At 44.0% G+C, this 121,896-nt stretch overlaps 4 long non-coding RNA genes across 14 annotated transcripts; 2 read left to right on the forward strand and 2 right to left on the reverse strand.

Annotated features, from left to right (window-relative positions):
- Positions 1-30,942: 30,942 nt before the first annotated feature.
- Positions 30,943-61,499, reverse strand: LOC130543548 (uncharacterized). Its single transcript, XR_008958982.1, has 3 exons — positions 60,756-61,499; positions 32,499-32,660; positions 30,943-31,541 (listed from the first exon to the last, which is right to left on the reverse strand). It is a non-coding gene; the product is annotated as an uncharacterized LOC130543548 (long non-coding RNA).
- On the forward strand, positions 32,339-47,960 carry LOC113264719 (uncharacterized). 10 transcript variants are annotated; one of them, XR_007191552.2, is made up of 4 exons: positions 32,339-32,475; positions 39,106-39,262; positions 39,465-44,861; positions 47,128-47,960. It is a non-coding gene; the product is annotated as an uncharacterized LOC113264719 (long non-coding RNA). The 10 variants fall into 10 exon arrangements; XR_007191554.2 differs by having other exon boundaries at positions 32,871-44,861; XR_007191555.2 differs by having other exon boundaries at positions 33,558-44,861.
- Positions 61,500-84,598: 23,099 nt separating the features above from the next.
- Positions 84,599-91,656, forward strand: LOC123001746 (uncharacterized). Its single transcript, XR_006410988.3, has 3 exons — positions 84,599-84,769; positions 89,445-89,619; positions 90,148-91,656. It is a non-coding gene; the product is annotated as an uncharacterized LOC123001746 (long non-coding RNA).
- Positions 86,137-103,425, reverse strand: LOC125283627 (uncharacterized). Of its 2 annotated transcripts, XR_007191558.2 has the most exons (4): positions 103,292-103,425; positions 95,823-95,919; positions 90,069-90,195; positions 86,137-89,378 (listed from the first exon to the last, which is right to left on the reverse strand). It is a non-coding gene; the product is annotated as an uncharacterized LOC125283627 (long non-coding RNA). The 2 variants fall into 2 exon arrangements; XR_008958983.1 differs by lacking the exons at positions 95,823-95,919; positions 103,292-103,425 and adding an exon at positions 91,047-91,394.
- Between the last annotated feature and the right edge of the window lie 18,471 nt (positions 103,426-121,896).

Genomic DNA, 121,896 nt, shown 5'->3' on the forward strand with positions numbered 1-121,896 from the left:
GCTAAAGAAATTTTCAAGATGTACTTGGGGAAATATTTTGGAAGCACTGATACAAACAGAAGCTAGAATAGCTTGGACTATAGTGATAGCACAGGAAGGGGTGGGATGTGATGGGGGAAGAAGTGAATGGAAAAGCATTTCTAAAGAATTTTTTTTTATTTTAAAAAACAATGAGGAATTAATAACCTTGCAGGCAAGCTGGATATTGCAGAAAGTGAAGAGTCAAACACGGCTTCAAGAACTTGAAAAGAAGGCTTTAAATATGTAATGGGCATATACTTGAGAAATGACCATGATCACCATTTATTTTTAAAATTTTTTTTTTTAGAAAAGCAGACTGTCACAGGCAGCACCTAACGTCGGGATGTGTCTGGAGTCCTGGAAGCTTGACTACCTTACATTCTCCCACAAATGAACCTTGTGAGCTTGTTCGAGGGTTCTAGAAGTGGAGCACAGCTACTTGTTATACCCTTGACTAAAGGACAGTCCTCTTCTAGGAGGGACGGTCGTCCTCTTTGATCAAGAGAGCTTGCGGCTCTAGGAGGGACACATGTCCATGGAGCAGTGAGAGAGGAAAGAGACACTCACCAGCCAGATGAGCCGGTTCGGCTCTGGCTATCAGTGGGGCGACGTATGTTGCAGCCAGATCACCCCTACATCCAGCCATTGTGGAACTACAAACTTCTAGTTGATGGATTTCTTGAAGAGGTTCTAGGCTGCAACAGGACACGTTGCCTACCTTCGTGCCTGCTCAGCGGCCCCGACAATTGCTTCTTTGTCAAACACCAAAACCAGATTTTTTTTCTCTACTGTCAGCACTGACCGCCCAGAATGAAGTCATCACGATAGTAACTGCAGGAGCCTAAACGGTGTTCCAGCTTCTGTATTTTTAGGGACCACAGAATTGTTGGATGGCTCCCACATTACTACTTTCCAGGGCCAAGTTGTTGTCCTTAACCCTATGGCCATAACAAGGAAAATTTCCTTGGGAAACCCAAGGATAGCACTTTGTTATTCCTCCGATTTCTGTCCTGCTAATCACGTACGTGGGTTATCTCGGTAAACATGATGGGTGTTCCCTAGAAATATAGGTGTTGACTAGTTGGTTGGTTGGTGGGTCGAGACTCAATGGAGAAATCAGGACTGCCTTCTGAGCTGCTCTCCAGAGTCTACTCTGGTGCCTCGCTTTCCTTAATGTGCCCGTGAATCACCTGGGGGATCTTGTTACATGCAGACTCGGATCCAGTGGGGCACGGGTGGGGCCTGCGAGTGGGCGTTTTTAACAAGCTTCCATGATGCCCACGTTTGTGTAGAAAGCTTTTCCCTCTGAAGGCAGCCGTGAGCCACTGGGGACTGACCTCGCCGGGGGCGGGGATGTGCATACTGTAGGTCAGTGCAGATCTGCAGCGAATTCAGAGCAGCCAGGAAGCTAGAGGCAGCCAACTTCAGAGCAGACACACATCCCTAAGGCTCACCCGAGAAACTCCAATGACCAGGGTGTGGATAGGACACCGACAGCAAAATTCTAGGCCTCAGAGAAGCCTGAAGAGCAACTGTCAGTCAGTTGCCTCTCAAAGGAGGCCGTGGAGGAGGGGTATCAATTTTGGCAAGAATGAGGACAATTTTATTATGGAGAACTCCGTAATTATGCAGTTAGAGAGCTGTGTGTGGCACATTCCGGAGCCTACACTGCTCCCATAAGGATTCCACTGTTAATTTTAAGAAGAGAAATAGCAGTGCAACTTTCTCAACTCCCACACCATTCACACATTGAATTTGTGTGCCAACTCAAAGCAGACCCACTGGAAATGAAAACAGAGCTAAAGGCAACCCTCAAACTGAAGCTTGTCAAGCTACAGAGACACATAGGGAAAGGACTTTGTTTTCTTTCTCCCATTTCAAAACAAAATTCTCTCTCTGCCATTTTAAAATTTACATCAGACGTACCTTTGTTACACCAAAAATGCCAGAGCCAAGAAGCCTGGCACAGGGGCCTTCATAGAGTGGGTGCTCGGTGCGTGTTTCTTCATCGCCCCAGTGGTCTTTCATGCCTTCACCAGGGACCTAAGGCAACAGCCTGTCATAGGAGCCCGTGGGGAACCCAAGCAAGTCGGTCTGATACGGTCCCTCCCTCTGGAAATAGGAGCAGTGAGGATGGAGCTGTTAGGTCACAAGAGTACAGGGCAGCGGGACAGCAAAGCTGGGCCTGATTGCTGGCTGCTCCAGCCAAAGTCTGTATGGCAGGGGCTTCCAAACTTTCTTGACGGTGACTCTCAGCAAAAAAAAAAAAAAAAAAAAAAAAAAAAAAAAAAAAAATATATATATATATATATATATATATATATATGTTTTTTTTTAAATCACATCCCAACACCCATACACAACCACACACACACACACACACACACACACACGAAACAAGAGCTTTAAGAATCATAGTCTTCCCTGCTATATACGATGTGCTCTATTTTCGAATAACGGTCTCTCTTGGTCCATCATTCAGACAATTCCCTGAGCCACCATTTTTTTCACGGATTTTTTCACAGCAGCTCTTTTGTGATCTCACAATTGTTAAAGCACCATTTCAGTAATTCTTTTTCTTTCATTATTCCCACTCAATGCATTGCTTCTGTTGTTTCCCTTATCAATGAGTTTTATTCTCCTCTTTTAAAATGCGGGGGAGCAACGAGCACAGTGATGAGTGGCATAGAGTCCGGAGCCAGACTCCCCTCCGCCACCGTGTGAGCTCGGGCAGGTTAACTTCTTTGGGGCTCAGTCTTATCATCTGTAAAAGGGTGACAATAGCAAGGTCGCCTCAGAGAGTTGCAAGAATTTAATGTGTTTATACAAAGTCAGAACATTGCAGAACACAGAGTAGGTCACCTGCTCAAACAACTGTCATTGCTCCGTTCTCTCCGCTGAGAAGAGACAGCACTGGGACCAGCCTCTGCTCAAAGCCTCTGCTTCTCAGCACTTATGCACTCAGCCTAGACAGTGCCCTTCCACAACTGCGAACTCGGTCACGCCGCGCTTACTCTGCCTTTTTCTGACCACTGGAGTTAATATTGTCAGTATGTACATTTCTTTTCTTTTGTAACATTTCCAAAATGTATTATTTAACTTAAATGATTGCAGAAGATAATCAAGATTTTACTTGATCACAAATAGTCATCATTAAAAACATCAATTATGACACTAGGCTGTATCACAGTGATACCTCTGGGACCCACAATAAAGTTCTTTTAGCAAGAGATTTCCATGCTCCACTTGCTCCAAAATGTTGCCGGGAGTTTAGGGGCCCAGAAAAATGTGTTTGTTAGAAGAATGAACAAAATCATAAAAGCAAGTAGATCATGTTTGAAGGCCTCTTCAATGAATAAAGTGTATGCAGTTTGGTGGATCTGTTTAAGGACATTGATTCTCGCTGATCTGGGGACACTGGTTTCAACTATGTTCCAGATAATTGCTGATACCCAAAAAGTCATCTCAATAGGTGAGATATCATTACATACCGTTCTCCTGGTATTTCATGTATGTGTGCAAGCTCTTTCCCCACCTGATTCTGACCAGAGTGCAGAGACTATGTTTTTAATTTCACTCATTCATTCATTGACTCTTTCAACAAAAAAAATGACCAAGCACCCAAGGTGCAGGGTGCTGGAAATAATGACAAGCACGTAAATGGGACTTTATAGTTGTCAAAGCACTTTCAGGTAAATCACTTCATTTGTTCCTCTAAATATCTCTAACAGACAAGTGATCCTATTTCTGTTTTACAGACCCCCCCCCAAAAAAAACGTTGGGGGGGGCACCTGGGTGGCACAGCGGTTGGGCGCCTGCCTTCGGCTCAGGGCGTGATCCCGGCGTTATGGGATCGAGCCCCACATCGGGCTCCTCCACTGGGAGCTTGCTTCTTCCTCTCCCACTCCCCCTGCTTGTGTTCCCTCTCTCGCTGGCTGTCTCTATCTCTGTCAAATAAATAAATAAAATCTTTAAAAAAAAAGAAGAAGTTGGGGGAAAATAATGCACAAGAAAGAGTAAAAGGAAAAGAAAGGATTAACTGACCAAAAGTCTTTTTTAAAAGATTTTATTTCTAAGTAATCTCTACACCCAACATGGGACTCGAACTCACAACCCTGAGATCAAGAGTCGCAGGGCTCTTGAGCCAACCAGGCTCCCCCTGACCAAAAGTCTTGAACATCCTATCCATGTTGGTGTTTACAGAAGGGCAGCCCCCCGAGGAGCATGGGCCTTGCTCCCTGAACTTACTTGGTGCTTTGCCCAGCCCAGCGCTGCATGTGAAGAGTCATTTAATAAGCACTTTGGAGGAAGATAATTTTGAAGCTGGTGAGCTTTCAGGTCATCTCTAGGGAAGGGGGAAAGGATGGTAATGAATTCCAGGAGCCAGAGTAAAGGAGAGGATTAACAACACTGGCCCAGATCCTGGGGGATGGGGTGGCGGGATAACAGGCGAGACTTGAAAGAAGGTAATGAGGTTGAGGTTAATTTCAGTCTGGGGGAGAAGACAGCCCGACAAAGAGGACGTGGCCCCAGTGAAGACATCAGAGCACAGAGAGCAGAGACTTGGAATCCAAGGGCCGTTTCCAGGATGTTACAAACTGGCCTCAAGAAAAAGGAAACACTATTTTCTGTGCTTTCACCAACAACTTCCAGCCAGCAAAGTGGTTCCAGATTTCTGGCAGCCTTTTAAATTAGCCCAAATTCAAAGCAGAAACTGCCCTAGATTCCTGTTTCTCAACATTTCCCTTTTCTGTTGCACTAGGCAGCTCCAGATACTCCTTCCGGATGATCTCGTGGGTGCTCAAAGATTGCGGCTTCACAGATCGACTCCTCTGTGAAGCCGCATTCTTACTGAGCGTGTGCGTGCTTGCCAGGGTGAGGGGCAGTGCGCTGAGCACCGACAGCCTCACAGAGAGCAGGCTTGGCTGGCAGCAAGCACCGCACGCTGGTTTCCGGCAGCATGCTCGTGATAATGCCCTGTGTATATGTGGTGAAAGAGTTTATACCTGAGTGGGAAGTAGGATCAGATAGGTAGGGCAGGGCCACATCACAAAAAGCCTAAAGAGGGAGGAGTTTAAGTCAGAAGATTTCATTACAGTCTGGTGGCATGGTAGGTGCCCCAATCCGTGGAAGGCATGCATGCAGAAATGATTTTAAATGAACATACTGACATCCTTGTAGAAATTTTCCAAGATTAGGGAAGGGTAGAGGTCTACTCTTTTCCTGAAGACAGTGACTTTTGACTCCCTGAACTATGATGACTTGGACACAGAGGAGGAGAAGCTGAAAGACAACAGTGCTTGGTACAGAATAATGGGCGCACCCTACTAACAGCAGAATAGCGGGGAAATGATGAGTGAGAGAGGAAAGATGTCTATGGCCAGGTTCTCCTCCCACCCAAGCAGGGTCCCAGGAAGGGTAACTACAGAGAACAGAAAGACTGGGGAAGCAGGTACACACACACACACACACACACACACACACACACACACACACACACGGCATCCCTGCACAGGCTTTCTGCAGGGGGTAGTCTGTACTGACTACCGCATCTCAAATAGTCTGTTTCCTGTGCCTTCCTAACCCTAAAAACCTTTCTAGGGTATCTTGTGTATCTTTTTTTCTTTAAGATTTTATTTATTTATTTGACAGAGAGCGCACAAGCAGGGGGAGCGGGAGGCAGAGGGAGAGGGAGAAGCAGGCTCCCCGCTGAGCAGGGAGCCTGACGCAGGGCTGGATCCCAGGACCCTGAGATCATGACCTGAGCCGAAGGCAGACACTTAACGGACTGAGCCCCCCAGGCGCCCCAGGGTATCTTGTGTATCTTGACAGTGTCAAAGACATAGAACACGTAGAGACCCGCACGGTGAGGGGTAAATGGGATGGTTTCAGAATCTTAAGCGGGGAAGCCTTTCAGATGAAGAGGGTGCCAGTTCACAGAGAATGCTTCCAACAGCCTTCGGCAGAGATCCCGTTGGAATGCTTCTGGGATGGAACCGTGGGCATCTTAGAGTTCGCTCCTATCCCTCCACCCGCCCTGTCTCTGTACACACCATGGCCCCACATGTATCTGACCCTCAGACCTGTCCTAAGGCGACTGCCAACCCTTTGTGTACTGGCCCAACCTTTAACAATTTGAACATAGTAACAAGAGAAAACCTATTGGGCCAAGGTCTCGTCTTCATGAACAAGAAGTCCTCCCATGAGCACCAGCAAGGGGTCGTCCGTGAGGGACGTGGGGAGTCAGAGCAGTTAAACAGCAAGGCGTTTCTTCACTAGTCCTTCTTTTTCTCACAGTGTGAGACTCAAGCTGGGCCTTTCCACCAGGGCCCTATGCTTTTGTGTTTTCTTCATGCCACCTGATCGAACCATCATTTAACACTGGCTAAGCCTGCGGCTTCTCGGGAGTGCACACTTAGCTGTTATCAGTTGGGTTGCACTTCCTTTGGCCAATATAAAGCACAGAGTTTCCAGTAGAGACTTTTAGATATATTTACTGGGTTCAAATTCCAGATCCATTACTCTGTCCAAGTTTTATTGACTTGAGGACCTAGGCAGACATCCTGGAGTCATCGACCTCACAAGCCCACGCTTTGTTAAAGGGAGTTCTGAGGGCTGGGTGGAATGGAGGCAGGAAGGAGTGGCAACGGCAGACTGAGCCAGGCTCTTCCGACTTTGCCTTTTGGAGGACAATCATCACCCCACCCCCCGGCAATTCGCATCCCAGACTCACGACGCTAAGAGCTCCCACGCCGAGGATGGGAGTCCTCTGATCTCCTTAAGAAGAAGTAAAATCCACACCTTGACCCTATGTATCAAATATCTTGCCTCTCAAGGTGAGAGAACCTGTTTAAAGACCTGTTGGAAGGTGGAGATAGTTGCATGTGAGGTGCGTTTGGAATCTGCCCTCTTCCACATTCAGCAGGGACCGTCTCAGCTCGCTCCCGATGAACCGACAGTAACAGCAGTGCTCCCACTACTCTGGAGGCGGTCAGCCAGCATCGTCGGGGGTCATCGGTACCCCTTGGGACTTTGGGAGAGTCGGCTGCTTCACAAGCACTTTAGCTGTGAGCATAGACGCACAACAGGATGTGGCTAGAGGGTCGAAGATTTGTAGGTCTCGGGAGCCCAACGAAGGCTAGATGAACAGGGTGTCTGAAAACCCCTGCCCAAAACGTGCAAGCTTTACTGTTAACACCAGAACATGTCGTTGAATTCAACATCTATCTTTTATCTATTTATATTGATTTAATGCCTACGGTGCACAGTACTTGGCACTATGGGAAGTAAAAACCAAGACACAGTCCCGCTGTGGAATCGGGGTGTAAGTTTTAACAGACTCAGCCTTAAACAAGCCTTGTCGAAGTGCCATTCTGGAGGAAATGTGGCTTTCTGAGTTTTCCTGCTCTGGCCACCGCATAGATTTGAATTATTGGGTAGAGTCCACTCCATCCAGACAACCCTGAAAAGTGATCCCCGAGAGGGTTCTTCAATCAAGGACTTTAGGAGCATAACGAAAGTGTTTGCTGGGAAAAGACTGACCAATATGCTGGAATGGAAACTAGATGCGTGTGGCCATACAGCTCACTTAGAACTCTCTAAACACGCAACTTCAGACGATGGTGGGCCTTGGGACCTGAGACACACTTCCACCTCGTTATCGTTCAAGAACTAGTGAAAACCAGTGTGTTGGTTTGTGTTCTGACGTGTTCAGATTTCTCTTCTCCTAGTGTCGCCCTGTCCGGACTATGTCTCCTCTGAGGACTGGTGCCCATTTTGGCCTCTTGCCGGTCCGAGTGGCTGCTTCTTCCGTCCCACACACTGCACCAGGCTGGCTGCCAGCTGGGTCTTCCCCTGTCACTTGGGGACCGGCTTCACACACACACACACACACACACACACACACACACACACACACACTGCCCTAAGAGCTGTCCTGGGTGTGTCGTCTGGGCCCACGAGTGCTCTGAGCCACTACGCCCTTTAGTAAAATGGAGGAAGGGAAGAGTGTGTTGGAAAGAGCCATTTCTGGTGTTTGGGGACTGAGATAAAAATGGATCCTACCTTGAGCAGAAACTAGACTCCAGACACTACGTGTGTAACTATTAACTGTCCGGCGGCTTGTTTTCCAGCTTCATCTTGACACCAGCTCTCATGTAGGTTGGGTAGGGGTGGGGGAATGAGAGGCATGACATGAGAAATCACAAGGAAGAGGCACAGAAACGCAGCCATCTGGATTTTTCCTCACTCCACTCCCTCTCAGTTCTCCTCACTGGATAGTAGGAAAGCAATCTAAATCCTATACGTGTGTATCCACGGTATTGTTTTTTGTTTTATGTATGAAAATATATTCAGAACTTCTCATACGTGTACTTGGTGTTCCTCAATATAAAAGTTGCCTCTTCACCACTGTCTTCCTTGCATGGTTTTCGATCTTGGACCTCCGTGGCCTGCAGCAACCCCTCTGCACAGCGCCCGTCATAACTACCCATCTGCTACAAGACTGTGAGCTCCGAGAGGGCAGGCCTTCTGTCTGACACGGTCACAGGTTATCCCTGCGCCCAGCACACAGCCCAGCAAAATCAGAGAGCTCAGTAATTATTTACTGATTAATTAATGCAAAAATAAATCATTAGCGTTCAGGCTAGGCCCAGGGTAGGGGGCATCATGCCCACCCACCCCGATCCTTTACTCAATGACGTCCTATTGTCACATCCTAAAATCCCAGAGGAGATCCAGCAAAACTGTCAGAAAGGCAATAGAAGAGTCAATAGCACCTAAAATCCATTAAAATGATGAAACATCTGGCTCAGTTGTATTTTTTTTTCCACGAAAACAGAAAATGAGAGCAGGTACCCTGAGCACCGTGTGATGGCAATAAACGCCAGTACCAGAGTCAAGCATGTAGTGGCCCGTCCTGTACCACCACCACCGTGTGCGCTCTACTCCGTCCGTACATAGGGCATAGCCCACTGCGGTGTCCACTGCACAGAACGGGGTTCAAGTCCCAGTTCTGCCACTTACTCACTGGTGGATGATTGTTATGATGTCCTTCCAAGACTCCTGTGTGGAAGTCCTAACCCTCTCGTACTTCAGAATGAGACCTTATTTGGAAAAAAGGTTGTTGGCAGATGCAATTAGTTAAGTTACAATAAGGTCCCACTAGCATAGGGCGGGCTTGTTATCCAGTATGACTGGTGTCCTTATAAAAAGGAGAAATTTGGACACAGATGCACACACACAGGGAGACTCCCTTGTGAAGAACGGGGTTCCACTGCCGCAAACCAAGGCACTGCCCGAAGCTGGGAGAGAGGGCTGGACCAGGTCCTTCCGTAGTGCCTTGAGAGTGGGCATGGCCCTGATGACACCTTGAGCTCAGACTTCTGGCGTCCAGAACTATGAGACAATACATTTCTGTTATGTGAGCCACCCAGTTTCTAGAACTTTGTTACAGCAGCCCTGGGAAACTTAGTAAAGTGGCTTTTGCAAATCAATTATGCCTTGGTTCCATTTTTTAAAATGAGGTTAGTAATGGTCCCTATCTCCTGGAGTTGTGATGAGGATTAAATTAGTGAATATTTTTAGGGTGGTTAGAAATGATACCTGGCACAGAAGACCAACGAGGTTCTTCTGTTGGTCGAAACTCTCTCCTTTGCCACGCAGCAGTGACAGGACTCGAAGTCATACATTCTGGCGTAGTGAGTCCTAATTTCATATTTTAGCTTCTGTGTAGAGCATGGATACATAACAGGACTCGAGCGTTCACTGAGGGAGTGATGGGTGCTGGGGTGCTTTGCAATTACTTGTATTCACTGGAGACTTAACTGAGCACAAGGTGCAGGGCTAAGGATCTCAGAAGGCCACATGTGACCTTGCAGGGAAGAATGTTTTATAGCATTTAATTGTCTCTAATACTGAAACATTAAAAAGCAAAACGATCCTAGATTTTTATCTATTTCTGTTGAATATTTCTAGCTTTCTCATAATTTATGCAATCCTGGAAACTCAGAAGAACAGGAGAACTTTAAGAGAAATAAAACACCTGTGAATGAAGGACAGAAACAGCAAATGGGGGAGTGGCTGAGGCCAAAGAAAACTCAGGAATTATTCTCTTTTCACTTTAAACAAAGGATCCTGTACTTAACAAAAGTCCTCTGAGCTGTGGGTCATTGGAGGACCTCCATTAAAGCCCGTGTGGGTTGCACAAGCTCTTTGGGAAAGGGCTGTGACTCTCTACTCTCCTGGCCACCAGGAAATCCCTTCAATCAGTCATTCCACAAGTGTGTATTGAGCATTTGCTATGGGGTAGGGGCTGTTTTAGGCATGGGGACATTGCAATGGATAAAACTAAAAAAAAAAAAAAAAAAAAAAAAAATTTTCCATTTCTTCATGGAACTCCTATTCTGGTGAGGGAAAAAGATGGTTGACACAATGAACAAATAAAATAGATAGTACGTCAGATAGTTATAACTGTTGAAGCAGAAATGAGAGCAGGGACGTTTGGGGTGGAGGATTTACATGGGGCGGGGGGGGGGGGCAGTTTTACACAAGATGAGCAGGGAGGCCACGCTGAGAACGTGACATTTAAAAGAGCTGACAGAGGTGAGCGAGTGAGCTGTCTATCTGGGAGAAGAGCATTCCAGACAGCAGGAACGGCACATGCAAAGGCCCAAGACAGGAGTATTACAGAACGGAAGGAAGTCAGAGCGGCTGGGGTGGTGTGAGAGGAGCTGAGGAGCATGGGGGGAGAGGAAGGGAGGGAGGTGACAGGGGCCTGGAGGTCATAAGAACGTTGGCTTCTACTCTCAGTGCAGAAAGGGAGCCATTTAGAAGGATCTCTGGCTGCTGCTCGGTCTTCTCGACTGTGTCCAGGGCAAGGAGAGGACACAGGGAGACAAGGTAGAGGTGTTTGCAATGATTCCAACAGGAGAGGATGACTCAGGATGGTAGCGACAGTGCTGGTGATTCTGGATATATTCGGAAGAAAAAGCAAGCAGGATTTGCAGAGTGGGATGAGAAATATGGAATAAAGAGAGAAGTTACAGATGATTCCAGGTCTTCTGGCCTGAGCAACTAGAAGTACAGACTTGTTTTTGTGAGACAAACAGAGCCACGAGAAGAGCAGGTTTGCAGGGAATCCCAGGACTGTGGTCCTGGTGCACAGGCTTCCAGACGTCCCGTAGACACGGTGTTGGTTTTCTACGGCCACTGTGACAAACTGCCACAAACTAAGTGGCTTAAAACAACTAAAACGTACTTTCTTATAGTTCTAGAGGCCAGAAGTCCAAAATCAGTTTTACGGGGCCAAGATCAAGGTGTCAGTAGGGCCGTGTGCTCTCTGGGGGCTTTAGGGGAGAACCGTCCCCTGCCTCTCCAGCTCCCGGAGGCAGCTGCCGTTCCTTGGCTCGTGGCTGCACCACTTTCATCTCCGCCGCGTGGTCACATTGCCTCCTCCTCTTCTGCCTTCAAATCTCCCTGCACATCCCTCTTGGAAGGTCACACGTGATTATATTTAGAGCTCCCCCAGATAACCAGGATCATCTTCCCATCTCAACATCATCTCCCCGTCCTTAACATAATCACATCCACAAAGTCCCCTTTACCACTGAAGGTGACATAACAGGTGGCAGGGACTAACCAGGACATGGATGTGCTCTGGAAGGCTATCGTTCAGCCCATCGCAGATATCCTGGTGGAGATGGTGTACAAACAATTCCTCATGCAATCTGGACCTCAGGGAAGAGGCACACACCGGAGGTAGGAGTTGACGAGTCAAGCATCCTGGTGGCATTATTTACTGTCATGAGACTGGACCACCCAGACTGGAGGACGTGCACATAAAAAAGATGTGCAAAAACTTAGGCCTGTGCTCAGAGGTCTGGAATGTTGGGAGAAATCAGCAAAGGAACCCGAGGAGCAGCTGGAGAGGCCAGAGGACGGTCGGGAAGCTTCTGAGAGGCAAGCAAAGAACACTTCTGAAACAGCAGAGAACTGTTGACTGTGTCAAATGCACTGATGGGTCCAGTAAAATGAGATCTTAGAGCACTGGGCTTGGCAACGTGGAGGTCACCATTGCTCTTAACAAGAACAGTCTGATGTAGAGGCGGGGACTGAATCTGATGCGAGAGGTCCTGGAAAAGATTGGGAAGAAGGAACTAGAGAGAGCCCACACTGACAACTTTACAAGGTGCTTTGTCCTAAAAGTCAGTCCCAAAAAGAATCCTCCCCCTACCCTCCCAAAAGAATCTCTTTACCTGCCCGACGTTTAGAACAGCAGAGAGAATGGCCCCTGGAAGTGTCCTAGCTGGGATTCTAGGATCCAAAGAGGATGGATGTGAAAGATTCTGACTGTTTTGTCCAAAACAGTCCGTACTTGTTATTGCTTTGTGAGTCCTTGTACTTGTTATTGTTATAGGGCTGACTACATTCTGAAAACTCCCCGTAGAAGGTGTGTCCCTCAATGTGAAACCCTTGATCACTGTGGACAGATGGACCACACCCTCACCCAACACAAGCAGAGTTACCTTAACCCTTCAAGATGTGCTACTCAGCGCCCTCCCAAGCCCCGAAAGATCGATTAATCACCAGGTTTCTAAGTTGGTGGGAGCAATGCACCATTATGCACGCACTCTGCAGATGTGGAGCTAATTAACCTTGAACTAGGCAAGTCTCCAAGTCTCTCAGAGAAGTTTATTTATGCCTCCTAAAAACTGAGGGCAATAGCTGCTGCCTGATTTTAATTCTAGGTTTGAGAAAGTGTGAGGCATTACTGTAATGCTAATGAAAAGAGGCATAAGGATGGGGCGCCTGGGTGGCTCAGTCATTAAGTGTCTGCCTTCCGCTCAGGGCGTGATCCCAGCGTTCTGGGATCAAGCCCCGCATCAGGCTCCTCCGCTGGGAGCCTGCTTCTTCCTCTCCCACTCCCCCTGCTTGTGTTCCCTCTCTCACTAGCTGTCTCTCTCTCTGTCAAATAAATAAATAAAATCTTCCAAAAAAAAAAAAAAAAGAGGCATAAGGAAATTAGCACCAGCCTGCAAGGAGTTAAAGAAAATCATAAGGTTCTCTCATGAGTCTCTAGAAGATACTGTAATATACTTACCTTTTATAAGAGGACACAAGACCGGGCTCCAACAAGACTGGAGGGAGAACACTCATTGCTGTTCACTGCGTGCGGCTCTGGGACAGACGCTCTGCGCGTTATTAGTTCATCCTCACGGGAGTCCTGCGCACTGGTTACTTCTATTGGACTCATTTGACAGTTGGGAAAAATGAGGCTCAGCTTCATGCCGTTCTCAGAGGAATAGCAGATAAATGCAGAAGCATGACAGTTAGAGCCTCTTCTATGGAGGTGACGGGACTGCAGGACACCAAGGAAGATGGAGCGAGGACCTTGAGAAGAGGTCTGGTGTCCAGAAACCAACCGAAGGATAGCCAATATCCTCTGCAATTGTCCATTAGAAAAAGAGAATGAAATGTTTCCTTTGTGAATTGAGACAGAGCCACGAATGGCATAGAAGGTGAGGAGTAGGGGATGACTCTCTGTAAATACAGAGATACTCATTGCTAGACAGAGCGGTGCCCTGAGTTTATTGGAGGAGGCCGGGGTTTGGTTATCAGTTAGCCAGAATATGCATGCTAAAGAGGGAAAGAACAAAGGGCAGCTTCAATTTCCAGACAGCCCATGTGCCCAGCAGGATTTTTTAAAATTAGTACGGCCGTTGTTTTAACAGGGTGTAATTTAAGCACAGTAACAGTACCAAACAGCCCCAAAGAATAGATGGTGTGTGTGAAGCTGAGATTTGGCACATGAGGACAATAGCTGTTGGCTCCCAGAACCTTCCCAGGCTACCCAAGGCCAGAGCTAAGCAAAGTTGTAAAACGAAAGTGATCCTCAATGGTTCTTTTGCCTGACAACTTCTCCATTGAGGAGCTCCCAGACAACCTCAGGTGTCTGCTACCCTCAAGTACTCCCAGGTGCCTGGTCTCTCCCCCCTGGAGAGCCCCTTCTCCTGCGCCTTGTTGCTCTCATCAGAATTTGTATTCTGGACTCAATTCTTTTCAGTGTCCTCCAAGGTGACAACCAGACGGATTTTATTAGAACGGAGGGCTGGTGTTTTCAGGGAGGAGAAGGACCCATTCCAAGGCACTACCAACTCCTCTTCCTTCATGTGGCTCTGGATCCATCTCTGAAATTGGCCAAGCTTTCCTCAGTCCACGTGTTATCTACCGGGAATCTGAGAGCTGTGTGCACACCAAAACGTTCACGGGGAGGACCCACTTATATCCTTACTAGTTAAAATGATCTGCATAGATCTAATAACTATGGAATGGGAATTCGTTTTTCAAGCCCAAATGAAGTACTACTACTAAGACAAAGATCACTCTCCGGAAAGGTTGCCTTCGCCCACCCAAACCTTTCCCAGTACCAAAACACACAAAAACCCAAAAATTCATAGTAGTTACGTGTATGTACTTCAGTGCCACACAGAACCGGATTAGTAGCTTGTTTCTGCTGCTAGTTCACCAAGGGGTGTCAGGTAACAAGTCTCTGCATCTACAAGACCACAGTAAGAAGAGTTCGCACCCCACGGGGCTTTGTGTGGGTTAGATGTGAAAACTACAAAACCCTTAGCACAATCCTTGGCTCCTTGTAAACATTTAAAAGATGTTAGCCACGTGTTATCCCTCTCTGACTAATAACAGGGCCAAGCACCGTTCTGAGTGCTTGACATAATTAACTCAGAATTTCCACAATGACCCTATGATGTGCGTTGTCCTGGTTTGAAAGAGGAGAAAATGAAGGCACAGAGAGGAGTGATTTGCCAAAGTACCACCGTGTGTCGATGGCAGGGCTAGAGCTCGAACCCCAGTAGCCTGGCCCCTCCGTCTACACTCTCGACCACAACCACTCAGCTCTATGGCATGTGATGGGGACTCTAGAAGGCACTGCCCATCTCATACCCAAGACAAGTTGTGTTTGTGAGACAAAGAGAAGGCTGTCTGTGAACTCTGTCCCCCAAAGGAGAAAAGAATACGAAGCGATCCCAGCGCCGAGAGAAGCCTTCCATCTCGAACATACTCACTCCCCATGCTTAGTTGGAAGTGAGTCGTTCTGAAATCTGCCACATTTCTCTGCAGTGAAATTTAAGGGGAGGACGTTCTCCATGAGGAATGAACGTAAGTCACCGTGAAGTGAGGGACTAAAGAGATTCTCTAAAAAGTGCGAAGGGAAGACAGGAGGGGCAGGAGGAAGAAAGGAAACAAAAGGGCTAAGGAAAGGCAGCCCTATTCCCAGGATCATAATTCACACGGAGCACGGGTTCCGGCAGCGTCTATAGGGACAGCCTGTCCATTAACACAATACACGATACTCGAAGGACTTGTTTGATGTTGAAATGTTTTCTAGGATGAGATTCGCAAAGGGAATTCTTGTTGTTTGACGTTCCTTCCAGTTCATTAGGCCACGATGCCCGGTACGCATTGCCGCATGTGCCGCCAGGCAGCGGGGAGCGCGCGGGGCCACATGTTGTAGCTATTCAGGTGTGAACCAGGTCTCTGCCTGTATTTCATTCACTCCGTTAATATTTGGGGAAGGGAAGAAGGAGGGAAAAGAAACCGAAACCCCTTTGTGGAGCTTTGCCTAAAAATTTTTTTTCAACGAAGCTAAAGGAAAATTTCCAACTTGTGTTTCTTTAAAAAAGCGTGTGGCCTTTTAATAAAATCTCTTTAAAGGTGCATCCAAAGAGGTCTGCACTCGGGGATTTATCAAGGTAAAGTCTAGGCTGCTCTGCATGTAGCCTGCAGCGCTGAGGGCCCCGGGCCATTAGCTGCTGCCCCTGTGGGCAGTTTGCAGCCAGGACAAATAAAACCAAACCTAGGTCCGCAGAGTGAGCAAAAGGTCTTCAAGGTGTTTGTCACTCAAGCGTTTCTCCTTGAGTTCACCTGTTGCCATGGGGATAGAAGCCCTTTGATGGGGCATGGGGAGAATATTATTTTAAGAACCTGGCTACTCCCTGGCAAGCTTTTTTTTTTTTTTTTTTAATTTTTTGTGCCACTAGCACCTCTAATTCCTACCAACAAACTATGAAAACTCATAACCACTTAAGAATAGAAGAGAATTCGTGAATTATATTTCAGCTCCTTTTCCTTGCAGTTGTCCCTTTTCAGGGAAATTATAAACCATAGAGCAGGAGAATGGGCAGTGAGTTCTCATCAGTTTCGAGATGCAAGCTAGCCATCCACTCTGCATCATTGCCATCATGTAATCTAGAAACCCATCATTGGGCTGAATTGAGGCTGTGTTTGATCCGTGAAGTACCCTCACTGCTTCTAGATCCACACTTGCCCAGTGATCTTGGAGCTGAGAGGGGCTCCCCGGCCTCTGGAGATCCAAGGATCTGGTATAACCCAGCACAAGACCAAGCTGCTGCCTTCCCAGCCTCTTCTGGGAGATGATTTCCTGAGCGATTTCTTTGACCACACAGATACATTCTCATTTAAATTCAGGCACATACACCCACATCCTGATCGGCAAAGACACACCATGAATTGAATGATAAATAATACATGCAGACAAAGACAACATCAGCTCTTATTTGCAGATGAAAGAACACTAGAAATTATTTCTGATGGAAATATAAAAGATTAAGTTCAAGCGGGGAGTGGAGGAGGAAGTATTTTCTTAAAGCTCCTTAAGAAACAACCTCATTGTTTCACTTTCAAAAGGCACTTTCTGTCTTGAGTTGGGAATTCAGTGGGCACGTGGTAACCCAGGCCCCAGTGGGAGATGCTCGTCCAGTACTGAGAGAGCCCAAGGAAGCAGAAACGGAAGTGAAATCTTAGAAAGGACACCTGCTGATATGCAGCCTGGCATCCATCTCCCTTCTTCTGGTAATTTTCTATCAGAAAACTATCCCCTTTCCACTCCCATTCTGTAGAGCCAAAGGGTATTGGAGCTGGAAGCAGGGTCAGGAAAATGAACCAAGTCATCCCAGTGAGACCCTATCACCCAACTTGGCTCTCTTTTCACCAAAGTTTCCAGCCAGTGGGATGTAAGCCTGGGGCTGCTGGGGCTTGTGAGGTCAGGACAGCCTGCCTGAGTGTACAGAGGAAAACAGTTGAGCTACAGATTCCTAATTATGTATTGTGAGTGCCTGAATTCAGCCATTCCTGAAGCTAGGCTACCCTCCATGTTTCAGTTACAGAAGCCAATGAATTCATGTCAGTTTCAGCTGGGTTTCCTTCACTCTGTCAAACGCTCAGTAAGGTGGGTCCTGCTCTAATATGTGTAATATACACAAACTTATACAGATACGTAGTATATATGTACATCTCTCTCTCTCTCTCTAATTACTAACATAAAAGCAAATCTCTTGTGAGTATTAGTAAGAAGTTTTATCCCACTGACAGGCTAAACCTCCAGGTTTATCATTTGATAAATTAGGGAGTAGAGAGGCACGTGGGTGGCTCTGTCGGTTAAGCGTCAGACTTGGGCTCAGGTCCTAATCTCAGAATCCTGGAATCAAACCCCACCTCACGCTCTGTGATGATCAGCAGGGAGTCTGTTTGTCCCTCTGCCCCTCCCCGCCCCCCGGTCTGTGCATTCTCTCTCTCTCAAATAAACAAAATCTTTTAAAAAGTTAGGGAATAGTTACTTTAAAGAATTACATGACAAACAAGGCACTCACCTGAGATTAGGGGAAACATCTCTCAGAAGAAGGGGATCATGGCCTGGGAGGATACCTCAAAAGATGTTTAACCCAATATGGAAAATACAACTTAAAAAGGGAAAATTAAAACAAAAATAAGAATCAAATCAGAAGACTGGGTTAAGATGGCGGAGGAGTAGGGGACCCCTTTTTCAGCCAGTCCCGTGAGTAGAGTTGGATAGGTACCAGACCAGCCTGAACATCCATGGAATCAGCCTGAGACGGAGGAAGATACATCTGGATCTCTACAAATGAACATCTCCAGCGCTGAGTATTGAGGTATGAAGCGGGGAGCCGTGAAAACGCGCACAGATATCAGAAGATAAACAGAAGGGGGATGAGCCACCGCGTTCGGGGGCCTGGAAGCGGTAGCCACCTGCACGGGGGAGCGGACGGACTCGCGGACCGGCACGGACTCGTGGACCGGCACCCACGAGAGAGCAGACTGAGACCGTGAGCTGGGAGCGCGCACCGCCAGACTGAAAACCGGAGCTCCGGTGCGCTCACTGGAACCAGACTGAGACCGGGAGCTCCGGGAGCGCGGGGCGGCTGGTGGCTGGCAGTGTTAGAAACACAAAGGACAGAGACGCGCCGGCCCTGGAAGTGAGGGCTGGGACGCCAGGTGTGGGGCGCACATCCCGGGACGCTGCAGGCTTGAGCAGCACCAACAGTAACAGAGTTAAAGTGGCCAGAACATCAGTGGAGAACGGTCCGTGATCCCTCTGTTCTGAGACAGAGGCTGAGATTCGGCCGCTGCTGCTCTGACTCTCAGAAGAGGCACAGCAAACTGCCAGGGAAAGCCGCCAGAGAACAAAAGCCTGGAAATACCGGCTCACAGTGTGCCCATCCCCATCCCCTCTCTAAGGGGACACGGAGACTCTACCCAAACAGGGTTGCCTGAGTATCGGCGCAGCAGACCCCTCCCCCAGAAGGCAGGCTGAAAAATCAAAAAGTCCACATTCCTAAGATCCCTATAAAACAAGGGCACATGGCCTGGGTCCTGGTCAATAATTTGGGCTCTGGACAACCCTGCAACCTCTCCTCATCAGAATGACAAGAAGGAGAAATCCCCCCCAGCAAAAAAAAAGACAGTGAGTCTGTGGCCTCCGCCACAGAACTAATGGATATGGATGTAACCAAATTATCAGAAATGGAATTCAGAGTAACAATGGTCAAGATGATGTGTAGACTTGAAAAAAGTATTAATGAAAATGTTAATGAGAATATAGAATCTCTAAGGGCAGAAATGAGAGCAAATCTGGCAGAAATTAAAAATCCTATGAGCCAAATGCAGTCAAAACTAGAGGCTCTGACGGCCAGGGTGAATGAGGCAGAAGAACATATCAGCAAATTGGAGGATGGGTTAGTAGAAGAAAAAGCTAAAATAGAATCTGGACTTAAAAAAAATCTACGCCCAAGAATGTAGGTTATGGGAGATTACTGACTCAATGAAACATTCCAATGTCAGAATCATCGGCATCCCCGAGGGGGTGGAGAAAAACAGAGGTCTAGAAGAGATATTTGAACAAATTGTAGCTGAAAACTTCCCTAATCTAGCAAGGGAAACAAACATTCGTGTCCAAAAGGCAGAGAGGACCCCTCCCAAGCTCAACCACGACAAACCTATGCCACGTCACGTCATAGTGCAATTCGCAAATATTAGATCCAAGGATACAGTATTGAAAGCGGCCAGGGCAAAGAAATTTCTCACGTACCAAGGCAAAGGTATCAGAATTACGTCAGACCTGTCTACACAGACCTGAAATGAGAGAAAGGGTTGGGGGGCATTTTTAAAACTCTTTCAGAGAAAAACATCCAGCCAAGGATCCTTTATCCAGCAAGGCTGTCATTCAGAGTTGATGGAGAAATAAAGACCTTCCAGAATCGCCAGTCATTGACCAATTTCATAACCACGAAACCAGCCCTACAGGAGATATTAAGGGGGTGTTCTATAAAGGTAAAAAGGCCCCAAGAGTGATACAGAACAGAAAGTCACAACCAATAGAAACAAAGACTTTACTGGCAACATGGCATCATTAAAATCATATCTCTCAATATTCAGTCTCAATGTAAATGGCCTAAATGCTCCCATAACGCCACAGAGTTGCAAATTGGATAAAAAGACATGACCCATCTATTTGCTGTCTACAAGAGACTCATTTTGAACCTAAAGATACATTCGGACTGAAAGTAAAGGGATGGAATACCATCTTTCACGCAAATGGACCTCAAAAGAAAGCTGGGGTAGCAATTCTCATATCAGACAGATTGGATTTTAAACTAAAGACTATAGTTAGAAAGGCACTATATTATTCTTAAAGGATGTATCCAACAAGTGGATATGACAATTATAAATATATATGCCCCCAACAGGGGAGCAGCAAGATACACAAGCCAACTCTTAACCAGAATAAAGAGACATATAGATAAAAATACATTAATAGTAGAGGACCTCAACACTCCACTATCAGAAATAGACAGAACACCCATGCAAAAACTCAGCAAAGAAACAAAGGCTTTGAATGCCATACTCGACAAGTTGGACCTCATAGATATATATAGAACACTACACCCCAGCACCAAATAATACTCATTCTATTCTAATGCCCATGGAACATTCTCAAGAATAGACCATGTTCTGGGACACAAAACAGGTCTCAACCGATACCAAAAGACTGAAATTATTCCCTGCATATTCCCAGACCACAATGCTTTGAAATTGGAACTCAACCACAAGGAAAAATTTGGAAGAAACTCAAACACTTGGAGACTAAGACCCATCCTGCTCAGGAATGACTCGATAAACCAGGAAATCAAAAATCAATTTAAACAATTTATGGAGACCAACAAGAATGAAAACACAATGGTCCAAAACCTATGGGATACTGCAAAGGCAGTCCTAAGGGGAAAATACATAGCCATCCAAGCCTCACTCAAAAGAATAGAAAAATCTAAAATGCAGTTTTTATATTCTCACCTCAAGACACTGGAACAGCAACAGGGAACAGGCCTAATCCATGCACGAGGAAGCAGTTGACCAAGATTAGAGCAGAAATCAATGAATTAGAAACCAGGAGTACAGTAGAGCAGATCAACAGAACTAGAAGATGGTTCTTTGAGAGAATCAATAAAATTGACAAACCGCTGGCAAGACTTATCCAAAAGAATAGAGAAAGGACCCAAATTAATAAACTTATGACTGAAAAAGGAGAAGTCACAACCAACACCAATGAAATTGGAAGGATTATTAGAAACTTTTATCAGCAGCTTTATGCCAATAAATTAAAATCTGGAAGAGATGGAGGCCTTCCTGGAAACCCATAAACTACCAAGACTGAAACAGGAAGAAATTGATTTTTTAAACAGGCCAATTAATTATGAAGAGATTGAGTCAGTGATAAACAACCTTCTAAAAAATAAAACTCCAGGCCCGGACAGTTTTCCTGGGGAATTCTACCAAACATTCAAAGAAGAAATAATACCTATTCTCCTAAAGTTATTTCAAAAAATAGAAACAGAAGGAAAGCTACCAAACTCATTCTATGAGGCCAATATTACCTTGTTCCCCAAACCAGGCAAAGACCCCATCAAAAAGGAGAATTAGAGACTGATTTCCCTAATGAATATGGACACCAAAATCCTCAACAAGATCCTGGCTAATAGAATCCAACTGTACATTAAAAGGATTATCCATCATGTCCAAGTGGGATTCATCCCTGGGATGCAAGGGTGGTACAACATTCGCAAATCTATCAGTGTCTTAGATTTTTATCCAGAAACAAAAATTCAGAAATCATATGATTCTCTCAATAAATGCAGAAAAAGCATTTGACAAAATATAGCATCCTTTCCTGATTAAAACCCTTCAGAGTGTAGGAATAGAGGGTACATTTCTCAAGCTCATAAAAGCCATCTATGAAAAGCCTACAGCAAATATTATTCTCAATGGGGAAAAGCTGGAAGCCTTTCCCTTAAGATCAGGAACACGACAAGGATGCCCACTCTAGCCACTATTATTCAACATAGTACTAGAAGTCCTGGCGACAGCAATCAGACAACAAAAAGGGATAAAAGGTATCCAAATCGGCAAAGAAGTCAAACTGTCTCTTTTCGCAGATGACATGATACTCTATATGGAAAACCCAAAAGAATCAACTCCCAAACTATTAGAAGTTATAGAGCAATTCAGTAATGTGGCGGGATACAAAATCAATGCTCAGAAATCAGTTGCATTTCTATACACGAATAATGAGACTGAAGAAAGAGAAATTAGGGAATCCATCCCATTTACAATAGCACCAAAAACCATACGTTACCTTGGAATTAACCTAACCAGAGACGTAAAAGATCTATATTCTAGAAACTATAAATCACTCTTGAAAGACATTGAGGAAGACACAAAAAGATGGAAAAATATTCCATGCTCATGGATCGGAAGAATTAACATAGTTAAAATGTCCATGCTACCCAGAGCAATCTGCACTTTCAATGCTATCCCGATCAAAATACCGATGACATTTTTCAAGGAACTGGAACAAATAGTCCTTAAATTTGTATGGAACCAGAAAAGGCCCCGAATCACCAAGGAACTGTTGAAAAGGAAAAACAAAGCTGGGGGCATCACAATGCTGGATTTCGAACTGTACTACAAAGCTGTGATCACAAAGACAGCATGGTACTGGCACAAAAACAGACACATAGACCAATGGAACAGAATAGAGAACCCAGAAATGGACCCTCGGCTCTTTGGGTAACTAATATTTGATAAAACAGGAAAAAACATCCCGTGGAAAAAAGACAGTCTCTTCAATAAATGGTGCTGGGAAAACTGAACAGCTACATGCAAAAGAATGAAACTTGACCACTCTCTCACACCATACACAAAGATAAACTCCAAATGGATGAAAGACCTCGATGTGAGACAGGAATCCATCAAAATCCTAGGGGAGAACATAGGCAGCAACCTCTACGACATCGGCCAAAGCAACCTTTTTCATGACACATCTCCAAAGGCAAGAGAAACAAAAGATAAAATGAACTTGTGGGAGTTCATCAAGATAAAAAGCTTCTGCACAGCCAAGGAAACAGTCAGAAAAACTTAGAGGCAGCCCACAGAATGGGAGAAGATATGTGCAAATGATGCTACAGATAAAAGACTGGTATCCAAGATCTAGAAAGAACTTCTCAAACTCAATACACGAGAAACAAACAAACAAATTCATAAAATGGACAGAAGATATGAACAGACACTTTTTCAATGATGACATACAAATGGCTAACAGACACATGAAAAAATGTTCAAAATCATTAGCCATCAGGGAAATTCAAATCAAAACCACACTAAGATACCACCTTACGCCAGTTAGAATGGCAAAAATTAACAAAGCAGGAAGCAGCAATTGCTGGAGAGGATGTGGAGAAAGGGGATCCCTCCTACATTGTTGGTGGGAATGCAGGTTGGTGCAGCCACTCTGGAAAACAGTGTGGAGGTCCCTGAAAAAGTTAAAAATTGAGCTACCCTATGACCCAGCCATTGCAATACTGGGTATTTACCCCAAAGATACAGACCTAGTGAAGAGAAGGGTCATATGCACCCCAATTTTCATAGCAGCATTGTCCACAATAGCTAAATCGTGGAAGGAACCGAGATGCCCTTCAACAGATGACTGGATTAAGAAGTTGTGGTCCATATATACAATGGAATATTACTCAGCTATCAGAAAGAATGAGTTCTCAACATTTGCTGCAACATGGATGGCACTGGAGGAGATAATGCTAAGTGAAATAAGTCAAGCAGAGAAAGACAACTATCATATGATTTCTTTCATCTATGGAACGTAAGAACTAGGAAGATCGGTAGGGGAAGAAAGGGATAAAGAAAGGGGGGGTAATCAGAAGGGGGAATGAAGCATGAGAGACTATGGACTCTGAGAAACAAACTGAGGGCTTCAGAGGGGAGGGGGGTGGGGGAATGGGACAGGCTGGTGATGGGTAGTAAGGAGGGCACGTATTGCATGGTGCACTGGGTGTTATACGCAACTAATGAATCATCGAACTTTACATCAGAAACCAGGGATGTACTGTATGGTGACTAACATAATAAAATAAAAAAAACATTAAAAAAAAATAAGAATCAAAACTGTGAACATTATGAGAACATACAATGCTGATGAAAGAGAAAGCCAAGAAGAAAGAATCATGACTAGCTTGAACCATTAAAAACTTGCTATTCTCTACCTCAGGGTTTAGGAAAATTCCAAAGAGTAGAGGTGAAGTTTTGCAGAAATTCCAGTCTGTGGAGAGGAGCTGGTGTAGACTGCTCTCTTCATGCAGATGGTCCAGAAACCATGCCCAGAGAATGGGCCGTCTTCCCATTCCCATCCACAGACAGAGCCTCTAATCGAGCTATCTTTGACTCCTTACCCAATAGCCAACCCACCTAATCCTTTTCATTTTATCTTCAAAATATACATAGTGTGAAGTTCATTCTTCAGTTCGTTCTCTAGTTCATTCTCACACTTTGGTCCTAGACATATGAGCCCTCACATAGATTACTGCAGGTGTCTCCTAAGTGTCCTCCCTGATTCTACCCGCGTTCTCCTATAATCTCTTCTGTACACCCCAGAGTGAGCCTTTTAAAATACAGCTCCGACCATATCATTCCTCAGTTCAAAACCTCTCCATCTCCCCCAATGAAAGCCAAGATTTTTTAATTTGGTCAGAAAAAAGAAGATGGAATAATTATGACACATTTCAACCGGATGAGGAAATGAAAGCGAAGGGTAACATTTTGCCTCTTTTCTCTCTGAAAAGCCAGCGCAAAACCCAACAATTCAATTTTCAAGTTCCATGAAGGCAAAAGTAATCAAACCTTTAAAAATAAAAGTGAATAGACTTCAAGCATTATGGGGAAGAAGTAAGACCCAGACTGTCTGGATTCACAACCCAGCTCCACCATATAACAAGCTGTGAGATGCTGGGCAGATTATTTCACTTCCCTGGGTCTCGATTTTCTCATCTGTGAACTGGGGATGCTAAGAGTACCTATTTTATCGTGTTGTTATGAAAACAAAATAACACATGTAATGTGCTTAGAACCCTGCCTAATGTGTTGTAGGAATCCAATAAATGTTAAGTATTAATGTTTACTATTATTTATGTGAAAGAAAAAATTTCAGATAATTTAGTTATGAACAAGTATCAAAATATTGCTAACATCAGGTTTGCAAGAGGAAAGGCCTGTAGTAGGCCAAGTCAGAGATATTTTACAGGAAAAGAGAACAGTGAAAATATCCCTGTTAGATACAAAATAAAAAGAATGCCTGGTTAAAGGTCCCTGAACTCCTTCTGACAATCAGCTGAGAGTCAACTGGGTGGGTGGGTAACTGATTTCCTAGACCAAATCTTCATACCATTAAAATTCAGCAGAAAATTGCATAAGCGTTTTTTTTCCAAGAAGGAGGCAATAGATTTTTATCACATAAAAAATGTGATTTTTCTACGTCCAGATTTGGGACAGTTTTTCTATTATGGGTGAGAAGCATACTAACATACTATGTACTCTCTCACTGTTTCCTTGGAAGTGTTCCATAAGGGGAGAGTGATGATGAGTCATATGATCATTCTACACTCATGAGACTGAGGCCTCCCTCCCCAAGTTGACCATGTTTACATGCTTAGGTCATATGACATGACAATAGAAGAGTATACAAGGAAATCCCATTCATAACAACAATCCAGTGATATCACAGCAAAAGTATAATCTTTGAGCCAAGCAGACTTATAATCAAATCCCAGTTTGGTCAAGTTACTTAACCTCTCTTCATCTCCCTTTACTTATCTGAAAATAAGGATGATGCTATCTGTTGTGTGGATAAGGTAAGACAATGATATGTAATGTAAACTTAAGATAATATTGGTTTTCCCCTGTTCCTAGTCCCCACTCCTACTTGTCTTGCCCAAAATACAACCCAGTACGTCTCCAAGCTAATTGTTGCACCCCCATTTCCTACATTTATTAGGAATTCTCAGGAGGGGAGCAAAGTGAGCAATAATTAACCTCTCCCATACACCCCAAATTACCATACTTAACCCAAACCCCCCGTCAAGGGCATTATCTCCTAATGGTCCCAAGTCCAGGCTTCAGAGCTCCAGAACAACATGAGATCCCTGATGTGGCCAGGAAAGTAGCTCTCCCCTCCGCCACTTGGAGCCATGTTTTGTAACCCGAACTTCTGTCCACAGTCTGAATAATTCCACCAGATTCTGACATGTATCCCCACCACGCCAACCAAAGCACTCACTGGCTTCTTGGGTTGGGTGGGGACAGCCTCTCCTCCATCTATCTTATCTTCTTTTCCCATGCGTCCGACTAGAGGCAAACATGGTGGTAATGTGTGTTTGGGGAAGAGGATGAAAGGGGGGTAGTTTATTGAGAGTAGTTATTCACTGTTCTCAGTTATAGAATAAGCCTTTATTGAGTACTGTGAATCTGAACTATGTCTAAGGAGGGAATAGAGTATAGACTCCATCCCTGTTACCGTTCATGGCCAATGGAAAAGAGAGCCTTCTCCTTAAGGCTGGAGGTCATGTCTCGTCTCCCTTATGTCCTCCACGTCCTTGCTCATCATGGAATCTCAATAATTACTGAAAGCATGAATAAATTAGTGAAAATTTCTCTTCGGTCAACTGAGTACATACTCTAAAGATGTGATTTGGGAGGGGGCCTTAAAATACAAGCTAATATTTATTTAATGAAGCAAATGCTTCCTTTCATTAAATAGTTACGGCTAGGGGATTAAAACACAATTGGTACATTTATTTTGCAGTTTGGAATTCTATTATGCGAATTTTCAAAAGATGTGATTCTTGTCAGGCCAAAACATTCATGATAAAGTCTCAGGGCACTGAAAATAATGGCCTATTGTGTGAGAGAGGATCAGAAAACATGTACATTGTCAAAATTAGAGATTGGGCTCAGATCAATAAAATGAGACAAAGTTTAAAACAGCAAAGTGATTCCCAGATGAGAAAATATGGAGCAAGTTGAGAATTGGGACCGTTGGTCTGGCTGGACATGAGTAATAAGTACTTTGGAGTCCACAGAGGGCCTGACTGCAACAATAGACCATGGCTTGTCAGGCTGGGATGCAGGGATTCACTCCAAGGTCAAATAGGCATGTGTTTATTACTCTTGATTTGGCCTTCATAAATACAAACCCAGTGGGGATACTAACTACATTCTTCTTCAAGCTCCAAATTTCAAGATCAATGTAGACCAAAGAAGTTTCAGAGGAAAATGAGAACAAGAAATGTTTTTTTCAAAATAAGTCTTACAAGAAAACACAAATCAGAAGGACTATGTTTGGTTTGTAAGGAAAGAGATTAAGGGGAGCCATGAATCTTTAAGTGTATAAAAGTAGGGTACAGAGAGGACAAAAATGATTTATTCTCTCCCTACACAGTGGATAGTTGAAATAACAAAGGCATGGTGCCAGTGTTGCTTCATGAGCACTGATGAATCTAGAAAACAGGCCATGAGGACAACTATTGGCACGGTCTGTTCCACCTTGGGCAAAGGCTGGCCTTTATTCAACCTATTACTCAAAAACCCTGCTTTTCCTCCGCTAGCATAAACAAAACTATCCTCACAGAAACCTCAGATATCAAAATAAGAGTATTATATTCTAGGGCAAAAACAATACGATAGGGTGGTGGAGGGAGAGGTCATATGCTATTACCACCAACGCCAGTTCCCTGTTAACTCTGTGTGTGTGAACAGGTGAGGTCTTAAGGTGCTGGGGTAAGTGGGGATGTCTGTGCTCTATGAACTTTGTACACTTTAATTTGGCTTGTGACTCCCAAATATAGGCCTACAACCTATGTAAGTTGTACTGAGAAGGAAAGAGGAGGGTCTTTGCAGGGCAATATGGCTCTCTTCTGAACCTTTAACAGCTCCCATCCATCCCAGGGACAAAGCCATAGGCACTCTACAAATGACCTGATGGCTTTTTCCCAGCTCAGGCCAGCTCTCCCTCCCTCCTGCCTCACCCTGAGCATATCCATTCAGATCTGTATCTCCATTCCGTGTCCTGTGGTCTCAAACCTAGTTTCCCAAGACTCTGCCCTGCCTCTTCAGATGAACACTTTGTGTATAGCCCCTGCATGGCCTTCACTTCAGACATGGCCTTAGAACTTTCCTTCGGATCTCTTGTGATTCCATGCTCTGCCTCCTGAGAGCCACCCTCACCCCGCGCTCTGACACACACACCCCAACGCAGGCTCCTAAATCCCAGACCTGGTCAGAGAAGTCCCAGAACCGCCAGTCTAAGAAGCATAAACTTGACCAAGCTACCCAAGGCCACTCTGGATATAAATGAATCCTAAGGATCTAAAAGGGTTATTTGGAATAAAATGTATAGATATTTGGCCAAGATTCAGAATCTGTCAACCTGCCGCTCTGTAAGATTGTGAGGGAAGAAGAGGGAGGTCCCTTCCCCTCAGCCGGGAATGAACACTCTCTCTGTTCCTGTGAGGCCTGGATCACAAACAGCTTGCCTCCAGGCGTCAGAGAAGTGAAGGGAATGGCTAAAGTGGGCCAGGCAGGGGAGTGGTGGGAAGCATGGCACCCTGGAGAACAGCCCCATCTGTCTTAGGTCACTAGGGCTGCCGTAACAAAGAGTCGCGGATGGGGGGGGGCGGGGCTTAAACAACAGAAATGTATCTTCCCACAGTTCTGGACGCTAGAAGTCCAAGATCAAGGAGTTGACATGTTCGGTTTCTTCTGACGCTTCCCTCTTTGTTGTGTGGATGGCCACCTTTTCACTATCCTCACATCGTCTTTCCTCTTCATCTGTCTGTGCGCTCATCTCCTCTTTTTATAAGGATCTCAGTCATACTGGATCAGTGTCGACCCTATGGCCTCATTTAATTTGATTACCTCTTGTAGACCCTATCCACAGGAGTGATTCCGGGGAAGACACTCTGAATCAATCTGACCTGGCTCTGTCCCTATGAACAGGCACTGAAAAGAAACTGGTACGTTCAGAAAAGATCTGTGACTTCTCTGGGCTTCCTTCAAACCTCAGGCAGAGAAGCTGCTTCTAGGTACAGTACAGTAATGGTGGTGGTAGAGGGATTGTAGGCCAAGAGTCACCTTGACCCATAATAGGCATAACTGTGGCAGATTCTGTAGAGACCTGGAAGCTAAAGTCCGACAGACCCCAGCACCGGGCAGCTGGGGCCAGGACCTAAGAAGAATGGCAGGCAGGTTTCATTTGTCCAAAGGGTAGGAGAAAGGTCAAGTGCAAGAAGCAGAGGGGAAAGAGTAAAGTGAATTCACACGGACGAGGGCCATCATCTAATTCAGGATTGGCAAGCAGGCTGCCACTCCTGTGCCGACTCTGCCGGGTAGTGGCTGCAGGGAGATCGGTCTGTACATGCTCTGCAACCTCATCGGGAGGCTGAAGGGAAGAGTGCTGTGATCGATTAACCCTGTCTGCCCTGGGCAGGGAATGGGGAGTGGCTGTGACTGTGCCATCCCTGCTCCAGGAGGGATGATCAGGCAATACCAATCAAACACCCAGGCTCGGAGATGGGAACCTGTCAAGGGTGTTTCAGCTACAAGAGGCCAGAAGCTAGGCGAGGATCTCAGGACAAGAAGCCACCACAGAAACAAGGGAATTTGCTTGTACCACCTGGAGAGCAAACCAAAAACTTAAGAATGGTGGAGATCAAAGCAGAGGTGAGCAGATCTGAGGTGTTGATTTTTAGAAGCTAACTAATAACCTAAAAGCCAGAAAAGTGGTAAGAACGAGTAGTGCACAAAAGCCCAAACAAGCCAGGGGCCAGCACACAGGCACAGAAGCGAAATGGACAACAGCAGCAACGACCATGACGCAGGAGCCCCCGGAGGATGGTTGGTTTGCCGGAGGAGTCAGGCAGCAGATGGTCACGAGGGACCCAGCTGTGCACACCTGACGGAGACCCCAGCCGCAGCTGGTGAAGAAAAGGCCGGGCACTAAAATCACTTCCTGGACCCAGCCGGGGACAGGCCAGTTCCTGGACAGCAGGCTCACGTATTCATTCGCAAGGACAGCGATCAGACAACCGCGCTGTGCCAGGAGCAGGGAGGGAACCAAGCAGGCCGGCGCCCTTGAAGAGCTCGCAGTAAGGCAGGAAAAGCAGACAGGCCAAATCCCCACAAATGTGCTGAGTGTGGTGATAAAGGGAAATGAAGCAGCTGAAATCAATGCCCATCTCTGAAAATGAGTGTGAGTTTGTTGAATGAAGGAACCAGAACGACAAATACTTAGAGAAAAGTACCTAATATGTGCCATGCATTATTATGAATGCTTTACACATATTAACTCATGTCATCCTCTGGGGGAGGTATTTTGTTATTCCCGTTTCACAGATATAGAAACTGAGGCTCAGATATTAAGTAAGTTGCTCAAGGTCCACAGCTAGTAAGTGGCAGAGCCACAGTTCAAACCTTCGTGGTCTACCCCCACGACCTGTGCCCGGCTGCCCCTTAACGGAAGGGTAGACATGGATGAAAGGGTCACTCTTGAAAGATATTTCAGGATGAAAATGGACCTTGGAGTTCATCTAGTCCAAGTGATACATGGGAGGGGGATACTTGGGCTAATGCCTTCAACTGTCTTCACTTTCCAGATTGTTACGAATTCTTTAAGACTTCAGAAGCACTCAGTTTTCTCTGTAAAGGATTAACATCCCTAAGGACGAAATTAAAGGGCACCCAGCAAGGACGCTACTCAATCTGAAACTAAAAGTCATCAAGGATGAATGGTCAGGATGCTGAGCGTTATCACCCCAATAAAAAGCTATGATCCCTTGCCAAGTTTCCAGATAATGAGCAAGTTTTGTGGACGTGGAACCTAATAAAGGAGAAGCTGGGTCCTGGGAGGAAGGACCCCACAACATCACGGCAAGTGTATCCAGCAACAATGCCTCCAGTCCTTCCCCAGAGAGATTGTGTGGCCCTTTGCCACAGGCACACCAAGGAAAGGGAGACACCCACACATTTGAGGTCTACCGAATACAAGATCTGACTTGACCTTGCTAACTGGAGACTCAGAGCATCAGTAAGGCCCTCCTTTTAGAATGAGGACACATAGGTTCCAGGAAATAAATGAAGGTAGCCTGGCCCAGGTCTGGGTTACGCTGGGCTCACTGAATCCAAGGACCCACTGATTGTCACTTCCGTAGTCCCCAAGTGAAAAATTGGATGCACACACACCCACATTGGTCTGTGGGAAAGCCAAGTGGAAACGACACTCCTCCCAAACCCAGCTCAAAATAGTAAGTCAAAAGCAAGATAGCTTTCTGGAGGAAAGGGTTGGTGAACCCCATCTTACCTCCATTTAAGTCACCAGTCTGGCCCCTGCAAAAAGCAGACAGATCCTGAAGGATGACAGTTTAGATGGCTACCATTCAATCAAACCCAAATGCAGCTGCTCTCCCAGATGTGGCATTTTTGCTAGAGCAGATGAACATAGCCTTGGGCATACGGAATGCAGCCACTGATCTGGCAAATGTATCGTTTTCCATCCTTATCAAAAAAAGAAGATCAGAAGCACATAACAGTATATTTATAGTCTGGTTTGAGGGCAATATTGACTCTCTTACCTTCTGTCATAACGCAGTCCAAAATAAAAAGCTGGACAGGTTACACATCCCACAGAAGATCACACTGGTCCATTATACCAATGACATTATGCTAATTGGACTGGATGAGCAGGAAGTGGCCAGGACACTGCAAGCCTAACCAAGCCACGTGCACTCAGGAGGCTAGGAAATAAACCATATGCAAGTTGAGGAACCCACCACATCAGTAAAAAAAAATTAAAAAATTTTAAAAAATAGGTTTCCAGTGATCTGAGCAATGTCAGGGCATCCATTCCAAAATAAAGGATAAATTATTGCGTCTTGCACATGTCTCCATGAAGAATGAGGGCCAACAAAGCCTGGTTCCAGTAACGGGTTCTTGAGACACAGGACTACCTCCTGCCAGGCGTGGGGGTCAGGGCAATTAAGCAATAAGCATTCCTGGAAGCCACTGCTACTCAGAAATGGCTGCCATAATTCAGCTCTAAACAGAAGTGACTACAAACCACTAATCCAAAGGCATGTCTAACTCACTTGCCCTTACCAGAATCCCCAAATGCTGTTCCAACACCACCCAACACAAGAGGAAGTTAGAATGTAGGTGTTTTCAAAAGTCTGTCCATGTGAACGCATTGCTAGGGCACCTCCGAGAGCCTAGGAAGGGGCCCGGGGAATTGACATGCCATTAGCTTCTGGGTAAATTCAACAATGTCCAGGAACCCAGACAATGAGCATCTAGCGGGGATGGAGAAGGGGGTGTCAGGCGAGGTGGAGCTGACTCTGGGTGCTGAAGTTTCAGTGCACTTTTCCAAAACATCTTCCCTATTCCTATGTCTGTAAATATTTTCACCACTGTGACAATTACCAAGGGCTTTTTGTTTGTTTATCAAACTAGGTTCCATCAAATACTCTCATAATTAGGAACAGCTGGTGAAGTACAGGGGCTGGGAGGGGAGCCCACACTCCATCCTCATCCAGAAAGAGTCACGGAGACCAAGAGTTTGGCTCCTTAGCTGCTACTCTGGGTGGGAATTACAAATATCTGGACATTCTTGCCAGGGTCTAAAATTCCGGCACTCAAGACAAGGCACGAGAGCTTGCGGCTCCAGTTTTCCCCGTAAGTAAATTGACGATACCTACTAGTCAGAGACTGCGGGATGAATGGCACTATCGAACTGCAAAATCATAGTATTATTGCTTTTCCTCTTTCATCTCATGGGGCAAGATGAATTTATGATATCGTAATTGTTTCCATGGCAGCAAATCGTATTGTCCCAAACAGGGGATTTTATGACTTCATGGCTGGATTAAGAAAAAGGAGAAATCAGATCGAGAGTGAGAAATTTGCTCAAGCATAAATATTTTCAATGATAGCAAGGGGAATAGAGCAAATAACAGATAGGCAAAATTGCCTTTGGTTTAAATGTTCTTTTTACAAGTTCATCCCGGTGCAGAAGCCCCTTCTCCAGGCGTATAATTTGTGTAATGATGCCTCTTTGCTTGAATTCACAGAAGGCTAATGGTGAAGTTCATCTATTTCGGGAATGCTTCAGCAATGCTATTACTAATTGTTTTGCAGCAAATATCTGGATTTCTGCTCTAAGCAGTTTTGTTTGGCTTTTCTATTTGTTTGGGTTGTTTGGGGCTTTTTTTTTTTTAACTCCCTCAAAGTTTTATCTACACAAATTCATTTGAAATAAACCTTTCCAGATAAAAATTGGCTTTATGTCATCTGAAAATCTGTCAAGAACTCTCTCCTCACTAGAGGCATCTGCTTTGCCTTCCGTAGGTTCCTATTGACTTCATTCTCATATTTCCAGTCTCTCATTAGTTTCTGTTTATTGCCTGAGAAGAAAGCAAAATTTCTTCCTAATTTTGAAGATACTTAAATTCACCTCAGTTTCTTTTAACCATATACAATAAACAAAGACTTGGGATTTTAAAATTCTGGGTCTCTCTCTTGCTCTATTCCTCTTTCCTTCTCTCTCTCTCTCTTCCCCCTCCCTCCCTAATCTCTCATCCTTTCTCTCCCTCCTCCTTCTCTCTCTCCCCATCTCACTCCAACCCCACACCACTCCTTTCTCTGCATAGACATATTTCCAGTACCTTCTAAGTGTAGTGTCCCCATCTCTTCCTTTTAACCCTCACATACCCAGAATCTGCAGATTCCTGCTAATTCATAAACTTCTTGCCAACCAGCTCACCCAGGAACACCACAGGGCTTCCACTCTCTGAACACCCTGGAGACACTGCTTCTTAACAACACGTCTCAGTGATCCTTCTCCATTCTTGTTCTGAAGATTCCACCTTGCTGAATCCTGTACAATGAATTACTCCTCAATATGATTCCATCAACAAGTGTTCTGTGATGGTTGGTTTTATGTCAGTTTGGGTAGACTATAGTATCCAGTTATTTAATCAAACAGTAATCTACGCATTTCTCTGAAGGCATTTGGTGTGGTTAACATCTACAATAGGTGACTTTAAGTAAAAGAGATGACCCTCAATATTGTGGGTGGGCCTCATCCAATCAGTTGAAGGCATTAAGAGCTCAAACAGGTTGCTCAAAGAAGAAATACTGACTCAAGATTGTAACATAAACTTGTCTGAGTTTCCAGGCTACTGCCTACCATATAGATTTAGGACTTCCAGAACCCCACAGTCACATTCACCAATCCTTAAAACAAGTCTGTGTGTGTATGTGTGTGTGTGTGTGTGTGTGTGTGTGTTTTACATTTCTCAGAAGAACCCTGAGTGACACATGTACATAAAGAACACATTAGGTGTTCAGTGACATGCTGAGCAATATACTGTAAGAAATACAAAAGACGTGGTCCATTTCCCCAAAGATCTTACAGCTCATGGAAGAACCAGGACTAACAGTGCCTAAAACAATGGCAAATTTTAAAAAATAATAAAAATAGGATTTAGATGTTCTGTGTAGATGCCCAGGAGTCCAGTAGAAAGAAGTATCAGTGAAACCTGGAAGGATCAGGGAACATTTCGTGAAAGAAGTGAGTGTTGAGTTGGCCTGGGGAGGATTTGAGGACTGGCACAGGTGTGGGGGAAATCAGAAGAAACTCGGGCAAGAAAAGCCAAGTAGAAGGCGGCCCAGAGGCAGGCATCCATGCAGTCTACTTACAGAACCAGGAGGAAACGAGTCTGATGGAGCAGGGTGGATTTAGAGAACCTGGAAAGCAAGGTTGGAGAGGCCGACAGGGACGGAATTGGGAGAGACCCCAATAAACCCTGGGAAAATTGTTTAGGCCTTGATATTATGGAAAGAGATCCAGGAGTGTAGATAGCAAGAGAACTTACAGGATGACAAATTCAAGGACCTTGCCCAAGCGCCCACAGCTAATTAGTAGCAGAGCCAGAGAACCAGGTTTCTTGACCTTTTGTCTAACTTTGTTCCCACCACACCTCCTGCCTCCCTACAGAATAGAGAAATGATATCATGGAAATGGTGTTAGAGAGAGACTGTCTAGTTGGGACAGTCTAATGGGAGCAGGGATGAGACCTTAGAAGGGAGGCTCCCAGGTGAGGGAGGCAAGGGTCTCCACCAGGGGAGCACTGGTGAGAGCAGGATGACAGAAGGACACGTGGTCATATAAACCCAACAGCTCCTTCTCAACCTTCACCCTTCCCACATCTTAGTAACATTTTATCGTGTCTGTGACTCCTTCCTAAAACTGCCACCCTCATTTTCTCTAACACTTTCTTTCCTCCCTCCTCTCTTTATGCTCCTTCTCTGGATCCTTTCTCCTCCTAGTTCATCAATGTAGGTGTTTCACAAGGGACTGTATTTGGCCATCTTCTTTTCTCTTTTTAACAATACCTTGGCAACTGTGATCAATCTCTTGACGTATTCACCTTGTATGACCTGTGTAATGTTCACCTTGGTAATGACCTCCATATTGCCATTTCTAGGTCTGACCATTGTCATGAGTTTCAGGCTCACGGGTTTAATTACCTATTAGAAAGCTCCACTTGGATGCCCCCTGGCACCTCCCACTCGCTGTGACTGCAGCTAAACTCATCACTTGCCTCCTCACACCTGATCCTCTAGTCTTCCCTGTTTCTGACTTGGGGATCACACACTTGGGCTCGACATCTCAGCATCGTTTTTGCTATTATTCCCTCTTGCTTGTTCTTCATATTCGATTGGATGCAAAGTTCTGTTCGTTCTACCTCACCAGCATCTCGGCCATCCCCCGATGCCTGCACTTCCGCCTTTGCTTCTGCCACCCACATCCTGGCTGCTGTGACCTCCAGCCTAGATGATGATGCCCTCTTTAGCGTTTCTCATCTCCGACCCATTTTTGAGGCCGTAACTAGATTAACTTTCCTGAAACACAGCTCCGATGCATTATTTACCTGCATGGTAATTTTTAATCTTTTTCCAAGGCCTTCAAACAGAAATAAGTTCCCTGCCTGTCTTCTTCACCCTCTTTCCCACTCTTCTCCCCACCCCCACTCTAGGCTCCAGCCCAGCTCAGTGATCATCTTCCCTCCTCACTTATGGCTGTCTTGTTTCTGGTGTTCTGTTCATGCTGTTCCCTCTGGCTGAAAGACCAACCCCCGGGTTGTCATGTCCAAGCATGACCTAATTTTCACAGCCCATCTCAAATGTCCCTCTTTCTCGAAGACTTCCTGAACTCAAGTGGAAGTAATTTTCCCCTCTTCTGCCTCCTCATAACCTGAATCTATAACTCATTATTTTCCTCCTTAAATTAGTCTTCCTGAACATGTTACACCTCTAAGCTTTTGTTACAAACTCTCCGAGGGTAGAAAATGAATCTTTATAGCACCAACCCCAAAGCACTTACACATTGTTTTGCATATACTAGGCAATAAATAAATATTTCCTTAATGAATTCTGAAAGAAGACACTGTGGGACATGGTGTGGATTGGAAAAAGTGTTTAAAGATAGGAATACAAAGAAATGGAAAGGTTTCAGGTTTAGCTGGGTGGAAGGAAAGTAGTGACATTGGGAGGGGACAGCGACTCTGACAGTGGAAAGGGATTTGGGGGCTTTAGGTGATGAGAAGATTCTAAATGGAAATGGCCACCTGGCAGCTGGACATATGGGCCTGGAACTCAGATGAGATGCCAAGACAGGGGCATAGACGTGAGAGAGGAAGCTCTGAGAGCACGTGGGGCCACCAGTGGATAACGTGGAAGAAGAGAAAAGCACAGGCCAAGAACCTGAGCCTTGAAAAACAAAGAACAGAAAACAAAGAAGTTGCAGTCGAACAGTAAGGGACAAGAACTAACGTCATAAAGAAGACGGCATTTCCAGAAGGAAAGAGATGCCCACAATGTTACATATAGAGACATCTATAAGTCACTTGCTGAATAAATGTTTATTGAACATCTTCTATGTGCCCGGCACTGCGTTAAATATAATAGAGCCCCTGAAGAGTCCGTGTTAAATATAATAGAGCCCCTGAAGAGTTACAGTCCGGTGGGGAAGAAGAGAAAGCACAGATAAATAGATAGCAGGTGGCAATGAAGTGCCTTAAAGAAAAGATGAAGTGGGGTAAGGAGATAGAGAAAGGCAGGGGTGTTATCTTAGATGGGAAAGGTCTCAGCATGGAGGTGACATTTGAACAGAAAGCTGAATGAAGTCAAGGAATGAACCATGTAAATATCTGGGCAAGTGTCTGGAAACAGCCAGATAATGGCGGGCATGGTAGCTTCCTTCTGGGTGTCTTAGCCAGCCCTGGCAGGTAAGAGGTAAGAGCATGAGATGAGGAAGGAGAGGCAGTGTGGAGATCTGAGGAAGGAGAGGCAGCCACTGGTGCTCGCTGGCGGGGGGAGGGGCCGTGCTTGCCAGATGAATGGAAACAGAGCCAGGCAGAGACAAAGGTGCTGTAGAAGGGGGACGGGGAGACTCAAGAGTGACCTCGGGCTTCCTCCAGCAGGGACTCTGTTTCCGGGGCGCAACCCTCACCTGGTTCACCGTCTACCTCCAGAAAGAGCTGGCCCTTCCGGAGCACCCAACTGGTCAATGCTACCATGTTGCCAACTCCCTGACAGAGAACTTCTGAGAAATCATTTCCCTTTGAGTCTTTCCAAATCCTTCCTGACCAGTTCCTAATCCAGGTTGCTAGCAAATCCTGCTGTCCTTTCCTCTCTTGATATTTAGCGTTCCTACCTGTCTTTCTGTTTGCATTGTCACAGCCTGAGAACAGACACCGATCCTTTCCCAGGGAAACCGTCTTCCTCCTCAGACTTCTTCCCTCTGACTCTACCTACCCTCCCCCACTGAGCCTCACCACCTCAGCCACAATCGCCTTCTTCTATTGGTGTTGCTTTTATCCAACCATCAATTTTATTTTCCTTTTCTTCCTTCTTGGGCTGGGATTCTAACAGCTTTCCACATCACCAAAGACCGAGCCCAAGCTGTTGAACCCTTGTATTAGGAACCAGGGAGCTCTGCCTCTCTTAGCCTCTTCACTGCAGCCTGAACTGATGCCTCCCCTTACCCCAAACCTGTTCCCAAGCTGGGCCACAGGCTCGGACTTGCCATCTGGGCAAACTTGCTGGTTCATCCAGTACTGGCCACAGGCCTCCCTGGCTCCATCTGGTCACGTAATGGCCACACCCCCTTCATCTTGTCACCGTGACTGTGTGCCTACCCTCACCAGTGACTCCCTGCTCCTGGCACATAAATGTGACATTAGGGGAACATGTGGCCCAGGACGGTGTGAATCTCTGGCTTCAATTTGAGGACGGCTCCTGCTTTAAGCAACTGCTGAAACTGGGACAGCCCTAGTACAGTGATGTGCTCGCAGCTTAAAAACCACAGCTAAATAAGTAAATAAATAAAATAAAATAAATGCAACATTTCGACTCTGAAGCTTTGTTAAAAGGCAGTAGCAGGGCAAACCCAGTTATTCAGCAAATATGTACTTGAATCTATCGACTTTTGATGGGTTGAAGTTACAGGAAAATGTATTCCCTCCCCAACCCTCAAGCCCCTATTCCCCTGTCGAAACAGCAAAGTCATGGGCCAGGAACTGTGATTTTAGCCTTCCTCTGAAGAATCTCTTCCTGGCTCCTAACAGAGCTGGGAGGTCTCCCTCTGGCCCCATTATTCAGGGGGCATGAACACCATCAGCCTGTGAGCTAGCTTGGCCTAAACTTGGCCCCTGAGACTCAGAACCTGGCTTCAGAAGAGTGGGAGGGGCAGAAGACGAGGGAAGAACCTTCTGGCGGCTTACTGCCTTAGGAAGCACCAGGGTGGGGGCAAAGAAGGCTCCCACAGCCTGACACCTTAAGTAAAAAAGGAGAACCCAGCGCCGGAGAGCTGCCTTCGCCGAGGGAGGCTGAGCAGGAGCCCCGGACCTTCCCCACAGCTCCCGGGGGACACAGCCTGTGGCCCCTCCTGAGCGCCCCTTCCCGCCCCCTCGGCCTGAGCCCTGTCTCCAGCACGCGGCGCGCACACCCCTCCCGGCGAAGCCCTAAAGGCAACTGAGAAGCCTTTAAAAAACAAAGCCCGATGATCTTTGTGGAGGAAATCTGCTGGAGGGGAAAAAACAAAAACAAAACCCAGCAAGGGTTGAGCAGCATCTCCGGCACTGCTGGTAGTGCGCGGCAGAAACGAACGCAATGGTCAGCCGGTCGGTCCCGAGCTTCTCTACCAGGGGAAGCAATGAGGAAAAGTCTATCTCGCCTTTGTTTGTGGGGAATTTCATAAGAATTGCCATCTCTGCGGCTGTTTTCCTTCTGTCCTCTTAGCCGCGTGCAAATCCCGGACCACGCGCTAGAGGTCGCTGTTCATTACAATCCAACCTCGCCTCCAGTGCGGGCTGCCCGCCGCCTCACGTCCCCACCGTAGAGGGAGGAACCTGCGGGCTCTGGAGGCAGGATGTCTGCTCCGCCACGCCCAGGCCAGGTAGGTCAGGATGCATCCACCTGCAAGGACGTGCGCCCTTCATTACACAGACAGAAGTATAAAGGGGGGGAGCTATCATCAAAAGTGCTTCCAATTAATTATAATTTTTCAAAAGTGCTGCATAATTTGTGACCTTTGAAACACTTCCCCTATTCCTCTGCCTTCCCCTCCTCCACACCCCAGCTGTATCTCTTCTTTCCAGGTGACCCAAGAAGCAATTTGAAGAAGGTATACCATAAGAACGACTTGAATACAAGCCAGGGTTTCAATATAGGCCATACCTGCGGCTAGCTACTACCACTGACACCACTGGGTTTGTATCCCTCCTAGCTGGTTCTGTGCCCAGAATATCAAGCAGCTAAGAAATAAAATGACAAGACAACAGAGCTGATAACACTGTGAGCCATTATAGCCTCGCCTGCTGGGGAGATTTCTAAAGCTGCTACCCAAAGAGCAGTGTCCGAATGCAAGGCCATTATTAACGAACCGGAGCTTGGCCTGACCGACCCCTTGTATTCCTTTCCTGCGTCTCCTAAGTACATTCATCTGTCCCTTCTTTAGTCCTAGCTTTGGAATTGCCAATTCTTTCCACACAGACCAACACAAAGGCGAGTTAGAGGCCGGAGTTGACATAAAAGTCAGCAGTACTTTCGTTTCCAGGCAAGTCACGAAGGCCTTATTTATTGTTTGCTGCATTTCCACTTCTGTCCTTTGCTCCGGATCCAAAGTAGAATCTAGATGGTGACGCAGAGTCGTTACACATGCAGACGCTGGTACAAGACAATGTATAATTCAGCGTTAAGACAGTGGCGCAGACTCCGACTCAGGAAAATTCTTAAAAGAGCCCAGAGCACCAGTGTAGACAGGCAAAGGCTTCTCGGTGAAAAGCAGGGCTTTGCCCCTCCTCTTGAGGGGTGGTGAAATGGGGGGATGGCTAGGAGCACCTGAGGTACGGAAGCAGACAGGAGCCTGGCTCTTGTGAGGGGACCGCCCCCCTGCAGCCCAGGTGCTGTCGCTGAGTTGGAGGGGAGGGCGGGAGCCACCAGCAGTGCGGAGCAGGGGGAGCATGATGCGGGTGCTGCCGGGAGCAATGTGCACACTTTCGTTGTGGTGGTAAAATACACATAATATTTACCATTGTATTCCTTTTGAAGTGTGTAATTCAGTGACTTTGAGTAGATCCACATTCTTGTGCAACTGTCACCACTCTCCGTCTCCGGAAACTCTTCCTCATCTCAAACAGAAACTGTGCACCCATTAGGCAATGGCCCATTCCCGTCTCCTCCAGCGCCTGGCCACCTTCATTTTATTTTCTGTAGCTATGAATTTGCCTATTCTACGTAAGGTAAGTGAAAATGTAAGTGAAATCATGCTATAGGTGTCCTTTTGTAACTGGTTTATTTTCTGTAGCATAATGTCCTCAAGGTCTATCCGTGTTGTAGTATGAGTCAGAACTCCATTCCTTTCTAAGGCTGAATAATATTCCATTGGATGGATAGACGCCATTTTGCTTATTCATTCTTCCTGTAGACGGATTTTTGGGTTGTTTCCACTCTTTGGCTATTGTGAATAAAGCTACTGTGAACATCAGTGTACAAGTAGCTTTTTAGCGTCTTACTTTCCGTTCTCTTGGGCGTATATCTAGGAGTGGAATTACTGGATCAATATGGTAATTCTATATTTAAGTTCTTGAAGAACAAATTAATTCCCACAACAGCTGCGCCATTTTACATTCCCACAAGGGAAGCACAAGATACCAATTTTTCCACATCCTCACCCAACACTTGTCATTTTCTGGGTGGTTGGTTTTTTTTTTTTTTTTTTTAATAATAGCCATCCTAATGGGTAAAGTGGTGTGTCATTACGGTTTTGATTTGCATTTCCCTAATGATTAGTTATTATTGGACATCTTTTTTGTACTTATTGTCCATTTGTATTTTCTTCAGATAAATGTCTATTCAAGTCCTTTACCCACGTGAATGACCATACACTTTTGAGGCAGTATGGTGTTTTTGTCCTGGCTTGGGCACTTCCTAGCTGTGTGACCCAGAGCTAGTTACATAATTTCTCTCAGTTCCTTCATCTGTAAGATGAAATAATAGTAATTACCCACACAGGGTTGTATGAAGATTAAGTGAGTTTGTATGTATAAAGTGCTTTGAAGAGCGGCATTAGCAGACACTAAGTGTTCGATTCATTACTACATGAGGTGGCTTGGAGAGGGGAACCATGAAGTATGGGGTAGTGAGGGGAGTGGGGAGATAACGTCCTACCACAGGTGCTGGTGGGAATGGCCTCAGAGATCCTCTAGTCTAGCCTCTGTATATAACCAGAAAGGAAAGGGACAAAAAGTTAGGCCCAAGAGCCCAGGGACAAGAGGGGCCCTTGGAGCCACTGCTCCAGAGTGCAAGTCCAGGCTCCTTCTACCACACTTTCTACTGACTTCCATTCTCACCTGCAGTGTTCTGTTAGTGTTCTCATGGGATATGACTTGGACATCTTCAAAACCACCTTGATATCCTCTTATTGGCATCGTATTGATGGACCAGCAACCGTTGTCAGTTCTGAGGCTCGGAGTGGGAGCTGACGTGAGCAGGAGGCAGCGTTACCTCCAAAATTCCCTTTTGGGGAAAGGGAGCCCCAGATTCTCTCAGTGTTTGGGGCTGGCCAGTTTCAGTCAGCATCACAGTTCTCAACGATCTGTCCCACCTTTCCCTCTCACTTCCTACTTCTGTGGGACAGCCTGACTAGAGTAGAAGACTAGGGACTAGAAGACGCTCTCCTAGAGAGACAACTCTTGCGACCTCCCCCAAAGGGCCCGAGAGTGCAGGCAGCCTCCACTTCAAGTGGAGGTCTTACTGAATGGCACCCTGCTTGTCTGCGTGGAACTCCCCATTACTCTGTGTCTACCAGCACGTATGACAATACTAGCTGCCTCCCAGCCCCCAACGGTAGCAGGTGACACAGAAATAGGTGGACAAATGGCCACAAGATGAGCTGAGGCTGCACGGGCTGCCAGAGGTTCTAAGGGCACCTCGGAAACAGAGCACCGGGCATCACTGGTGACATCAATATGGCCTCTTCTCATAGCGCCTAAAGCTGAAGTTCATTTCCAGTTTCCTCAACTGCCCTGTCTCCAGCAGCGGAATCCGCTCATATCAGCTTGACAGAAAGCCGGACGCCCTGCCTCTCTCTCTCTGATTCGGCTAATGTGATTTCTCCCGTTCGCCGCCCCTAGACAATGCAACACGCCCTTTATCTCTGACTGAGCCGCATGGCCCCTCTCATAGTCTGCTCGCTGATGATTCACATCAAATTTCCTGTTTGGCTTCCTTTATAGATGCGTGGCTCCTGGTGTTTTTACCCATCTTCTCGTGGTGCATCCGGCCCAAGAATGCTTATCTCACTTGTCAGCTTCGCAGCCGTCCTCTCCACCTATGTTACCCCAGGCAGCAGAAGGAAGTTTCACATTTAAAAGAATGTTTTGATGATTTCTTCTTCCTTCTACTTTCCCCCTTTTCTTCTAGGATGAATAATTGTGGGCTGTTATAACCCCAGGATCCTGGGGACATCTTCGGTCATCGCAAGTCTAGCGAGAAAAAAGCACCCATGGGCCCATCACCACGGCTTCCCCTGGGCAGGAGGACGAGGGCAAATATGGAACCCAAAGCATGAAGGGTGGCCCCCGAGGCCTCTGCAGCCATTTGGAGGAAGAAGTCGGAGCTTTGGGGGTCACCCGGTACACCGTGATGATTAATGCCGCATATGTGTCTTCCACACCAGTAGTTTTCAAATTGCTCCCCAAAAGTGTGGGGAGAGAGAGAGAACAGGCTCTGGGCCTCCTCTTTGATTCAAGGAGAGCAGCTCTGAGTTTATATGTTTCATACAAGATTTTCTTTGGAAGAAGCTGCTCTGTGGCCCCAGACAGGCAAACCCACAAATGGGCTTACAAGATCTCTGTCCTGAGAGGAAGGACCTCGGTCCCAACCTAGCTCCACAGTCTTTGACAAAGCATTGGAGGTCTCCCTGCCTTCTCCGAAATTAAAAAACTCGGGCTAAGAGATGGCGAAGGCCCTTCCAGTTGCCTGATCTCCTCTTAAATGTGATTCGTAGCCTTTAGACAACTGTGTCAGTTGCCGGTCAGAAGGACTTGGAGCTCAGGTCCTGCTCTGCCGCTCGTGGCTCTGCTACCTGGGCAGGGGGACACTTCTCCCTTGGAATCACTGGTAATGTTGATGGCCTTGCAAGGTTGTTGTAGGGGTTAAAAATAATGCACAGAACTCTCGGGGCACCTGGGTGCTCAGTGGGTGAAGCGTCTGACTCTTGATTTCGGCTCAGGTCCTGATCTCAGGGTTGTGAGATGGAGCCCTGGGTCAGGCTCCCTCTGCCTCTCCTCCTCCCTGCCACCACCGTCCCCCACCACTCACACTCCTGGAAGTCTGTGCTCTCTCTCTCAAAAACAAAAACAAAACCTATATATAGAACTCTTCTCAGCCCACAGTAGTTGCTCAGTGAAGGGTAGCTGTGACCTACCATGATTTTTATGCATTTATCTCTAACTCTGCCATCCTAGTACTGGACATTTAACCTGTAGGTATTTAAGTGAACGTTCACCAAGGCGTTCCTACAAAAATATTCATAGCAGCAAAATCTGTAACACCAAAAAAAAAAAAAAAAAAAAAAAAAGAGGAGGAGGAAAACAAACAAAATGTGTCCATCAATCAGGAACTGAATAAATAAATCATGGATTATGCATCTCTGTACATTTGTATTTCATGACCGTGGATAGGTTTGTTTATTGATCTATTTTATCAAAAGCAAGATTATAACCTATCCTTTTGTTTGTTTACCTCTTCCTACTTTTCTATATTAAAAGTAAGTTCAATAAATATTATTTTTTAATGCAACGTTCTCTATTCTATGTATATATTTGTTAAATAAATAAATATGTACGAGGATGAAGCTGATGAGGCCGGTGACGATGGGTCACTTTCAGAGGGTGCAGGAATCTCAGGATGTCTTTCAGGCCAACTACCAACAAGGACCAGGCTCTTTGGATGGATGTTCTTTCACCAGTCTTGCTCTCAGACCCCCTCTGTTCTACTTCATGAATTATTGGGGTCTCCCTGGGACCTTCTCCAAGTGAAATAACTCTTAGGCCCTTGGTTTTATTTATGTTTTCTGTTTTACAGCCGGAAAACTAGGAGAACGGAGAGTTAACAATTCTTGCCAGGTCTCAAAGCCTAGAACCGAATGCTCAGCTGAACACCACCAGGGTTCTCTAAGGACGCAAGCCCAATTTCCAGGTCCTCGGTGCTGACTTCTTAGCACTTGGTTTGCGAGGGAAGAGGCTCGACATCCTCCAGCAGAAGATCTGTTCCACTTGCAGAAAAAGGGGCTCCTGTCTTTATACGGAAAGCTCAGATCTTTGAGGTTTCTGTTTTAGTCTTCAGATCTTTTCCTAACTACCTTTACAGTAAAATACTCATTTTTTTAGGCACGTAGGCCAGGGCTAACCAAGTATTTCCATCACACAGATGAAAAGCTCTAGCCAATACGAGTCTAAGGATGCAGAATTTCTGGCCTGGGAAATAAATGTGTAAGTGAGATTGTTTGGTCCCCTTCTCCCCTGTGAACATCCCCCACACACACACGTTGAATGTCACACTACTTCCTCTGGCTTCAGGGCCCCATTATGACATCCTGTCATGTCACATCTGAGTTCTTCTGAAGTGTGCCAAGCTCTGCATGACTTTTCCCTCCCCTTCCTCCAAAACCCCTCTACGCCTCCAACTCCCCTACCACCGCACAGACTCAAATTCTTCCCCTCCTCGGGTAATGATCAGGAGGAAAGTCAGCAGACTCACTGATTTAATTTATGGTGTGAATGACTGATGACCTGATAATGTCTCCGGGAAAGTGAAGGTTTTATCAGAGGCATTTAATGCAAATATTTACCCTGCAGAGATTATAAATTCTTCTTTCCTCCATCCCTAACCCAGCCCTGAATTAGATGCTGGTCCACAGTCCTATTGTCCTCAGGGCTGAGAAGATCTCTGCTCATCAGGAAGAAGGCAGCTTTTTCTTTGCTGATAGATGGCTCTCCCGTGATCCTGACTCTTTCCTACTATGGATATCATATATTTCTCACTTCCTTTCCTCCTTTTCTTCCTCCAGAGCCCAGAGCCCATAAGCCTTTCTCTCTCTGTTTCATTTTTTGGGCAGCTCATAGAAGAATGCCCATAGTTTCTCTTTCTACTGGCTGCTCAGGTATCTGGAAAGAGATCACAGAGGGATCCCACTTTTATGACCACAGGGCTCCCAAATGCCGGTCTGCATTCATAACCACGCCTCCCCTGGCTTGGGTAGCACAGTGAACAGAAAAGTAGCTAGGATCTGGGCTAAGAGCCTTATCCATGAAATCATGATTGCTGCCTGTTCAAGGGCCCCGTGGGTTTCTCGAGTGTAGTCCTGGGCAATATTTATTTTTCTCCGTCCTTCTGCCAGTCTCCACCTTCAGGATCTTCTTACAAGGACTGTTGCCTTCTGCCATCCCACAGCAACTCTAGCTGCTTTGTTGTATTTGCCCGAATCACAGTCGAGCGGTGGCTGCTTCTCTTACACTGTAGACCCAAGGATGAGACAGTTGGGCCCACTCAATGGCATGGATCTGCCAAGGGGACTGTTTTTTCATTTAAGTACAACTTTTATGTTATCACAGTTTCCCTTCCCTTTGAAAGTTGGCACAAATCCTCTGGACCAGAAGACACCATGGAATGCTAGCTGTGCAAAATATCACCCAAACAACTCGTTGATAAGGCAAAGCTGAGCTTATTGCCTACAGCAGTGAAGGAGAGCCCTTGTCCTCAGCATCTCATAGCGTCTCAGAGCTAGAGGGGCTAAGGAGAGATAGTGAGATTTCAAAGTCTGACCTAAGACCAATGTTTCAGTGTGGGGGCACGTTTAGGACTGAGGAAGGATCATGATATCAGAATCTAGTATTGGTGGACAAAACAAAGCAAGGATTTTGGAAGCAAAAGGTTTCAACACGTCTTAGGTTATAAACTGTCATTTAATGCTCTTTAAATTAAAGATCGGAGGGGCACTTGGATGGCTCAGTCGGTTAAGCATCAGACTCTTGATTTCAGCTCGGGTCACGATCTCATGGTTATGGGATTGAGCGCTATCTGGCTCCACGCTCAGCACGGAGTCGGCTTGTCCCTCTTCCTCCTCTTCAGTCCTTCCCCCGCTCATGTGCATGTTCTCTCTCCCTCTCTCTCTCTCTCTTTCTCTCTCTCTCAAATAAATAAAATCTTTTTAAAAATTAAAAAAAAATAGGGGCGCCTGGGTGGCACAGCGGTTAAGCGTCTGCCTTCGGCTCAGGGCGTGATCTCGGCGTTACGGGATCGAGCCCCACATCAGGCTCCTCCACTATGAGCCTGCTTCTTCCTCTCCCACTCCCCCTGCTTGTGTTCCCTCTCTCGCTGGCTGTCTCTATCTCTGTCAAATAAATAAATAAAATCTTAAAAAAATAATTAAAAATTAAAAAAAATAAATTATAGACTTGATAGGTCTATCAGGAAGTTCTTGCAATGATCAATTAAATTTCTGCCACTTTTATCTCCCTGGATAAGAGTTTTCTGTAATAATTAAGTCATGTGATGAAGACTGTGGAATGGAAAAGTTATGTGTAAACAGTAGGCTGTGTAGGAGGCTTGATTCTTAACAGTTTAAGTCCCAAAAGTCGCCGTAGTGCTGCCCTTCACCACCTCCCTAGACAGCCGGCCCCGCCCACCCAGCAGAACCTGTAGACCTGGAGGTTTCAGGCCATTTTCTTTTCTTATAGAGCTTCTTTCCTCACCCAGGTCACTGTCTGCAGGGGAAGAGATTCCTGTTTTCATGCCCAGCTCGGCCACACACTGTCTCTCCTTGAAGCGCCTCCAGATCTCCTGCAGACAGAAATCCTTCCAGCCTTCTGGACGGGCCTGACAGGCCTGAATTCACACACACTAGGTAGGCAGCAGGAGCCCTTGTCCACAACTTTCGCGGGCAGTTGAAGGTTTGGTAGAAGAGGCAGGGTGTACACGTTGGGCCTGTTGTAAAGTGGCACCACCGTGGGAAGGACCACAGAAAATAATGCACACGAATCACCACCATTACGAAAGGAAATGGGGCAGAGCTGGCAGATGTCCGTCAACGTTTTTACTTCTTCTCACTTGGGACAGAGTGAGCACTGATCTTGGGCAAGATATCAGGCAGGACAGAAGCAGCCTGGGTCTCAGGATCATCGAATGAGAAAAGCCTGCCAGGCAGGAAATGAGGGAGAAATAAACTCCTATTATGTCAACCATGAAAAGAAATGTTTGGTCTGTTTGGTACAGCAGCTAGTACAGGACGCAAAATGACAGTTTTCCCATCGGGACTCAGAAGAAATTGATCTCTGTCATTGTTTCGAACTGAAAAACCACACCACAGCGAAGAACCCCGGGTTCAAGCTTTGGGTGATCCTGATGGAAAACCAGAACAAATTAACTTGGCTTTGGCATTTTAATCAAGTGGCAGGTATTTATAGAATGTGTTATTAGCTGATCATCCTTTGAAAACCAGTTTGCTTCTTTGGGAAGGTTTTGGCAGCTGTGCATAGGCTAATAGTTCCCATTGTCTCTCTGCTCATAGAAATAAACTGAGATTCCTCTTTTTCTTTTTTTTTTTTAAGTTTTATTTATTTATTTTAGAGAGAGAGAGAATACATGAGTGGGGGATGGGAGCAGGCAGAGGGGGAGTGAGAAGGAGAGAAGGGGACTCCCCACTGAGCGCAGAACCCACTGAGGGGCTTCATCGTACAACCCTGAGATCAAGACCTGAGCCCAAATCAAGAGTCGGACAGGTAAGCGACTGAGCCGCCCAGGCGCCCCAAAACTGAGATGCTTCTACTTTATGTATTTCGGATGGGAAGAAAGATAGGTCAAAGCCATATTTGACCAGAATCTCCTCAATACCTAGGTCATTCTCCCTGGAGTTCAGTTTGACGCAGAATCTGGAGAAAAACCTCTCCCAACACCCTTCTTAATAACCTCATGGGCTGGAAGAACTAATACCCTCATGACAAAGGAGTCCTTACTTTCAGGGACTGTCCTGAACTTTTTTCCCTCTGAGTGTAGGTGTTCAAGCTGAGTCACCAAAAAACCAAAAAACAAAAAACAAAAATAACACCCCAAATAAAAATCACATACCCATAAGGATAAGCAAGAGCCCGCCGTTTCCCCATGTTTCTATCATGTTATAGAGAAGGACACAGTGTTGATCAGGGTACAAATCCACACTAGTTTGCGTGGGATACCACGCTTAGCCATGTGGGTTTGAGGTGGGCCGCAGCTCCAGACCACCGCTGGTCTGTGTGCACCAACGCTGGGCAGTGCGCATTCTGCCTCTGTCCCCGCAACCTTATGGTCCCGGGAAGGATTTGCCCACCTTCTCCACCTACCCCACCATTTTCTCTAAAAGAAAATTGATAAAACCGGTCAATTTCATCCGAGAGAGGTAGTTAGTAGGTAGGAAAGGATTACAGACTATCATAGGAGGGAAATAGAGAATACTGTATAGAAACGCTACGAACGTGCTCATTAGCCTCCATGCTGGGACAGTTCCTCCTATCGCAAGGTGAAGAGTCCAGTGGATTAAAAAAAAAAAAAACCCTTTTTTTTTTAATTGTCCTTTCTTGGTAAAACTTTTACAATGGGAAAAAACATAGCATTTGGCTCATGCATTCTGAGTACAAAAGGATTCCACAGGCAAACAACGTTATTAGAAGAAGCTGTCCAGCTCATACTTGTTCATTCATTCGTGAGCGTGTGAGAGCCGTCAAGCAAACTGGTTTTGTGACATTCTCATTTGAGGAGGTCACATGGGCACCTTCAGCCCATTTCCATGTGTGAGTCCTGGCTTTGCTGGAGTTATTTGTGGGCAAGGCTCACATGAAAGCATTGGAAGGGTTGGCTTTTCAAGGTTTAGTTTGGAGTGAGAAGAGAAGTTGACTTCGGGGACTGGAAGGCTTGGAGACCTGGCCCACTCAGCACTAAACGCTATTTTTAGCAGTTCTTCAACCTTATTGACATAAAAAATGCCAAGTAGAATAAGACCCTAAAGGAAGGTACCTGATTTAACCATCAAATGCAACAGAAATAATCATTAAAAGCTCTTTTCCTTAATGGCCATCTTTACTCGGTTAGTTATAGTTCTTAACTTCCGGATAGTGGTTCACGTTTCAGTACTTACAGAGCATAGGGAATGCCTTTGGATTTTATTATTTCTGATAACACGAGAGTTAAAAATAAACAAATGTATCTAAATTTATTTTTGGTATAAGTGTACTTTTTGTTTTAAAGTTCCTAAGCAGGGGGCGCCTGGGTAGCGCAGTCGTTAAAAGCGTCTGCCTTCGGCTCAGGGCGTGATTCCGGCGTTCCGGGATCGAGTCCCACATCGGGCTCCTCGGCTGGGAGCCTGCTTCTTCCTCTCCCACTCCCCTTGCTGTGTTTCCTCTCTCACTGGCTGTCTCTCTGTCACATAAAATAAAATCTTTAAAAAAAAAAAAAAAAAAAAATAAAGTTCCTAAGCAAAAATACCATAGAAATTTAGACCGCCTGAGGGCTTATGAAATCAGAGGGGAATGTCACCTCGAACAGACTTTGTGGTATTGTCCCCTCACCTCCTCTGCTGTGGTGTTGTTCCCCCACCCTTCTGGGCTGTAGTGTGTCTCCTCACCTCCTGGGTTGTAGTGTGTCTCCTCACCTCCTCACCTCCTGGGTGGTGTTCTCTCACCTCCTGGGCTGTGATATTGTCTCCTCACCGCCTGGGCTGTGGTGTTGTTCCCTCACCCCCTGAGCTGTGGTGTTGTTCTCTCACCTCCTGAACTATGGTATTGACCCCTCACCTCCTGAGCGTGGTGTTGTCCCCTCACCTCCTCAGCTGTGGCGTTGGCCTCTCACCTCCTGAGCTGGGGTGTGAAGAACAGCCTAGGAGCTCCTGCAGCATGCCTTGCCTGTTCTCCAAGAGTGGCAGCCATACCATGAGAAAAAGTGGCTGTCCTTGTCATTTGTTTCAATTTGAGGAATAGAGACCCACTGAAGCCAAGTCAAATAAACAAGATTTATTGCAGAAACACATAGGAATTAAAGAAGAAATAGAATTCCAAGGACATCCAAGCACAGGAGCTAAAATTGAGCTAGGTCCTGGCTTCAAGGACACTCAGTCAACCCCAGAGGTAGAAATTAATAGATCTTCACTCCAAAAGCTCCAAGATCTGCCAAAACTTGTGTCTACTCCTGTCACTGCTCTGCTCAAAATGCTCCAGTGGCTCCCCATGTCACTCAGAGTAAAAGACTAAGTTCTTACCATGACCCACAGATCTATATGATGTTGACCCTCTCTCCCTGAGGCAACTTGCCTCCCCCTCAGTCACGCTGCTGTGACTGGCCATATTGTCTACCCTGTGGTCCCTTAACACCCCGGGAACACTCCTGTCTCCGCGATGTTGCACCTGCTTCTCCTTCTGCCTGGAATGCTCGTTCCCAGCTATCTGCTTATCCCTTCTTTTAGGTCTTTGCTCACATGTCATCTTCTCAGTGAAGCCATCCCTCTGTTTAAAGTCGTAAGCCCACCCCACCCCAACACTTCCTATCCAAATTAATCTGAATTATTTTTAACATTTTGTGGTATGAAAAATTTTACACATACTCAAAATGGTATCATGAACCCCCCTCTGGTCATCATTGATCAGATGTCTTAATTTCACTGATCTTATTTCATCTATTCCCCCTCCATTTTTTCCGGCATTATATCTAAACCTCCCAGCATGTATCACTATCTGATATATATTTCTTATTTTTCTTGGTTGTTTCATGTTTCCCCCCAAAACCGTCGGCTCCATGAGGGCTGGGATTTTCCTGGGTTTGTTCACGGCTGGTATCGCCAGCACCTGCTTGAGTGTCCGATGCAGAGTAGGTGCTCATTATTCATGGCTGAATGAAGCAATGAAGCAGTTCCCACAATCCTGCCTGCTTTCCTCCCCCACTGCTCCCCCACCATCTGACCTGTGCAGCCACAAATGCCGCAAGCACCCCTCCTCTGACCCCACCCAGTGATTGTCAGCCACAGCCCCTACTTAGCCCCGTCCCAGACTCTCAACAAGCCCCTGGCTCCCAGTCCAAGAGGCAAAACCAGATTGGCCCAGTTCCCTGTTTGTGAGCCACGTCACAGTATTCTGGCAAGGCTGTGAATCAACTTTCCTGGCGTTCTCTTGTCACCATGTGGTACAAAAGTGGGTACCCAACAGGGGCTGTCGATGGGCTATTTCCCTGGAAAGGAGTGTGTGTAATTGACATCCCTCTTTCACCACACAAACAATCTTCAGTGAATTTGATGAGATTAGGCCATGTTCCTTTTTAGGTGGTGGGTAACTCTCTCGGGCAGGCTCTAATCGTTCTAGCCATTTTGGAGTTATAATGCATCCCATAGAGAAGATATATATATGTGTGTGTGTGTGTGTGTGTGTTTGTGTGTGTGTGTGTATATATATATATATATTTTTTTTTTTTTTTGGCCGGGCTCCACCTGTGAGATAGAAAAGAATGCACAAGGAATAGCTCCCTTCACTTCAATATCTCTCTTCCACCACTACCAAGGTTGTCAACCAGCAAAGCCCTTTGGGCATCAGACACTCTCCAATTAGGCCTTCAATAAAAGCCAGGAGGTGTTGCCAGCCCATGATGACAAGCTAGGAACCTGAAGGACCAGTAATATGCTGGCACCCCAGCAACCACAATGAGGATTGCTTGGCGAATGCTTCTTGCCAACAGTGTTTCCAGTCTACCTGCCAAAGGGTGTGGCTTCTTCCTCAGCGAGCTCCTATGTGAACCAAGCGCTGACCAGGCAAGGGTAGATCCAGAAGGAAACATCACCACATCAGAGCATGTCCCAAGGCTGTGGCATTCTTTTCAGGAAAGACTGTTTATTTTCACTGGGGTATGGTTGTCCCTGATAACTCTGCGTCACCCAGCTGCCACTCACGATGATTTTTAAGGCCACCTGGTTTTCAAAGTCATCTTATAAGGTTGTAGAGACTCAGTCTCAACTCAGACTCAAACTTTTTAAATTAATAGTATTACCTCCATTAGCTGTTGAATATTGATGGAGACCTCACAGAGGCATATCCTTTTTCTAGATTCTTCCAAGGGTAGGATTGATACTCATCTGGTACAGTCATCCTGCAGTCAAAGTATTGGAATACTTCCAAACCACTTGGTAAATAGACAGTGCCCCAAACACCCCTACTTGGAAGTCTCCCACCATCTCAGCTACCTCAGCTCCTGCTCTGAGTCCTCTGGCTCTTGGCATGACCCAGAAGGTAAAGGGTTGATGCTGGCCCAGGAGGGACCACAGTATCCATTGTGATGGGTCCGTACCTGTGCCATACTGGTCGTTAAATATGTTTAATATCACCCCTGCTTCTAAGTTAAAAGCAATGACTACCACCACCCCTCATCTTAGACATTTTCATTCTTACTAATTTATAGAGAAGGCTGCAGTGGGATTGGGACTGGACCAAGGTCCTAATCCTGCACAGAGACAGGACAGCCAGAAACAGAAGTAATCGTTCAAGCAGAGACGCTGTAAGCACTTTCCTCTGCTACAGACATCTTTCCACCAGAATGATACCCACATAGGATACATATGTTTGTCTGGTTTGTGCACTGCTGTATACCCCAGCACCCAGAGCAGTGCTTGGCACGTAGAAAGTGCTCAATAAATCATCACAACTCTTGAATGAAGACATGAAGTCCCTGATCTGATGGCCCCGTTGTTGCCTAACTTGATGAACTTAGGTGACTCTAAATCTTTTCAGGACTTCACAGTTTTGACCTTTTTTCTTAACTATTTAATCTCTTCCTACATCAAGGCACAGAGGAGACAAGCATATCTATGGTGCATGTCACTGACTGATCTCCACATACACAGCGATGTGACATCTGTAGCATTTCCCTGCGGTCTAGAAGGTGTTCTGGTTTCTCCAAGCCACTTCTATTTTCATTTCCAGAAAATTAGCCTCACACATGACATCTGTTGGACCAACTCAGCAGAAGCTGTTCCAGGATCTCAGGCAGCACAGGTGAAACAAGAAAGCAGAGTCGCGCTCTGGAATCATAGCTCTGCCACGGGCCACATCATCAGTGGCTTCTTGTCCCCAGGTGCTCCATGATAGAGGAATGGGGTCAGGGACCAGGAAGAAGTGAGGTAGGTGGCAGGCCTTTAAGAGCTGGAGTAAACAAGCTCACCTTCTCTAGCCACTGATGAAAGGCCACTCTGGAAGAAGGAAAGGGCCAGGTTTCATTCACCAAGGCACCCCCTAGCTTCTACCCACTGTCCAATTGTGCTCACCTGGGACATGTTTTCGGTCAGCAAGATCTCTGTGAGGTTTGAAGGGTGAAGGAGCAAAGTCTCTGAAGGAAAATTTGAAATATGTGACATTTCAGAACCAGCCGTCTTCCCTATTTACAAAACTACAGGGGAAGTGTCAGTCTCTGAACACACATCCCATGTGCAAATTCACATTTTCCTCTTGGCTATAGTTTGAGGACCAACATGACTTCCAATACACGACACAGATGGCATGTTTCCCTACAAGTGACACGAATTGTGCGTCACAGTTACGCTTTATTTTTAACTCCTTTCATCCTGGCATTGCCACGCAGTGTGCAAACTTTAATTAATACCCCTCACAAAGTGGCGAGGATCATTATCCCTGTGTCAAGTTTGAGAAACCGAGTCACCGTAGGCTGTGACCCACAGGCCACAGGCTGAGTCAGTGGCAGAGCCAGAGATCAAATTCCTGACTCCCAACCGCCTGGCCACTGGCCTGGCCTCACACCCACTGCCGGCATTTCTTATTTGAAGCTGCTCGCTTTCGCCTGGAGCCAGCCAGACGCCTCCCCTGAGGCCTCCTTCTCATTCCATAGCTAACAAGGATGCTGCGGCCCAGGAGAGGCCGAGAACAGCAATGGGGGAGCACATATCAGACCATTTGAGGAGCTTCAACACGGTCAAGAATCTGGGCCTGACCTGGGAGTTTTCTCCCAGGAACGTAAGACCACAAAGCCCCAAGGTTTCCAGACGCCTCTCTCCATTCTCAGAGCACGTTTAGTCCGCACCTCCCTTTTTATAGTTCGTGGTTCTTAGTGACACATGAATGATTTTAGCCTTCGTCCTTTTCTTCCTGTCTCTCTGCTTGCAGTCAGTCCCGTCTTTCCTCTCCTCCTTTCACAACACATGCCTTGTCTCCTCTGCAAATAACCCTCAGACCCACACACCTTGGCCTAGGAGGCATGGCCCTACAGCTCACCTTCTGGCATGCTCTAGAAAAGGAAGCCAGAACCAACTCCACTAGAAACCAGCTTTCAGGGCATAGGAGATTACACCACGTAAAGGAGACACACAGATATCTGGGGAAGTGTCCTGATGGGTAGTAGGGTTCCCACCAGATGTTGCACACAAGGACTGTTATTATTTTTTTTCTTTTCCTGAAGGAGGACAAATACAAGAAATAGAGACCTGACAAGTTTTCAATGAAGAGGTGGTGTGGTGCAGTGGCTAAGAGAATGGGCACCGTGGAGCCCAAATACAGCAAATCCGGGCTCCACACTTACCATCTGTGTGACCTAGTCAACTTTCTTCATTGCTTGGTGCTTCCGTTCTTGATCTTCTGTCAATTGGTAAAGTTGTCCCTCTCCTCACAATCATTGTGAGAAATAAATGACTTAAGGGATCAAAAGTTCCTGAAACAGTGTCTCGTTCTTAGTAACTGTTAGAATCCAACAAACCATTCCCTCCACAGTTACTCAATGCCAGACACCATACCAGGGACAGGAGCTGGCCCTCCAGGGCTCCAGCGGAGGGAACAGATAGGTAGATATTCCTAATACACTGTGGTTGGTCGCGACAGTGATGCGGATATGCACAGGGCACTACGAGTCTGCCCCTGTGTGAATGAGGAAATAATTCCAGCCCTAAAGGCACATGCAAGGGGAACTTGGGCTGGAGATCAGGAACTTATTTCCTCAGCTGGGCGCCATCATGCCATAGTGTGCATGATGCGCTGTGTACGTGACGGCACTGCACAAGTGTCTAAGCTGTCCTGGGAAGGACGAGGAATGGGGCAGAGATGGGTTTGGAGAAGTGATGGCTGGATTTATCTTGATTAGGGATTCATTCATCAAAATGAACAGGGGAATCTGACGTGGCATTCTAGGCAAAGAGAAGAGCATGAGCAAAAGCGAAGAGGCCGTCAGGAGCACATTATATGTGGCGAACTACAAATAATTTGGTACTTCCTCGAGCAGGAGGCAGGGAATGGCAGGCAGTGTGCTAGGCAGGGTCCAAGCAACGTAGGGGCAGGTCCACTGTGTTCATAGCTGCCCACCATATCCGAGAAAAGATGGTCAGATATTCAATTTTTCACCCTGACCCTGAGTTGTCACTTGGACATGGTTTCCTCTTTCCTTCTGCGATCTACTCTGGGGTTTCAGTGGGTGTTGGTAGTAGCTGGAATCCTGAGGATTGGTGATCTAACAACTTTGGGCTCCCATCCTTTCTGATCATCAAGATTAAACAAGGACCCTGTGTCAAAAGGAAGTCTTTCTATTTTGTCACTAAATGAAAGGTTGACTGATTTGTACCTCCTCTTATCTAAACTTTCCCTGAAATCCCATGGGAGCCTCACTCAAACTGCTTCAACAAAAGAAGAAATGGACATACTCTGAATATAGAAATGAGAGAAACATGATCTGACTGTTTAATCTATTAGAGACAACCAATGTGTAAGTGGATAAATCCAACTACCAGATGACCTGAAAAGTGCTAGAATAGAAACATGGGCAAAGTGTATGGAAATCACAGGACCAGCTTGGCAGGCAGAGTTGGAAGAGGCTTGTACAGGAGGGAGTTTTTAAGCTGACTGTCAGAGGCTGAGTCGGAGTTTCTAGAGAACGAGAAGAACAATTCAGACAGAAGAACGTACAGGGTTGTGAACGAGTCTAATGTTTCAGGAAACAAGTCGTTCCATCAGAATGACCGTGGTGAAGTGTTGGAGGGTCAGAACCACAGGAGCTCAGCATACGAAGAACTGGATGGCAATGCATCTTGGAGTTACTCGCTCAGGTTTGCTTTTTAGACGATATTTTTGGTGGCAAGATAAAGGATGGCGTGGAATGCAGTGCAAAGAGAAGCATGAATTCCATAGATGAAGCCATTGCAATCGCCAGGTAAACCATGGTAATGGTCTCGTCTAAGATGATACAGTAGGGATCTTTATGAGATGGGATTCTCTGACTTTGTGACTGGCCATGGAAGTCCAAAAAGAGGAAGATTTCAAGAATTATTGAAATTTCTGGGGTACCTGGGTGGCTCACTTGGCAGAGTATCCAACTTTGATTTCACTCAGGTCATGATCTTGGTCTGAGATCAAGCCCCATGTCAGGCTCTGTGCTCAGCATGGAGTCTACTTAAGATTCTCGCTCTCCCTCTCTCTCTCTGCTTCTGCCTCTTCCCCACCCCCCACCAAGTAAATATATAAATCTTAAAGAAAAAATGACTGAGATTTCTAATCTGGGAAACAGAGAAGGCAATAACACCATGAACCAAGATCAAAATACTTGAGGTAGGGGCACCCGGATGTCTCAGTCAGTTAAGCATTCGGCTTTTCATCTCAGCTCAGATCTTGATCTCAGGGTGGTGAGTTCAAGACCCGCACTGGGCTCCATGCTGGGAGCCTCTTAAAAAAAAAAAAGAAAAAAGAAAAAAGAAAAAAATAAAAAAAAAAAAGAATACTTGAGGTAGAGAAAGTTCTGTTATCTATAAGGGTTCCATTTGAGATGTATTAATTTTGAGGTGACTTAGGACAATCCAATTGAAAGTGTGCAGATGGTCATTGGAAATATTTGTCTACACTTAGGAGAAAGATCATGGCTGGAAATGGGGATATGGAAATTATTATGCGTTGAACCATATGAAATTGCTAACGAGATCACATTTTACCTACAAAAATGGCAATTTCATGAGGGAGAACATTTCATATGGGAAAATAGAGTGAGAGAGAAGAGATAAGTACCAAGGGTAAGATATTATCTGGGAAACGTTGATTTCTAACCGTGGGCAGAGAAGGAGAAATGGTGAAGATACTGCACAGAAATGCTAGGAGACAGAGACGCAGGGGAAATTCAAGAGGGAGTAATGGTATAGAAGCCGGAGGTGTGCTTATCAAAAAGGAATGGGTGTTCCAGAGGAAAAGGAATGCTGCAGAGGATGCGGTAGGAGGACAGAAACAGGGCTGTGCACCTGGCAGGTGGGAGGTGACTCCCCCCCCCCGCCCCCGCCCCAGCAAGAATTTCAGCAGAGATGGGACAAGCGCTCGACTGTAAGAGGTTGAAAAGAGAAGGCTGACCGCAAGGTTTCATTTGCTTGTGTGTTTTGTTTTTTAAGGTTTGGGGAATTTTGCACCTATTTATGCATAAGAGGAAGAAGCCAAAGAAAAGAAAGCAATTGAAGATAAAAGACAGGAGGAATGAATAATTACGAGCACCATGTCCTGAAGGAGGCAGAGGAGTAGACTTGAATGCATAGGAGGAGAGGTGTGCCCCGGATGGACGGGCCAGAGGCTCACTGAAAGCAGTGTTAAGTCCCTAACCATCGTATGCATTTCCAGCCATGCACTCTGACAGATCACATTTATTAGTGCTATTATGTTGTCGTGGGACAGAAATCCTTCTCAAAGAGAAGGATGGAAATATTTTAATCACCAGTGCTTCTTGCCAGAGATCGGCACTCATGCCTTTGATGTCTTCTTGGGCACGCGTACCTTGCAGCCTGCAACATCACAGCTAAGCCCTCTCCACTGTTCACTGTGAGCCTGCCCCCACAAGAAGATTCATCCCTTCGAAAGGCCTCCAAAACAGTCCAAACAGTTGTCCGGTGAGCACAGGGGGGCGTCAGAATTCACTCTGTCAGTCTCTCAGGAGGTGTTTCTCTAAGGAGGTCATTTCTTCGGGCTCTGGAATTAATGGCCCGGATGGCTGTCACTGAGGAGAGTTGGGGCAAAGGGCTTCCTTTTGGTTCCAGTTTCTGACATAACCAAAAGGAGAAATTCATTGCCCAGGACAGCTAGTATTTGCTTAAGGATGGATCACAAACATAGATGCTGTCTTAAAATTCCCAACTAATCCTGTCCTAGTTCTCATCACATAGAGGCCAAAGTGCTAGGATCACATTGGATTCATCCAATCAGAATAGTAGGAAAAACAGGATTAAGAACATGTCTCTTCATCCAGAGAAGTTAATAAGTGAAAGACCCAACAGCCCAATCCTCTAACAAAAGAGCCTGTTAGGTCAGGGACCCATGTTGCCACCTGAGCTGTCCATAGACCTGGCAACTTGGGCAATGTGAGTTACTGGTCACAGAGGAGACTGGGTGAGAGACCAGGAAGATTCCCACTAAACCTTTCGTACATAACCCGCGTGGTACTTAGAGGTAACCAAAACGTCAGTTTACAGCTCCATGCCTCGTACGAGGGCTCTATCCGTCGTAAGAGATCCTCAGTTAGTGTGTGTCTCACACATGAACAAGTGAGTCAATGAATCATGCTGCCAAGTCACCACACTATTTGTCCGAATAGGAGTTCAGAGCGTCTTGGGCTTGTGTGTGCATAGGGAGAAAATGAGGCAGGTCCTTTGGAAAGTTATCTTACTACCAGTCCCTAATCTAAAATGGTGAAATCGGTTTTTTGATAAAGACCACAGATCTTCAGTGTGTGTGTGTGTGTGTGTGTGCGCGCACGCGTGTGTGTGTATGTACAAAGATATACACAGATATGCACACACACACGGGAATGTAGGCTTTTGTAAAACCGTAGCTTGGAGTAAGATGATCTTGGATCCTGAAAGATGACAAGAAAATGGACACAATTTGCACCTAGTACCATCAGAGGATTTGTACTGGTCTTTTGACATAAAACAGTAATAAAACAAGCATCCCAAGAAATTCTGAATTTAGCTCCTGCCCTTTGTTCAATTCAGATTCCCTCTTTTTTTTTTCTATAATCTTCCACATGTTTCTTATACTGTGAAGTGATTTTGTTACTATGGAAACCACAGGGCCTGCATGAAGCTCAAATATGATGTCAACTTATAAAATGATTTAAAATATGTCCCATGGCTTGACAAAAAGCATTTGGAGGAATTGCCACACCCGATATAGTGATGTGCCTACTTAAAACATGTATCTGGGAATATACCTTTTTTAAAAATACAGATGGGCATTTGGGTGGGCAGATGTGATTAATGAAGAAATAGCCCACAGATGCTGCTCTGAATGAAAGAGCTTGGTTAGGAAATTCCAGGTTTATAAAATCATGGTAATTATGAGCTATAGCATACAGAGATTATTCCTCACACTCAAAGCTTTGCCTTGTTTGTAAAGCACATAAGCCCTAGCTTTCTAAAAGAGCTCCCCTAGAAATATCCGAGAACAACACAGCAACCATTTAAGGAGGATTTTTTTAAGTGACTTCTTGCCTGGAGGCAAAAGATAAAGAAACTCACCTCTTGGGGTCCTTTTTCAGCCAGTGAAAGCCACCCCCCCCCCCCCCCCGGAGCTCTTGCTCTGTTTCTGAGGCCAAGTGTTGCCTCCAGATGAACACATATGTGCCTGATGTCATCTTCTGGCCTCGAATCTGTATATGATTCAGTGATAGTGGAATCTGCCCTAATACTCTGAAATCATTTATGACACTGATAACCAAATGGAGCCTGGGAACCCACACCAAAAATCTACCTACTTGATTTGAGGAAAAGCCGCAGAGCTGTGAGAGCTGTTAGACAGGAAAGGCAGAATAAGCAGAATGGAAGGCAAGCCGCTCCGCTCCCTGGCCTCCCACCCTCCTCCTCGGCTACCCTTCCCTCTGCCAAGTACTTGCAAGTATATCATCACAACAACACTCCGGAGAACATTCTTGTTGGGTAATAAGAAAGCATAATTATATGCTTCAGAGCTGTTGAGGTTTTCTCCTATTTTCAAAACAATGAATATCCTGTGGAAAGAGAGCGCCGCTCATGAGTAAGCTGAGATTCCTTCCCCAGAACACACAGACAGTGGTTTGGAGGAGAGACCAGAGGGCAGCTCTGCTAATGTCTTATTCCTTGGGCAAGCCAACCATGCTGCTCTGTGGGGCTCCCAGGAACAAACCCTCTCCGTCAACATAATTCAAAGTGTAACATCTTCAAAACTGAAATTACATATTTTCTCTCTCTCTCTCTCTGCTTCTTCCCTTACAACCATAGGCTGTCCAGCGCTGAGAGAAATGGAATTGTTTCTAAGTCCACACCGTACAAAACTCAAGACTGACTTCCACAAAGCATTACATTTATTCCTTCAGATATTCGTATTTCTCACCTCAAACGTGATCAGTGAAGAGGTGGGAACTGCCCCTTTGAGTCACACAATTCCTCCTGGATGTGGAATCCAAGTTGCAGCTTCATGAATGTGCAGTAACATATGGTTTCCAGAGGCAGACATTCTTTCATGCGATTATCATACCGACATTCTTCAAAATCCGTCAGCAAGCCATGGAGAATAGTTGTGGCTGGAGCCAGAGAAACCAACGCGAGCATTTAAAAAACACCAATCCTTTTGACACTTCTGTTTACTAAGTAGTGACCTCCGATTCCACAGGTAAGAAAACCTGCACCCAAGAAAGTCATAGAAATGCATATCCCAGAGTCCTTATTCCGACTGGACTTCCCGGAGCCCAGACTATTCTCTCAGAGAAGTCTGTGTTGCTTCTAAAATATCATGCAAGTGTGGTTATTTCTACCACAGCCCACTAAACTCTCAGTTACATTAAAATTGCCCTGAACAGAACATGCTTTCAAGTAAAAACATCATGCTGTTGCTTTTATAAGGCTTGGGTCACATTCTTTTGACCATATGGACTCTGTCACGTGGAAATGAGAATTGTCGGTAGCTGTCAAAAAATGTTGTCCCACAAAGGAAGGCAAAGCATTCTGGGGCTCACACACCTCTAGCCACTGCCCCTCACTCGACCACAGCCTCATGGAGGGTCTGAGGCAAACACTGAGGATCAGATTCCTTTCATTTTGGTGGTGGTTAGGGAAAAACGACTTTTCTTCCTGTAAAAATCTGTTATTTGGCAGTAAATACTAAAAGTAGGGGGCTGAGTCACGTTTCTACATCCGGCTTTGTATTTTGCTTCCTAGGCAAGTGGGAAATTTTGGAAAATCCAATTTTTATGAGTGTGCAGTTGTGTACGTGTTATGTGTGACAGAAGGAGAGAGAGACTTTGGGAAGGAGTAGGGGAATAAAATGTATACATATCCCAGATCCAATTTCTAGCAGATAATTCATATTCCTAATCTGTAGCCTTGAAGAAGACTGTCATTTTATTGGCACAAATGACTTACCATGCAGTTTGTTGGGCAAGTGTTTTAAAAAAAAAAAAAAGTAGGAAAAAACCCCCAGCCATGTGCAGAAAATGCCTTGGCAGATGGAGCATATCTATTCCAGACCCCAGGTCCTTCACTACTGAGTATCTTCCTTTTCTTGGTGTTGGACCCATTCACTGCCGGGGAAACAAATGCCAAGAATTTCCCAATAGCACCATTGAGGATTTCTAATGAAGAATGAAAGAATGAAATGAAGAGAATTCTGGACTATTGCAGGAAACTCTTAGACCAAGACATCCGCCCTGTGTTGCCTAAAGGTTAAGGGGGGGTTCTTCACCTACATTAAGTAGTACCTAAGGCCAAACCCCACACCAAATGACGCTGTGTCTCCCTTCATCTGCGCTTGCTCTGAGCCTCGAGATGCAGGAAGTCAGAGGAGTTGTTTGTAATTAAACTTCTCATTTGATTAGCTTCTCTTCCACAATCTGAAGACAGATCATAGGAGTAGGACCACACTTACAGATAATGAACAGTTTCATTGTGTCCCAAGACCAGAACATGAGTTTATATGGGAAATTTTTTGATGGGGTATTTTGATAGTGACACAATGACATACCAGCTGGTTCTCTTTAACATTCGAGTCTTAATTTCCACCAATACTCAATTAACATACACATATATGCAACTTCTGTTAAGTGTCACTATCATCCATCTCTAGAACTTTCTCATTGTCACATGTAGACACTTTGGGGAGACAAAAACTGATACTACTGATACTTGATAAGCTAGCAGAGATTAGAGCTGATACACAGGTGAATAGATCACTGAAAACACAAAAGTAACCAGAGTGAGGTGTCATAACTCATCAGAGTATAAGCACATAATATTTTCATGATTTATTTATTCATTCGTTCAACATATATTAACATGGCACCTCTTATGTGTCAGGCACTGCTCAAGGTGCTGGGAATAAAGCAGAGAACATAAGAGACCAAAATTCTAGTCTTCGTAGTGCTAGCAAGTCAGATAGGAAAATGTAAGTATAGACAGATAAGTTGTGTCGGATGGAAATAAGTGATAATGAGCAAAGCGAAGAAGGAAGAACACAGGTGTGTGAGTGTGGAGGAGGGGTTTGAAGTGTAAGGAGGCGTGGCTGGGGAAGCCTCATGGAGAAGGTGACAGTGGAGCGAAAACCTGAAGGCAGTAGAGAAGGGAGGAAGAGCACTGTGGGCAGAGATAATAACACGTGCAAATGTCCCACGGCAGGAGTGTCCCTGACATGTGTGGTTGGAGAAAGGGAACCACAGGGAGAGTATAAAAGAAGGCATCAGAGAGTTACGGGCTGGCAGGACACGGGCCAGATTGTGGAGGGTCATTTAAAAGACAGGCTAAGAATGTCTGGCCTTGATTCTGAAATGGGGCAACCGTGGAGGGTTTATTTTGTTTTGTTTTGTTTGCAACTCATGAGCTAGGCAACTTTGGGCAAATCAATTAACCACTCTGAGCCTCCGGTTCCTCACCTGTCAAATGGGGACAGTAACAGAATAATATTACCAATTCCAAGCATGGTTGTAAAGATTTTTTTTTATTGTGGTAAAATATATGTCACAAAAAAATTATCATTTTAATCACTTTTAAGTACACAGTTCAATGGCATTAAGTACATTCACACTGTCATGCAACCATCACTATCATCCATCTCTAGAACTTTTTCATTGTCACAAATGGAAATGCTGTACTCATTAACTAACTCCCCATTTCCTCTTACTACCCACCTCCCCAACCCCCAACAACCATTATTCTACTTTCTGATTTCTGATTTCTACTTTATGATTTTGACTATCCTAGGTAACTTATATAAGTGGAATCATACAATATTTGTCCTTTTGTGGCCAGCTTATTTCATTTAGCGTAGTGCTCTGGAGGTTCACCCATTTGGCATGTGGCAAAACTTCCTTCCTTTTCAACAATGGATAATATTCCATTATATGCGTATGTCACATTTTGTCTATCAAGGAACCATTCGTCTATCAAAGGACACTTGGGTTGCTTTTGTCGTTTGGCTATTGTGAATAATGCTGCCACGAATGGAGCTGTACAAAAATTTCTCTTTGAGTCCCTGTTTTCAATTATTCTGGTTATATACCCAGAAATGAAATTTTGAGACCATGTGGTAGTTTTATGTTTAATTTTTTTGAGGAATCACATACTATTTTCCTGAATGCACCATTTTACATTTCCACCAACAGTTCACAAGGGTTTCAACTTCTCCACATCCTCACCAACACCTGTTATTTTCGCGTTTTCTGATAATAGCTATCCTGATGGGTGTGAAGTGGTATCTTATTGTGGTTTTGATTTGCATTTCCCTGACGATTAGTGATGTTGAACATCTTCCCATGTGCTTCTTGTCATTGTCTATCTTCTGTACTTGAATATGGCTATTCAAGTCCTTTGCTTATTTTTAAACTTGGGTTGTTAGGTTTTTCACTGTTGAGTTATAAGAGTCCTTTCTATATTCTGGATATTAATACTTTACCAAATATATGATTTTTAAATATTTTCTCCCGCTCTGTAAGTTGCCTTTTCACTCTCCTTCTAGTGTCCTTTGATGCACAAAAGCTTTGAATTTTGATGCTGTCCAGTTTATCTATGTTTTCTTCTGTTCCCTGTGCTTTTGGTGTCATATCCGAAATACCATTGCCAAACCAATGTTGCGAAGCTTTTCCCCTATGTTTTCTTCTAAGAGTTTTATAGTTTTAGCTCTTATGTTTGGGTCTTCAACCTATTGTGAGTCTACTTTTGTATATGGTATGCGGTAAGATCGTTGGAGGGTTTTGAATAGAGGAGAAACATGAACTGACTTTCATTTTTAAAAGATCACTCTGGTGGCTGTGTAGGGACCAAACTGCTACCAGCTGTGCCTCATGTATTCCTTTTACACGCCAAAAGGTGGGTTCCAAAACCATATTTCCATATGAGTTTTTAACTTTTCAGTCTCTTCTTTGTTCAACAATTGTCTAAATAATTTGACACTACTTTTGCATAAGTGTATGCACACCTCCTTCCACCCCCTACAAACATCCTAACCCATCATCTGGGGAATAGAAAGATGCATACTTTCCCCTACCTGAATATTGTGTTTTTATTACCTCTACATTAATATTATGCTTTCATTATTATTTACTTCTTCAATATGCATTTAACAAGTGTTTATGGGATGCCTACTATGAGCCAGGCACTTTCCTAGGTCAAAGAGATATAGCATTGAGAAAGGAAGAGCCTATCCTCATGGAGCATACATTCTTGTTATGCATTAAAACACTGACCTAACAAATAAATGGTCCTCATATCCAATGATTACAAAAGAATAATTAAGATCAACTATTAGAAAGCCAAAATTATCACCCTTTCTATTCTCAATCTATTCTCAAAGAGCCTACTGAGACATCAAAACTAATCAATACAATTTATAAATAATTCATAGAAAACTATGTTGCTTAAACATGGACGATTATTTTTTCTGTGGCCAGGAAGAAAACCACATCCATGGATTCATTCGGTCCTACTTTGTTTTAAATTCAGAACCTACTATGTGCCAACCACTGTTCTGGGGGCTGAATGAATAAGACTGGAATGAGCTGGAAATGATGTTGGAAAGAAAAACAGGAACCAGGTCATGGAAGGTCCTCATAGGCCAACAAAAAGAGTTTGCCTGCTTGGAACATTGTCCAGAGTTCAATTACCCCAGGTGTGTTCTATAGTGTGGGGTAGTGACTCTCAACCTAGCTGTATGTTATAACTACTGAGGGGATTTTTTAAAATGCCAATGCCTGGGTACTACCCTCAGCGGTCCTAATCTGGGGTGGGTCCAGGGCATCAGTATCTTTTATAAGGTCCGTAAGGGATTCTAAAATGCAGTGAGTGCCATGGAACTTTGTGACAGCATTTACTTATTCATGCATTGAAGAAGTCCAGGGCAGCTCTTTTTCTCTGAAAATAACTTCCATTGCTTTATTTTTTCCCTTATATCTAAAGTAACATCCACTCATTGTAGAAGGGTACATTAAAAAAAAGAAACATCACCCCAAATCCTACTTCCCGGAGATTTCTTCTATTAACATTTTGGTGTATTTTCTTTTTGTGCATATGTTTGTGCTCTTTGTCCCCCAAATGGTATCCAGCTTTTCTCATCATTTAATAATGTATCACAAAGAACCAGCCAGTGTCAGAATTTGGAACTATTTTGACCTTGCTTTACATTATCCCTCAGCCCTCCACACACAGAAACGAGATAGTTCGTTCAAGCAGGTATGTTTGCTTGGCTCTTACTTTTCATAAAAAGCACCTTGGTCTTATTCTCTACCTGACTGATTATCCAATCACATCTCTCTGTCCTTCCTCAACAACAGAGGGTATCCACACTTAGGGACTTGCCTTGAATTCTACTTTCATATATTTTTCAAAAGCTTGGTTGCCAGAGATCATATCTGCGGAGGATTGCCTGAAGGACATGAGTCTATTTATTCTTCTATGTATTCTAAAATTTATCCTTGCAGCATGCCAAAGTTGGAAGATTGCATGCATAAAGCTCACTATTTTAGTTCCTTATAAAAATGCTTTTACTGAATTGAACTTCAGCTATATATCATCAGCCTATATTGAAGGGCATCGTAAGAAACGGTTCTCTGGAGTTCATTATCACATCTATTATGAAAGTAGACTCATTATTATGCCTGACATCATTTACTTATATCACCTAACATTCCTTTTATGAGAATCCACAAAAGTGCTGAGGAAATGAACCACAATTTTTGTGTATTCCCTTAATCTCATAGACCTCATACTCTTAATCATTTGTCTCCGTCTTTCCTTTGGCTGCTAGGGAGCTCAGTAAAATGGTGGCTCCAACCAGCAATTACACCTAACCATGGAATGCTTTCATGCATTTCCTTTGAACTCTGGTTTTATGATAGCTCCGTCCTCATTTTCCCTGCACCTATTTTCTCTTCAACTATTAATTTTGACTTTTTGTGTTGGATATATTTTTTAAGCCTTTGTGGGCAAGTGGAAGGGGGAAAAGGAAACGAGAAAGGTGACAAAGGGAAAATGAAGAACATATAAAGGGAGGAAGAGAGAGAAAGAGAATGGTTGGAAGGAAAGAAGAAAGCAGGCAGAAAGACAGTAAAGGGCAGCCTCGTGACCAGGATAAGAGCTGGGCTACAGGAATCTTAAGGAGGAAGGGATGACCTTGTGCCTGATGCGGCGAGACAGCAAAGTCCTGAGGAGTTTCATGGTAACAGCAAGCTAGCTCCCACAGGGAGCCTATCCTCCTCCGGGTACTTTAGATGCAGCATTCCATGTAATCTCCTTAGCAACCCTTTGCGGAAGATACTATCATTACACCCATTTCTCAAATTTAAAAAAGCAGGGGTGCCTGGGAGGTTCAGTTTGCTAAGTGACAGACTCTTGATTTTGGCTCTGGTTGTGAGATCAAGCCCCACATCAGGCTCCATACTGAGCATGGAGCCTGCTAGAGATTCTCTCTCTCCCTCTCCTTCTGCCCCCACCCCAAAAGCAAAACAAAACATCAGAGATCTACAGAGACACAGTTCACGCTGACTGGGGAAACTGGTTTTCAATCCAGATCTGTATGCTATACACTATAGACAGTAGTTTTAGGCTAATATGATCCATTAAAAATAGACCATTAAGGGGTGCCTGGGTGGCTTAGTCGCTAAGTGTCTGCCTTCGGCTCAGGGCGTGATCCCGGCGTTCTGGGATCAAGCCCCGCATCTGGCTCCTCCACTGGGAGCCTGCTTCTTCCTCTCCCGCTCCCCCTGCTTGTGGTCCCTCTCTCACTGGCTGTCTCTTTCTCTGTCAAATAAATAAATAAAATCTTAAAAAAAAAAAAAAGAACCATTAAAATCTTCTAGAGAAATCAAAACTTCAGCTGAAAGACATTTCCTCATATTAACAATATCTTACTTTACCATCATCTTGGGGGGGGTGTGATAAAGGATAACTTTCTCCTTCATCGGTCTATTTCCACCTCCCAAGGAAATATAATTACATTGAAAATGAGATCAGGAATGGGGGGGAGGGCGGAAGGGAAATAGTACAGACTTGCTGGCAGGAAGAGCAAGCAGGAAAGCCAAAAGGACAAAGGGAAAGCTGACAAGACAGAAGGAAAAGAGTGAAGGATGGGAGAGCAGACGGGAAGGGGCTCTTGCAAAGAACCAAAACCCTGACTGAAGGCCAGGGAAAACACAAAGAGGATGTTGGCGGTAAGCCTGGCATGACAAGTGGCAGACTAGAGCTAAAGTAACAATGAGGTGCTCAGGAAAAGATGAGGTCCTTAGGAGAGAAAGAGAGGCGGCCTTTTCGACCCCCCCTTCCCCACTCTGGGTGGCGCTGCGCAGGGGGTGGCCAAGTACAAGGAGGAACACGGTGCTCGCCTTACGCCTCATCGCTCCAGTCCAAACCCAACTGTGAGGTTTTAAAAAACTGGAGATCCAACTATTTGTGTCTGTTTTTAGCAAAGAGAATTTTTCCTGATCTCCAATTACGCAATTGTTCTATAGAATCTTCATTTCCCAAAAGCTCTAAGATCCAAGTCAAATTAAATATTCTTTAAAAAACCCTGACTCCCTTGGGGAGCTTTACGTTAATGCACAGATGACGATGGCTCTGCTACCCTCAGGTGCTGACGGACAGCTGCGCTGTGCAGAGCGAAGGCTCTATTCGCACATGCACCATGTGGCTTAGCGGGTCCGTTAGCAGGAAAGTGGAAACTCATAGTTTCCCTCATCGTTATCCTTTCCTTTCTATTTCAACTGGGTCTTTTTAAAAACTATCCCAATCACTGCACAGCTAGTTGTAGAGTCAAAAGATTTCCATCCAGGAAAGTACCCAGAAGCCCAGCATTCTGGTATGCTGAATGACAATGCTGAATGAAAGCAAGGACAATTCTTTTTTCTCTCCTCCAATGTGTCATCTGAAAAATGTCAAGCCTACAGTAAGGTTGCAAGAAAGGTACAATGAATATTCATATAGCGTTCACCTGGATTGGCCAACTTTTAATATTCTGCCACATTTATGCCTTCTCTCTCTCTGTGTGTGTGTGATACAAATACACACACATAGACACACTCCTTTTTGCTCAAACCTTAGCCCCCTTAGGGAGTTATTTGCAGACATGATAACCCTTCACTCCAATTACTTCAACATATGTCTGCTATTAACAAAGATACCCTCTTTCAGGACCACAGTACAATTATCATACTCATAAAATTTCACAATTGATATAATACTATTATCTAACATACATTCTACATTCAAATGTCTCCATTTATTCCAATATTATTCATGATAGCTGAGCTATTCCCCCCAAACCCAGGATCTTAAGAAGAAGCAATCACTGTATTTGGTCTTATGTCTCATTAGCCTCCTTTAATTCTAGAAGAATACCTCACCTTTTTTTCTGGTTCATTCTTTCAGGATATTAACATTGTTTGAAGAGTACAGGCCAGTTGTTTTACAGAATGCCCCCCATTTCGACTTCTCTGGTTGTTGATTCATCATTAACTTCATATTAAATAACAGAAATACTGTTAGGTTGAACCATGAAATGGTCATTTTATACACCAACACCAGTCAAAACTCAGCAATTTCATACAACTTGTAATTTCAACCTAATATATAAGGAATATTGTGTCCCTCCTCTTACATCACTTCAGGGATACATGATGCTTATTTGTCCTGTTACTGGTGGTGTTAAGTTTGATCATGGGGTTAAGGTGGTGTCCACTAGAGTTGTCCATTGTAGAGGTGTTTCGTTCTTTTTGTAATTAATAAGAAATCTGTGGAGGATCCTGGGAGACTAAGTATTCTGATCCCCAACAGTCTTTCACCCAATTATTTTAACATCCATTGACGATTCTTGCCTGAATCCATTAATACTATGGCGGCCATGAAGTGTTGCTTTCCTGCTTCTGTCATTGCTTCCACGTTTCCTCACTGGCATTCTTCTGGAAAGTGCTTTACCTCCCCACTGTTTATAAACTCTGGTCAGTAAGGACTCATGGATTCTTTTTTATTTAAGTTGTTAGAATTTATTCCTGCCATTCTTCATTAGAATTCTTTCCACATTAAAGGTTTATTATAACCTGCCAAGTCAGTCTTGCCTTTCTAATACCAGCACGCTTACCTATACAATGTGTGTTATCTGCTTTGTCAAATTTGAGCCTGACTCTCCTGAGACGTAGTGCCAGAATCCGTCATAAAAGTGAGATTTTTAGTTTTTGTATTTGACCTGAATTTTCTAACTTTTTTTTTTAAAGATTTTATTTATTTATTTAACACAGATAGAGACAGCCAGCGAGAGAGGGAACACAAGCAGGGGGAGTGGGAGAGAAAGAAGCAGGCTCATAGCGGAGGAGCCTGATGTGGGGCTCGATCCCATAACGCCGGGATCACGCCCTGAGCCGAAGGCAGATGCTTAACCGCTGTGCCACCCAGGTGCCCCTGAATTTTCTAACTTTTTTAAACACCTGAAGTCATTTCCCTGAATTGGATTAACTTTTGCTGAGAAACTATTCTTTCTTGTCATCATCTTGTAACTGTCTGTAGTTACATGGGACGGAAGTATGAGATGAAGGGGAAAGAGTAAGCTTGTTAGCCACACAGGTTTGGGCTGAATGCCGGCTTTGCCCCAAAACAGCTATACAAGCTTGGCAAGTCATCTCATCTCTGTGAGCTTCAGTTGTCTCGATTTAAAAAGAAAAAAAGAGAGGAATTCTAATCCAATACGTAGGGTGTTGTGAGTATTCAGGGAACATTGCATGCAAGTGACTAGCTCAGCACCTGGCCCACAGGATGCACCCAACTAACTGCTGGTTGTTTTTTAAAAGTTTTTTTTTTTTTTTTTTTTTAGAGAGAGAGAGCAAGTGCAGGGGGGAGACAGAGGGAGACAGAGAATCTTAAGCAGACATGAGGCTTGATGTCAAGACCCTGAGATCATGACCTGAGCCAAAATCAAGAGTTGGGTGTTCAACCAACTGAGCCACCAGGCACCCCTAAAAGTCATTTTTAAATTTCTTTTTAAGTGATCTGTACACCCAGTGTGGGGCTCGAACTCATGACCCCGAGATCAAGAGTCAGATGCTCTACCTACTGAGCCAGCCAGGTGCCCCTGAGTGGTGGTTTTAATAGCATCATTAATGTTATTTTTTTCCAGGCTTACATTTCTTTGCAGATTTTACTCACCTTTAGATAATTCTATACTTCTCTAAAGTGAAAAGTCATTTTATTCTTTCCACTCATCTTGTTAATTTACATCCTTTTGCATTTCATCGACTCTTCTTCTTGGTGTTTGCACCCTCTCCCAAATGCAGCATCTGCAAACTTAATTTAAACTCTGCTTCTTCCATTCTTTTGCAAAATGTATGACCCTGAATCTATCTTATATTCTCCTTATCCTCTCACAGAAACATCCTCTTTAAAGAAATTCATTTACAGTCATTCTGCATCTCTCCTCTCTCCATTCTCTCTCCCTCGTTCTCTTTTCCTTTCTTTCAAGTGACAGATATGTTTTGGAGTGCCTGCTAGATCAAACAGCGGACCAGCAGAGTCCAGACCTAAGTCTAGTAAAACACACACACATAATATATGTAGATATAATTCAAAGTAGGCCAGATGTAAAAAAGTTATAAAGTGACTGGAAAACTTAGAGGAAGACTTGTAGAATGAGTAAAATCTGGACACGTGGTGTCTTGGAAGACAATCAGTACAAGTTTAAAACTGAACTCCATTCTAATCTAATCGCGAATAAAGTTAAAGTCATCATCGAACACTGCAAGTTCACCAGAATTACACATATTTGGAGAGACTATACACAAAACTGTCACCTCCTATTCGTAATGCCTACTGCTATCGTTTACAGAACACTGTACAGTTACGGAACATTCACAGAACACTGCGTCTGATGCTATAAATACGAAAAAACATCATCCTAGGTAATTTCTTCTGACCTATATTCTAATGTACTAATTCTCTCTTTATCTTCGTCCATTATTTTTAACCCATATGATGAGCTTTAAGTTTCAATTATGTTTTTTCTAAAAGTTCCACTTGGTTCTTTCTCAAAATTGTTCGACTATTTTTTTAAATTTCTTATTCTATGTAGATATTTTCAAGCTTGTCTTTTATTTTTCTAAACATGGTAAGTATAGCAGTTTTATATTTCTTGAATATAATAATAATAATAATAATAATAATAATAATCCATTACTTGAAGCTTTTGTACATCTATTTCTCCTGTCTGTTGTCCTATTAGTTTCTTTCATGGTGCTGATCTCCTTATGTGCTTCGTTATTTTTTTACTGTCAGCTGCTCATTTTCCATGGAAACTTATTTGTGGGACCTCTTTGTGGCCTCTTATGAAGATGCTTTCATTCAGAGAGAATTTGCTGTTGCTTCTACCCAATTGCCTGAGGCCACTGCCTGTCCCAGACTGCTGTAATCTAAATTTAGCCTTGAAATTTTTTTATCTACTGAAACGATATGAATTCACACTAAAAAAAAAAAAAAAAACATGCATGAGGGCAGATTTTTGTGGCTAAGATGTGTCAAGGCCAGTCCCACCAAGACTGGCTCTACTTGGGACCAAAGCTACTTCTTCTACCGTCCATCCACTGGAGGTGGGAATAGGAATGATATGTTTATTTCTGGCAGACCCTTCCCCTGACGGTCTAGCATTTGGGGTTCCCAGTTTTCTGAGCAGAGTCTTCATTAGACCCCTATTTTGTTCAGGCCCTGCCTTTGTTTTCCGTCTCCTCAGGCTCTTGGACCATTAAAACAAACCCAAGTTTGCTGGGCTCAGCAGGTTAGCAAATGGCTTTAGGGCAAAAATAGTTTTCCTCTCAGATTTTTCTGCCTTTGCTAAGATTGGCCTGATAATTTTTTTTTTACAAGATTTTAACCTTTCTATGCTTTAAAGATACTGTTATATACATATTATCGAGATTTTCTAATTGCTTTTAATAAGAACTATGCAAACACATAGCCCACTGTACTCTAAGACATAGAATTACAGTAACTATAGTAACTTCAGACATCATGTGATCATTCTATTTTTTAAATGACAAAAAATTACTTGCTTAAAATTTTTCAACTCATAAATATACCAACTGTTTTACTAATAATAATGAAGCCTCTTATTTAAAATACATTCAATGATCTCAAAAATAGGTGTGTATTCTAGCAAATCCTGGAAGATCAGACCTTACATATTGGTAGTTTATAATCATTTATTTTTTACCATAAAATCTAAACTTCCTGGAGTAAGCAGAGAACAAAGTGTACAGGATCTTACTGCATAAATATACATTAGTTAAACATGCAAAATACTGTTTAATGATTCAGATTCTTGCAATATTTCTGTTACTAAAAACTATCAAAGATTTTTACGAATGTTCATTTACTTCAGGGTATCTTCTGGAAGCTGTTCAAAGTAACTTTTAAAAATATACATCTAGGGGCGCCTGGGTGGCACAGCGGTTAAGCGTCTGCCTTCGGCTCAGGGCGTGATCCCGGCGTTGTGGGATCAAGCCCCACATCAGGCTCCTCCGCTATGAACCTGCTTCTTCCTCTCCCACTCCCCCCTGCTTGTGTTCCCTCTCTCGCTGGCTGTCTCTATCTCTGTCGAATAAATAAATTTAAAAAAATCTTTAAAAAAAATATATACATCTAATACACCAACACATCTCATATTTATTTGCCATTTGTCGATTTGTCTTCCAAATCCAAACATGAGTGAGAGCAAACAGTGTTTGGTTAATTCAGGGTAATACATTAGGTGTGCTTCAGTTAATGCTGGTTTTTATTTCCAAACAATTCTTATTTTTTTACACAGCAATGTGAAAATGGCCGGTATTATCCCTCTGCCACAGTCCAGCAAACAGAACGTTACTGATTGATTCAAATAGTAAATGATCAGTTCAATGTTTAGGTGGTTGAGCTGTGCTTTTATTTCCCCAGACACCGCTTTTGAGCAGAATTCAATCATTTTAAAAACCCTGAAAAAAAGTGTGGAATAGTAATTCAACTGGCAAGAAAATCCAACATATAAACAGTGCAGTAGGACTTGGGAACTCTTGTGACTCAATGGATTCATTCAATAATTATTTACTGTGCACCCACTTTGGAGATAGGTAGGCACCAGACATTGTAGACACACAGTGAAAAAGCAAAAGCAAGGAACTTCATCTCCCAAGGCAGTCCAAGACCTTTGAGGTGGCCAGTGGGGATAATAGCTGTCTTTACCTACCACTTTTCATCCCCTTGATCTTCTGGTTGCTCTCTGCAATTGCCACCGCCCCATCCTAACCCAAGGGTGCGATCTGGGGGAATATGATGGGAACTGAGAGGCCCCATCACCCCAGCAGCTGCTTTGTTGACCCAGCCTGGTACTATTTCTTCATCGCCTTCTCTAGAAGTCCTTCCTCTGCCTTATATTGGCGTCTGTGATGAAATGCCCAATAGGGCCCAAGTCAGGCTTAGTTCTAAAATACGGGTGCTTATATGGGATGGTCTTATGTAGCATCCAAGGCAGCAGAGGCCCTCCTGACAGGGGCCGTTCCATCCTCAAATGAGTTTGTAGGAGTTGATATCAGTGATAAGGCTAAAGTAGAAAAATACCAGTGGCCTTGCCTAAAAGCACATAGAAGACACATCCTGGCATTTCTAAAAATACCTGGAGGAAGCTTCAGCCGGGAGGCTGAGGTCCTTAAGAGTCAGTGGGAGCAACAAACCAGCAAAAGATAGGCTCTAAGGTTAATGCAATCTCATTGCTCTCCAAAGCTAGTGAGAACTGGGGTTATGTGGGATACATATGTTATCTTGCTGTCTCTAAAATGTAAATCAAAAGAGAAAAGGGGATTGGAGAGGACTACGGAAAATGCTCAGAGAGAGACTTTACTTTCTAAGTCTCTTTAAAAAAGCCCCATGACTGCTTCGCGGTTGGGTACAAAGGGATGCAGTTACAAGATTGGGTAGGCTCTGTACCCCAGAGGGTCTTAGACGGAAGGGCCTGATTAGAAGGGTTAGTGCTGGGAAATCAGAAGCAAGCAGCTTGGATCTGGACGAAAGCAGAAAAAAGCAGGCATTGACGAGGACTGAGAGCTATGCCTGTGGGAAGCCTGGACCCTCACCCCAACTTCCACCCTCCACAGTAGCTTGTCCTACCACCACCTCTAGAGGCCCAGTCTTACCCCTCACTCTGCCCACCATCCCCATCCCCACCTCTACCTCCCACGTCATTTTAACCCAACAACCAACTTACAAATTTTAGTACAGTGGCTCTCAACTTCGGCTGTATATTAGAATTACCTGGGGAGCTTTTAAAATCCCCAATGCCCAGGCCAATTAAATCAGAAGTGAAACCCAGGCATCAGTAGGTTTTACAGCTCTCCTGGTGATTCCAGTGTGCAGCCAAAGTTGAGAACCTCTGCGTTAGGAACACAACTTATTAATAATAAATTGAATACTGCCTAGCTTTTCATCAAAAGCCGAGTATCAAAAAGGAAAAGAAAACAGAATGGTGGGGACAGGGCAGAGGTGGAGTGCAGAAGGCAGAATTTTGTATCAGTAATGACAGACAATGGATGTGTGTGTGTGTGTGTGTGTGTATGTGTGTGCGCGCGCACTCACATTCTATGAAGAGCTCATTCAAATTTAGAACAAAAACACTGAGACCTCCAAGGGGAAATGCACAAAGGTCATGAACAATCCACACAGAGGAATACAAAGAATAAATGAGCATGGAAAAATCCTTTTTGCCGATAAAACCTAAATTAAAAGCAAGCTTGAGATTGCATTTTATAACCACTAGTGTAAAAGGAAAAAGCTTAAATGACACTTAATTTTGATGAGATTGCTGTGAAACCAATATACTCACAAATTCTGATGGCACTGTAAATTGGTTTTAAAAAAAACTCCTTCTGGATAGCAAATGGCAACATGAAAAAAAATTATAAAGGTGTTTGGACCATGGACTCCTAGAGGCTTATCTTCAGGAGGTATTTAAACTGAGGCAAATAGATACGTGCTTGAAAACAATCTCTGCAACGAATTCTAAATTGAAAAAAAAAATTGGAATCAAGCTAAATTTCCAACATAGGGTAATGGTTTAATAATTCATGGTATACCAGTACCACAGAACATTACGCAGTCATTAAGCTGACAACTATGAAGACGGTGAGGAAATGTGGAAAAAATGCTCCCCCGAGGGGGCCCTGCCCCAGGCTCAGCACAGCCCCACCTCTCCCCTGCAAATTGCCCGGCTGAGAAGGAAGCTGTAATTTGACCTGATTTCCCAGCCTCCCCCAAGAGACCTCTGGGAGTAGCTTCTGTCAGGTATCACTTCTCTGTCCGGGTCCATGGGGAGTCCAGCCTCTTGCCACCCAGGTTCTTACCCCAGGACCTCTGAACACCCACTCATCCCACTGAGTCTTCCACCCTCCCCAATCCTCTCTCCCACCTCCCAAAGCCTTTCACTCTGCCCTCCAGAAGCCCAGAGGTTCATCTGCAGAAACCCCTGTATCTCCAACTTCATCTCTGGCCTACCTTGTCCCTCTACCCCGTCACCCAGCGGTGAGGAAGCATTTTGGAAATGTCAAGTGTTAGTCGTGGGGGACTGGGTGCTGCTTCCGCCAGGGCGCTAGGATTTGCTGCAATGAGCATAACGTTCCTCGATGAAGAATTGCTCTGTATTCTGCCAGACAGTCATGTGATTTAGGAAACTGTTTATAATAATCTGACGCTAGAATTGAACTCTTTTACATAGAAACCCAAAGTCTTTTTCACACTATTTTTAAATACACTGAATTTTCCAGAAATAAGACTTCCATGTACACGGAGGGAACATGTTTGGGGCACTTTCTAAGGTTGCACAGCATTTTGGAGACTCGCATCCGGGACAGCCGCACACCTCTGACCAGCTGCCCACGGAGCTGTCAGGTTCACAGGGTTCCCTCGATGGGTTCCAACAGCGAACAACTTGGTTAGGCCTTTTAGTGATGTCATGACCAAACATTTTTACAGGTCAAAATAAAATATCTTACGATAAGTTACTTTCCTTTTATCTTGGCATTCTATTACAGCTAGGGAGGTACAAAATATTTGTTACAAAAGGAGAACACTGAGCCTCCCAGCAACAAGCTCCAAGCTTACCCCTGTAGCTCTTGCAAGTGGAGACTGATTTACTCTCATCCCTCTCACACAGGGTCTCAGTGTCCTGCATTGTTGTCTCCAGACCATGTCTGCTATTTCCTTTAGTAAACATCTCAGTTCTTTCTGAGAGCATGCCTTCAGACTAGCACCCAAGACCCCGCCTCGGTGCCCTCAACTGCTGACTCACAGGTCCTGCCCCTTCATTTACTGATTTTTAGCACCTGGCTCAGTCATCCTCCTACCAATACTTCCGTCATCATTCCTGGGAACTTCAACCTCTACAAGGACATCAGCCATCCCTTGGCTTTGCAGTTTTTTGATCTCCTCTTTTTCCACCCCACCTTAGCCATTGTTGCCATGGTTATACTCCGGGTCCTCAACACCACCAGTCACAGCACTACTACACAGCAATATCACAGTTTAAAGCCTCCACCCTCTCTGACAACACCTCATGTCCTTCCAGCTCACTTAGTCTAGTATCCTCCCTCTAATGATTCTTAGACCTCAATGAGACCTCCAATTCATTGGTCCCATCATTTTTCCTCTTTCTCTCTCTCTCTCTCTGCCTGTACTTCTGCCCCATTCCATGTCTTTACCTTTACCCTTACTCTTTACCAAGTTTTGATCCCATTGTACACAATTTTATACACACACACACATCTCTATAAATATCTAACTCCTTTGTCACTTGCTCCCTTCATTGTATTGTCCAACAAAGCTCCAATCCTAGTTACATATCCTACTTCCTGCTGAATGTAGCTGGGAAAAACACGCTATCTTGCAAACTGGTCTAACTTTAAATTTATGACAAAACTTTCAAGTAGGCATTCAGCTGTCCAAATTGATAATACGATCCTAAAATAGGTCCCTAGGAAATTGACTTTCTCCCTTTCTAAGTCAACTGTCTCACGTTTTCTCCTTGCCTCACTTTTTTTTTTTTAAAGATTTTATTTATTTATTCGACAGAGATAGAGACAGCCAGAGAGAGAGGGAACACAAGCAGGGGGAGTGGGAGAGGAAGAAGCAGGCTCATAGTGGAAGAGCCTGATGTGGGGCTCGATCCCAGATCGCCGGGATCACGCCCTGAGCCGAAGGCAGACGCTTAACCGCTGTGCCACCCAGGCGCCCCCTCCTTGCCTCACTTATTCATTCTTACTTCTTCACTCTTATTTCATTGACAAAACAGACCAAATTTGATGAGAATCACTTCATTGTTCTACTATTAAATCTAACAACGTGTATGAACCTGTGTACAACTATTACATTTTTACAAATGTAAAATGGATGAAGCGTACATATTCCGTTGAAGACCCCCCGCAACTCCTGAACTGATTACCATCACCTCTTGCCTACCTAAAGCCTTTTTCCCCAGAATTAACCCCCTTTCCCATGAATCATTCTTCTTCTTCTCATTTCCAACAGTCTGCACACTTACTATAATACGTTCCCCGCCCTAGACTACATCCTTCCCCAGCTACACTTTATTTTTCCTTTTTCTCCTGCTCACAGCAAAACCCCTCCAAACGTGTCCCTGATTGTCTCCATTTCTTCACCTCTAGTTCTGTCTATAAGGCATCTCGTCAGGATTTCATCCTCACCACACTGCCAAAGCAGCTCCTATTAATGTTACCAACAACCTCCAACTGGCTAAACCCAGTGGGTTTCTCTGTCTACTGTCTTATTCCACCTCTCAGGAGCATTTTACCCCCTCTGTCACTTCCTTCTTAAAGCAATTTTCACTGCTTCCGGGATGCCACACTGTCCTGTTTTTCTTTCTACCTTAGGGGCCGCTCATTCTTAGTTCCCTTTATTGGGTGCTTCTCTTCTGCTCAACCTCTAAGTTAAAGTCTCCTAAGTTGAGCCTAATGCCCTTCTTTTCTATCTACCCAGAGATCTATGGCTTTAAATGCCACCTGCAAGCTTATGACTCCTGATTTTATATCTCTAGTGCCAACTCCTCTCCCAGGCTCAAATGCATGCCTCCCGCTGCTTATTCAGTATCTCTTAGGGGGCTGCCTAATAGGCATCTTGAACTTAGCATGACCAGCACAAAACACTTGGTGTCCCCCTCCCCACCCCTAGTCCGCTCCTCCATGAGCCTTCCCAGTCGCCTTTATGGCACCATTATTTGGGTAAGTAGGGGTCCTACCTATCAAAACTGTTCTTTACAATGGGAAATACAAACATGTAGCACCTCTCCGTTGTCCAAGGTACTCTTGCAAATGTGTGCCACTGACCGAGGCACAGACCACAAGTGAATCCAGCCAATCGGAACTCACGTGCAGATACTCACAAAGTTGTGTATTACCTAGCTGTTTTAGGCATCTGATGCTGTGGATAACAAACCACCCCAGAAGTAGGTGGCTTAAAACACAATACTCATGTATTTGCTCACTATTTGGCAGTTTCGGCAGCTCATGGTACAAATGGCTCAACTCTGATCTCTAGGCACCTGCTGGGGAGCTTGCCAGGGGCTGGAGACATCAGCCTCCGAAAAGGATTCACTCACAGGCTTAGCAAGTTGATGCTGGCTATTCAACTGAGATCATCAGCTGGTGACTTCCATTCTCCATTGAGTGCGCTTCTCCCAGAAGCTTCTTGGATTTCCTCACAGCAAGGTGCATTCTAAGAAGAAGGAAATAGAAGCTGCCAGTCTCTCAAAGGATAGTTCTGAAACTGTCACAAGGTCACTTCATTGTATGCCGTTGGTCAAATCATCACAGGTCCAGCCAAAGTCCTAGGGGAGTGGATAAGTACACTCTCCCACTTAGTGAGGGGCAGTGACGAGGAATCTGGGCCATCTTTAATTCACTACACCAGCCCTTTGAACTGAGTAGCTGACGTGTAGTTGGTTTGGTTCCTCGGAAACAGCGATGTGCTGGTAGATGTTGAGCAGCTGACCGGACTGCCCTGGGAACGTGGGGGCTGTGGTGCCACACTCCCACTGGTTCCCCAACACATGGACCACGTACTGCACCCCAATGGAGGTAGACTTTAGGCAGAGGCGGGAGGTGGGGAGAGGTGGGACCCCTGCCATGTGAGCAGTGACAGAATCTCACACGTCCCTGTCTTAGCCCCTCCTTCAGCAAGAGCTGATACTGCACCTCTGACTTTTCGACTTCCCCATCTGTAAAGCAATCTCAAAACTCGTTGCCCTTATAACGGAAGAGCTTTCTAAAATCCTATATGCCAAAATACGGGTTCTGTCATCTCTACTTTCTTAAACCCCAGAAGATCCCTCCTCCTTCTAAATACACACTGTCATTGTTCTCAGTTAAATGAATAGGAGCTGGAGCAGGAAAGAGGAACCCTGCTCCCTGGCAGAGCCCTGGGGTTGATGAAAGCGTTGACTCCGTGGGTCAGAGGAACACGTCCCCAGAGACACCCTGTAAAAGTGCACTGAGAAATCAGAGTTGAATCAGGTGTCAGAAGACCCATTGAGCCTTGTAAATGGTTAAGGGAAGGCTGTGATCAGCAGAGAGAAGGGCTGCTCAGAGATCAAAGGCACCATAGAGCAAGAGACAACCCAAGTCAGCCGTGAATAATAGCTTGTTTTCTTCCTCGAGGAGCAAACCGTGCTAGGGCTAAAGCCAGACCCAACACACTCAGGCTCATCAAATGCTGCAGGGAGCGCTTATATGGAGAGGACGGTAGGGGAGGGGTGTGGTAGAAAACCAGTCTATACGGTCCATAAACATTCATTAAATCTCCTCTGGAGCTGTGAGGAAAGTGGTGAGAATTAGGCTCTCCATTTTACAGCCAAAAGAACTGACGTTAGATGAGGTAAATTGTTGAGACACTATTAAGTAGATGAACAGAAGCAAAAAAACAAAAACAAAAACAACCCCCCCCCAAAACCCCAAATATTTTATCCCCCTCATCTATCCATCAGAGAATGTAACCTTTATCTTACATGATGGTTACCTAGTTACTTTCAGTCTGGGGAAAGATCTGAAAAATGAAAAATCGCCTAATCTGTAAGCTCTCCTGGGAAAAAAGCAAGAGAGATAAGAGGTTTTCCTATCAATGGAATACCGAGACTGACTTGTGCTAGGAACCCAGCCAATTTATTACTTCTTTCCCATTGTGAAGAAGTACTATAAATGGACACACTAAGCCCTAAAGAAACTGGTTAGAGGGGAAAGAAAAATCAAAACCCAAGTGTAGAAAGACAGGCAAGTAGGATCAGTTTGCTGGGTTTCCATCCAAATCCTCCTAATTATGCGTGAGGCTTGGCTGGCAGCTTGACATCAGCGAGGCTGTCCCCAGGCTCTCTGGCTGAGCCTGCGCTGAGTGGGTAGCAGGGCACCAAATCAACCTTCTAGAAGCAACTGGGTTTTCTGTCCTTGTGCCCAAAGGAGACCTTTCCAAAAATCTAAATGTATTCTTCTCTTTAGAATTACTCCTTCAGAAGAATGTCCAAGACCCAGTCACTCTTTGTTCCTGCTTACGCACAGCTTAATGCAGTCCCTCCCCCCTGCCCTTGGCCTTGTCCTCTTCCTTTTCCTACTGACCCCACCCAGAAAGGACTGTATTTCATTGTCTGTAGCTAACTCAGTCATGCTTTTTGCACCAAGGATCGTTTGGAAGGAAAAAAAGTTTTAATATTCGGTGGCATTTACAGAAACATCTGAAAGAAATCTAGCGGACCTCGGTTTTGCTGTCCTCTCCAAGCAAGCGTAAGCCAAGAGAGACTTTCTCGACTGTGGGTAAATGTTCGAGGCATGCAGTTACTCTCTGCTTGTTCCCTGCAACTTCTCCTGTTTCACCCCCGCCCCACCCCTGGGCAGCAGAGGGAAAAGGGAGCTCCGGGTCCATGCCCTCCTCCCCTCGGACTGACCCTCAAGGAGGGAGGGAGGTGCGCCACCGCACGCTGGGAGCCCACGCATGGGCAGATTCCCAGGCTCTGGACAGTGCCCGGCTCTGCCCCTCCTCTTCCTCTGTGTCAGCCCCTTCTGCTTTGCCAAACCAGCTGGCCGCACCTGGACATCTCTGTCACTCTGCTCCCTCACTCTGCCTGGCCAGAAGCCAGCTTGGCATGATGCGTGCTGGGGTCTGTGCTCCGCTGCGGGCAGCCAGCTGGACCTGGGTGGGGGTGGGGAGGACTCTCACGGTGCTGCCAGCCCCACCAATGCCTGAAGCAGCAGACTACGCTCTGGCTTCACCTAACTTTTTACCCGGTGTAAGCTAATCTTCAGGCTTTCAGGGAGCTCGCAGTGTGTGCCCTAACCAAATGAATGAGCCTATTGCAACGTATTTCTATTAATGAACGGTGTAGCTGGGTTTGTATTGGTGGGCATATCTATGGACCAAAGCGGATGTTGTCATCTGCATAATGTCTTTAAAATGCGATTATGAGTGGTAGATGTTTTTCAATAGCCTTCAACCCATTTAAGGTTCTGAGACTTTCCAAAGTTCATGTCATCTCTCATAGGTCTCCACAGAGCCACGTTTCCAGGGACCATATTTACACTTTGGTACGCATTGCAGCAGGACACCCAAGTCCTCACCTCCTTATGTGGAGCCTTACTTGGTTACAAACAACAGAAAACTAAATCTCCTTACGTCAGCAGCAACAGGGAATTGTATTGGAAGAGATTTGCGTCGCTCATAGAGCCAAGTGAAGAATGTGAAGGAAGGAAGGAACAAGGTGGTGCTGAGGCCCTGGGTTGCAGGGGGCCACCAGCCTCTCCAAATGCATTGCCTTTGTCCTGTGCATTCGTGTTCTATTGCTGCCGTAACAAATCACCCCAAACGTAGTGGCTGAAAGCAAAGGAAGTTTCTTAGTTCAGGGTTCTGTGGGTCAGATGTCTGGATTGGTTTGACTGGGTGCTCAGCTCAGTGTCTCCCAACGTCAAAATCAAGGTGTCACCCATGCTGGGCTCTTATCTGGAAGCTCATTTAGGTTGTTGGCTGAACACATTTCATTGCTATTATAGGACCAAGTTCCCTGCTTCCTGACCTGTGTCAGCTGGGGGTCTCCATCAGCTCCTAGAGGCCACTGCAATTTCTCTGCATATGGCCCCTTCCAGCTTCAAGTTGACAACAGGGTGTCAAATTCTCCTCATGCTTCCGATTTCTCCAGCTCCTGCTGCTTTTGAGAGAACAGATAGTTAGATCAGGCTCACCCAGATAATCTCCCTATCTTCAAGTCAACCCTGCCACATAAAATAATAATCATGGGAGGGATATCTCATCATCTCATCATATTACAGTTTGGGGGGGAGGGAATTAGAAATTCTGCCAAACACTGTTTGACTCAGCTCCAATAACTTTTTGTCCTTGTCTATCTGTGTCATGTTTCAAGCTCTCAAAAGAGAAACTCAGATTGGCCAGTCTGGGTCAGATGTCCATGCCCATTGTCAATCAGCTACGACCAAGGGACAGGGTCATATAGAAGAGGGGTCAGCATCTGGATATCAACAGCTCTGGGACAGGGGAAGATGGTGGGGAGATGGCGAAAATCATGAGAGGAATCCTTCTTGAAGAGGGACATAAGGAAGTGACAGTATGAGAAGAGAAGAGGGCCCCATGCTGCACAGCTGGAAGACAAGCCCCCAAATTAGGTAGAGAGTCTAAGAGGAACACGAGCACGGTTTACAAGCTCATATTTTGTCCTTGTATTTTGCACCTGGGTTAAAAATCTGTGATGTTGACACTGTTGCAAAATAGAACTGTGGTTGTTTTAGTTAACAAGTACATCTCTGAGAGTTGCCTTTTCCTCTGAAGAGTTGGGATGTGTATGCTCCCCTATATTTCTCTCCAAGGGAGAGGGTTTAAAATAGTTCCCCCACATAGGAAGTCTATAGAGAGCAACCCAGAACCATGTAGATACCTTTTGGGGGTTTTCTAAAGGTATTTTTGAATCCTTTTTACCACTCCAAAGAAAATTAGGATTTGGGGGCATCCTCCTGATTTTAAAGGCTTGAAAACCCGCCCTTAGCCAAAAATAATGGCTCTCTTTAAGGTGATTCAACAAGGCTCTTGGAGAAAAGACCTTAGGAATGAATCTTTGATAGGTACTTCTTCTGAGGTCGATGGGGATGAATGAATGCCTCACTTGCGCACAGTAGCACTCTAACTGTTCAAAGTAAGAAGACGTCACTGAATGATATGCCTCGTTGGACTCATTTGGGGAGAAAACAAATGTGCAGTTGGCTGCATCGGTCTCGTGCCCACTTTGGGCAGAATTCACTGGGAGAATCAGAGAGATAGGAAAGAATCAAAAGAGACTTCGGGATACAGGAGGGGGAAACAGGACCCAAACAAATTATGCCTGGAACTGTGTTTTACTTAAAATGAAACAGAGCCTCTCCAGAAGAAGCGATGCAAATCCTGTAAGATTACAAAGTCACAATGAAATTGATTTTTACTCACTTTAAAAGTTTACGTGGCCTAGTACCCTGTACTACAGATGTTCGCATGAGCTCCTAGAGAATCAGACCTCCAGACTTTCTGTGCTTCACTTCTCACCACGAATCTGTTCCTTGCATAAGTCATTCCTCCTGCCCAGAAAGCATTCCTTCATTCTTTTAAACTGTTTTCCTTCCTGTCTTCAAAATGCTTCTGAAATGATTTGTTCCTTCCACCCCCATCACCTGCCTTCCTGTTTGTTATTATCCTCACTCCCCGGGGACTATTCTGGTATCAGCCATAGCTCATGACCCACCTTCTCATCTCAGGTAAGGCAGACACACAGCTCCACCAGCCCAGGGCCTGGTCTCATCCTGAGAGGAGTGAGAAGGGCATCGAAAATGCCTTCACTGATACTGGGTGGGTATTCTGTTTTTGTCTTTGTTCTGCCAGTTTGAGAGACCAAAAAACCCATCTTATGTATTATTAGTTCCTAATGATTTTACATGGTGGTCAAGGAAGGCGGCCTGAATAACTCACACTGAGGGCAGTTTATTGAAGAGTGTGGCTTACCATACGGTCAGATTTGTTCCGCACACCACGGATATTGGGAAAGTACGGGTATATCATTTTCCATACAAAGTTTTCTGTTTGGCTAGTTAACAAATTTATTGATGATTTTATTCAAATCCTCTAAATCCTTTTTTTTATCTAATGATCTGTCAAAAATCTTTTTTTTACAATTTTAATTGTGACAAAATACTCATAATATAAAATGTACCATTTTACCCATTTTTAAATGTACAGTTCGGTGGCATTTACCACATTCACATTGTGGTACAAATGTTGTCACTGTCCATCACAGAACTCTTCATCTTGAAAAACTGAAACTCTGTCCGCATTAAACAGCGATTCCCCACCCCCCCTCCCCTCAGCCCCTGGCAACCACCATTTGATTTTCTGTCTCTGAGTGTGACCACTCTACGTACCTCACATAAGTGGAATCATACAATATTTGTCTTTTTGTGACTGGTTGATTTCATTTACTATAACATCCTCAGGGTCATTTATGTTGTAACATGTGTCAGAACTTCCTTCCTTTAAAGGCTGAATAATATTCCTTTCTCCATAAACCTACATTTTGTTTATCCATTCATCCATTGGTGGGCACTTGCGTTGCTTCCACATTTTGGCTTTTGGGAATAAGGCTGTATGAACATTGGTGTACAAATAGATTTTCAATCCCTGTTTTCAGTCCTTTGGGTTTATGCTCAGAAACAAAATTTCTGGATCATATGGTAACTCTTGTTTAATTTCTTGAGGAACCACCATACCGTTTTCCATAGCAGCTGTGCCATCGTGCATTCCCAAGAACAGCACACAAGGGTTCTGGTTTCTCCACATCCTCACCAGCACTTGTTATTTTGTTTTTCCAATAGTAGTCATCCTAATGGCAGTGAGGTGGTCTCTTATAATAGTGATAGCTCAAAGACCTTTTTAAAGGTAAATTAAATTTTTCCATCACAAACTGTGGTTTCATTCTTGTACTTTAGTAATCAATTGTGTTTTATATATTTGATACTACGGAGGGTTTTGTGTACAAAAGTTAATAACTGTTAGGGTACCTGAGTCGGTTAAATGTCTGACTCTTGATTTTGGCTCAGGTCATGATTTCAGGGTCTGAATCAAGCCCCCTGTGTGGGGCTCCACACTGGGTGTGGAACTTGCTTAAGATTTTCTCTGCCCCTCCCTCTACCCCTCCCCCGCACTCACATACACTCGAGCGCATGCGTATCTGTCCTCTCCCCCTCGCTCTCAAATAAATAAATAACAGCTAATAACTATTACATAGTCATTGTTTTTTGGCATCTTTTTGCCCAGAAAATTACTCTCATTACTTGGAAAATTGCTTCCTATATTCCAGCAGAGACTGAAGACAGAGGTTCACTTTGCTGATCAATCCCTGAGGCTTGTGGCCCATCCCATCGTCTTTCATTCATTCTCTATCTCAGATAGAAATTAACACGAACACTCCAATCTTGAAAAGCGGTTACACACCACCTGAACCCTGCAATAGCAGAAAAACAGGCTGCCTGCTGTCGAACTATTACTGCCTCTAACTCCACATGAGCCTGCTCCTTGGATTCTGCAAGGTCAAAACCAGAAGTAACCTGCACCCTCTTTCTCCTCCTCATCTTCACTTGCTCAATTGTCCAACAGTCAGTCAATAAATACAGCAGCATAGCCAGTCCTTGTGCCGCGTACTAGAAACACAGCTATGGACAAGTTATACACAGTTCCTGTTTTCATGGATCATACAGCAGAGAAGGGAAACATTACATAAATAATTGCAAATAAGATAAGTCCTATAAAAGAGAAGGACAGAGTGTTAAGTAGCAGAGAAGAGCAAGCTCTAGGCTGGTTGAGGAACCAGGGAGACCATCCCTGAGGAAGTTCCCTTTCAGCTGATGCTATAAAGGATCAGGCATTCAGCAGGCACTGAAGAGCCACCGAAGACTTGCGCCGTTAGCAGCGCGGCCCCTGGAACTGGGCTGCAGGTATTCTTACCACGCTCTGGTGCTTTAGCAGCTGGATGACTTTAGGGGAGTTATTTAATTTCTCTGTAAATAATAGTTGGCATAGTTACTTAATACGCACATCAGTTTCTGGCACATAGGAAGTACTCCGGAAATGGTTATTATTCAAAAGCGAGCGTGCGCGCCTACCGTACTGGGCGCTATGGTGGAGGCGGAGAGCATCACGGTAAGAATACACATAGTCATTGTCTTCACAGTCCCCGCCTCGCAATGATTCAACGTACAATTTTTTGGCTTTATGATGGTGCAAAACTGATATGCATTCAGTAGAAACCATACTTTAAGTTTTGACTGTCGATCTTTTCTCTAGCCAGCGATTTGCGGTACCACCCTCTCTCGGGATGCTGGTCAGTCAGCGAGCCCCGCTCCCAGTCAGCCGCGCGATCGGGGTAAAGGAGCAGTAAACTTACAACGAGTCCGTACCCATACTGCTACTCTGTTTTTCACTTTCAGTACAGTATTCAATACATCACAGGAGATAGTCAACACTTTCATAAAATAGAATTTGTGTTAGCTGCTTTTGCCCAACTGTATGCTAATGTAAGTGTTCTGAGCACGTTTAAGGTAGGCTAGACTAAGCTATGTTTAGTGGCTTACGTGTATTCAATGCATTTTCAACTTATAGTAATTTCAATTTATAACAGGTTTATTGAAACATGTCATAAGTCAAGAAAGATCTGAATTAAAGGCATGTGAATGTACCTTGACAGGAAACAAACCTCCAGAAAGATTTCATTAGACAGTTTTTTTGTTTGTTTATTTTTTTGTTTTAGAGAGAGAGAGAGACAGACAGACAGAGAGAAAAAGAATTTTAAGCAGGCTCCACGCCCAGTGCAAAGCCCAACGCGGGGCTCAAGCTCACAACCCTGAGATCATGACCTGAGCCAAAATCAAGAGTCAGATGCTTAACCGACTGAGTCACCCAGGGAGCCCTAATATGAGACAGTTTTTATCTAAAGTCTCTAAAATGCCCCTAATCCTTTGGCTCAACAATTACACATCTGGGAATTTGTCCTAAAGAAATAAGTACGAATGTGTGCAAGTTTTAGCTATTTCTTGTACTGAAATGTTGAGAGCACCTAGGTGTCTCACAGGAAATCAGTTAATTATGATACAGTGTATATGATGGCATGTGATGCAATCATCAAGAAGATGTAGAGAAATTCTATTTGGTGACATGAGATGAGACTTAGTATCATGCATGTGAATACGTTTTGCTAATAAGATACACTAATTCATAGAAAGCAAGGATGGAAGTATTTAAACCAAGGTATTCAGTTAACTGTCTTTTGGCAGACATACCAATTAGGGACCAATAGGAACCAACTCTGGGAAACTTGGTGGAAGGGGAAGAATTTACTGAAAAGAGCTGCGGTAACTCAGAGAAAGGAAGGAATAGCTGACTAACCAGGCTTTGGGTAGGACAGGAACTAGTTGGATCTGGCATCCAGGTAATAGAAAGGAGAGGACAGTTTTTGCTAAGCTATGCCTTTGGTAGAAGGCAACTTGATGTGTGTGTGTGTGTGTGTGTGTGTGTGTGTGTGTGCTTCTGTATTCAACCTGCTCAGATCAAGATCTCCAGAAAGAGAGTCTGATTGATCTGGACTGGATCATGAGGCACATGCTTTGCAGTTCCGGTGATACTGCATACAGTGGGAAAGCCACAGTGCTCCAGAGGAAGAAGCGGGGGAAAGGTGAAATCAACAGATATTCTCTATATATTTTAATTCTACTGTAATAGACAGGTACTGCTTTTATAACAAGGATTTTTTTTTTTTTAATTTGAAAAACCTCAGAATGCAGATAAGTTGCCAAGTTCCCTGAATGGGCTACTTTACAACCTGTTTTCCTCTTTTATATCCCACTACATCATCTACAACAAATCTCATTCCCATAACCCCACACCCACCCATGTACCTACTTTTCCACGTGAATTACTTTTATGTGATTATTAGTAATATAACAACAGTATGACGAGCATGTAACATTACAAACAGGCGCATTTCAATAATATAATGACAAAGAATGAATGCACTATGCAAAGTTAGGGTAGAATTTTGCAAAATAATCACTAAAAATTATAGCAAGCATTTACTAAGGGCTTGCTCTGTGCCCCTGGACTGAGTCCCTTACTTACGCTATGTCACTTTAATATAAAATACATGACTTGACAAAACAACATTTCCTTCTCCAACACAGCATTCTTAGTAGCTTCTATCTTTTCTGAAAAATAGATTCTTTCTCTTCCAAGAACCTCAAGGCATTCCATTCGCATCAAGTAATTCATTTAAATTCTCTCACCATCCCTAAGAGGAAAACACGGGATTGGATATTACTTATCTTTCTGTAGAGCTGAGGAAGCCACAGATATGTAATTTCCTCAAAGTCGGTCGACTACTGGTGGCATCTGGACATCTCTCCATTTATTAAAGCTGAAGGCATTGAGAGAACAATTCTTTTATTTAATAGACATATTCTGTGGTTCTTCTTTGTATCAGGCTTTCGTGCAAGGAATTAAAGACTGATTCACGCCCCCACATCCCTGCTGTGAGCCCGGGCGGCGTCAGTTACCAGGAACAAGGCGGGCGCAGTCCCAGGCCCCAGGCCGGAGTGGCCCCACCTGTTCTCAAGCTCACAGTCAGAGGATGCACTGGGGGAGCGTTTGCAAGTGAGGTATGTAGCTTAAGAAACAGAAGGGAAAGTTACATCTGAGGAATTGGAAATATGCATGAAAATACCGACGTGACAAAAAAATGCAGTCGATGCGCACAGTGCAAAGGAACTCTGAGGAGCCGTGTGGGGGGGGGGATCTATGTGGAGGATGGGGATGTGAGGAAGCAGCGTCCACAGGCGGAGATAACAGGGGAAGATTGCAGGCCACCTTGAGAGGAGCTGCACCTTGGAGGTGGGGGGGGAGCGGGGGAGACAAACTTGCAGGGAGGGGGAAGGAAATAAAAACCCAGCCTCATCCTGCGTCTTCCCCTGGTCTCCTGGCAGATCTCCTGTTAGCCAGGCCAAGGAGAGAGGGTGTCTGCTGATACTCTCTAATGGGTCTCCCTGGGATGGGCGCAGGTGGAGGAGGGTGGGCGGTGAATCTGGAGGGCTGAACAGAAGACACCCACCACTTCAGTTACGCTGCTAATTTGCATTCCTGGACAGTCCTTTGGCCTCTTTGGACATAAGCTTCTTTACTGTTCACAGGAAGGCCTCATTCTGGTCAACTCTAAGGCATCTCCCAGGGTCGGCACTCTATGGAGAAAGAAGAGTCGGGTCTGAATAGACTTGCATTAAGAATTAGGGAAGGGGACGCCTGGGTGACTCAGTCAGTTAAGCTTCTCTCTTCGGTTCAGATCATGATCTCAGGATCTTGGGATGGAGCCCTGTGTCAGCCTCCCTAATCAGTGGGGAGTCTGCTTCTCCCTCTGCCCCTTCCCCCTACTTGTGCTTTCTCTCTCTCTCTTTCTCATGCACGCTCTCTCTCTCTCTCAAATACATAAATAAAATATTTTTTTAAAAAAAGAATTAGAGAAGATTTCCTTCTACCATCTACCAAGAAGCATTCTTTCCCACCGCCTGGGCATATGTGTTAAACCAACTTAATAGGAACCCTCTTGACTGGCAACTGGAAGAATCTACATTAAATGACAAGAGATCCATGGACTGTAGCTCCGGGATCCTGGTGTGCACCTCGGGGAAGCCCGTCTCCCTCTTGTTACCGTAGTCAGGAAGCAAAGACACAGAAGGTCCTATCTCCCCTGTAAATGTGACTGCTATTTTTAATCCCAAATAATGGAGGAGCAAAGAGATGAAAGGAGAAGGGAAGATTATCACCATCACTAATGAAAGTGACGGCTACCAGCTCGTCTAGGGATGCTTCGTAGTAATTATCACCGAGAAGAAGTGTAAGACTCTGGCTGGTTGGCCGGCAGACAGGGGCTGAGTAAAGGGATTGATGTTTAGACTGGGGAGGCTGCATCCATGTGAAGCCAACTGGCTCTAATGGGCCGTCTGCCGTCCGATACAGAGCGTGGTTCATTCATTAATGCTGAGTGTTTGCCAGGGACTGATGCACACGTTAACTGAAGAGGATAAGAACTTACCAGTGTAAAAAGAGAGAAGGGTTGCTTCCCTCATCAAAACCAATAAGATGTCATGGCTCATTTTATCCATGAATTCTAAAATACTTGCAGAGTTGCACACTCCGACTTCTTGACCTGAACAGACGGGAGAGGTGACATGTTGAGGAGATTAAGCAGGGGGCATTGGAGCCAGGCTGCCTAGGTTCTGTCCCTCATGTCAAGTGACCCTAACAAGTTACTTAACTTTTCTGCAGCTTAGTTCCTCATCAATGAAATGAAGAATTGTGCCTTCTCATAAGACTCTTCTGAGGATTAAAGTATTTACTGAAGAGCTAATAAAGTTAAGAAAAGTAGAATAATACGTAATATACAGACAGTACTATATGTGCTTAATAAAATAAATATCACAATGGGAAGTCAAAGAATAGAATCCAGAACCTTCAAATCTATATCTCTGGTGTATTACACAGTTGCCTTAAAAAAAAAAAAAATGGAGGGGCACCTGGGTGGCACAGCGATTAAGCGTCTGCCTTCGGCTCAGGGCGTGATCCCGGCGTTATGGGATCGAGCCCCACATCAGGCTCTTCCGCTATGAGCCTGCTTCTTCCTCTCCCACTCCCCCTGCTTGTGTTCCCTCTCTCACTGGCTGTCTCTATCTCTGTCGAATAAATAAATAAAATCTTTAAAAAAAAAATGGAAAAGACAAAGGTAATTCTTATTGGGTTCAAACAAGTTCCTAAGTAAATTTGAGGGGTATTTGCTATTATGTTTTTTTTAAATTTTTACAGAAGTTAATGAGTGTTTGGCCTATGGTTTTCATCTATTGCAGTTGTCACACGTTAATATTTAATGTGCATTTAAATAGACACACATATATGGGCCAAAGTTCTCCAAGTGCATAAGTTACTCTCTGAGGAGTATCATTTACTTGTAGAGAAAGAGTAATATATCTGAAAGCACGTTAAGGTTTTGATTCTCAGCCTTTTTTGGGAGACCGTGGATACACCTAGTTTTGGGGTATATTTCAACATCTAGACAGGAAACACTATCTCAGAGTATTAGGAGGATCAAATGTGTTAATGCAAGCAACACACTTAGAATAGTGCTTGGGACATCATGGTCAACACTCAAAAAAAGTATACCTCCAATGTCCCCTCCCGGGTTAAATGATGTCAGGGCACTTGTTTGCTCACAAAGGAAAGGAGTGACTGACAAATCAGCCCAATGAGCAATTCTTCCAAGGCTGAGAAAACAAAACTGCTGTAACCATGAGGAATATACATACAAGAATTGCTAATGAAGAGCTTGCTAACATCTCCTTGGATCCCACCACCATACCTGGGCTCTCACATAGGTGCTACAGCTCAGGGCTAGGTTGGGCACTCCTGCCTCCGCTAAATGGAAGCTTCCTGAAGGATCTCCAGAGGGGTCAACATGATGGTCCCTGTACTCTGAGTGTTTGGCTCCACTCAAATCATACATGGTACTCAGGTTTGCAAATCTAGAAAGAATGAATCAAAACAGAAATAGTCTCTGCCCCAGAGGCAACCACATTATAAAAAGCCAGAGTTGCCAGAATCATTTACTTTATGATTTCTCATTTGTTGAGCCCTTTATCTAAAACAAGCCTTGGCGTGTTGTTCTTTTTCTTTTAAGAGAAACTCGGTCACTGCAATGGCCGCTGGCAGCTTTCCTTCAAAAAATTTTTTTCCTAATCATCCTGATTATTACTCTTGGCCATATACAATTGCTGCATTGCATTTGTGTGTGTGTGCGTGTGTGTGCGTGTGCGGGCATGCGTGCGCACAGCACTTTATTTCATTTAAATAAATGCCTTGTTATCATCTTAAACTGGTCTGTATGTTGTTCTTATATTTTAGGGGATTTAGAAGTTAATCTTTTTTTCTTTTTTCATTTTTTCTGTTAAACCAGTCAACCTGATCTTTAATTTCCATGGCCTGGAAGGCTTTGGAGAATAGATAATATCTTTAGCGTCAGTCAGGCTAAATCAGAAATTCACTCATCGCTGATGCAGGACACTGAGAGGAAAATTGCCTGTCTGAAATTTAACACTGAGTAAAATGGGGGAAATAGTCCCTGAGAATCCATACTACACTTTGATTTTCACCTAGAATTTTTAACCCCAGTTCATACTACCAAGTTAGTCTGAAAATCCTTGGGCTGAAACCGAAGCAAGCGGCTTTTAAAATAACCAAGCAGAGTTTGAACAACTAAATAGAATTTCTAGGAGTGAAAAAGAGAATAACTAAAATTACCAACTCAATGGATAGGTTTCAGAGTAAAGAAGACACAGTTAAAGAGAAAATTAGAGAACTAGAAGCTGAAAAACTGATCTAGAATAAAGCACAAAGATACAAAGAGAAGGAAAATAAAGAAAAGAGGTTGAGTATGGAAAATACAGTGAGAATGGCTAACATACATCTAATCAGAAGAAATGCAAGAGAAAGAGAGAATGGTGGGACGAAGGCCATATTTGATGAGGAGTTTCAGAACGAATAAAAGACAATAAAAGAGGAATGAGAAAAAATAATCAATCCAAAAGAAGGCAAGAAAGGGGAGGGGTGGGCAGAGGGAAACACGGAAAAAGTGAGACACATAAAGTATAAAATGAGGTTAATAATAAGTCAAATATATCAATAATTATTGGACTAAATGTTTCAATAAAAAGACAAAGGTGATAAACAAATTTTTAAAATTTTTATTTATTTATTTGAGAGAGAGAAAGCACTAGCAGGAAGAGGGAGAAGCCAACTCCCAGCTGAGCCTGAGAGCCTGACGTGGAGCTCGATCCCAAGACCCTGGGATCACGGCCTGAGCCAAAGGCAGACGCTTGATCAACTGAGCCACCCAGGTGTCCCCCAATAAACCAAATTTTTTAAAAAATCCAGTTACATATTTCTAACCTGAGATTCCTCTAAAATATAAGAATAGAAAAAAAGTTGAAAGAAATAAAAAAATGTATGCCAGGCAATTACTAATCAAAAGAAAGCTATGCTATTAATCTTACCAAAATACACTTGAAGGCAAAATCATGTTTTCCTATATACAGGAGAAAGGTTAAATTCACCTGGAAAATATATAATTCTAAATGTTTGTGCACCTAATATCTCAAAGTATAGAAAAGAAAAATGGATAAAATTATACAGGAAAATAGATACATTTTACAGTCATGGCAAGAGAGTCAGTAATCAATAGATCAAGCAAGCAAACAAACAAAAATCAGTAAACCTATAGAAGATGTGAACAAGCGATTGGGAAACTCATGTATAGAACACTGCGCCCAATCGCTCTTTCAAGCCCACAGGAGGAGTTACAAAACTGATCACATAATGGGCCACTGAAGAAGTCTCAAGAACTTTCAAAGGACTGAAACCATAAGGACCATATTCTCAGATCACAGTTCCCTTCCTCTTGAGTATGGGCCGGATTTGGTGACTCATTTCTAACACACAGGAGAAACAAAAGCAAAAGTGATGGTGTGAGATTTTGCAGACTCAGACACACAAGGCGCTATGGCTTCCTGGGTTCTCTCCCTCAGGACCAGTCTCTCTGGGGGAAGCCAGCTGCCATGTTGTGAGGACACCTGAGGAGCCTGTAGAGAAGTACACACTGTAAGGAACTGAGGTTTCCGGCCAACAGCCATGTGAGCCGCCATCTTGGGAACAGATCCTGCAGCCCCATGTGAGCCGCCATCTTGGGAACAGATCCTGCAGCCCCCGTCTAGCCTTCAGAGACTACAGTTCTGGGTAACACCTTGACTGCAGCCTAATGAGAGATTCTGAACCAGGACCACTTAGCTAAGCAGCTCCTGGATCCCTAACCCACAGAGACTGTATGAGACAATGCTTGTTGTTTCAAGCTGCTCCATTTGGGGGCAATTTGTTACCTAGCAATACATAACTAATACAATAGGGGTGGAGTTCCTGGTCTACCTATTCTGAGACTCAGAACAATAACAAGATACACACACAAATTAGAGAATAAGACCACATACAATAAAGTGCTAAAGCATGTACTGTAGGAAACAAGACTGTACATAGAGAGGATCATTCTAAAGTATGAAAAATAAGCTAGAGGAGGAAGATACCAATTCTCCAAAAAGAAAGTAGAGGTGAAATTCAGTATTGCATTCATCCACGCAACAAGTAAATTGAACCCCAACTATGTGCAATATGCTGGGCTGGGAAATGGAGCGTTTGTAGCTCAGTATTGTAGCAATGATTCCTGCCGTCAAAATTTCACGGTTTCACGGGAGAGAGAGACAAGGTTAACAGAGTTTACATCGTGAGTGTTAAGTGCTGTCTGATAGTACCCTACAATTTCTGGAGAGTAGGGAAAACTTCCTAGATGAAACAGTATCTAAACAGAAACATGAACATTGGGGTTGCATTAGCCAAGACACGCAGAGGGAGGTGAGGAACAGTGTTCTAAGCCAAGGAGACAGCACGTGCAAAGGCAGGAAGTCAGAAAGCAGAGCACATTAAGCGTCCAAACGAAAGTTCAGGATGTCTGCAGGCTTGAACTGAGAGAGTCCGGGGTGGGGAGAAAGACTGGAGAGGACAGGGAGGCTGGATCCTGCAGAGCTGGGAAGCGCTTTCAAGTCTGCACTACACCAAGAGCAAGGGGGAGCCACCAAAAGATTTTCAACTCCTAAGTCTGGGTCAAGTAAGAGGTGAGAGCAGCACCCTTGGAAGGTGCTAGCCGGTTTACCAGGCCTTCAAAGATTCCCCATCTCCTAATCCTAATGATTAATCCCCAGGTAAATACCATGAACACCTTTGTAAGGAAGACGCCACCGAGGCTCTAAGGGCTTTCTTGCCTCGCACAAAGTCGCGCCCAGGTCATCAGCGGAGAGCTGCAGCTTGAAAGCGAACTGGAAAAGAGGAAGGAGGAAGGGAGTCAAGAAAGGATGGATAGGTAGGGAACCAGTATGGCAGGACCTCACAAAGAACAGTATTATATTCTGAAAGCCAACTTCAACTCTCTGTGATTGTAATAGACTTTCTTTAAAAAGCAATTTGCCTTTCTATAGGGCTGTGAAGTGTGGGAATGCGTGTAAGACCCACTGTAATTACAGAGAACTGGAAAGAACTCTGACAGGTTCCTGCTGCTTTCTTTATGCTCCCATGTGCCCCTCGAAGTTTATCAGCATCCCTGATCTGAATTACCATGATGACAATGCACAAGTGATAGATTGCGCCAGATTTTGCGCCCATGGTAAGTGTGAGATTCCCCTGTGGGTGAGGCCAGCGGTGCTCCCCAGGGCAAGAGTGGCCCCCTGCCCTGAGGCCCTGCCTGCCTCCCGACTTCTGTACCCTGAGGAGTGCTCCTGCCCTCTGTGGCAAAGAAACAAAAACAGAAGCATGCCTGCTGAGCAAAAAGACATTTTGAAAACCCTAACTGGAAAAAAAAAAAAAAATCCTTAGATGCGTTCCTGAGAGTGCTGTTTATCATTTTCTCCAGGCCTTTCATTTACATAATTTACCTAAGTATAAATTCTCAATTACTTTCCAGAATTTCCACCGAGAGGCTTACAAAACAGCAACGTGAAATTCATTTGTAACAAAAACTGTTGTAATGAGTAGCAGATTGTCCTTACACCAAATCAAATGTCTGGGTACATGTTTGAGGTTTTCCTTTTTTTAAGTATACTACTTTTCATTTGTCTTTAATATTTTAGTGGTAGGAGAGGAAGAAAATTAATATCTACCATGGGAAATAGGCAAAGGCTGAGAAACATGAAAGAGAAGAGGATAAAGGCAGATACATCTTCCGAAATTTGATGGATCTGTTAATACGTAGGCTAAAGGAAAATGCAAATAAAAAATGAGTTCGTTTGTAATGAAGAGATCTCTTTGATACTACCTGAACCCTGTAATCAATCTCTGTCACAGAATCACAAAACAATGTTCAATCAGACTGTATGTGCCTCAAAATGTCAGGCAATAGAAAGTATGTGGTACCACTTGGAGGCTAAAAAATTGAATGTGGACCTAATGAAGCCTCTAGACCTGCTTACCCATTACAGGAAATAGAGGACTGAGGAAGGAGTTAAATGACACCACAGAGAAGCCATAAGCTAAATCCAAAATATGGCACATTCTTCAGGACAAATGACTTGTTTTCTGTCACAAATCAATAGCACGAGAAGAAAAAAGAGGGTGGGGGCAGATTGATAGACACTTAGAAGACATAGAACAACCAAATACACCATGTGGACCTTGTTTTCATCCCAATTCAGATGAACCAACTATAAAAAGACACCTTTGAGAAAACTGGTACATTTGAATATGGTAGAGGTGACACGGGCCATTAAGGAGTGTTGGTGAATTTTGTTAGGTGTCATAATGGCGTGGGGCTGGTGTTTCTTTTTTTGTTTGCTTGTTTGTTTTTAATCCCTATTGGTGGAGACACTAAAATTTGTACTGGTGAAATGATATGATACCTGGGATTTAGCTTTAAAATACTGCAGGACCATTTTTAAAAGAAGGCTAGAGGAAACAAGATGGACAAAACGTTGGTCTGGTTGAAGCTGGTTATGGCATGCAAGGGTTCACTGTATTATTCTCTCTATTTTTGTGCATGTTTGAAATTTTTCATCATTAAAATTAAGGGGACAAATGAACTCACTTAAAGATCAATTTCTGTGACAGGGCATGGCCATATGGTGGTTTAATCTCATTTAGGTCACTTATAAACTAAGTGACCTTGGAAATAAAGACTCTTGGAGCCCAACAAGACCTCAGGGGTTATTTTTTCCCTTGAATTGCAGATGAGAAAGTTGATGCCAAAGTTGAGTGATGTAGGACATCCAGCCCATCTTAGCCAGCCTGTGGATGACTGGGAGTAAAATCCAGATTCTCAATCCAGTTTTCTTTCTTCTTAAACATGTAGCAGACCAGTTCCTTAGTCCTCCTGGAGCTCAGTGTCTTTCTCCCTAAAATGAGAGCACCACTACTTACTTTACCTAATTCATTCGCAGCTACCCTGGGGAGGGGAGAGGGGCTTTGCAAAACTCTTCACAACTGTAAGAAGTTGTTCCTGCATTTTCCCATTTACCCAGGATGGATTGGCAAAACTCCGAGTTCAATGAAGAAGGGGCTGCGAGGGGAGGGGTGGTGGTGGAGAGTAATAGAGAACAACAGAACACCAGATCGGCTTTCACGATGCCAAGACAGATTCAGTGTAACCTCCCCACGAATGAAACACGATGACTGGCAGAGGAGAGACAATAGCTCCAAACTCAACCTGCCAGAGAAGACAGCCCATCTTGCATGTTTACCTGAGAGAAGCGCACAGAGGGGGCCTGCCACGTGACAGGAGTTGCCCTGGGGGGTACTCCCTTGTTCCTCTCTGGCAAAGCCTTTGCCCCGAAAGCCATATGGCTCCCTGCTGGGGGCCCAGGCACAGTAGTGAGCCTGCCAACCAGGAGGTGTGACTTCTCTAATTGGCAAAGTCTGTTCAAGTGTCTGGCCACCAGCTGACAGACGCCAATGTTGACAGTGGGGAGGGGGACTCCGACAGCGTGCAAGGGGGAGGTGGAGTGCATGATGTCTGAGGCGGAATTCTCCCATTACATTGACTCATCTTTTTCCCTTCCCCCATCTTTGGAGTTGAGGAACACCAGCCACATAATTGGCTGTTCGGGTGAAAGACATTACAGTAAGAAAAGTCAGATGCCCTCTCAGGAACATCTGTTCTGCAGAGTGTCTACAAAAATAACTCTAGGCCCATGAGAGACAGGCTGAGGCTGGGGAGTCCCAGAGGAAGGGAGGAGGAGGAAACACCAGTGGAGAATTTGCTGCTTGACCAAATCTACTATTCCAGGCTGGCAAGCGATGGATGATGGTGATGGACAGACCGAGCCATGTTTCCGAGGGCAGCAGAGGAAGCCTTTCTTTCTCTAAAACTTGTGCCATGATTCCAAACACTTGGACAAGAGAAGGCCTGCATGGAGTGCAAAGAGCCTGGAGTGGGAATCCAACAGCTTCTCTTCTTTCATTTATTTTGTCATTCGACAGACATTTGCTAGGCACAGCCTCCATGCCAGGTGCAGATTAGGTGCTGGGATCCAAAGATAATGTGAAGACTAGGAAACGAAGAGTTTATAGACTATTGGGAGACACAGAAAGGAACAGAGTTTTTACAATATAGCTAAACCCTGGTTTCTGCAGAGGCATCGAAGTCAGACACGAGTGTTTGAATCTAGGCTCTTCATCGACTTGCCAGGTGACCTTGTTCCAGCCACCTAATCTTCCAGAGCTTTTGTTTCCTTACCTGTAAAACAGGAAGACAGCTGCTTTTCCCTTTTACAGGAGGCTCAAGGGAGAGCGTATCCATGAGAGATTTGTAGCTGTGTAAGGTTGCTTTACTAATGGTGTTGTGGCTTTCTCTATGTAAGGAAGCCTTCAGATTTCTAGAAAATTATGGATCAGTTTGGTCTCTATTTTCTGAAATGTGTAAAACTTCACAAAAGAGAAAAGAATCACTTGACAATGATTCCCCACATAAAAAGAGATACCTGGAAGAAACCGTTGTTCACTTGACATGTCTCAAGCCATGGCAACGGCTGCCATATGATTAGTATTCACTTCATACCAGGCACTGTGCTACGTGTTTTACACACATACACACATCTCATTTCATGCCTAAAATAGTCCACTGGGTTAACTTTATTATCATCACTTTATGGCTGAGGCAATCGAGATCCAGAGAAGTTAAGCAACTGGCCCAAGATCACACAGCTAGTAAGCAGAGGTGCCTCAGTTCAAACACAAACCTACCCAACTCTGCAGTCCTCGCGTTTAAGCCCCAGACTGCACCATCTCCACTGTTGGTGGGAAAAGACAAAATTATGACTCCAGGAAGCCAGCAGAACAATGCACGGAACCACGAGGAGATAGGGCTGGAAGAAATTCTCAAGATCATTTGCTCTTTCTCTGCACCCTAACCCACTTTATATAGGAGAAAAACAGGTCACAATAAGGTGAAGTATGCTCCCGGGAAAGGTTCCCTGTAATCCCAGCATCTTCCCACCATATGGCATGACCCTGGCTACTGGTCACTGATCAGGAAGAGGGATTTACAAGGGGTGACTTCATAAGGACCAGAGCAGTCAAGGCTCAGAAGCTGACCATTTCCAGGCCTCTCCTTCCTGAATCATCTCCTCTAATGCCCAGCCTCCCACCTGGCTTTTCAGGAAAGCATACTGTCAGCCAGTGGTTCTCAAACTTTGGCCGGCTTCAGAATCACCTGGAAGGCTTGTTAAAACCCAGACTGCTGGGCTCCACCTGGAGTTTCTGCTTTGGGAGCTTCAGGAAGGGGGACAGAGGGTGAGAATCTGAATTTTTATCAAGTTTTCAGGTGATGCTGGTGCTGCTGGTCTGGGGACCGTGCTTTAAGAACCGCAGGCATATAGCACTGGTCTTGAAGATGTGCAGGCATTTGAACTGACATTTGGTCAAAAACCACTGGTTGCTTGCTACTATCTAGTCTCCCCTTCTTCTCCAGTAATAGAATCTGATTATTCAGCTGAGCACGTAGCTGACCAAAGTAGAGGCAACATGTTCTAGATCCCTTGCAGCTGAGTGGGCACTCGTAGACCATGTGATCAAGTTAGAGCTGCCCGTACATGCGGTCGTGATGTGTGCTGCCCATGCGCTCAGAAGCACGTGGCCGGCCTTTCACCCATGCTGGCTGGAATGCAGACATGGAGAAAAGTCACCCTTAGACTACATGGAAGGAGTAGGGGCCACTGATAACTTCTGGAACAGTGTCATTAACCACCTTGGACTTTTATATAAAAGAAAAACTATATTTATACTACCGTTACTTTAGATCTCTGTCGCTTGCAGCCCAACCTATATTCTAACAGATGCAGACATACCAACAAATATCTTAGAATGCCAGAAAATAAGGTAGACGGGTAGATCACTAGAGTAGCTAATAGATCATTGAAGGAGATTGTCAGTCAACAGAGCCCAACGTGCAATAAGACACTTGATCTGGAGAGCGGCTTACACAGATAGATCACCAATCAACTTCACTTGACTTAGCCAAGGTTTAACTTTGCCAAAGTCATCTAGTTGTTTTTAAAGATTTCATTTCCATTTACAATTATAGAAAGTGTTCCTCATTCATTTTATTGCCCTGCCCTACATTATACCTATAATCTTCCTAACTTGGATTGTTATCTGATACACAATTATGTTTCTAAAAGACTAGAATCTCAGCCGATGATTTAAAATAAAAGTTAAATGGATATAATTTGTGTTTATTTTTGTCTTATTGAAACCGAATACTATAGAAGTGTATATTTCACAGGGATGATTTGAGCCAAGTAGATGGAGTTTCCCTTTAAATACCATCTTTGAGGAAAGCATACGCAGATGAGACTATAATTGTCCGAGGAAGGAAGGAAAGGGAAAAGGTCAGGTTTCACCACGGCCAGGTTCCGTTCCTACGGATTCACTTGCATCCGTGTGTTACTTTCCAGAACCGTGGTCCCTATATCCTTTTGAAAAAAAATCAAGAGTCAGAAGAAGTAGCCAAAATCAAAGCACTTCATGCTGATGAATAACAAGAAACTTTATACATTTCTGTAGCATCTCGGACTTTGCACAGCATTGCACAACAGACTATCATATCCCCAGATGACAGAAGCCAGAATTTTTTTCCCTTTTTAAATAAACTGCCAAAAGTGATCACCCACAACTACATGAAGTAGCTGGCTGATGGTGCCACGTCGAAGTTTTCGAGTAATAAACTTGTTTACAAGTTTGGTTGTTAGCTAGCTCCCCCTCAATAGCATATAGCCCATCTTATTTGTTCTAAATTGGATTGGTTTGGATTTGGGCTGAAACCTTTGCATAAGCTGTTTTCTGACCCTTCTGCCTATTCTTAAAACCTACAATAGTGCTTGACATATAGACGGAAAGAAAAAGGAAGAAAGAAAGAAAGAAAGAAAGAAAGAAAGAAAGAAAGAAAGAAAGAAAGAAGGAAAGAAAGAAAGAAAGAAGGAAAGAAAGAAAGAAAGAAAGAAAGAAAGAAAGAAAGAAAGAAAGAAGAATGAACATACATAGACACAAGCAGGAATTGAGATGAACAACCTGAAATTCTGAGCATCCCACAATGCAATGTACCTTATGGGGGCTTACACAGCTGGTTGAGAAGAATCCCACCTTTTCCTTTGTAATTAAGTCTTCAGCAGAGCCACAAGGTGATTAAAAGTGACCAGGTACATGGCTGGCATTTAGTTACATGGAGTAATTATGAAGCAAATGTGTATTTACAAAAGCCATTGACAATACTTATGCTATGACAGAGTATCCATGCTAATTATAATCCATGAGCAGTACATAAGAATATATATTTAAAGGAAGATACTAACTAAGCAGTTTCAAAATCATCTTCAAATTTCAGCCAGGATGTCTCTTGCAACACCCGCTGTGATTTCATCAGATTCTAACTGTAACTTTCAAATTAGACTGTGACCATAGACCTCCCAAAAGTCTGATGTCATCGATGGCAGAAAGTTTCACTGCTCTGTGAATGGTTACTTAACCAACTAAAAATAAAGTGTTTTTTACAACCTTGGATATTACAGTGACTAGAGAATATCTAAATCTGTTTTTATTAAGGTTTGGAGAAAATAAATTAGTGGAAGGAAGAGACGTGATGGGGAGTTAAGGGAAAGGAGGGTGGGTTAGGCTCAGCCCCGCTGGGAAGATGGCCGAGGCCTCCCACGATGCATTTCTTCATCGTGACCGTCAGAGATGAACCTAGGACGGCTGTAGAGGCATCTTTACGTGTCTTTGTGATCAAATTATGAGTAAGAAAGTAAGTTGCATAAGAAAACACTGCTGAAAGTCATTTCAAGAAGGTACCAGTTCATCATGAAAATTTTTTAAATAAAGAAATTAAAGGTTATTCGGCTAGAAGATACCACTCTTCTCACATGTGCCTTGATGGTTAAGCAACAGGCACAGCAAAGCTCATCCTGTTCCAAGAAGATGGAAAACAAGAAGGCTAATTACAGGATGTTTTAAGAAATAATACTCGAGCAATTTTTTTTTATTTGTCAACTTGATTGCGAGCCATAAAAAGTGATTAAAATCCTTATTGTGCTGTAATTTCTTTATAATTTGGTATTTTTAGAGTCATGTTTCCAAATGATAGCATCTAAGGGACTCTCAGAATTTAAATGCAAAATTAAAAAGCACTCGTACAACAAAACAAGTACTTACCAGTAGCGAGTTAATATCAACGTGAGATAAAGCAGGTTTTGCATCTCATCAGGTGATAAGCAGTTAATGATCTCAAAGCAAGAAAGCTTTGGAAATGTGGCGCTTTTAACCAGGCTTGCGCTGGTGACCAGTAGCTGTAGGAACCCAGCATCTGGCTGAGCTCGCAAATATGTAGGAGCTGAGCCAAAAGATACAATCTTGGACGGGGACCCGGTGCTCTTAGGCGCTTGTAAATGCTGACCGAACAGATGAACGAATGAGTGATCAGGTATGGCGCAGAGATCATTGACCCAGGGGGTGAAAGGATTTTAGAGGCTTCCTAGGCAGTTGGTGATGGATAGTTCCGAACTCATTTTCAAGTCTGACTTGAATGACTGAATTTTGAGCTGGTCCTCAAATACCCCCTTAGTAGCTTCCCTTCCTCCAAGTGACAGGCAGCCGTGAACATTTATGCCACCAGATGGGCTTTTTTCCTTCTGCCTTGCTCGCTTGGGTCAGGCAGTGGTTTTGACATAAAAGCCTAAGGGAGAAATTTACAGGCTTGTACATACGGGCTGGTGAAAGACTGGGTATTTTGAGAGATGTCACCTCCCTGAGAAGATGTTACAGTTCAGGACTCCTCTGCCTTCCCCCAGCATCTGACACCCTTGGGGCCTTCAAGGAGAGGACAGATCGACTCTGGGGGTGGGAGTAAGTGTGGACAAAAGGGCAGATGGATGGGGGTAGGGGTAGGAGATAAGAGCCAGAACTTGAAAAGGGGAGAGGGCTACCCCTGCAGTCTTTGAGACCACCAAGCATATTCGTAGTAAATTGGAATGTATGGCTTACACTGGAGGAAATAACCATTTTATACACTTTCAGATCCCTGGGGGTCACCTGCTCCCTCCCTTCCATGACATGGGTTGAATTCTGGGGCTGTGTTCACTTGTCAAAAAAATGTACCTTCGCCCATATGTTGATCAGTTTAGTTTAAAAATAAAAATTCAGTGTTTTCTGAAATAAATGTTGAAGATATTATAGTGGGGAGATCAAATGCATTGCCAATAATGCTTTACACCTGGAGAGAGCTAGAGCATTCACAAAGGAATCCTATGATTTCATCCTTTTATTTAATCCTACAACCAGGCTGTGAGGCAGGTATCAGCCATCCCCCTACCTGCACCCCCTCCCCTCTACACGCCGCTTACTAGATGAGCGGACTGAGGTCCAGAGAGGTTCAGTGACTTTCCTAACCAGGATCACTCAGCCCCAAGCAACAGCATCCCTGCTGAAACTCCAGGCTTTCTCTTCGTGATCATGATTAATCATTCTGGACTGTGCAGAAACATTGATCTGTTCGTTTGCTTGTGTGGCTGATTTTTTAAATGTTTCATAGTGTGCCCCAGAGATCAAGTTTGTGTGTTTTTCCCAGCTGTCAGGAAGAAAGTGCCAGAAAAATCTTCTTAGATCCACTAAAAGGAGCTTCCCCTCTGGGGAGTATGGGGTAAAGGAGTTACCCAGTAATGATTGAAGGTGGTTTTACTCTGAAAGTCAGGGACAGAGCGAGTGGCTCAGTTGTCCAGAGAAAGGACACGTAGGACAGCAGCCTGCCCCCTGTGGGGGCACTGGAGAGAAGGAGGCTCTGAGCTCTGGCCGCTCCGTCAGGTGACAGAATCTGATAGGGTGGCCTGGGCATGGAGACATGGGGAAAATGACTGCAAGAGGAGGGCATGGAATGAAGGAAGCAGCCTCCCTCTACGTTCAAGGCCAGATCTCCTCAGCACCTCCCCTGCACTCTCCGCATGGTGGAACATGGGCTTTGCATTCTTGCTTTGCACCTGAGGAAGGGCTGGGCCCACCTCTGTGTGCTCAGACCATCTTCCATGAGGCCAGCCTTCAGTGGGCAGAGAGCTCAGCCAGGCTAGGGCAGCCGTCAGCCCTCACCAGCCCTCAGAGAGGAGGCTGGCGGGGCCAGGCCTGGGTGCCCAAGCGTCCCTTCCAGCTTCAGTCTGAGTGGGAAGGTGATAGGCCTGCCAGTTTAAAACGATATTGCCAAGTATTAGATTTCAGTCATGGCTAAGCAAGTTCTGGGCATAAAACACTGACATGATTCCTGAAGAATTTACCCCTGAAGAATTACCATGCTTTTTCACAGAGGGTTGTATGACCAGCTGATTCAGGGGAAGAGAGGTGTCAAAGGCTAGGTTGTCCTTTGTGAGAACAACAAATAGAATGTGCTCCCAACCCCTTATGATACATCACTGAAGACCAACGGAAGCACTCACAGTTGTTAACCATGGTGCTGTTCCTTCATCACAATGAAAACGATTTCACGTGTGCCAGGAAGCTTACTAGAACGTCTCTTCCTCACATGCTCCCTTTCCCCCGTTGTAGGCGGGGAGCTGGGTTTGTGACCTGCTCGGAGTACTATGGCCTCACAGAAAGCAGAAGCGGGGGCGCCTGGGTGGCTTAGTCGTTAAGCGTCTGCCTTCGGCTCAGGGTGTGATCCCGGCGTTATGGGATCGAGCCCCACATCGGGCTCCTCCGCTGGGAGCCTGCTTCTTCCTCTCCCACTCCCCCTGCTTGTGTTCCCTCTCTCACTGGCTGTCTCTATCAAATAAATAAATAAAATCTTTAAAAAAAAAAAAAAGCTGAAGCGGCCTGCTGTCCAAGACTCCATCTTTCTCAAAATCCACGCCTGTGAAAGACATAAAAACAGGTGCATGCAGCCCGAGTCCGAGAGCCGCAGCTCTCTCAGGAATGACTCCCATGAGGCAGAGAGTGGTCCTAGCTCACACAGAGGCCTCCCCTGTCAACCAAAGAGTCTCGGGCCCCCGGCCAGCCCCAACGCAGCAGAGCCCCAGAGAGAAGCGTCCAGAGGCCGCAGGGCCATAACTATGTGGACTGTGGCTGAAGCTCCGGACTCGTCCTGCTTCTGGCTCTCGAATTTTGCATATCCGGGGGTGAGGAGGAGAAACTCGAAGAATGTCTGCAGTGAGATTTCCTGCCAGCCTGGCGGGAGGTAAGCTCAGGGTGGGAATTTCATTTGATCAACAAAATTACACGTCTTACACACCCAAGTTTGAAGCTTGCAATTCATCTCCACCATACAAGCTACCTATAAAGATACCTGTCACCCCACAGCAAGTCCCACAGTGATTCATGATGAGGAAGAGCCCAGCTGTGTTCGCTGTGAAAGACGCAAGGCTTTCTTTGTGACTAGGAGACCTGATGGCTCAGCAGCACGGTTCGAGCAGCTGCTGCGCGTCGATGGCTGAACTCTTACTCCCTAACTTCCTAGCCCATCATTGCGTTCTGTCAGCAATACATCAAGCTGACACCTTCAAAAGTCGGCAGTGGACGAGTGTAGACAGTCTGGATCAATGAACATAATTATAATTGGAGAAGGTAGACCATCTATCTTTGCCCTTTCCAACCAAACGTCCACCTGACTTGAATTTCTCGGTGCTGGTTAAGCAGCAACAGGTGCCGGACCCTGGAGATGGACACCCCTGGGTTCAAAGCCCCGCTCCGCCACTGACTAGCTCTGTGACCTCTCGCAAATTGCTTGGTCTCTTAAAGCCTCAGTTTCTTCATCTGTAAAGCATGAAGGATGCTACTAAATACCTTGTGAAGATTAGATACGCGTTCAAGCTCTTAGAGCTACACCTGGTACATGGTCAGCCGGCGTACTTGTTAGCTTTGACTTGTTTTCATTGATGTAGAACCATCTGTACTCTCCCATTTAGCAGAACAAGTTCCCAGCCAGTCATAAATGGCCTACTGTTTTCTCTGAGGAAACTATTTAAATATATAAACACATTTTTATTTTAATTTTAAGTAGGCGCCACATCCAATGTGGGGCTTGAACTCACAACCCTAAGATCAAAAGTAATACACTCTACCAACGGAGCCAGCCAGACACCCCCTAAATATATATATGTGTATAGATGGATTCATTATTGCTTGTAATTCATTGTTAACTTTTATTTTGAGTAACATTCTTTTGTTTTCATTAACTCATTTTTACAGTAATGCTCTATTTTGTCAAGTAATACAGGTTTTCATTTGTGAAAGTTACATAAACTTTCATTTAAATAAAATTATTTTAATTGAAAAAAGGTGAGTCTATATAAAGATTATTAGGTAAATAATTGTGCAAAGGTTATACCCACTATGTCTGAAATCATGGAGCTACTAAGACAGACTTCTGGAAACTCAAACCGAATGCTTCCTAAACTTGCTTTCCTTTCCAACCTCCTATTATTTCAGTCTACTTTTGCTCTTTTCCCCCAGCTTTATTGATTATATAATTGATAAACAAAACTTGTGCCTATTTAGGTTGTATGGCATAATTTTTTGGTGTAAAAATGATCCTTTAATTATGTATACATTTTGAAGGATCACCACGATCAAATTAATTAACTTACCATCATCTCATATGATTCCCATTTTTTGGGTGCATATAGTGAGAACAATGAAGATCAACTCTCTTAGCAAATTTCCAGTGTACAATACATTATTATTAACTGTAACTACCAGGCTGTACATTAGACCCCCAGAACTTATTCACCCCGCAGCTCCTGGCAACCACCATTCTATACTCTCGTTTTATGAGATCAACTGTTTTAGATTCCATATTTAGTGAGATTGTACAATATTTGTCTTTCTCTGTCTGACTTATTTCACTTAACATAATATCCTCAAGTTCCATCCATGTTGTCACAAATAGCAGGATTTCCTTCTTTTTTATAGGTGAATAAAATTCCTAGGTAGATAGAGAGAGCTAGATAGCACATTTTCTTAATCCATTCATCCATTGATGGCACTTAGGTTTTTTCTATGTCTTGGCTGTTGTGAATAATGCTGCAATGAATATGGGAGTAGAGACATCTCTTCAAGATCCTGGTAATTTCCTTTGCGTATATACCCAGAAGTAGAATTGTGAGATCATATGGTAGTTCTGTTTTTAATTATTTGAAGAACATCCACACTGTTTTCCTAGTGGCTGCACCAATTTACCTTCCCACCAACAGTGTACCAGGGTTCCCTTTTCTCCACCTCCTCACCAACACATGTCATCTCTTATCTTTTTTGATAATAGCCATCCTACCAGGTGTGAGGCAGTATCTCATTATGGTTTTGAGTTGCATTTGCCTGGTGCTTAGTGTTGTTGAGCCCCTTTTCATATACTTGGTCATTTGTATGCCTTCTTTGGAAAAATGCCTATTCAGGTCTTTTGCCATTTTTCAGCCAGGTTATTTATTCTTTTGGCTATTGCATTGTATGAGTTCTTTATATATTTTGGATATTAACCCCTTATCAGATATATGGTTTGCAAATATTTCCTCCCATTCCATAGGTTGCCTTCTCAGTTTGTTGCTGGTATCCTTTGCTGTACAGTAGCTTGTTCTTTTGATATAGTCCCACTTGTTTATTTTTTCTTTTGTTGTGTGTGCTTTTGGTGTCACACCCAAAAATCATTGCCAAGACCAATGTCAAGGAACTTGTCCTATATGCTTTCTTCCAGGTCGTTTTATGGTTTTAGGCCTTACATTTATGTCTTTAATCCATTTCAAGTTAATTTTTGTATGATGTAAGATAGGGGTCCTGTTTCATTCTCTTGCATGTGAATATCCAATTTTCCCAACACCATTTATTGGAAAAGACTACTCTTTCCACATTCTGTATTCCTGGCACCCTTATCCAAGATTAGCTGACATATTGCCCTTTTGAAGTTTTTTGCTAGCATTTTATAGTATCTAATGACTTGCGGTTGGAAAATGGAATAAAAGCTTTAAAGGAAAGGAAAGGAAAAGATGCTATGTCATTAATCTCTAAAGCTGTACTTCTCAAACTTTAGCGTGTACACAAATTACCTGCAGATTTTAAGATGCATATTCTGGTTCTGTAGGTCTGAGGTGAAGCCCATGAATTTGAATTTCTTTCTTTATTTTTTTAAGGTTTTCATTTTAATTCCAGTATGGTTAAGGATTTGAATTTCTAACAAGCTCCCAGGTGATGCTGATGCCACTCGTCTAAGGACCACACTTCGAGTAAAACAGGTGCTAGACGTATATACAGAGAAAGGAGCTGTTTGATGTGCCGAGGTAAGTGTTATACAATTTTAAAAGATATGGCTTTGACTTTAAGATTAATCATGGTTCTTTTAGACTGAAAGTTGAAAAGTTCATTTTCTCAATAAGACATGGACAAAGAATTCCAAATTTCACGAGGTATTTGCAAAGAATATTTCTGTCTGCCCGAAAATTCTAGAACATTTAACTGGAAAATTCAGTATTAGCAAGAGAACTCGATCATACAGCCATTGATAGAAAAAAAAATAGATTCCCTATAAGCCAGTAAGAAGCAGTTAGAAAATTTGACTATATATGGATACGGTGCAAGGAAGAGGAGTTCCATTCACAATTCCAACAAAAATACAAAGTGCTTGGTGCGCCTGGCTGGCTTAGTCAGTAGGGCATGTGACTCTTGATCTCAGGGTTGTGAGTTCAAGCCCCAGCTGGGTGTAGAGATTATTTAAAAATAAAATCTTTAAAAAAAAAAAACGAAGTGCCTAAGGCTTTGCTTAGACAAAAATATGCAGGAACCATAAGAATAAAATAACAAAATTAGAATTTAACCAAGATATATCCACATGCAAAAAGTAAAGTTGGATCCTTGCCTTACACCATATACAAAAATTAACTCAAAGGAGATCAGCTAAGGGCACCTGGCTGGCTCAATCGGTAGAACATGCAACTCCGGCTCTCGGGGTTGTGAGTTTGAGTCCCACGCTGGGTGTAGACATTGCTTAAAAATAAAATCTTAAAAAAAAAATACATCAACTAAACTTAAGAGCTAAAACTTTAGAACTCTTTGTTTTTTTAAGATTTATTTACTTATGAGAGAGAGAGAGAGAGAGAGAGAGAGAGTGGGGGAGGGGCAGAAGGAGAGAATCTCCAAGCAGACTCCCTGCTGAGTGCAGAGCTAGATGGGGCGCTCATCCCATGACCCATGAGAGCACAACCTGAGCCAAAACCAAGAATCAGATGCTCAACTGACTGAACTACCCAGGCACCCCAAACTTTAAAACTCTTAAAAGAAAACATAGAGGGAAAGCTTTATGATATTGAAGTTGGTGATGATTTCTTGGATATGACACCAAAAGCAAAAGCAACAAAAAAAGACAAGATAAATTTGACTTCATCAAAATTTTAAAACTTTCGTGCATCAAAGGACACTATCAAGAGTGATTAGGCAATCCATGGAATGGGGAAATAGTTACAATAGTTTGATAAAAGGTTAATATCTGAATGTATAAAGAACTCCTATAACTCAACAACAAAAAAAACCCAGAACAACTTGATTTTAAAATGGGCAAAGGACTTGAATAGAGATATCTCCAAAGAAGATTTGCAAGTTGCCAACAAGTACATGAAAAAAAAATGAACATCACTAATCATTAGGGAAATGCAAATCAAAATTACAATGAAATACCACCTCACGCTTATTACGATTGGTACTATGAAAACAAAGCAAAACATAAGGAAAGTTAGCAAGTATTTAGAAAAATTGGAGCCCTTGGGGCACCTGGGTGGCTCAGTGCATTGAGCATCTGATTCTTGGTTTCGGCTTAGGTCATGATCTCGTGGGTGATGAGATTGAGCTCTGCATGGGCTCCGTCCTCACCAGGGAGTCTCTTGAAGAGTCTCTCCCTCTGCCCCTTGCCCCCGCATGCATAAGCACACGTGTGTGCACTCTATCTCTCAAATACATAAATACATCTTTTTAAAAGACAGAAAAATAGGAGCCCTTGTGCACTGTAGGTGGGAATGTAAAATGGTGCAGCTGCTAATGAAAAGCCATAGAACAATTCCTCAAAAAGAGCTTTCCATGTGATCCAGCAATTCTACTTCTGGGTATATACCCAAAAGAATTGAAAATAGAGACTCAGAAAGCAAGACTCTCTAGAAAAGATGCTAGAAACACACCTGTGTTCATAGCATTGTCTGCAATAGCTAAAATGTGGACTCAACCCAACTGTCCATTAGGGAGTGAGTGGATAAACAAAATCAAGTATTATTCAGTCTTAGAAAAGAAGGAAATTCTGACACATGCTACAACACGGATTAGCCTTGCCGGCAGTATGGGAAGTGGAATAAGCTAGTCACAAAAAGACAAATACATTGTTTCCACTTACATGAGGTACCTAGAGTGGTCAATTACATAGAGACAGAAAATAGAATGGTGGGAGCCAGGGGCTGGGGGAAGAGAGAATGGAAGGGAATGGGGGGTCATTGTTCAATGGTTACAGGGTTTCCGTTTTCTAAGATGAAATGAGTTTCCGAGGTGGATGGTGGGGATGGCTGCACAAAAATGTGAATGTACTAAACACCGCGGACCTGCACAAATGATGAAAGTATGAAGATGCGGAATCGTACGTTATATGTGCCTTTAAAAAAATTGTTTATTTATTTGAGAGAGAGATAGAGAACACAAGTGGTGAGGAGGGGTAGAGGGAAAGGGAGAAGCTGACTCCCCCCCCAGGACCCTGGGATCATGACCTGAGCCGAAGGCAGACGCTTAACAGACTCGAGCCACCCAGGCGCCCCATGTTATGTGTGCTCTACCACAACTTTAAAAATTTAAAGAACATAGACAGAGAACTGAATAAACGGACAGATACTCCAACTTCTTGGATAGGAGGATTGATCATGAGAAGATGCAAATTTTACCTCAGACTGATCTATAAATGTAAATCAATTGAAATCTCATTAAGATTGTGTGTCTGTGTGTGTGTGTGTGTGTGTGTGTGTGTGTGCGTGAGGCAGAAAAAAACTTGACAAAATGATTCTGAAATACATAAAGAACAGCTAATAATATTTCAAGAAGGGAGACTAATGAAGGAGATGTTTAACTAGAAAAATATATATACTATAAAATAAAAGATTGGAAAACTGGACTACAAAAATTTTATAATTTTTGTTGTTAAAAAATTAAACACACATAAAAGCAAACTATAAACTGGGGGGAATGTTTGCTTTAAGTATGGCAAAGGACTTATAATAAGCTTAACATATAGAAACTCTAATAAATAACATGAGAGACTCAATCATACTCACAGAAAATGAACAAAGGTGGAAAAAAGGTAATTCATAAAAGGAAGAAGGCAATGGCCAACAAAGTCATGAAAAAGTTCCTATATCACTAATAATCAAAGTAACACAAGTCAACACATCTCTCAAATTGCACTAATTTTTAAAAAATTATAATATTCACTGTTAGTAAAGTTCCAGAGAATGTAGCACTTTTGTACATTGGTGAGGGAGAATTAGAGGAGAGATAAACTGGTACAAATTTCTTGGGCTGATACAGCAACATAATTTTTCCTACCCTTTAACCTAGAAAGTTTATTAGATATGTATAAGGTGCAAAGATAAAGCTAAAAATTATCATTTACACTGCTTTTATAATAACAAAAACATGAAAACTTCTTAAGTGTCTCATACTCTGGGATTGGTTAAATATGGTACATCATCCATGAAATAGAATAAAATGCATTTTAGAAATGACATTTAGAAAAACATCAAATGAACTGGAAATGTGTGCCAACGCAGTGAATGGGAAAAGCAGATTATAAAGAGCAGAAGCAGCATACGCGCATTGAAAAATTACTGGCAGTATATACCGAAATATTAACAGCTATTATGTAAGATAGGGAATTATAAATTATTTTTCTCCCTTTCCTCTATCTGTATTTTCTATCTTTATTTTATTTTTTGTAAGACACTTGACTTACTTTTGTATCAAAAACAAGCAGCTTAAGAAATAATAAAACAGCCTCTAGATAAATCTTGAAGAAAAGACTCTAATCGTTCATTGACACATAACAGGAGATGTCCACTTTAGATTTTTTTTAATGTTAAAGCAGTAAAGAAAGAGTGAGTCCAACTCATTCTTTTGAAAATAAAGAAACAAAGTGTACAGACATTAAGTAAACTGACAGCAGCCTCTGTGTTACTTCAGATTCGGTTTGGTTGGGAATAAAAAAGTCCCAAATAACAGTACTTTGGACACAAGATTTTATTCACTCAAGTAAAATGCCTGGAGTTCAGCAGCAGCTGAGGCTGGAGTCATATTCTCTGTTATTTCAGGGAACAGGTTTTGGTCGTGTTGCTCCACTGATCTCTATGGTTAGCAGACCCCTAATAACAACGTAGCTGTTGTAGCTCCAGCCATTGTGTCTGCTTTCCAGAGAACTGGAAGTAGAAAGAGAAGAAAACCTACCCTACCTCTTTAAGGATATGGTAATTGCACATAAATGCAAAGGGGGCTAGAAAACACAGTCTTTACTGCATGTGACTCTACTCAGCTAAAAATCTGGAGTTGTGTTAGTAAGGAAGAAGAAGAGGAAAGATACGAGGGTTCAGCTCTCTGTCTCTGCCAGTGCCTCGCTGCCTGCAGGAGTCGGGCAACAGATGGACTGGAGTGCTCTCTCTCCTGCATATTTCCCTGCAAAGAGGAGCACACTGGAACTCTCACTCTGAGCGCGCAGAGTGGGAAAATCGCCACATTCCTGGATATGGAATTTATTTTCAAGTTCTAGTTGCTAGAATTTTAAATTAGAATATATTTAGCCAACATTACAGTAAAATATAAGTAAACATCAAGACAATCATATATATATGAAACTAAGGCATCCCTTCTCCAGAAATATCTACTTTTTACAAGCTTCTATGACCTCTCCGGATACTGTTTTTATATGACTACATTCTTTAAGATATATGTAGAGAATTCTAATCACTGTGTAATGTTACGTTATATTTTTCACTTAATGTTATTTAAAATAACTTCCTCACATGTTGATATAGTCCACACATCTACCATTTTGATGCCAAGGATCAATATGCCAATTATACCTATAATACCATTTATAGGACATTTCCATTATTTCCAATTTGTTTTGTGTTATTTCTTTGTCACGACAAATAGACTAGCTATAAACATCTTAGTGCAGATAAACATTTCTTTCTTACAAGTATTTCTTTAGAATATATTTGCAAACACGGAATTATCAGGGCAAGGACTATGATCAATTTGATGGCTCCCATATGAACCATAGTCTCTCCAGAAAGTTCTCTCATTTTCAATAAATCACTTGAATTTAAATATCTTTAAATATTTTTCAGCTGGACACAGTCCATGTTTACTTACTTATGTTTTTAATCCCTTTGAGTCATATGCCCATTCATGTTTTTTGCAATCAAACTATCATGAGAAACTGGTATTGTCAGTTTTTCTTATCTTCTGAGTCCTAAATTTGTTTCTATCATTTTTATGATAGATGATTTTTCCCTTCAGCTCTTTTTTTCCTTAGGGCAGCTCAAGTGGCAGTGAAAGGGTTAAAAGCAATATTTATTAGTGCACGTGTTTTCTGCTCAACTGGGAATCCATTGTCTGCTGGGGCCCCAGCCAGGGAGGCATGTTTCCTGTTAGAAGGGGCCAGCTCCGGAGCTGCCTTTGCTGCCCACAGAAATGGCAGGACTTGGGATGCAGAGGCAGCAGAGTGGGAACCCCCAAATGAAACACGAGTAAAGGAAGCAAGCGAGCATTTCCAGACGTGTCCCTTGCGGCCCTTCCAGGTAGTCTCCTGCTTGGCACAGGACCTAATCCTGAAAAGCCATGTGAATCTGAATGCCTGAAAATCACATATTAGGGCACTTGTTGTGGATTGGGGGGAAGCTGGTTTATACCCAAAGAGAAAAAAAAAAGGAACCCCAAAATGTTGATCCTTGAGGCACTGCCTCTCTCAGGCCCGGTCTACTCCATGGACTGAAGAGAGAACATTGAGTCAAGTGTCTCCCCTTCATTGGTACCCCACCCCTGATCCCTTTAAAGGCTCTAGCAAAGGGTCACGAAGGCCTCAGTCTTTAAACTTGAACTCTGAGACGCTGGTTATCTGGGGTGTGGGTGATGCCGCTTTTCTAGCATGGAGACAGGCAAAGCACAAATAAACCAATAACAACTAAAATCTTTAAAACAAGCAAGTAAAGAAGCATGATAATTACCAGCTGTGATCCATGCACGAAAGGAGGTAGGATGATGTAAGAAAGTGTAACTTGGGGCGGTGCTCTTTGAGATCAGATAATCGGAGAGGGGTCTCTGGGGAAGGGACATTTGAGCTAAGACATAAGGATGGTCGATGACACAAAGGGCAGAGATGAGCATGCCAGTGAGAGAGAGAAGCCCTGGGCTCCCTGAGACAGGGAAGGGCAGGGCGTGGTCAAGGAACAGAAAGTCAGGAGGGAGGAGGGACAAGGTGAGGTCAGAGGGAAGCGAGCAGGAGCTGCATCTTTTTTTTTTTCTTGCTTTCTTTTTTCTTTTTTTATTTAACAGAGAGAGACAGAGTGAGAGAGGGAACACAAGCAGGGGAAGTGGGAGAGGGAGAAGCAGGCTTCCCACTGACCAGGGAGCCCGACGTGGGGCTCAATCCCAGGACCCTGGGATCATGACCTGAGCCGAAGGCAGACGCTTAACGACTGAGCCACCCAGGTGCCCCATGGGAGCTGCCTCTTGAATAGCTTTAGAGATGGTGGCAGAGACCTAAAATTGTATTCCGTAAGAAGTGGGAAGTCAGACACTATCGAAATACATGATTGGGCAAAGCAGGATTTCCAACGCTGTTTAAATACGCTATTTCCTGTTTGGATCTGACATATACTATGTTAGATTCGTTGCATCTAATTATACAGATAATTTAAACATGTATATATTATATAAGAATATATAATTTTTAAAAATATCTATTTTTATGTCGTTTTTTAAAAAGAGATGTTTTAAGGTTCAGCACAAAATTGACATGAAGGTACAGAGATTTCCCATATACCCCTGTCCCCCACGCACAGCCTCCCCGACTATCACCATCCCCACCGGAGTGGTGCATTTGTTAGAACTGATGAACCTACATTGACTCTTGAGAATCTCCCAGAATCCATAGTTTACATTAGGGTTCACTCTTGGTGATGTACCTTCCATGGGTTTGGACCAATGTACAATGACATGTATTCATCATTATGGGATCATACAGAGTATTTTTACTGCCTGAAAAATCGTTTGTATCCTCCCTATTCATCCTTCTCCACCCTCCAACCCCCGGCAACCACTGACCTTTTTACTGTCCCCATAGTTTTGCCTTTTCCAGAATGTCAATAGGTGGAATCATACAGTATGTCAGATTGTCTTCTTTCACTCAGTCATAGGCATTTACATTATCTCCGCATCTTTTCGTGGCTTGATAGCTGATTTCTTTTTCGTGCTGAATAATATTCCATTGTCTGAACGTACCAGAGTTCATTTATAATCTAGTCACTTACTGAAGGACATTTTGGTTGCTTTCACGTTTTGGCAATTATGAATAAAGCTGCTATATGTATCCATGTCAGGCATATTTTTATATCATTCAGGCTACTTTGTCACAGCTAATTTATTCTATCTCTTAATGGACAAAAGACTAAATTTTCTTCACCGTTGTAGTGAGTACATTATCTCGTTTACTTATAGGTGTTTTATGAATATTTTATATTTAGCCCACATTAAACTCACATACACTTTTCTGGGGCACCAGCTTATTTTCCCTGTGTGTGTGCCCAGACTAATTGTCTTGATCTGATCTCATATTCAGAGTAAGACTTGATAGCATCGGTAGTTATCAGGAATGTGAAGTACTATTCTGTCTTCTGTCTTAGACATTAGGCTGACAGTAAACCAATGGCTCTCCAGAGGATTGCTCCTCCTATTACTTTATGTATTTGTTGATTCAGTTTTTTCCCCAGCCATTAACTCAATATGTATTTCTTTAGTATCTGTTATGAGCCAGGTATTATAGTATCACTGGGGACAAAAAGATGAGTAAGATGATCTCTGCCCTGAAGAAGCTCACATCCAGGTAGGAGAGGCAGATACTAAACAAATAATAATGATGGAGTGTGATATTCCTATAATTACAATAGCAGCATGTGAAAAATGCAAGGGTAACCCAAAGTGGGAGAGTGATTAATTTTGCTTCGGGAGCTGGCACAAATTTTGACATGTGAGCTGGGACTTAAAGACTTGAGAAAGATTCCACAGGCAGAGACGAGAAGAAGGCCTTCCATAAGGAGGAAAGAGCCCAAAGAGGGGAAGCAATATGTATTTTTAGACATTTTAATATTTTTATCAGAATAATACATGTACAGGGTTTTAGAATGTAATTTTCAAGAAGGGATTATAATGGCCCCTCCCCCACACCTTCACTCCTACTCCGCCCCCAGGGACAGCCTTCATTTTATTTTTTTTTTTCCTGGTAAGCTTCTTGTTTTAGAATAGTTCTAAGTCTGTGATAGTTTGACACAGCAGCAATAGAAATCTAATGCAGGGCTCCCCTCACATGAGCCATTCCATACGGCCTTCACTTTGGAGCGATCAGTAGGAAATCATCCTTTCATTGGAGAACCCCGAAATGCTAGTACGTGGCCATCTTTTCCCAGGAAGTGCTTGGTTTCTCCAGCAAAGAATCGTGTCTTGTCTGAAAGGCTGCCCACAATCTGGGGCGGGGGGGGGGGGGGCATCTAGGATGGAAAGGCTTTGAGGAGTCTGACCATTCCATATGCAGATGTTCCGTTCATTCCCCTATTTTCACCCCTATGCCTAACTCCTGGCCATGCTGTGCATATGGTCCCCAAAGCCCAAGAGTTTTTTCAAAGAATCAATCCACCTCCCGTCTAAGTGGTGATGACACAGGTGCTGGTGTCCTTTGCCTGGACAAGGCGATAGACTTCCTCAGGCAGCTTCAGCGTCTTCCCACACACTCTTTGTTGTATGCAGTTCCTCAGGACTGAGCTTCTCGGGGGTTCTGTGGAACTAACCTATTCTCTCCTTGTTGGTGCCCCGTGCTTGTCCTTCAAAACATGGAATCCTTGGTCCAGCGGTATCAGATGCCTCTCCTCTACCCCTTCTCTGACTTTTGAAATAAGACTGACATATTTTGTCAACTAATGTCCTCCCTCCTACTTTTGTTGTGCTTTCACACGTAAGCCTCTTTTATTCTTTCAAATATTTTGGCAGGGTTTCTGAGAGGAGACTGCAAACTTGCATGTTGATTTTTAACCTGAACAAAAGGAAAACATTTTAATGGTTAAGAACTCAGATGGGGGTACCTGGGTGGCTCAGTCAGTTAAGCGTCTGCCTTCAGCTCAGGTCATGATCGCAGGGTCCTGGGATCAAGTCCCGCATCAGGCTCCTTGCTCAGTGCGGAGCCTGCTTCTTCCTTTGCCTGCTGCTCCTCCCGCTCATGCTCTCCCTCTCTGACAAATCAATAAATAAAATCTTTAACAACAACAACAAAAAAGAACTCAGATAGACCTGCATTGAAATTCTGCTTTCATTGCATACTGTCTCTAATTTTTAACTCCACCTTTTGAAACCTCAATCTCCTCTGCGTACAATGGGAATAATGCTACCTACCTCATTGGGTTGCTAGAAGGATCCAATGAAATCTTTATGTTTGGCACAGTGCTTGAAGTCAGTGACTCTAATAAATGTTAGTGACTGCCCTTTTACACGTAAGAAAAGATTTTCATATAATGGAAAGAGGAATTTGGGGATATGAGGCTAAAAAAAGTCAAACTGGTGTTATAAAGAGATAAACGATCTCAGCTACAAATGACTCAGAGAAGAGAGGAGGCAAGGAAATCAGTTAGAAAGCTATCGCAATAGTCTAAGAGAGACATGGTAAGGCCATGAACCAAAAAAGTGGCAGTGTTTGTAAAAAGGATGAGACTGACTATAGCTGGGTTTAAGTGGCTCTCAACCCTGGATGCACATTACAATCCCCCAGGGAAGTGAGGTTTGTTTAGTTTAGTTTTGTTTTGTTTTGTTTTGTTTTAATATTGATGCCCAGATCCTACACCCAGACCACTGAATCAGAATGTCTCGAAATGGAGCCACGCATCCATGTTTATAAAGTCTTCCAAATGATTCTAATATGCATCCAGGCTTGGAAACCACTAGTTTAGACGAAAGAAGTCGTAGGACTGGTCCAGTGATTGTCGGAGGACACAAAAGAAGTTCAGAATTACCACCAAGTTTCTGGTTTGGCTAATTTGTTGGGTGGAGCTTCAGTCTTTGGAACATGTTTAGAGGATAATTCATACTGCTGCAAGCAACTTTCTATCCAACCTCCATTGCATAGAGGACAGAAGTTGGGATGTCTGATTAAGTGAATAATAAGTATATTTCTAATTATCCCTCACCTGTTCCACCTTCAGGGAGAGCAAAATGTTGGAACACTTCTCCCCATGATATTCACAACTATCCAGGGGATGCAACCAGAGCTTCCGGGGGCCCCAGGGAGCTAGTCACTGTAAGCCCACGGGAGGGTGGTGGAGAATGGGTTGCAGATCACTGCCCTTGACAGCAGCTCCAAACTTGGTTATGGTAGGCTTATTTATTTAGATTATAGCTTGCTTACCTTCAAAAGGATTTGAGGTAGCTTATCAGATTAAGCTAAAGCATATGATTAGGAAATCAAAACAGGAGACCACCAAAGGGCCTGGAAGAAATAGATGCTTCCATTCATTGAGATCAGCAGTCTCTCTAGGCCCTGATGGAGGCTGGGTTCTCCAGAGGACACTGTGGTTTGTTTAGTTCTTAGGTTTAGACTCTCAAAAATGCACACCCTTTTCCAGAAGATGGAGCTTTTTTCACGAAACAAAAACTTGAAAAGCGTTCACTGCAAGTATCTATCCTTCCCCGAATAACAAATTTGTGGAAGGAGGAAGGGAAAGAGGGGGCTAAGTAGATGGCCCAGGTACTTAGAGACTCAACAGGTATAAAACTCAGAGCACATGACTGGGAGTCAGGTCGGGGCTCTCTATCAACAAGTCACTAAGCTTTTTTATCTTCAAAAAGACAACATTCAACAGATACATTTTCATCTCTGCCACTTGAATTCATTCACGATTAAATTAGGAAAGAAGGATAGAACTACACATTCACTAGATTTTATGGTGAATATATCATTAAAGTTCTCTCTTCCAAATACTAAGTTCATCAGTCGTGCCCTTAATTTGTGCTGGAAGAGTTAATTCATGGACAAATCTCCAACAAGGATCTGTAGTGTAAAATTTATCTTCTTGGGAAAGTAAGAACCAAATAATTTAGATGTTGGTTATGAAAGGACAAACTGTATTATATTCTCCATCAAAATGCAAAGTCAGCCCACGTCAACTTGAGAGTGGGCAGGAAGGACTCCTGCAGGCAGAGCCAGCGCTTTATTCAAGAGTGTTGACTCTTCGTAAGAATCTGCAAAATGGGGGGCGCCTGGGTGGCTCAGTGAGTTAAGCATCTGACTCTTCATTTCAGCTCAGGTCATGATCTGGGGGTCGTGAGATTGAACCCCATGTCACGTTCCATGCTAAGTGTGGAGCCTGCTTAAGATTCTCTCCTTCCTCTCTCTCTCTCTCTCTTTTCTCACTGTCTCTCTAAAAAGAAGAAGAAGAAGAAGAAGAAGAAGAAGGAAGAAGAAGAAGAAGAAGAAGAAGAAGAAGAAGAAGAAGAAGAAGAAGAAGAAGAAGAAAGAAAGAAAAAAGAAAAAAGAAAAGAAAAGAATCTGCAAAATGGCAAAGAAATTGTTTACTGGATTCCAAGTTCTACTGCACAAGGTGGTATGTACATACGTGTCTCCAGAGCTGAAGGACCCCCCAGGGACTCCAGCCAAGATGGCTGGTGCTACAGCTCTACCTTATCTCACTTCATTCTCACAAAAGTGATATAAAGCAAGCACAGATTTCACCATTAGACATTTGAGGAAACAGTCCAAGTAATATACTCAATGGTATTTTTTTAAGTTTTTATTTTAATTCCAGTTAGTTAACATACAGTGTTATATTAGTTTAAGGTGTACAACACAGTGATTCAACAATTCTCTGCATCACTCAGTGCTCGTCACAAGTCCACTCCTTAATCTCCATCACCTATTTAACCCATCTGCTCCCCCCTCTCTGGTACCATCAGTTTGTTCTCTATAATTAAGAGTCTCTTTCTTGTTTTGTCTCTTTCTCTCTCTTTTCCCCCTTTGTTTTGTTTCTTAAATCCCACATGTGAGTGAAATCATATGGTATTTGTCTTTCTCTGACTGACTTATTTCACTTAGCATAATACTCTAGCTCCATCTATGTTGCTGTAAATGGCAAGATTTCATTTTTTTGATGGCTAATATCCCATTATATACATATATATACACACACACGTATGTATATATATACATATGTATGTATAAATAGACACATGTATATGTATATATATATATATACCACTTCTTTTTTATCTATTCATCAATCAATGGACACTTAATTGCTTCCATAGTTTGGCGATTGTAAATAATGATGTAATAAACATAGGGGTGCATATATTCTTTTGAATTAGTGTTTTTATATTCTTTGTGTGAACACACAGTAGTGCAATTGCTGGATCATAGGGTAGTTCTCTTTTTAACTTCCTGAGAAACCTCCACGCTGTTTTCCTAAGCTGCCCAGGGTTCCTCAGACTGGACCCAAACTCAGGTCTGTGTTTTTTCCAAGTCCCTA

This window comes from Ursus arctos, unplaced genomic scaffold, assembly GCF_023065955.2.
Source record: "Ursus arctos isolate Adak ecotype North America unplaced genomic scaffold, UrsArc2.0 scaffold_13, whole genome shotgun sequence".
Lineage (NCBI taxonomy): Eukaryota > Metazoa > Chordata > Mammalia > Carnivora > Ursidae > Ursus > Ursus arctos.